This window comes from Mesoplodon densirostris, chromosome X (assembly GCF_025265405.1).
Source record: "Mesoplodon densirostris isolate mMesDen1 chromosome X, mMesDen1 primary haplotype, whole genome shotgun sequence".
Lineage (NCBI taxonomy): Eukaryota > Metazoa > Chordata > Mammalia > Artiodactyla > Ziphiidae > Mesoplodon > Mesoplodon densirostris.
In genome coordinates this window covers 69,254,780-69,398,958 of record NC_082681.1, presented here as the reverse complement: position 1 = coordinate 69,398,958, position 144,179 = coordinate 69,254,780, and positions in this window count along the sequence as shown.

Here is a 144,179-nt window from a genome sequence, read left to right as displayed (position 1 = left end):
AAATAGTGAAGATGTCAATTCACCACAAAGTAATCTACAGGTTTAGTGTAATTCCTATCAAAATATCAGCATTTTTTTCTGGTAGATATACAGAAGGCAATCGTATAAAAATTAAGTGGACAAACACAGAAACAAGAACAGCTAAAACAATATTTTGCAAAAAAGTAAGGTGGGAGGAATTATTATATCATAATATATAATCAAGTATATATTAAACCTTACTATATAATGACAGTGATCAAGAGAAGGCAGAACAGGAATAAACACATTAATCAATGGAATAAGAGAGATCCCAGATATTGACTCACATAAATATGCCCAACTGATTTTTTTTTCCAATTTTATTGGTACATATTTGACATACCCCACTGTAGAAGTTTAAGATATACAGTACAGCATAATGTTTTGACTTACATATATTGGTAAATAATTACTGTTATAAGTTTAGTTATCATCAATCCTTTCACATAGTTACAATAAAAAAGAAAGTAAACAGAAAGAAAGAAACGAATGAAAACCATATTTTTCCTTATAAGAAGAACTCTTAGGATTTACTCTTAACTATTTATATATATATCATACAACACTGTTAGCTATAGTCATCATGCTGTGCATTACATCCCTAGTACTTATGTATCTTGTAACTGGAAAACTGTAACTTTTGCCCACTTTTCTCCTATTCCCCACTCCCCCATCTCTGGTAACCACAAATTTAATCACTTTTTCTATTAGTCTGTTTGTTCATTTGCTTTTACTTTCCTCATGTAAGTGAGATCATACAGTATTTGTCTTTCTCTGTCTGACATTTTTCACTTATCATAATGCCCTGAAGGCCCATCCATGTTGTCACAAATGGTGGGATTTCCTCATTAGAAATGGCTGACACAAGGGGGCGCAGGTAGTTTTTTGAGTTAGTGTTTTTATTTCATTTTGAATATATCCCAGAAGTGTAATTGCTGGATCATATGGCATTTCTATTTTAAATTTTTTGATGAACATCTATACTATTATTCATAGTTGCTGTACCAGTTTACAAACTCAGCAACAGTGTAGAAGTGTTCTTTTTTCTTTACATCAATGCCAACATTTGTTATCTATTGTCTTTTTGATAGGTGTCATTCTGACAGTGTGAGGTGATATCTCATTGTGATTTTGTTATGAATTTTCCTAATGATTAGTTATTTTGAGCATCTTTCAATGTATCTATTAGCTGTTCATATACATTCTTTGAAGAAAGGTCTTTTCAGGGCTTTTGCCTACTTTTAATTGATATTTTTTTTTTTTTTTGCTGTTGAGTTATTTATACATTTTAGATATCAATCCCTATCAAATATATTGTTTTCAAACATTCTCATTCTTTCAATTGTTTTTTTTTCACTTTGCTGATTGTTTCTTTTGCTTCTGCAGAAGTTTTTAGTTTTATGTCATCCTACTTGTTTATTTTTGATTTTGATACTTAGGCTTTAGGTGTCATATCCAAAAAAATCATTGTCAAGATTTATGTAAAGATTTTTGCTTTTGTTTCCTTCAAGAAGTTTCCTATTTTTAGATCTTACATTTAAGTCTTTAATCCATTTTGTGTTAATTTTTGAGTGATGTAAAGTAAAGACCTTGTTTCACTTTTTAACATGTGAATATCCAATTTTCCTAGACAATTTATTGAAGAGACAGTCTTTTTTCCATTAAGTGTTCTTGACTCCCTTGTCAAATATTAATTTACTGTATATGCTTGGGCTTATTTCTGGGTTCTCAGTTCTGTTCCATTGGTCTTTCTGTTTGTTTTTATGTCAGAATTATACTATTTTGATTATGATGGCTTTATAGTATAGCTTGAAATTAGGAAGTGTGATACCTCACACTTTGTTCTTCCTCAGGACTGCATTGGATAGTCAAGGTCTTTTGTAATTCCTTGTAAATTGTAAGATTTTTTTTCTACTTCTGTAAAAATTGCCATTCAAATATTGACTGGAATTGCACTGAATCTATAAATGCCTTTTCATAGTATGGCTATTTTAACAATATTATTTCTAATCCAGAAACACAGGATAACTTTCCACTTACTTGTGTCTTCTTCAGTTTCTTTCATCAATGACTTTCAGTTTTCAGAGTAGAGATCTTTTACCACCTTGGTTAAATTTATTCATAATTATTTTTATTGTTTTTAATGCTACTGTCAATGGGATTTTTAAAAATTTGGATAGTTTATTGTTTGTATGTGAAAACACAACTGATTTTGTATGTTGATTTTGTATTCTGTAACTTTACTGAATTTGTTGATTAAATCTCACAGTTCCTTGATGTAGTATTTAGGATTCTACATATAGAGTCATATTATCTGCAAACAAAGAAAATTTTACTTCTTTTCTTCCCAATTCTGAGGTATTTTATTTCTTTTTATTGCCTGACTTCTCTGGGAAGGACTTCTGCTACTGTGTTGAACAGCAGTAGTGAAAATAGATACCCTTGTCTTGTTAATGATCTAAGAGGAAAAACTTTCAATATTTCACCAAGTATATTAACAGTTGATTTATTATGTATGGCCTTCATTGTGTTGAGATACATTTCTTCTATACCTAATTTGTTTAGATTTTTATTACAAGCAAATGTTTAAATTTCGTCAAATGCTTTTTCTGTATCAACTGAGATGATCTTATGACTTTTTTAATCCTATTAAAGTGACAATGCATCACAATGATCGATGTGCATGTGTTGAACCATGCTTGCATCCCACTTGATCTCACTTGATCATGGTGAATGATTCTCTTAAGGTGCTGCTGATTTTAGTTTGCTAGTATTTTATTGAGAATTTTCGCATCTACATTTATCAGGGATATTGGTGTGTAGATTTGTTTTCTGGTAGTGTCCTTTAAGGTTCCCTCATCTTTGATTTTTTGGAAGAGTTTGAGAAGAATTGGTATCAACTCTAAACATTTGGTAAAATTTACCAGTGAAGACTTCTGGTTCTGTGCTTTCTTTGGGAAAATTTTGATTACTTATTCAATCTTGTTATTAGAATTTGTTCTATTCTGACTTTCTATTTCTTTCTGATTTAGTCTTGGTTGTTTATATGTATCTAAGATTTTTTTTATTTACTCTAGGTGTGCATTTTGTTGGCATATAGTTGTTCATAGTAGCCTCTTATGATTCTTTGTATTTCTGTGGTATCAGTTGTAATGTCTCCTGTTAATTTCTAATTTGGAATTTTTCCTTTTTTCACTTGGTTCACCTAAATAAATATTTGTAAATATTGTTTGTCTTTCAAAGAATCAATTCTTAGCTTCATTATTTTTTAAATTATTTTCTGTTCTCTATTTCATTTATTTCTGCTTTAACCTTTATTTTTTCCTTCCTTCTGATAACTTTGGGATCATGTTGTTCTCCTTATTTGAATTCCTTAACATATAGCATTAGGCTGTTTATTTGGGATTTTTCCTTCTCTCATGTAGGCATTTATTCAATTAACTTCCCTCTTAGAATTGTTTTAGATTAATCCCATAAGTTTTGGTATGTTTTGTTTCCATTTTTGTTAGTCTCAAATACTTTTTAAATTTCCCTATTAATTTATTTTTTAATTTTATTTCATTGAACTATAGTTAATTTACAATGTTGTGTTAATTTCTGCTGTACAGCAAAGTGATTCATATAAATATACATATACATATATATTTTCTTGTCAATATTCTTTTCCATTATGGTTTTCACAGGATATTGAATATAGTTCCCTGTGCTACACAGTAGGACCATGTTGTTTATCCATTTTACATATAATAGTTTGCATCTGTTAATCCCAAACTCCCAATCCATCCCTCTCCCACCCCCTTTCCCCTTGGCAACCACAGTTTGATCTCAATTTCTGTGAGTCTGTTTCTGTTTTGTGTTATAGCACTTATATGTGGAATCTAAAGTAAGACACAAATGAACTTATCCCTTTTAATTTCTTATTTGATCTATTGGTTGTACAGGAGAGTGTAATTTAATTCTTATGTATTCATGAATTTTCCAGTTTTCTTCTTGTTTTTTTTTTTTTGCAGTACACTGGCCTCTCACTGTTGTGGCCTCTCCCATTGCGGAGCACAGGCTCCGGATGCGCAGGCTCAGTGGCCATGGCTCACGGGCCTAGCCTCTCCACGGCATGTGGGATCTTCCCAGACCGGGGCACAAACCCATGTCCCCTGCATCAGCAGGCGGACTCTCAACCACTGCGCCACCAGGGAAGCCCCATTTCTTCTTGTTTTGATTTCTAGTCTCATACCTTTGTGGTCAGAGAAAATCCTTGGTATAATTTCAGTCTTCCTGAATTTGCTAACACTTCTTACATGGTCTAATGTATGGTCTGCGCTAGAAAAAATGTCCATGTTTGCTTGAGAAGAATGGGTATTCTGCTGTTGTAAGATACAATTTTCTGTATATGTCTGTTAGGTATATGTGGTGTATAGATTTGTTCAAATCTAATCTTAGTTTATTGATTCCCTATCTGGATAATCTAACCATTGTTTAGACTGGGGGTATTTAAGTCCCCAATTATTATTGTATTGCTGTTTCTTTCTCCTTTTAGCTGTGTTCAAATTTTCTTTATATCTTTAGTTGTTCCTATGTTGAGCACATACATATTTACAATTCTTATGTCTTCTTGATGGATTGACCCCTTTTTCATTATATAATGACTTTGTCTCTTTTTGACACTTTTAGTTTAAAGTCACTTTTTCTGATAAAACCAACCTACCTCTGCTTCCTTGGGGTTACTATTGATATTTGCTTGAAATATCTTTTTTTTCATCTCTTCACTGTCAGTCTATGTGACATTAAGGCTAAATTGAGAGTCTCTTAGGCAGCATATTGTTGGATCTTATTTTTTTTATCAGTTCAGCCATTCTTTATCTTCTGATTGCAGAATTTAATAATTTTATGGTTAAAATAATTGTTAATATGTATAGACTTACTATTACCATTTTGTTAATTGTTTTCTGGTTGTTTTGTAAATCCATTCTTTCTTATTCCTTAACATGTTTTTTTCTGTGTTTTGATGTTTTGTAATGTTCGTATTCGTTGCTTATTTATCAATTTTGTTTGTGTAGTTACAACAGGTTTTTACCTTGTGATTACCATGAGACTTACATAAAACATCTTAAAATTATAACACTCTATTTTAAACTAATAACAATTTAACTTAATATAATTCCCAAGACTTATACTTTTTCTACTAATTTCCCCCATGTTTTAGGTTACTGATTTATAATTTACATATTGTGTGACTAATGACAGATTATTGTAGTTATTGTTATTGTTACTATTTTTTTACTCTTAAACTAGAGTTTTAAGTGAATTATACATTGCTATTACCATATTACAGAATCTGACTTTGACTATATATTTACCATTACCAGTGAGGTTTACACTGCATTCTAAAGATTTTATGATGTTATTTAGCATTTTTTTTCACACAAAGAACTTGTTTTAGCATTTTTTTTTCTTTTTTATGCAGGCCTACTGGTGATGGATTCCCTCAACTTTTGTTTGTTCAAAAAATCTCTTGCCCTTTTTTATTTCCTAAGTCAGTTTCACCAGGTAGAGTATTCTTGGATGACACATTATATTCTTTCAATAATTTGGGTATGTCAGTCCATTCACTTTTAGCCTGACAATATTCTGTTGAGAAGTCCATCTATAGTTTTGTTGGGGTTTTCTTGTATGTAACCTCTCTTTTTTTTTTTCTTTTCCTTTTCTCTTTTTTTTTGTTTGTTTTGTTCCTTTGAAAATTGTCTTTGGCTTTTGACAATTTAATTAAAATGTGTCTTGATGTATCCCTCTCTGTGTTCAATCTATCTGGAGTTCTTTGGACCTCTTGGATCCAAATGTCAAATTCTCATCCCAGTTTATGGAAGTTTTCAGCCATTATTGCTTTAAATATAGTTTTTTCTCTTTATCTCTCTCTTTTTTTTATTCTTTAGGTTCAGTTATTAGAGTTTTGTTACCGCCCTTTTGTGATATCATCTACACTTGGATTTTCATGATTCTTTATCCCTTACATTAGTATCTGCATTTGAGTATGTGGTCTCTTCTTCCAGACTTTGTAGGTTTGCTTCGACAGAGAGTTTTTCACCAGTCAACTCAGTTTGGGTTTCTGGATGTGTTTGCTGGTTGCCTTTGGCCAGGTGGAGCTTCCTTTAAAGTTCTATTTTGGGGCTAGGCTACTGTTTAAAATTTGAGGTTGGAGGTGGGAAGGTTATGCCTCTGGATGAGAATACCTTGCTAGGACTGCTTGCTTTGTTCCCTGCACAAGTGAGGCTGAGGAATGGTCTTCATGGTTTTCTAGATTCTCTGGTCAGACTTACTATTCATTTGGGACTGGGTACTATATTCAGCAAAGCTGGCACTACAAATTAGCTCCTCTACACTCGTAGGCAAAAAAATGAGATGTAGTGCCTATACAGCTTCTGTTTAGGGGCCCAAATCAGAAAAGAGTGTACAGTGAATTTCTTGGTCAGGTGAGGCCACTGATTTTGCTTTGAAAACAGAGAAATACACAAGCTGTATTCTCTATTCAATTGTCACTATAAACAAAGAAGTTTGATGGGCTATGCAGCTTCCTGTGTGCTCTACTAAGTTTCCCTGCTCTACTATGTTTCTACTTTGTTTTCCATTCTGAGCATAGTTGTAGAAGCAGTTCTAAGTACACTAACTCCTATTGTTTGAGACCTTGACTCAAGCCAACTCATGCCCCAAGTTCCTGGGTCACACAGGTCCATTGGCTTTGCTCTGAGAGCAATCATCTCTGTGCTCCCACCTCGTGGGCTCGAGTTCCTGGATTATGCAGTTTCCAGGTGTTCTCACTAGTGCTTCTTCACAGATGGATCAAGGGCCGATGCTCCACAATGGGTAAGGCTATGACTCAGGCTTCTGCCTGGTCAGGACTGAGAGAGCTCATTTCAAGAAACTCCCACATTATTCCAAACAGGCTTTCTGCTGGTGACAGGCCAGGAGTTGTGATCTGAAGTAAGTAAAACTATGACTCAGATTTTCTGCTTAGTTGTGGGCATACCAGGATCCAAGGCTAGCAAAAGTCTTTACATGGGGACCTGAGTTAGGTGGACTTGCATCCCACTGAGTTCCTTGTTCAGACTGCATCTCTGACTTGGTTCTGCAGTTAAGCAAAGCCACTGGTTGTGACTAATACTTGGACTCTGCAGGTAGGAACTTAGTCTGCCAAGATCCATGTGCTTGTTGTTGGAATACCCTTCCCCCTCCTCCATCATAATCAGATTCACAGTGGTTGAGCCCCACAGATTTCCCTATAACCTCCATGGGGTATAACCACATTAGGGGGTTCCACTAAGTGACCCGAAATGCTGGAGTGCTGGATGTCACCCCTGTGATCTCTTTTCTTACTGGAGAAACAATAAGTTCAGGGGAGACTTCTCAGCATGGTGCTGTGCCAGCCTGGTGGAAGGACAATGCAGTCATCATGGAGCCATTCCTCTTTCTTTTCTAATGCAGTCTCTCTTGGTCTCAGTGCTGTCTTGACCATAAATAGTTGTTAGTTTTTCTTCTTGTGAGGAGCAACCTATCTCCTATGGTCAAGAACAACCAATGTCACCATCTTGGTGACATCACTACTGAGACTTTCCCATTATTAACTTTTCTATGGAGACAGCAGATTCTACACTCGTCCTTCTGTGAGGCTCCTCAAGAAGTGATGAGTGCCAAACTGCTTTCATTTACACCTGCTGCAAGGCCTACCAGCAGTATTCCATATCCTGTTTATTTTCACTTAGAACACATCAAAATGCCTGCCCAACTCATTTTTTATCAGAAGTGCAGAATGAATTCAATAGAGGAAAAATAAGCTTTTCAATAAATGGTACTGGAACAGCCGGATGTTTATAGGTTAAAAAAATGACCCTCAAACTAAATAGCACACTTTATATGAATATTAACTCAAAATACATCACAAGTTAAAATATAAAATGTAAAACTTTGATTTTTTAAAAATAAAACCGCAGAGAAAAATCTTCAGAATCTAGGCCTTGATAAAGTATTCTCGTATGGAGTTATGGCCCATAAAAGAAAAAATAATAATAAGTTAGAATTCATCAATATAAAAATTTTGCTCTTTGAAAGATGCTGTTAAGAAAATGAACATGATCAGCTATAGTCTGGGAGGAAATATTTGAGAACCACATAGTCACCAAATACTAGGATCTAGAACATATAAAGGACTCTCAAAACTCAAACCCAGATGGCTATCAGGCACATGAAAAGATGCTCAACATTGTTAATTATTAGAAGACTGCAAATCAAAATTAGAATGAATTATCACCTCACATGAGTCAGAATGGCCATCACCAAAATGTCTACAAATAATAAATATCAGAGAGGGTGTAGAGAAAAGGGAACCCTCCTACACTGTTCATGGGAATGTAAATTGGTAAGGCCACTATGGAGAACAGTATGGAGCTTCCATAAAAAACTAAAAATAGAGCTACCATATGATCCTGAAATCCCACTCCTGGGCATTTATCTGGAAAAACATAACTCCAAAAGATACATTCACCCCAATGATCATTGCAGCACTATTTACAATAGCTAAGACATGGAAACAACTTAAATGTCTATCGATAGATCAGAAAGAGAAAGACAAATACCGTATGCTAACACATATATACGGAATTTAAAAAAAAAGTCATGAAGAACCTAGGGGTAAAACGGGAATAAAGACACAGACCTACTTGAGAATGGACTTGAGGATATGGGGAGGGGGAAGGGTAAGCTGTGACAAAGCGAAAGAGAGGCATGGACATATATACACTACCAAACGTAAGGTAGATAGATAGTGGGAAGCAGCCGCAGAGCACAGGGAGATCAGCTCAGTGCTTTGTGACCACCTGGAGGGGTGGGATGGAGAGGGTGGGAGGGAGGGAGATGCATGAGGGAAGGGATGTGGGAACAGATGTATATGTATGACTGATTCACTTTGTTATAAAGCAGAAACTAATAAAAAAAATTAAAAAAAAGAAGCTGTGGTGTATATAGACAATGGAATGTTACTCAGCCATAAAAAAGCACAAAATTATGCCATTTGCAGCAACATGGATGGACCTAGAGATTATCATACTAAGTGAAGTAAGTCAGACAGAGAAAGACAAATATCATATGATATCACTAATTTATGGTTACCAAAAGGGAAGTGTTGAGGGGTTACATTAGGAATTTGGGAGTAACATGCACACACTACTATATATATCTAAATCAGTTTTCTGTAAACCTGAAACTAACACAACATTGTAAATAAGGTATAATTCAATAGAAAAAAATATAATAATAATAATTAAAAAACCCTCAGTAGTAAAAGGAAAGACAATCCCATTAGGGAATACACAAAATCCATGAAAAGTCAATTCACTGAAAGGGATACAAAGATGTTAAACACATTTTTAAAAAGCTCTATATCAATAACCAAGAAGAAAACACAAATTAAAACTACAATGACATATCACTACAAACCTCTAAATTTGATTGCATTTAAAAATATAGTGTCAAGATAAAATGCTGTCATGCGGGCTTCCCTGGTGGCACAGTGATTGAGAGTCTGCCTGCCGATACAGGGGACATGGTTTCATGCCCCAGTCCGGGAAGATCCCACATGTCGTGGAGCAGCTGGGCCTGTGAGCCATGGCTGCTGAGCCTGCACTTCCGGAGCCTCTGCTCTGCAACGGGAGAGGCCACAACAGTTAGAGGCCCATATACCACACAAAAAAAATGCTGTCATGAATGTGAAGACATTGGATCACTCACAGATTGCTACTGAGGATATAAAACTGTACATTTTACTTTGGAATGCACCACTTTGGAAAACAAGTGGAAACTTTCCTATAAAACTAAGCATGGAATTCTCATATGACTAGCAACTGTAATCATGAACATTTATCCCAGAGAAATGAAAATGTATGTTCACATAAAACCTCCACATGAATATAAAAATGCAACAGATACAATAACTTGCTCTGTATGAGTTATTACAACAGCATGTTAATCAGCAATGTTATAAAATGAAAACTTTTAAAAAGGGATGACAGCCATATAAAACATATTGGTGAATTCCCTGTAACCAGAAACCTCTTTTGGAGAATACTATTTTTTTAAATTATCATTTTATATTTCAGGTGTACAACATTAAATATTTTGACATCTGTATATGTACAAAGTGATGGCCCCAAGGGCTAGTTACCATTCATAACCACACAATTGGTCCCTTTTATACACTTTGCCAACCTCCCACCCACCTTACCCTTTGGTAACCTCCTATCTCTTCTCTGTACCTATGAGTTTACCTTTTGTTTTGTTTGTTCATTTTTGTTTTTGTTTTGTTTTGTTTAAATTCCACCAATTAGTGAAATCGTATGCTATTTAGGTTTTTTCTTCTGACTTATTTCACTTCACATGTTGTGCTCAGGCTTCATCCATGTTTTCTCAAGTGGCAAAAATTCATTATTTTATACCTGAATAGTCTTCCACTGTATGTATAAAATGCATCTTCTTTAACCATTTATCCACGTATGGATACTTAAGTTGTTTCCATATCTTGGATATTGCAAACAATGTTGTAATGAACACAGGGGTCAATATATCTTTTTAATTTAGTGATTTTGTATTCTTTGAATAAATACACAGAAGTGGAGGGGCTGGATCATAATGACATTCTAGTCTTAATTTTTGAGGACTCTCTGTATTGTTTTCTATTGTAGATGGACCAATTTACAATCCTACCATCAATGTACAAAAGTTCTCTTTTCTCCACAACCTCTCTAACACTTGCTACTTCTTATCATTTTGATAACAGTCATATGAACAGGTTTGAGGTAATATCTCAATGTGGTTTTGATTTGCATTTTCCTGATAATGAGTGATGTTGAACATATTTAATGTGCTTGTTGGCAATCTGCATGTCTTCTTTGGAAAAATATTTTAGTTCTTTATATATTTTGTATATCAACACCTTATTGGGGCTTCCCTGGTGGCAGAGTGGTTAAGAATCTGGCTACCAATTCAGGGGCCATGGGTTTGTGCCCTGGTCTGGGAAGATCCCACATGCCGCAGAGCAACTAATCCCGTGTGCCTCAATTACTGAGCCTGCACTCTAGAGCCTGCAAGCCACAACTACTGAGCCTGTGTGCTGCAACTACTGAAGCCCACGTTCCTAAAGCCCGTGCTCCACAACAAGAGAAGCCACCACAATGAGAAGCCTGCACACTGCAACGAAGAGTAGCCTCCACTCACTGCAACTAGAGAAAGCACACATGCAGCAATGAAGAACCAACACAGACAAAAATTATTTAATTAAATAAATAGAAAAATATCTTAAAAACCCACTTTATTGGATGTGTGATTTGAAATTATCTTCTCCCATTCAGTAGGGTCCTTTTTTTTATTGTATTGATGATGGTTTCCTTCACTGTGCAGTAGCCTTTTATTCTGATGTAGTGCCATTTTTGAATTTTTGCTTTTGTTGAGTTGGCTTTGGAGTCAGATCCTCAAAAACATCACTAAGGATGGTGTTGATGGAGCTATGGTCTATGGGTTTTTGTTTGTTTGTTTGTCTTTATTTATAATTTTATCTTTGTCAGTGTAACAGCAGTATAATCACAGCAAAAATATGGAAACCAGAAACATGAAAGAGAAATCACACACAATCCCACAATCTAACAACGGTTATTATTTGGCAGAAATTAACTCTTATCTTTTTTTCATATAATTGCATAAAATTTTGTAGATTGATTTGTTTTTCAAAACAGGTATATAATGCATGTGTTACAAATTTTGAAAACAAAGAAAATATTATATTAAAAAATAAATAAATCCTCTCTCCAATCATATCTTTAAGCCTCCAGTCTGCACACCACCCCCCAAACAACTACTACCAGTTTATTTTCTTCCACACATAGCCGACCCATTAACAAGGAAATATGTGCATATATAAATTTTCCACTGTCCTTTGCCAACAAACTTTATTATTATTATTTACAATGTGGTAGCCTACTGTGCATACTATTTGTACTGTTTTTAAATTTAACTTTAATATTACTTTGAGATAGTTCCACATATAATATCTTTTTTCTCTTTTGTTTTATTTATGTATTTATTTATATATCGATTTATTTATTTTATATTGGACTATATTTGATTTACAATATTGTGTTAATTTCAGGTGTATGGCAAAGTGATTCAAATATATATATATACATATATCTATTCTTTTTCAGATTCTTCTCCTATACAGGTTATTACAGAATAGAGTTCCCTGTGCTATACAGTAGGTCCTTTTTGATTATCTATTTTATATATAGTATTGTGTATACGTTAATCCCAAAAACTTAGAAAACAAATTTATGGTTACCAAAGGGCAAAGTGGGGGTGGGGGTGTGGATAAATTAGGTGTTAGGGATTAACATATACAACTTATGTTTTATTCTATGAACTTTATGGTTTCAGCACTTACACTTAAGTGTGTAATACATTTTGAGTTAATTTTTGGTATGGTTTAAGATAGAGATAGATATCGGTTAATTCTTCTGCAAGTGGCTGTCCAGTTTTCCCATCACCATTTATTGAAGAGACTGTCTTTTCTCCATTGTATATTCCTTGCTCTTTTGACATAAATTAATTGTCCATACACACGTGAGTTTATTTATTGGTTCTCAGTTCTGTTTCATTCATGTATATGTCTGTTATTGTGCCAGTACTATACTGTTTTGTTTAGAGTAAGTTTGTAGTATAGTTTGAAATCATGTAGTGATATACATTCAGCTTTGTTTTTGTTTTTCAGAACATCATTTTGATTTGAAATGTTTTGTGTTTCCATACAAATTTAGAATTATTTGTTCTAGTTCCTTGAAATAAGCCATGGAATTTTGATAGAGATTACGTTGGATCTGTAGATGATTGTGGGTAATATGGACATTTTAACAATATTAAATTTTCCAAAAGTTGAGCACATAATATTTTTCCATTCATTCATATCATCCTCAATTTTTTTGATTGGTGTCTTATAGTTTTTGAAGGACAGATCTTTCATCTCCTTGGTTAAATTTATTGCTAAATAAGTATATCATTGTCTTTGGTTCAATTGGAGATAGGATTGCTCTCTTAATTTTGCCTTCTGTTAGTTTGGTATTACTGTATAGAAACAATATATTTCTGCATATCAATTTTGTATATTGTGACTTTATGAAATTATTTGTTAGTGCTATCAGGTTTTTGGTGGAGTCTTTATGGTTTTCTCTATATAGTATCTTGTCATCTTCAAACAGTGACAGTTTTACTCCTTACTTTCTGATTTGGATGACTATTATTTATTTTTCTAGCCTATTTTCTGTGGCTCTAGCTTTTCCAATGTTATGTTAAATAAAATTGGTGTGAGTAAATATCCTTATCTTGTTCCTGATCTCATAGGAAATGCCTCAGCTTTTCACTGTATGAGTATGATGTTAGCTCTGGGTTAGTCTATAATGGCCTTATGTTGAGGAATGTTTTTTCTATATTCACTTTGAGGAAAGGTTTTTTTTAATATAAAATGAATGTTGAATTTTATCAAATTCTTTTTCTGTGTCTATTAAAATGATCATAAGATTATTATTCTTCATTCTGTTAATGTTTTGTATCACATCCCTGTAATACATCCCACTTGGTCATGGTGTAGGATTCGTTTAATGTATTGTTGAATTCAACTTGCTAATATTTTGTTTAAAATGTTTGCATGTATGTTTATCAAGAATATATGACTGTAACTTTTTTTTGTTGTGGTACTTTTCTGGTTTTAGTTACAGGATAATGCTGTCCCTGTAAAATATGTTCAGGAGCATTCCCTTTTCTTCAAAAATTTTGAAGAGTTTGATAAGGATAGATATTAAATCTTCTCTGGGTGTTTCATAGAATTCATCAGTTAAACCATTTGGTCCTGTACTGTTGTTGTTGGATGGTTTTTTATTAAGTATTTAATTTCCTTACTAGTCATTTGTCTATTCAGGTTTCCTATGCTTCAGGATTTCAGTCTTGTTTGTTTCTAGAAATGTGCCCATTTCTTTTAGGTTGTCTAATTTTTTGCATATAATTATTTGTAGCATTCTATTGTAATCCATTGTATTTCTGTGGTATCAGTTGTAACGTCTCTTCTTTCATTTCTGATTTTACTTATTTGTGTTCTCTCTCTTTTTCTCTTGATTAGTCTAGCTAAAGATTTGTAATTTTTAATATATATTCTCAAAGAACCAGCTCTTCATTTTATTAATTCCTTTCTGTTTTCTTTTGAGTCTATTTCATTTATTTCCACACATTTTTTTCTACTAATTTTGGGATTTCTTTTGTCTTCTTTTTCTACTTGCTTAAGTATAAAGTTACAGTGGTTATTTGAGATGATTTTGTTTCTTAATGTAGGCGTGTGATGATATGTCCATTCCTCTTAGAAATACTACTGTATCCCACAGATTTTGGTATGTCATAATTTTGTTTTCATTTTCTATAGGTATTTTTTTAAAATTTCTCCTTTGGTTTCTTCAATAACCCATTGATTCTTTGGTAGCATGTTGTTTAGCCTTAACGATTCTGTGTTATTAACAATTTTCTTTTTGTAACTTACCTCTAGTTTCATACTCTTGTGGTTGGAAGAGATGCTTGTTATAATTTTAATCTTCTTGAATTTACTGAGACTTGTGACCTAACATGAGATTTATCCTGGATAATGTTTCGTTTGCTCTTGAGAAGAATGTGTATTCTACTGCTTTCTGATGGAGTGTTCTGTATATATTTATTAAATCCATATGCTTTAATGTGTCATTTAAGGCTGTTGTTAGCTTGCTGATTTTCTGTCTGTACTTTTTGTCAATTATTGTAAGTAAGGTTGTTGTAATCCCCTATTATTATTGTATTGCTGTCAATTTCTCCCTTTATATTTGTTTTATATATTTTGGTGTATCTCTGTGAGGTGTGTATATATTTATAAGCGTTGTATCTTCTTCCTGGATTCATCCTTTTATAATTATGTATTGCCCTTTTTGTCTTTTCTTACAGTATTTTAATCTATTTCTCTGATATCAGTAGAGGTATACTGGCTTTCTTTTCATATTCATTTTTATGAAAATTCTTTTCTCATTCCTTCACATTTAATCTGTGTTTGTCCTTATTTCTGAAGTGAGTTTCTTTTCATCAGCATATAGATGAATCTTCTTGTCTTATTCGTTCAACCACTCTATGTCTTTTGATTGGGAAATTTAGTCCATTTTCATTTAAGTTAATTATTAATAGACATGTACTTGCTGCAATTTTATTAATTGTCTTTTGGTTGCTTTTGTAGTTCCTCTCTGTTCCTTTCATCTTTTATTTCTATCTTCTTTTGTGCTTGGCTGGCTTTCTTAAAGTGTTACGTTTAGATTCCTTTCTAATCTTCTTTTGTGTGTTTAGTAGATTTTTTTTTTCTTTTTGGTTACAGTGAGGTTCAAATATAATAATATCCTTTGTATATAGCAGTCTTTTAAAAATTTGATAGAAACTTAAATTTTCACACATCCCAAAGCTTTATATTTACCCCTCCATGTTTTGAATCTTGATGATGCATTTTACAGTATTTAATTTTATTTTACCTTAACAAATTATTACAATTTTATTTAATTTCATTACTTTTGTCTTTTAACGTTCATACTTGCTTTGTAAACAACTGATCCATTACAGTTACTACACATTAACCTTTTTTCACTGAAATTTTACTTTTGCATATTTTCTTATTATTAGTGCCTTCTTTTTCACCTTAATGAAATCCATTTAACATTTCTTGTACGTCTGGTTTACAGGTGATGAACTTATTTATCCTTTTCTTATCCACAAAACTCTTACTCTCTTCTTCAATTCTAAATTATAACCTGGCTAGGTAAAACATTCTTGGTTGGAATTTTGTTTCTTTTATTACTTTGAATATGTATGTCTTTCCCTTCTTACCTGTAAAGTTTCTCTTGAAAAGTGTGCTGATAATCTTATAGGGTTTCCCTTATATGCAATAAGTTGTTTTATTCTTGCTCCTTTTAAGATACTCTATACTTAACTTTTACTCATTTAGTTATAATGTGTCTTGATTTGGTTACCCTTGAGTTTATCTTATTTGGAACTCTGGGATTCCTGGACTTGGATGATTATATTCTTCACCAGATTAAGAAAGATTTCAGTCATTATTTCTTCAAATAAATTTTTGGGGTCTTTCTTTCCCTTGTCTCCTCATGGGACCCCTATAATGGGAATGTTATTCCACTTGATATTGCCCTATACATTCCTTAAGGTATATTTACTTTTTAAAATTTTTTTTTGCTTTTGATGTTCTGTCTGTGTGATATTTATTACTTTGTCTTCCAGCTCACTGATTTGTTTTTCTACTTCATCCAGGCTGCTGTTCAACCTTTTAAGTATATTTGTCAGTTTGGTTATAACTTCTGTTTGGTGATTTCTTATATTTTCAATCTCTTCTCTGAAGTCTCACTGTGTTTATACATTCTTCTCCTGAATTTGGTTTGCATCTTTATGACTATCACTTTTAACTATTTGTTAGTTAGGCTACTTTATTTGTTTAATTAAGGTCTTTTCAGTGGATTTGTGTTGTTCTTTTGTTTGGAACATACTCCTCTATCCCCTCATTTTGCCTGACTATATTTGTCTACAGGTATTAGGCAAAGCAGCTTCCTCTTTCAGTTGTGAAAGAGTTGTCTTGTGTAGGAGATGAGTCATGGGGCCCAGAATTGCAATTTCCCCTGACTGACCATCAGAGCCAGTTGCTCAAGAGGAATCCCTCACGTGTGCTGTGTGTGCCTATTGGCTGTAGCAGGGCCATGGCTATGGTGCAGGAAGGGTGGGACAGAGTGTGTCTGCCTGACACAATTGTGGCATGGCTGCTGTGGTACTCTATGGGTGAGGCTCAGTGCATTTGCCTGGCTGGGTTGTGACACAGCTGCTGTGTGGGGAAAGCAGGATGCAGTGCACTCATCTGGTGCCTATGTGAGGAGAGAAGGGACTCTGAATGTTCTCCCAGCCTGTTTGAAGCATGACTTTTGTACAGGGAGAGTGGGGCACAATGTGTTTACCCAGCTCAGTTGTGGTGTGGCTGTTGCATAAGAAGGTGGGCAGGGGCTCAGGGTACTCCCCTGACCAGGTTGCATCACAGAATAAACAGAGCACACCATTGGTGCTAGCAGGCTACAGGAAGGGCACCAAAAATGGTCCATACCAGGTCCACCACCAGCAAGTTAGAATAATATTGCAAGCATTTCACCAGCCAGGTCTTTCTTTGTTCTCCAGAAAAAGTCACAGTAGGTTCCTATCTCTCTAGAAGCTGCTTTAAGATCAGTAAGTGGGTCTCTATTACTTATGATCTAGGCAATTTTCATACTGTTGCTTTTCACTGGATACCAGGGCAAATGGGTCTTTGTGCAAGCTCTTTAAGAGCAAGGTCTCCATTTTTTTTTTTTTTTACAACTCTGTTGTTCTCTTGGACTTAATCCCCATTGATTTTCAAAACACACGTTTTAAGGGCTCACTTTTCTGAGTTTGGATCCAAGCATTGTGTTGCCTAATGTGAGGCTCAACTTGTTCACATCTCAAGGGAAGCTCTTTAATTTGGGAATCCCTTCTGGTCATGGGATACTGCTCCTGAGATGGTGTACCAGGTGAGACCACATCTCTGCCTCTTCTACCCATCTTGATGCATGCCATTTACCTTTTGTTCCAGAGGTGTTGATTATCTAGTTCTCAGTTTCTTTTCAGAGGAAAATTATTCCACATGTAGCTGTAATTTGTTGACTCCATAGTAGGAGGTGAGTTCAGGATCTTCATATGTCACCATCTTGACTCAGCATTGGAGGGTTTCTATGTTATTCAAGGTTGTATATTATTAGAAGACAAAACTTTAACCTTAAAATTCTTTTTAAATGTATTGCAACAACTCCAGTAATAGTTATTGGTGAATGTGTTAAAAGTGAAAATTCATTTGCATTAAGTTATTAACTTGCCATTGAATACCAACTCTATGCCGGATAATATGGTTACAGAAATAAATAACAAGATCCTTGTTTTTTTGTTGTTTCTTTTTTTTGTTGTTTTTTAATGTCACAATGTCATGAGGAACACAGTCTTGCAGGTAATTAAAACAGTATTATATTTTAATAGGAATATGAAGAAAATGCCATGGGAACTCTATCAGTGGAGGAATGTGTTTTGAGAGTTAGAGAAATCTTAACAGAAATAATAAAATAACCCTTAACAATTAGTACAAGTTCTCCACATTAAAAAAGGAGAAGGACATCCTTGCTGGGAGGAATTGTATAGACATATGAAAGAATCATGAAACAAATGATGTTTGCTGTAGCATTTTACCAGAAGTAATATAGCATAGCTAGAGTGTACCAGCCAGAAAAACAAAACAAAACAAGACAAAAAAAAAAAAAAACACTAGTAGAAACAGAAAAACTAAACAGCATCCATATCTTGGAAGGTCTTTTATCAAGGATAAATAATTTGGATTTTCATCCCATAAGAACTGTGGAGTCGTCCAACGATTGTGAGAAAATATCAAATAGGGAAAGAAAAACAGTACAGTTTGGCTAGGGACTAGTCTGAATAATTGTACTGACAGTTCCATGCCCTGGGAAAGCTCTCAATCTCAGGCAAAGTGGGACAGCTGGTTGCACATTATGTGGGTATCAGAATTGTATCTTAGATGAATAGATAAAGAAGTTGTGACACATATATACAATGGAATATTACTCAGCCATAAAAGTAAACGAAACTGAGTTATTTGTAGTGAGGTGGATGGACTTTGAGTCTGTCATACAGAGTGAAGTAAGTCAGTAAGAGGAAAACAAATACCATATGCTAACACATATATATGGAATAAAAAAAAAAGGTTCTGAAGAACCAAGGGCAGGGCAGGAATAAAGACGCAGCTGTAGAGAATGGACTTGAGGACACGGAGAGGGGAAAAGGTAAGCTGGGATGAAGTGAGAGAGTGGTATAGACATATATACACTACCAAATGTAAAATAGATAGCTAGTGGGAAGCAGCCATATAGCACAGGGAGATCAGCTCGGTGCTTTGTGTCCACCTAGAGGGGTGGGATAGGGAGGCTGGGAGGGGGACACAAGAGGGAGGAGACATGGGGATATATGTACATGTATAGCTGATTCACTTTGTTATAAAGAAAAAACTAACATACCATCGTAAAGCAATTATACTCCAATAAAGATGTAAAAAAAAAAGAGAGAGAATTTTACTTTAGAAAGATAAGTCACTGTAGCCTAAAAGGTAGCCAGAGAGTGGAGGAGTAAAGAAGAGGCTGGAGGCAGTATCTATTTATGAGAGAATTGCAATTTCATGTAATTTTCTTCCTCAGTAAAATCATTTGGGTAAAATCCATTATTACTAATTTTTAATGGTCCTCTGTCACATAAGTTGGGGTACTGGGGCCTTAAAATCAAGTAATACAACTTCAGAAAAATAAATCATATACTTAAAATCATGTCTAACATTGTTGGTAATTAGTACTTTATTTCTTTTATTTCCAACAGGCCTCTTAAAGAGCATATTAGCAGAAGGCTGACCTTTCCATGTCTAAAATCTGATTAAAATATATTAGTTTGTATATTTGAGTAATCTCAAAATGATGCATGTATCATAAATATGGAAATGTATTTTTTTTATAGATAGAGTGTGCTTACATGCAGAGTTTATGCATAAAAAAATGTTTTGCCCTGTTTGATTATTTTCACTTTCAGTTAAAATAATGGTTGTTTTAAAATCAAAATCAAAGTATGTGTAGAGGATGATAAAAATAAAATTTAGTAAATTTTGAAATCAGATAAAATATTGAGGCAGTTTAAGCTGTAATTGGGTATGTGGTGAAACTCTGAGCTCTAAATGACTTAACAGTTTAGCATAGCTACAAAGAAGAAAAAATTTTCAATAGCTTCATTCAAGGATACAGCTTACATAAGGTCTATGGAGAGCAAGGCATAGCAGCCACACTTTACAGCAAGACTTATGTAGTCTGTATGATGCATATATATTGAAAACCATAATGTGATTAATGTCAATGGTAAAAAAAAAGTCACACACTTTAAAGGAGTATAACATTAAAATAAAATTTACTCCATTATATTCCCACACCCCCGAGGAAACTACTATAAGCTTCTAGAAATTCTACTTGCCTTATAGAAGGAATGGAATCATGGAATCTTATTATATATACTATTCTGCAAAAGAGGGTTTCTTTTCAGCATTCTAGGTAAAGCCTAGGCTGCATTTGGTATTTTTCCCTGTGTATTAAATTTCACAGACTGAATATTTAACAAGCTTAAAATATGAATAGACAGGGTCACCAGATCAGTGGTTTTTCAGAGGAAATTGCTGTTTTCCTTTTTCTCATCTTACTGCTTGATCGCTAAGCAGTTAAATAAACCAGATGTGTGATCAACTCACATTACTTTAAAAGGCAGAAACATTATTTTGGCTCTTTTTTTGTCATTTTTTAGATACAGAGAAATAACCACAGTCACAGCATTCATTCATTAAACAAATATATATTAAATACCTACCATGTGCTGGGCAGTGTTCAAGATGCTGGAGAAAATGTATAAAAATGATATTGATACTATAATATATGAATAATTATTATATTTATTACTGTGGCCACAAAAATTTGTTCAGCCTCCATTTCCATTTTAAGCAATGACATTTTATTTTGTGACATGGGAATTTACTTTAAATATATTTCTTGTGAACCTACAATTCTTCAGAGAACTAATGTCTTTTTCATATTAATATCAACTAACTGCCCGTGGTTTTTAAACATTATTTAATAAAGCACACGTTTTATTCAGATTTCCTTAGTTTTACATAATGACAAATTATAGTTTCACACTCCCATCCAAGATTCCACATTATACTTTATTTATATGTCTCTTAGGCTCCTTTTTCTATGAAGTTTTTTCTTTAAATAATTTATTGAAGGAATATTCACATAAAATACAAATAATAATTTCAGAGTAAACAGTTCATTACCTTTTAATACATTTAAAATCTTTTACAGCTACTGCATTTATCTATATCCAAAAAATTTCCAACACTCCAAACTAAAATTCCTTACTCACAAAATAGTTTCTCCTCATTTTCCTTCCGCCTGTCTACCACAAACTAGGCTAACAATCAATCTGCATTCTGACTCTATGGATTCGCCTATTCCTGACATTTCACATGAATGAAATCATATAATGTGATCTTGTATGTCAGAGTTTTTTTGTTTTTTGTGGGTTTTTTTGTTTTCTTTTTAATTAACACAGGATTCAGTGATTGATCTCAAATGCAGCATGTACCATTACTTCATTTCACTTTTTGGTTGAATGATAATCCATAAAAAATATTCATATATATAACACAAATTGTTTATTTCATTTATTCATTCAGTGGTTGATGAATATTTATACAGTTTCCCCATCTGGAATATTGAAAATAATGTTGTATTTGTTTGAGGTTTGAGTACTTATTTTTATCTTAATTTTTTAAATTTTTTAAAATTATGTTATTTATTTTTTAACATATTTATTGGCATATAATTACTTTACAATGTTGTGTTAGTTTCTGCTGTATAACAAAGTGAATCAACAATAGGTATACATACATCCCCATATCCCCTTCCTCTTGCATCTCTCTCCCACCCTCTGTATCTCACCCCTCTATGGGGTCACAAAACATCAAGCTGATCTCCCTGTGCTATGTAGCTGCTTCCCACTTGCTATCTATTTTATGTTTGGTAGTGTATATATGGAAGTGCTACTCTTTCACTTTGTCCCAGCTTAGTTTTCCCCATCCCTGTGCCCTCAAGTCCATTCTCTATGTCTTGGTCTTTATTCCTGTCCTGCCACTAGGTTCTTCAGAACCTTTTTTTTTTTTCTATATTCCATATATAGATGTTAGCATATGGCATTTGGTTTTTCTCTTTCTGAATTACTTCACTCTGTATGACAGACTCTAGGTCCATGCATCTCACTACAAATAACTCAATTTTGTTTCTTTATATAACTGAGTAATATTCCACTGTATATATGTGCCACAGCTTCTTTATCCATCCCTCTGTCAATGGAGACTTAAATTGCTTCCATGTCCTCACTATTGTAAAGAGCACTGCAATGAACATTGTGGTACATGACAATTTTTGAATTATGGTTTTCATAGGATATATGCCCAGTAGTGAGATTACTGGGTCATATGGTAATTCTACTTTTAGTTTTTAAAGGAACTTACATACTGTCTTCCATTGTGGCTGTATCAATTTATATTCCTATCAACCGTGCAAGAGGGTTCTGTTTTCTCCACAACTTCTCTGGAATTTATTGTTTGTAGATTTTTTGATGGTGGCATTCTGACTGCTGTGAGGTGATGCCTCACTGTAGTTTTGATTTGAATTTCTTTAACAATTAATGGTGTTGAACATCCTTTCAAATGTTTGTTGGCAATCTGTATATCTTTTTTTGGAGAAACATCTAATTAGCTCTTCAGCCCATTTTTAGATTGGGTTGTTTGTTTTTTGGATATTGAGCAGCATAATCTGCTTGTATATTTTGGAGATTTATCTTTTGTAAGTTGCTTCATTTGCAAATACTTTCTCCCATTTGAGGGTTGTCTTTTCGTCTTGTTTACAGTTTCCTTTCCTGTGCAATAGCTTTTAAGTTTCATTAGGTCCCATTTGTTTATTTTTGTTTTTCTTTCCTTTCCTCTAGGAGGTGGGTGAAAAAGGATCTTCCTGTGATTTATGTCATACAGTGGTCTGCCTATGTTTTCCTCTAAGAGTTTTATAGTGTCTGGCCTTATATTTCGGTCTTTAATACATTTAGAGTTTATTTTTGAATACAGTGTTAGGGAGTGTCCTAATTTCATGCTTTTACATATAGCTGTCCAGTTTTCCCAATACCACATATTGAAGAGGCTATCTTTTCTCCATTGTATATTCTTGCATCCTTTGTCAAAGATAAGGTGACTATATGTGTGTGGGTTTACCTCTGGGCTTTCTATCTTGTTCCACTGATCTATATTTTTGTGCCAGTACCATACTCTTTTGATGACTATAGCTTTGTAGTATAGTCTCAAGTCAGCAAGACTGATTCCTGCAGCTCTGCCTTTCTTTCTCACAATTGCTTGGGCTTTTCTGGGTCTTTTGTGTTTCCATACATATTGTGAATTTTTTTGTTCCACTTCTGTGAAAAATTCCATTGGTAGTTTCATAGGGGTTGCATTGAATCTGTAGATTGCTTTGGGTAGTATAGTCATTTCCACAATGTTGATTCTTCAAATCCAAGAACATGGTATATCTCTACGTTTGTTTGCATCATCTTTAATTTCTTTCATCAGTATCTTATAGTTTTCTGCATACAGTTCTTTTGTCTGCTTAGGTAGGTTCATTCCTAAGTATTTTATTCTTTGTCTTGCAACTGTGAGTGGGAGTGTTTCCTTAATTTCTCTTTCAGATTTTCATTATTAGTGTATAGGAATGCAAGAGATTTCTGTGCATTAATTTTGTACCCTGCTACTTTATCAGATCCATTGATTAGCTCTAGTAGTTTTCTGGTAGCATCTTTAGGATTCTCTAGGTATAGTATCATGTCGTCTGCAAACAGTGAGAGCTTTACTTCTTTTCAGGTTTGGATTCATTTATTTATTTTATTCTCTGAATGCTGTAGCTAAAAGTTCCAAAAGTATGTTGAATAATAGTGGTGAGAGTGGACAGTCTTGTCTTTTTCCTGGTCTTAGTGGAAATGGTTTCAGTTTTTCACCATTGAGAATGAAGTTGGCTGTGGATTTTTCATATATGGCCTTTATTATGTTGAGGTAGGTTCCCTCTATGCCTACTTTTTGGAGAGATTTTATCAAAAATGGGTGTTGAATTTTTTTGAAAGCCTTTTCTGCATCTATTGAGATGATCATATGGTTTTTCTTTTTCAGTTTGTTAATATGGTTTATCACATTGATTGATTTGCATATATTGAAGAATCCTTGCATTCCTGGGGTAAACCCCACTTGATCATGGAGTATGATCCTTTTAATGTGCTGATAGATTCTCTTTGCTAGAATTTTGTTGAGGATTTTTGTATCTACGTTCATCAGGGATATTGGCCTGTAGTTTTCTTTCTTTGTGACATCTTTATCTGCTTTGGGTATCAGGGTGATTGTGGCCTCAAAGAATTAGTTTGGGAGTGTTCTTCCATCTTCTATATTTTGGAAGAGTTTGAGAAAGATTGGTGTTAGCTCTGCTCTAAATGTTTGATAGAATTCCCTTGTGAAACCATCTGATCCTGGGTTTTTTGTTTGTTGGCAGATTTTTAATAACAGTCTCAATTTCAGTGCTTGTGATTGGTTTGTTTATATCTTCTATTTATTCCTGGTTCAGTATCAGAAGGTTGTGCTTTTCTAAGAATTTGTCCATTTCAACTAGGTTTTCCATTTTATTTGTATATAGTCACTTGTAGTAATCTCTCATAATTCTTTGTATTTCTGCAGTGTCAGTTCTTCTTTTTCATTTCGAATTCTGTTCATTTTTCTCCATTTTTTCATGGTGAGTCTGCGTAGTGGTTTTTCAATTTTGTTTATCTTCTCAAAGTACCAGCATTTAGTTTTACTGATCTTTGCAATCTTTTCCTTCATTTCTTTTTCATTTATTTCTGATCTGATCTTTACAATTTCTTTCCTTCTACTCAATTAGGGTTTTTTTCACTTTTCTTTCTCTAATTGTTTTAGTTGTAATGTTACGTTGTTTCAGATTTTTCTTATTTCTTGAGATAGGATTGTATTGCTAAGAACTTCCCTCTTAGAACTGATTTTGCTGCATCCCATACGTTTTGGATTGTTGTGTTTTCATTGTCATTGTTTCTAGGTACTTTTTGATTTCCTCTTTGATTTCTTCAGTGATCTCTTTGTTATTTAGTAGTGTATTGTTTAGCCTACATATATTTGTAGTTTCTACAGAATTTTTTCCTGAAATTGATATCTAGTTTCACAGCATTGTGGTCAGAAAGGGTACTTGATATGATTTCAGTTTTCTTAAATTTGCCATGGATTTATTTGGGAGCCAAGATATGATTCATCCTGGAGAATGTTCCATGAGGTCTTGAGAAGAAAGTGTATTCTGCTGTTTTTGGATTGAATGTCCTATAAATATCAATTAAGTCCATCTTGTTTAATGTGTCATTTAAAGCTTGTGTTTCCTTATTTATTTTCATTTTGGATGATCTGTCCATTGGTGAAAGTGGGGTGTTAATGTCCACTAATATAATTGTGTTACTGTTGATTTCCAGTTTTATGGCTGTTAAAATTTGCCTTATGTTTTGAGATGCTCCAATGTTGCATGTGTAAATATTTACAATTGTTATATCTTCTTCTTGGATTGATCCCTTCATCATTATGCAGTGTACATTTTGTCTCTTCTAATAGTTTTTATTTTAAAGTCTATTTATCTGATATGAGAATTGCTACTCCAGCTTTCTTTTCATTTCCAATTGCATGGAATATCTTTTTCCATCCCCTCACTTTCAGTCTGTATGTGTCCTTAGTTCTGAAGTGGGTCTCTTTTAAACAGCATATATACAGGTCTTGTTTCTGTATCCATTCATCCAATTTATGTCTTTTGGTTGTAGAATTTACTCCATCAAGATTTAAAGTAATTATCAATATGTATGTTCCTATTACCATTTACTTAATTGTTTTGGGTTTATTTTTGCAGGTCTTTTCCTTCTCTTGTGTTACCTGCCTAGAGAGGCTCCTTTAGTGTTTGTTTTAAAGCTGGCTTGGCAGTGCTGAATTCTCTTAAGTTTTGCTTGTCTGTAAAGGTTTTAATTTCTGCACCAAATCTGAATGGGATCCTTGCTGGATAGACTAATCTTTGTTGCATATTTTTCCCTTTCATCATTTTAATTATGTCCTGCCATTCCTTTCCGACTTGCAGAGTTTCTCCTGAAAGATCAGCCATTAACCTTATGGGGATTGGCTTGTATGTTATTTGTGGCTGTTCTCTTGCTGCTTTTAATATTTTTTTCTTTGATTTAATTGTTGATAATTTGATTAATATGTGTCTTCTAGTGTTTCTCCTTGGATTTATTCTTTATGGGACTCTCTGCACTTCCTGGAGTTGATTGACTTTTTCCTTTCCCATATCAGGGAAGTTTTCATCTCTAATCTCTTAAAATACTTTCTCAGACTCTTTGTTTTCCTTTTCTTCTTCTGGGACCCCTATAATTCAAATGTTGGTACATTTCATGTAGTCACAGTGGTCTCTGAGAGAGTCCTCAAATCTTTTCATGCTTTTTCTTCATTCTGCTCTGTGATAGTTATTTCCACTGTTTATCTTCCAGGTCAGTTATCTGTTCTTCTGCCTCAGTTATTCTGCTATTGACTTCTTCTAGAGTATTTTTAGTGTCATTTATTGTGTGGTTCATCATTCTTTGTTTGCTCTTTAGTTCTTCTATGTCCTGGCTAAACATTTCTTATATTTTCTCTATTCTATTTTCTAGATTTTTGATCAAATTTACTCTCTATACTCTGAATTCTTTTTCAGGTAGACTGCCTATTTAATCTTCATTTGTTTGGTCTGGTGGGTTTTTACCTTGCTCCTTCATCTGCTGCATATTTATTTGTCTTCTCATATTGTTTAAATTACTGTGTTTGAGGTCTCCTTTGAACAGGCTGCACATTCGTAGTTCCCATTATTTTTGTTGTCTTCCCCCAGTGGGTGAGGTTTGTTCAGTGTCTTTTATAGGCTTCGTGGTGGAGGATACTGGCACCTATGTTCTGGTCTGTGGGGCTGGATCTTGTTTTTCTAGTGTGCAGGGCCATGTCCGGTGGTGTGTTTTGGGGTGTCTGTGAACTTATTATGATTTTAGGCAGCCACTCTTCTAATCAGTGGTGTTGTGTTCCTATCTTGCTAGCTGTTTTGCATGGGTCATTCAGCACTGCAGCTTGCTGGTTGTTTCGTGGTGCTGGGTCTTGATATTACGTGGAGCCAGGAGACCTCTGGTGGTCCAGTGTCCTGAATTTGGCTCTCCCACCTCAGCAGCTCAGCCCTTACACCATACCACATCACCATCGCCTTGTCAGCCCCAAGGCTCAGAAGGAAAGGGAGTAAAAAGAGAGAGAAAAAATTAACAGGTAATAAATTAGAAAAGTTATTAAAATAAAAATTAAAAAATTAAGAAAATAATAATAATAAAAAGAAGAGAGCAACCAAACCAATAAACAAATCCAGCAATGATAACAAGCAATAAAGACTCTACTAAGATAAACATAAAAATCAGAAACAAATCAGTTGCAGACAGCAAACCCCAAATTTACAGTTGCTGCCAAATTCCACTCCCTCAATTTTGGGGATGATTCTGTGTCTATTCAGGTATTCCTCATATTCAGGGTTCATCAATTGATTGTGAGGATTTAATCTTCTGCTCCTGAGGCTGCACGGATGTGTTTCTCTTTCTCTTCTTTGTTCACACAACTCCTGGGGTTCAGCTTTTGTTTTGGCCACACCTCTGTGTGTAGGTCACCCTCAGGCATCAATTCTCCTCCCAGACAGCAGGAGTCTAAAGCAGCGTCTGATTAAGGCTCTCTTGCCCTATCAGGCCAGGGCAAGGGAGGGGTATGGATGTTATAACTGGAATTCAGGCTGACTCTGCGTTGGCAGAGGCCAGGGTGATGTTGCAACAGCCCGAGACACACAATGTGTTCTCCTGATGAACTTATCCCTGGATCATGGGACGCTGGCTGTGGCATGCTGCACAGGCTCCCAGGGGGTTGTGGAGAGTGGAGCTGTGATTACACACAGGATTCTTGGTGGCTGCAGCAGCAGTGTTAGCATTTCATGCCCGTCTCTGTGGTCTGAGCTGATTGCCGCAGCTCACACCTGTCTCTGTAGTTCATTTAGGCAGTGCTCTGCCTTCTTTGGGCAGACATGGAAGCAATCCCCTCTCGTTACACACCCCAAAACAATTGTCTCTTGCCTCTTAGGCAGGTCCATATTTTTCCTGGGCACCTCCCAGCTAGCTGTGACACACTAGCTCCCTTCAGGCTGTAATCATGCAGCTAACCTCAGTCCTCTCCCTTGAATCTGTCCACTGAAGCCCGACTCTCAGCTCTCAACCCTCACCTGCCCTGGTGGGTGGGCAGACAAGCCTCTCAGGCTGGGAAGTGCTTGTTGGCACCAGTCCTCTGTGCAGGGATCTCTCCACTTTGCCTCTGCATCCATCTTGCTGCATTCTCCTCCCTGGCTCCAAAGCTTCCCCCCCAGCCACACCCAGTCTCTGTCAGTGAAGGGGCTTCCTAGTGTGTGAAAACTTTTCCTCCTTCACAGCTCCTTCACAGAGGTGCAGGACCCGTCCCTATTCTTTTTTCTCTGTTTTTCTTTTACCCTACCCAGATACATGGGGATTTTCTTGCCTTTTGGGAAGTCTGAGTTCTTCTGCCAGCATTCAGTAGCTGTTCTTTAGGAGTTGTTCCACATGTAGATGTATTTTTGATGTATTTGTGGAGAGGAAGGTTATCTCCACATCTTACTCCTCTGCCATCTTGAAGATCCCCTTTGAGTACCTATTTTTAATTCTTTGGGTTAAAAACCGAGGGGTGGAGTTTCTGAGTCATATAATGATTCTTAACTTTTGAGTGTCAACCAAACTCTTTCCCAAAGCTACCTAAGTATGTTATATTCCTATAAGCAATGTAATGTATAAGGGTTAAAATTTCTCAGCATGTTTGCCAACACTTGCTTCTTCCTCTTTATTATAACCACCTTAAAGTGTGTGAAGTGGTATCCCATTGTGGTTTTGATTTACACATCACTAAAGACTAATGATGTTGAGCATATTTTCTGTGCTCGTGGTTCATTTGTATATCTTCTGTGGATAAATGTGTATTCAAATCTTTCCTCAGTTTTTTTAAATAAGTTGTCTATTGTTGTCAGAATTCTTTAAATATTATTATACTAGACTCTTTATAGATTTAAAGATATGTGCTTATATTGTTTAGGTTGTCATTTTACTTTCTTTATAATGTCCTTTGATGCACAAAACTTTTAAAATATCAAATCCAGTTTGTCTATTTGGCTCATGATTTTAGTGTCATATGTAAGCATCCACTGCCAAATCGAGGGTAATGAATATTACACATATATTTTCTTCTCATAGTTCTATGTGTTCAGCTATTATGTTTAAGTCATTAATCCATTTTTAGTTAATTTTTGTATATGGTATAATGTGGAGGTTCACTTTTATTCTTTTGTATGTGGATATACTGTGGTACCAGGACACTTTCTTTAAAAGACTATTTTTTTCCTAGTAAATGTTTTGGCAAAATAAAAATAAATGAAAATAAATTCACCAGAAGCCTGACACAACCATAGTGTCCCACCAGCTGGCTACACTCAACCATAGACTCCAAAGTTCTTAGCTGAACATGAATCCCACAGATTCTAGTAGCAAGTCTGTTCACCATGGGCACCAGGAGCAGGCCCCTCTCTCTTACAAATGCCACCAGCTGGCCCTTCCATAATCCCAGAACTGGCTAACTGGTAAAGATCTTGTCTTTCAGAAGTCAACCTGTAGAGACTAGAAGAAGTGACCACATCTTTAAAAGTGTAGACATCAGTACAAAGATATAAGAATAAAAAAAGATTTAGGAAAACATGATACAAAAAAAGGAAACCAATAAACCTCTAGTAACTGATGCTGAAAAGTAGAAATCAATAAACTGTCTGACAAAGATTTCAAAGTAATTATCTTTAATAAACACAGATATAAGAGAACACACATGGCCAACTAAAAAAAATCAGGTAAACAATACATGAACAAACTGAGAGGATCAACAAAAAAATAGAAACAGTAAAATAGAACCAAATCAAAAACCTCGAGTTGAAGAAAGGCTAACCAGCAAATTTCAAAAATAACTTCAATAACAGATTTGATTTAATAGAAGATAGAATTACCAAGCTCAAAGCCAGGTCACCTGAATTATTCAGTCAGAAGAGCAAATAGATATCACACCTCTGGGACTTATGGGGTACCATCAAAAGAAACAATATATGCATTATGGGTGTAGCAGAAGGAAAAGAGAGTGATAAAGGGATAGAAATTTTATTTAAAGAAATAATACATAAAACTTCCCAAATTTGGTCAAGAAAATGAACATCCAGATTCATGAAGCCCCAAAGTCCCCAGATAGGTTGAGGTTTTAAAATTTTCCAACAACACACATTACAAGTAAATTGTCAAATGACAAACCCAAAGAGAGAATTTTGAAAATAGCAACAGAAAAGTGATTTTTCACATATAAAGGGGTCTCCATATCACTATGTGCCAATTTCTCAGGAGGAACCTTGCAGACTAGAAGGGGTGGAGTGATATATTCAAAATACTGAATGAAAAAGAACTGCCAACCAAGAATATTATATCCAGCAAAACTGTACTTCAAAAATGAAGGAGATATCAAAACTTTCAAAGATACACAAAACTTGAGGGAAAACATCACCACTAGGCCTGCCTTACAAGGAAGCGTTAAAGGGCATTCTTCAAGTTGAAATAAACAGACTGTAAGCAGAAACACAAATGGCATATAAAAAAAATCTTACTGGTTAAAGAAAATATATAAATAAACACAGAACATTCAGTACTGGTGATACATAAATCAGTTTTAGCCTGATTTTAAAAGTTAAAGGACAAAATTTTTGAGAATAACTAGAATGACAAATATTTCTTAATGGATACAAATATAAAAAGAAGTAAACACTGACATCAATAACATAAAGTGTGTGTGTCGGGAGGAGCAAAAGTGTAGAGCTTTTATATATGATTAAAGTTTAATTTCCATCAGATAAAAATAGACTATTATAACTATAAGAGGTTCAATGAAAGCCTCATGGTAACCATAAGTAGATACACAAAAGGTAAAGAGAAAACAATCATTGCCTATCACTAAAAAACACATAAAACCACAAAGAAAGAGAGAAAAAGAAGAGAGGAACAATATAAATATAAAGCAAACAGAAAAAAATGAACAAAATCGCAGTATTAACTCCTTATCTATCATGATGACATTAAATGCAAATGGGTTAAATTCACGAATTGAAAGAAAAAGTGGTTGAATGGATTTTAAAATGACCCAAATATATGCTGTCTACAGAGATTTACATTAGAATTAAGAGCAAATATATCCTGAAAATGAAGGGATAGATTAAGAAATTCTATGAACAATGCAAATAAAACTGAGCTGACATAGTTGTACTTCTATCAGACAAAAGAGACTTTAAGTAAAAATACTCACAAGGGACAAAGAAGGTCATTACATGATGATAAAAGGATCAATTCTAGAGGAACATACAATAATTACAAATAGATACGCTCTCAACATCAAAGCCCCTAAATATATAGAGCAAACACTGAAAATTTGAAGGAAGAAATAAATAGCAATGCAATAATAGTGGAAGACTTCTGTATTTTACATTCAGTAATGGATAGATCATCCAAATACAGAATCAATAAGGAAACAACAGACTTGAACAACACTATAGAGCAAATGGAATTAACAAACATAAACAGAACATTCTACCAGCCGGCAGTAGAATTCATATGTTTTCAAGAGATTATGAATCATTCACTAAGATAGATTACACGCTAGCTAACAAAACAAGTCTTAACAAATTAATGAAAACAAATAATTCCAAGTATTTTTTTCCAAACACAATGGGAAAAAAGTAGAAATCAAAAACAAAATTGGGAAATTCATAATTACATTAAAATTAAACAACAAAATCTTAACCACTGTGTCAAAGAAGAAATAAACAAATAATTTAGAAAATATTTGAGAAAGTGAAAAATAAAATTATAACACAAAAAACTTGTAGAATACAGCAAAATGGGAAATTTTATAGTAATAAACACCTGCATTAAAATAAGAAAACTTTAAAATAACATAATTTTATTTATTTTCTTCATTTTATTGGAGTATAATTGCTTTACAATGTTGTATTAGTTTCTACCTGACAACAAAGTGATTCACCTATATTTATACATATATCCCCATATCCACTCCCTCTTGACCCTCCCTCACACCCTCCCTATCCCACCCCTCTAGGTCATCAGAAAGCATTGAGCTAGTCTCCCTGTGCTATGCAGCAGCTTCCCACTAGTCACCTATTTTTCATTTGATAGTGTATATATGTCAATGCTCCTCTCTCACTTCAAATACCATATGCTAATGCATATATATGGAATCTAAAAAAGAGGTACTGATGAACCTAGTGGCAGGGCAGGAATGAAGATGCAGATGTAGAGAACAGACTTGAGGACAGCCTAAATTTACACCTAAAGGAACTAGAAAAAGAAAAACAAAGCCCAAGGTTTGTAGAAGGAAGGAAAATATATAAATCAGAAAATAGAATATGGGTAGAAAAAATTGAATGTAGATGCTTTTCTGAAAACAAAATCAAAATTAACAAATTCTTAGACTAAGAAAGAAAAAAGGTATGACTAATAAAATATATAGAAAATACATTACAACAGATGCCACAGAATTTTTAAAAAATTATGAGAATATTATACACAATTATATGCCAACAAATTGACCAACTTCAAAGACATAGATAAATTCACAGAAATATAAAACCTCTTGAGACTGAATCAAGAAGAAATAGGAATCACTTAACACACGAAAAGAGAGAGAGATACTAAATGAGAAATGAAAAACCTCCCTAAAAGAACCAGGACCAGGACCAGATGACTGCACAGACAAATTCTATCAAACTTTCAGAAAAGAATTAATATCAATTTTGTTTAAACTCATGTAAAAGACAGAAGAAGAAACACTTCTTATCTCATCTGAGGCATTGCTCTGACATCAAAGTCAGACAAAGGAATTACATAAAAGAAGACTACAGGCCAATATCCCTGATGAATCTGAATGAGAAAATCCTTACAAATATTAGGAAACAGAATTCAGAACCACATTAACAGGATGATACACCATAAATAAATGGGACTGATCCTTGGCTAAGCAAGCAGGCTTCAACAAAGGAAAATCAATCAATGTGATACACCACATTAACAGAATAAGTAACAAAAATCACATGATCAATTTAATAGAAGAAGCATTGACCAAATTCAACACAATTTCATGGTAGAAAAATCAATAAATTACATATAGAATAAAATGGTATCAACACTATAAAGGCTGTATATGAAAAGCCCACAGAAAACATCATGATCAACAGTGAAAAAGTAAGCTTTTTATTTACTATTTTGAACAAGGCAAGGATGATGCCCATTCTCACCACTTCTATTCAACATGGACTGGAAGTTCTAGCCACAGAAATTAGGCAAGTCACAGAAATAAAAGGCATTCAAATTGGAAAGGAAGAAGTAAAATAATCTCTGTTTGCAGATGGCATATCCTATTATATACAAAGCCCTATAGAATCAATAAAATAAACTTTTATAACTAAAGAATGAATTCAGTAATTTTTCAGAATTAATAATTAGACCAGCAAATCAATAGATTGCTGAAACTTGATCATCTTGTATAAATATATTTTTATACTCATTGAACAACAATCCCCAATAAAGCCCTCACTCCATACCCTGGTAACCATAATCATATTGTCTAGTTCTAGACATTTGCCTATTTTTATGCCTCATATTTAATGTCATTCATTATTTGTCTTTCTATGAAGGACATTTCATTTAGCATAAAGTTCTTCAGGCTTATCCATGTAGCTGCAAATGATAGGATTTTCTTCCTTTTATGGGCTGCATAATAATCCATTTTACGTATATACTACATTTTCTTTATTCATTCACCCCTTGACAGATCTGCTGATCTGATTTCAAATTCTGCAACATTACATGGTATGTCCATATCTTAGTTAATATGAATAGCGCTACAATGTAACTGGGAGTGCAGATATTTATTTGAGAACCTGATTTCAATTTTTGATTTGCATTTCCCTGATGACTAGCAATATTGAGCATCTTTTTATATACCTGTTGGCCTTTGGTGTGTCTTATTTGGATAAATGTGTGTTAAAGTCCTGTGTCCATTTTTAATCAGGTTATTGTGGGTTGTGCTTATTTTTGTTTTGTTTTTTGTTATTGAGATGTGGGAGTTACTTATATTTTTAAAAATCATTATTTATCACATATATGGTTTATAATTATAATTTCCTATTCTATAGGTTGTCTTTTCTTTTGTTGATTATTTATTTTTCTGTGCAGAAGTTTTTTAATGTGATATAGTCCCACTAGTAAATGTTTGCTTCTGTCACCTGTACTCTTGATGTCATAGACAAGAAATTTGCCAAGACCAATATAAAGAAGTTTTCTCCTTTGTGTTCTTCTAGGATTTTTACAGCTTCAAGTATTACATTTAAATATTTAATCTATGTAAAGTTAAATTTTATATATGCTGTAAGATAAAGATCCAATTTCATTCTTTTGTTGTGTATTTTTCGTTTACACACTACCATTTATTGAAGAGACTATCCTCTCCCTGTTGTGAATTCTTGGCACCCTTGTTGAATTCAGTTGATGATGGCTATCTTTCTTGGCTCTATATTCTGTCCCACTGGCCTATATATCAATTTTTGGTCAATATCATACTATTTTTTATTGAAGCTATATATTTTGAAATCAGGAAGTGTCATACATCCATCTCTTCTTTTTTCTTGCTCAACATTCTTTTGGTTATCCTGAATCTTTTATCTTTCATTAAAAATATTAGGATTTTTATTTTTGTTTCTGTAACAGATTTCTTTAAACTTTGATAGAGATTGCAGTGAATGTGTAGATCACTTTGGGTACTGTGGATACTTTTACATTATTAATTCTACCAATTATGAACACAAAATGTCTTTCCATTTATTTGTGTCTGGTTTCATTACCTTCATCAGCATTTTACTGGCTTTAGTTTATAAGTTTTTTACATTCTCTGTTAAATTTATTCCTAAATAGTTAATTCCTTTTGATGCCCAAATGAGAATACTTTTTAAATTTCCATTTCATATGTTTTATTGTTAGTGTATAGAAATGAAACTAGCTTTTGCATACTCCTTTTAAATGCTGCAAATACTAGGTTGGTTTGTTACTTCTAATAGATCTTCTGTAGATTTTTAAGAGTTTTTAACATATGAGAACATGTTATATATAACTAGATGTAACTTAACTTCTTCTTTTCTGATTTGGATGCATTTTATTTCTGTTTCTTGACTAATTGCTCTGGATAGGACTTCCATTACTAAGTTGAATAAAAATGGGTAGAGTGGACATCGTGTTCCTGTTCCTAATCTTAGAGGAACATTTTTCAGGCTTTCACTATTGGATATGATTTAAGCTGTAGGCTTGTCAAATATGGGCGTAATTTTGTTCAGGTTGATTTCCTCTATTCTGATTTGTTGTTTTTAATCATAAAATGTGTTGAATTTTGTCAAATGCTTCTTCTATATCCATTGATACAACCATGTGATTTTTCTTATTTGTTATGCTAAAGTAGTGTTTCATATTGATTTATTTGCACAACTTGAACAAACCATGCATCCATGGAATAAATTGTATTTGATCATGGAATTTTTAAAATAATGTTCTGTTTAATTCAGTTTTCTAGTATATGTTTTACGAGTTTTACATCCATGTTCATATGGGATATTCTTCAGTAGTTTTCCTTTCCTGTAATGGTCTGGCTTTGGAATCAGAGTAATGTTGGTCTCATTCTATGAGGTAGAAAGAGTTTTCTGTTCTTTTTGTGTAAATACTAAGGAGTGCAACTGCTGGATATTATGTAAGAGTATATTTAGTTTTATAAAATGTCACCAAACTGTCCTTCAAAATTGTTATACAATTCTGCATTTCCAACAGAAATATATGAGAGTTCCTGCTGTTCCCCATTCTTTCCAGCATTTGGTACCATCAGTGTTCTCAATTAAGTCCATTCTAACAGGTGTGCAGTCATAGATCATGTTGCTTTAATTTCCATTTCCCTGATAACAAATGATGTGGATCAAATTTTCATGTGTTTGTCATATGTATTTTTTTGGTAAGGTGTCTGTAAAGGTCTTGGCCCATTTTTAATGGAATTGTTTTCTTATTGTTGAGTTTTAAGAGGGATTTTTTCTGTATTTGGGGTAACAGTCCTTTATCAGATGTGGATTTTGCAAATATTTTCTCCCAATATATGGATTATCTTCTCATTCTCCTGACATTGTTTTTCACAGAGTAGAAGTGTTTTGTTGTTGTTGTTTTTTGTTTGTTTTTTAATGAAGTCTAGCTGATTAATTATTTCTTTTGTGGGTTGTCCCTTTGGTGTTGTATCTAAAACGTCATCACTGTAGCCAGGGCCATGTAGGTTTACTCCTGTTTTTATATTTATATCTGTGATGTATTTTTAGTTAAATTTTGTGCCATGTGTAAAATTTTTGTCTAGATTAAACTTTTGTATATGTGTGTCCAGTTGTTCCAGCACTATTTGTTGAAGAGATTACCTTTGTCTCGTTGTATTCCCTTTCTCTTTTGTTAAATATCAGTGAAGTTGACTATATTTATGATGGTCTATTTCTGTCCCATTGATCTATTTGTTTATTCTTTAGCCATCATTATGCTGTCTTTAATACTGAGGATTTATAGTAAATCTTCAAGTTTGGATGTTTCCATCCTCTAAATTTTTTCTTCTCTTTAAATATTGTGTTAAATATTCTGGGTCTTTTGCCTCTCTGTACAAACTTTAGAGTTAATTTTTCAAAATCCATAAAATAACTTGCTGGTATTTTGATTGGGCTTTCACTAAATCTGTAGATCATTTTGGAAAGAACTGACATTTTAACAGTATTGAGTCTTCCTCTTCACTAACATGGAATATCTCTCCAATTATTTAATCTTTAATTTTACTCATTGGTGTTTTATATTTTTTCTCACATAAAAACTTTGTATATTTTGTTAGATTTATACTGAAGTATTTCATTTTTTGGATGGTAATGTAAATGATACTTTGTTTTTAATTCCAAATTCTACTTTATTGTTGTTTGTATATAGTAAAACACTTGACTTTTTTATATTATCCTTGAATCCTACAACCTTGTTATAATTGCTTTTTAATTTCAGAAGTTTGCTGCTGTTGTTGATGTTTATTTTAGATTTTCTGCATAAACTGTCATGTCATCTGCAAACAAATACAGTTTTATATTTTCTTCCCAATTTGTGTACTATTTATTTCCTTTTCATGTCTTATTGCTTTAGGAAGGACTTGTAGTATGATATTGAAAATGAGTGGTGAGGAAGGATATACTGACCTTGTACTTAAATCTTTGAGGAAAATCTTCAAGTGTCTCATCTTTAACTATAGTGTTAACTGTATGGGTTTTAGATAACTGTTACTGTGATGAGAAAGATCCCCTATATAACTAGTTTATTGACAATTTTTCTCACGAATGAATGCTAGAGTCTGTCAAATGCTTTTCTGTATCTGTTGAGGTGACCACAAGCTGTTTTTACTTTGGTTTTTTTTGGTCTGTTGATGTGATGTATTATATTAATTGATCTTAAAATGTTGAACCAACCTCACATACCTGAAGTAAATCTCAACTGGTCATATCATATAATTAATTTTATATGTTTTTTTAAGGTAGATTGATTTCCTAGTATTTTTGATGATATTTTTCACTTATGTTCATGAAATATATTGGACTGTAATTTTTATTTATTTCAATGTCTTTACCTGATTTTTATATTAGAGAAATACTTTGACACATAGAATGAGTTAGAATGTATTTTTTTCTGCTACTATCCTGTGAAAGATATTGTAGAGAACCAGTATAATTTATTCTTTAATTGTTTGGTCAAATTCATCAGTGAACTCAGATGGGCCTGGTGCTTTCAGTTTTGAAAGGTTATTGACTAAATTTATTTAAAATACATTATTGCATTCAGACAATCTTATTTCTTCTTGTGTGAATTTTGCCGATTTTATTTTTCAAAGAATTAGTTCATATCTTCTAGATTATCAGCTATGTGGGCACAGTTGTTAATAGTATTCCTTTATTATCCTTTTAATTTTTATGGGATCTGTAGTGAGCTCCAAGTCTCATTTCTGAAATTAGTAATTTGTGTCCTATATCATTTTTTCTTAGTTTACATGGCTAGAGGCCAACAATTTTATTTTCTGTCTCAAAGAAACAGCCACTTGTATGCAATTTCAAACAATATCTACAGATACACTTTGCCCATTTAAAATTATTATTTGTTATTTTTGTTTTGTTTTGTTTTGCTATTGAATTGTATGAGTTCCTTATATATTTTTATATTAACCACTTAGTGTATACATGGTTCACAGATATTTTCCCAAGCCCATAGGTTGCCTTTTTATTTTAGTTATTGTTTCTTTTGATATGATGTAGTTTGATTTCAGTTTGATGTAGTTCCATTTGTGTATTTTTACTTTTGTTTCCTTTGCTTTTGATATCAAATCCAAAAATATAATTGCCAAGACCACTGTCAAGGAGCACTTTCCTAAGTTTTCTTCTAGGAGTTATACAGTTTCAGATCATATATTTAAATCTTAAATTCATTTTGAGTTGGGTATTGTGTATTGTGTACGATAGGAGATCAATTTCATTATTTTGCATGTGTATTTACAGTTTTACAAAAACCATTTATTGAAGACACTCTCTTTAGCCCATTGTTTGTTCTTAGTGCCTTTGTTGAAAATGTATTGACTATATCTGTGTGAATTTATTTCTGGAACTCTATTCTGTTCCATTGGACCATGTGTCTGTTTTATGTCAATACCATACTTCTTTGATTTCGAGGATATGTAATACAGTTTGGAATCAGGAAATGTGATACCTCCATCTTTGTTCTTCTTGCTCAACTGCTTTGTCTCTTTGGGGTCTTTTGTGTTGTCATATGGATATTAGATTTTTTTTTTGTCTGTGAAAAGTGCCATTGGAATTTGATAGGAATTGAATTGACTTTGTAGATCACATTGGGTAGTATGGATATTTTAGTAATATTTTGTCTTTGGTCCATGAACATGGATGCATTTATATTTATTTGTGCTGTCTTCAATGTTTTTCATCACTGTTGTATGGTTTTCATTGCATAGGTCTTTTACCTCCTTGGTTAGATTTATTTGTAAGAATTTTATTATTTTGATGCTATTGTAAATGGTATTATTTTATTAATGTTTCATATAGTTGATAGTGTATAGAAACATAACTGAATTTGAATATTATTTTTTTACCTGCAACTTTACTGTGTTCACTTACTAGTTCTAATAGATTTTTTAGTGGAATCTTTAAAATTTTCTATATATAAGATGATGCCATCTGAAAACAAAGACAAATATATTCTACTTTTTTCCAATTTGGATGCCTTTGATTTTTTTCTTGCCTAATTCTCTGGCTAAGACTATCAGTGGTATGTTAATAAAAAATTTTATTATGGATACCTTTGTCATTTTCCTGGTCTTAGATAAAAATCTTTCATATTTTCACCATTAAGTATGACATGAGGACTTCCCTGGTCGTCCAGTGGTTAAGACTCTGTGCTTCCAATGCAGGGGGCATCCCTGGTCAGGGAACTAAGATCCTGCATGCCTCATGATGTGGCCAAATAAATAAATAAATAAATAAAGGCTATCTTTAAAAAAAAGTATGGCATTAGCTGTGTCCTTGTCATAACTGGCTTTCAGTATATTGAGGTACATTTCATTTATACCTAATTTGTTGAGAGCTTTTATTATAAAAGTATATTGAATTTTTGCCAAATGCTTTTTTTCTATATCTATAGAGATAATCATATCTTTGCTATCCTTCATTTTGTTTATATGGTACATTGACTTTTATTGATTTGTGTATGTTGAAATAACTTCAAATCCTAAGGATAAACTCCACTTAACTTTGCTGTGTGATCATTTTAATGTACTGTTGAATTCAGGTTGTTAATATTTTGGTGATAATATTTGCATTGGTGTTCATCAAAGACAGTGGCCTTTAATTTCATTTTATTTTAGTGTTTTCATCTGGTTTGGGTATTAGGGTAGTACTGGCTTCATAAAATATCTTTGTGTTTTTTTCTTTTCAGCTTTTTGGAAGAATTTGAGAAGGACTGGCATGAATTTTTATTTAAAAGATGCATAGAATTCAAAAGTAAAGCTGTCTTTTCCTGAACTTTTCTTTGTTTTTGATTACTAATTCAATCTACTTTTAATTTTACAGATTTTTACTTTCTTTATAATTAACTATTGGTGGGTTTTCTTCATTTATTTTATTTGGCAAATAACTGTGTATAGTCATATCTTAAGATGCTTTGTATTTCTTTGGTATTACTTATAATGTCCCCCATTCATTTATAATTTTCTTTATTTGAGGCTTTGTTCTTGTTTTCTTAGTCTAGCTAAACATTTACCAATTTTGTTTGTTTCCCAAAAAATGGAAACATGAATTTGTTAATCTTTCCATATTTTCTTTCTAATTTCTATTTCATTTTTTCTGTTCTATCTGTTACTTTTATATATATATAATTTTGAGCTTCGTTTCTTGTTTTTATTCTAGTTCTTTGAAGTATAAAGTTAGATTTTTTGAGATTCTTCTTTTTTCATAATGTAATTTCTTATTATAAACTTACCTCTTGTTGTTGAACTCTAGTTTTATACACATTGTGATGAGAACAGAGGCTTGATATGATTTCAATCTTCTTAAATTTGTTAAGACTTGTTTAGTGATTGTACCTATGCTCTATCTTGGAGAATGTTTCATACTTGCCTGAAAACAATGTGCATTTTGCTTCTGTTGGATGGAATGTTCTATATATGTTTGTTAAGTTTATTTTATTTGATGTTTAATTCAAGGTCAATATTTAATTGTTGATTTTCTGTCTGGATGATCTATCTATTTGTGAAAGCAAAATATTAAAGTTTCCTACTATTATTGTATTGCTATTTCCCCCTTCTAATCAGTTAATATTTATTTTATATACTTAGCTCCTCCCATGTTAGGTGCATACATATTTATAATTGTTATGTCCTCCTGATTAAGTCAATACTTCATCACATATAAAAACATTTTTATCTCTTTTTACTTAAAGTATTAAGTATTTTTTAAGTTAAAATATTTTTCATCTGATGTAAATATAGCTACCATTGGCTTCTTTTGGTTTCCATTTTCATGGACTATATTTTTCCATGCTTTCTCTCTTTTTTTTAAGATTTAATTTTATTTACTTTTGGTTGCATTTGGTCTTCATTGCTATGCACGGACTTTCTCTAGTTGTGGCAAACAGGTGTTACTCTTCGTTGTGGTGCATGGGCTTCTCCTTGTGGTGGTTTATCTTGTGGAGCATGGACTCTAGGCACACGGGCTTCAGTAGTTGTGGCATGCAGGCTCTAGGGCACAGGCTCAATAGTGTTGTTTTTTTTTTTTTTTTTTTTTTTTGGTGGTACACGGGCTGCTCACTGTTGTGGCCTCTCCCGTTGCAGAGCACAGGCTCTGGATGCGCAGGCACAGCAGCCATGGCTCACGGGCCCAGATGCTCCGCTGCATGTGGGATCTTCCCAGACCGGGGCATGAACCCGTGTCCCCTGCATCGGCAGGCGGACTCTCAACCTCTGCGCCACCAGGGAAGCCCCAGCTCAATAGTTTTGATGTACAGGTTTAGTTGCTCCACGACACGTGGAATATTCCTAGACCAGGGATCTAACCTGTGTCCCTTGCATTGGCAGAAGATTCTTATCCTCTGCACCATGAGGGAAGTCCCTCCATACTTTCACTCTTATTTTATGTGTCCTGACAGCTGAAGTGAGTCTCTTGTAGGCATAATGTAGGCAAATCTTTTATTATTATTAACTCAGCCCCTTTATGGTTTTGGCTGAAGATTTAATCCATTTGTATGAAGTGATTATTGATGTATAAGAGCTTACAATAGACATTTAGTTAATTATTTCTAGATTCTTTCTAAATGTTTCCATTTTTTCTTATCTTTCTATCTGCCTTTCTCATTCGATGATTTTCTACTTTATTTTCTTCTTCGTCTTTTACCTATCTGCTATAGACTTTTTTTTTTTTTTGCAGCTACCATGAGACAACGTCTTACAGTTATTACAGCCTACTTTGAGCTGGTAACAACTTCCATCACATGCAGTGTATCTACATTTTTCTCTTCCTCTGACGTTTTATATTTTTGATGTCACCATTCACACCTTCTAATGTGTTCATTAACAAATATCATTGTTATAATACTTTTAATACATATATTCTTCTTTACCGGTGAATTTTATATTTTCATCAGCGTTCATGTTAATATACAGCATCTTTTTGCTTAGCCTTGAAAAACTCCCTTTAGCTTTTATTGTAAATCTAACATAGTGGTAATGAACTCCCTCAGCTTTTGTTTGTCTGGGAAAATCTTTACCTTTCTTTCAATTCTGCACAACTCTACCAGGTAAGATATTCTCAGTTTAAGATTTCTTTCTTTCAGCACTTTCAATATATCATTCTGCTTACTTCTGGCATGCAATGTTTTTGATGAGAAATCCACTAATAGCCTTATGGGTGCTCCCTTGTACATGACAATTCATTTGTTGTCTTACTTCTTTTTTTTATTAGTATCTTTATTGGAGTATAATTGCTTTACAATGGTGTGCTAGTTTCTGCTTTATAACAAAGTGAATCAGTTATACATATACATATGTTCCCATATCTATTCCCTCTTGCATCTCCCTCCCACCCTTCCTATCCCACCTCTCAAGATGCTGTTTGATTTTAATGTTTCTCAGTGTAGACTTCTTTGTGTTCCCCTTATTTGAGGTTTTGGAATTCATGAACCAGTATGTCCATTTATCTCCCTCAATTTGGGAAGTTTCAACTATTTTTTAAAATAATTTTCTTGGCACTTTCTTTCTCCCTTCTCCTGTTGGTATCCCCTTAGATGCATATAATGGTTTAATAGATAATGTTTCATAAGACCTCTAGGTTTCTTCATTTTATTTTTCTTCTTTTCTTTCTTTTTACTCATCTGATTGGACAATTTTAAATCACCTGTCTAAGTCAGCTTATTCTTTCTGCTTGTTCAAGTATGCTGTTGATACTCTATTGAATTTTTTAGTTCAGTTATTTTATTCTTCAACTCCAATATTATTAATTTCTTTTCTATGGTTTCATTTTCTTGGTTAATATTCCCATCATTTTCATGTATTATTTTCCTGATTTAATTTTGTCATCTACTTCTGTTTTCTTGTATCTCACTTAGTGTCTTTAAGTCAATGATTTCAAAATCTTGGTCAAGCAATTTATTGATCTTCATTTTTTGTAGGGTCAGTCACTGCAGATTTACTTTGTTCCTTTGTTAGTCTCATATTTCTCTGGTTCTCTTTTTTTCTAGTAGCTTTGTTGGTTTTCTGCACATCTGAAGAAGCAGCCACCTCTTCTATCCTTTATACACTGGTTATGGCAATAAAAATCCTTCACCAGTCAGCCTGGCTAGAGATTCCGGGAGTCTCTCAAATGTTTTATGGGACTGTGCATTCTCCACTCCCACTTTCCCTCCTGTCAAAGAAGTTAAGTTTTTGTGCTTTCTCCCAGTTTCTCCAAGCCATGCCAGCTCATTCATAAGCTCCCTCTTCTTTTCCTTATGGGAATACACTGGAATGCCAGGAGGCTTGTTGCAAGCTCCACTTCTTTTCATAACTTCTGAAAGAGATGTCACAGTATTGTTAATCTTCTCTCAGCCTTGAAGAGATATGCAGGATACTGAGAGCTGCCTACATTTTCACGCAAGAGAGTGCACTAAAATTATAGGAGACTGGTTGAAAATGGATCTCTAACTTACACCTGAATGAAAAGTTTTAATACTGTGTACCTTTTCTCAGTCCCACATAAATGAGCTGGCTGCCTAAGGCTTCTTGTCACTTTTCTCTAGTGGAGTAGACTGGAATGCCAGGATAATGGGTGCAGCTCCAGTTCTCTCCCTTCCTCTTGAAAAAAAAGTCTCAAGATTTTGCACAGGGCCTCCCTGGTGGTGCAAGTGGTTGGGAGTCCGCCTGCCGATGCAGGGGATACGGGTTCGTGCCCCGGTCTGGGAGGATCCCATGTGCCGCGGGGCGGCTGGGCCCGTGGGCCATGGCCGCTGAGCCTGCGCGTCCGGAGCCTGCGCGTCCGGAGCCTGTGCTCCGCAGCGGGGGAGGCCACAACAGTGAGAGGCCCGCATACCGCAAAAAAAAAAAAAAAAAAAAAAAAAAAAAGATTTTGCACATACTCTCAGTGACACAGAACCGTGAAAGCTGCTGAGACATGCTTGCTTCTTTTCCCTAGAGAAGTACTCTGGAGTTCCAAGAGACAGGGTGCAGCTCCAAATATCTCTCTTCATTTATTTTTATTGGACTATAACTGCTTTACAATGTCGTGTTAGTTTCTGCTATGTAATGTAGTGAATCAGCTATATGTATACCTATATCCCCTCCCTCTTGGACCTCCTTCCCAACCACCCTCATCCCACTCATCTAGGTCATCACAGAGCACTGAGCTGAGCTTCCTGTGCTTTATAGCATGTTCCCCCTAGCTATCTATTTTATTCATGGTAGCTTAAATATGTCAAGCCTAATCTCCCAATTCATCCCACCCCCCCTTCACCTCTGTGACTAAATGTCCGTCATCTATTCCTGCCCTGCAAATATGCTCATTTGTATCATTTTTCTAGATTCCACATATATGTGATAATATGCTGTATTGGTTTTTCTCTTTCTTGCTTACTTCACTCTGTATGACAGGTGCTAGGTCCATCCACATCTCTACAAATGAAACAATTTTGTTCCTTTTTATGACTGAATAATATTCCATTGTATATATATATATATATATATATATATATATATATATATATATATATATATATATCTCACATCTTCTATATTCATTCCTGAGTTGATGGACATTTAGGTTGCTTCCATGTCCTGGCTATTTTAAATAATGTTGCTATGAACATTGGGCTAGATGTGACTTTTTGAATTATGGTTTTCTCAGGGTATATGCCCCATAGTGTGATTGCTGGGTCACATGGTAGTTCTATTTTTACTTTTTTTAAGTAACCTCCGTACTGCTACCCATAGTGGCTGTATCAATTTGCATTTTCACCAACAGTGTAAGAGTGTTCCCTAATCTCCACACCCTCTCCAGCATTTATTGTTTGTAGATTTTTTGATGATGGCCATTCTGACCAGTGTGAAGTGATACTTCATAGTTTTGATTTGCATTTCTCTACTAATTAGTGATGTTGAACATCTTTTCATGTGCCTCTTTGCCATCTGTATGCTTTCTTTGGAGAAATGTCTATTTAGGTCTCCTGCCCAATTTTTAATTTGGTTGTTTGTTTTTGTGATATTGAGCTGCATGAGCTGCTTGCATATTTTGGAGTTTAATCCTTTGTAAGTTGCTTCATTTGCAAATATTTTCTCCAATTCTGAGGGTTGCCTTTTTGTCTTGTTTATTGTTTCCTTTTCTCTGCAAAAGATTTTAAGTTTAATTGGGTCCAATTTCTTTATTTTTGTTTTTATTGTCATTATTCTAGGAGGTGGGTCAGAAAAGATCTTGCTGCAATTTATGTCAAAGAGTGTTCTTCCTATGTTGTCCTCTAAATGATTTATAGTTTCTGGCCTTACATTTAGGTCTTTAATCCATTTTGCGTTTATTTTTGTGTATGGTGTTAAGGAGTGTTCTAATTTCATTATTTTACATGTATCTGTCCATTTTTCCCAGCACCACTTATTGAAGAGGCTGTCTTTGCTACAGTGTATATTCTGGCTTCCTTTGTCATAGATTAAATGACCATAGGTGTATGGGTTTATCTCTGGTTTTCTATCCTGTTCCATTGATCTATATTTTTGTTTTTGTGCCTGTACTATACTGTCTTTATTACTGGAGCCGTGTAGTATAGTCTGAAGTCAGGAAGCCTGATTCCTCCAGCTCCAATTTTATTTTTTTCTACAAGATTCCTTTTCCTATGTGAGTTTTTTTGTGTGTTTCCATATAAATTGTATTTTTTTGTTCTAGTTCTGTGAAAAATGTCATTGGTAATTTGATAAGAATTGCATTGAATCTGTAGGTTGTCTTTTGTAGTATAGTCATTTTGACAATATTGATCCTTTTATCCAAGAACATTGTATATCTCCCCATCTGTTTGTGTCTTCTTTGGTTTCTTTCATCAGTATCTTATAGTTTTCTGCATACAGGTCTTATGCTTTCTTAGGTAGGTTTATTCCTAGGTTTTTTTATTCCTTTTGTTTAAATGGTAAATGGGATTGTTTCCTTAATTTCTTTTTCTGTTCTTTCATTGTTAGTGTATAGGAAGGCCAGGGTTTTCTCTTAATTTTGTATCCTGTGACTTTCCTAAATTCATTGGTTAGTCTAGAAGTTTTCTGGTGGCATTGTTAGGATTTTCTATGTAGAGAATCATGTCATCTGAAAACAATGACTGTTTTACTTCTTCTTTGCCAATTTAGATTCCTTTTATTTCTTTTTCTTCTCTGGTTGCTGTGGCTAGGGCTTCCAAAATAATGTTGAATAATAGCGGTGAGAGTGGGTACACTTGACTTGTTCCTGATTTTAGAGGAAATGCTTTCAGTTTTTCACCATTAAGAATAATGTTTGCTGTGGGTTTGTCGCATATGGCCTTTATTATGTCGAGGTAGTTTTCCTCTATTCTCACTTTCTAGAGAGTTTTTTTTTATAAATTGGTGTTGAATTTTGTTGAAAGATTTTTTGCATTTATTGAGATGATGATATGTTTTTTTCTGCAATTTGTTAATATGGTGTATTTGACCTTTTAGGTTAGAAATATATATATACACACACACACAAACAAACACACACACACACACATGCACAATCCGTGCCTCTGTTCATGTGTTTAAACTGCTTTATAATAGTGCTTTCCCAACACATTGACTAAGCAAGTAAGCCAAATTGATTACTGCTCATTTGCACTTTAACTTCATTATTTTATTATCTTTAATACTCATTCTCTTTCTTTCTAATTCCATACCCTTTGTTTCATGGCAAAATGCAGTTCAAAAGAAGCAAGACAAAGTTTTCAAAATCTAGTCCCAGTTAAACCATCTCTACTTGAAATTACTTTGTTAGATACTCAATAATTTGAGAACAGAAAATGGATTTCATTTTTCAGAGCATCAGATAATGTGGTGCCTTATTAAATAAATGATAATAATATATCATGGTTTCTGTTGCAAATTTTGACTTCTCAAAAAATTTAAAGGATACAGTTGCTTTCTTAATTATTACAGCTTTGAACATCAATGTATTAAAGCTTGCAAGTCCATAATTTCCTACAAAGAAAACTGAATCTGTGATCAAGGGAAATTTCAGCTTTGTAATTACTGTCCCAGTTTCCCTACAATGAACGTTTGAGTATTTAAAAAAAAGTATACAAAATAATTATTCTGAACCCTAGTTTACTTATAATAAAAATGACACATTGTGTTTCTGAAAATTTAGTCAAAAATTTGTTTAATCCAATCAGATAATTTTTATTTCCTAGTGACATATTGGGTCTCACCTCAACTCCAGTGAATTAGCTATTAGTTTTGGTATTGTGTGAATGAAGCTTCTAAGGATATAGAATCTCATTTCAATACATTTGGATAGTCAGGAAAAAGAGAATAAAAAATAGAGTTGGTAACTTATTTTTATTCAAATTAATAATCAAGACCAGCACTGAATATTACAACTGTTAGAGAACTGTTTTAATTACACATTTTCATCAAACTTATCAAAAAATATTTAACTATATTGCAATGTTTTTGTCCAAAACTCAGAAATGACCTTTGCTTTAATTGATATGCCAGACAGAAGAGTGTCTGAAATATAAATCTAAATATCTGGAAATCTTCCATAAATGTTAATGTGGTCTATGGGACAGAGCAATTTTTGGGACTTGGTAAATTCTGGATTGTACACATAATTCCACAATTTAAGAGCTTTGTGGTATTTAGCAATTATTTGGCCCTAGATTTCTTCATCTGTAATGCAAGAATGGCAAAACTCCTCTCACTAAACTCACAAAGTCATTGAGTTTGCCAAGGTAGATTGTATGTAAGTGATTTGTAAGTTGCAATGGCATATCAAGGTAAGGCAATATGATAATCTCGGCTGTCAAAATAAACTTGCTACTAATTACCTGTGTGAACATAGGCATTTTGCTCCATTATCAATGCCTCAGTTTACTCTTCTCTGTATTGGAACTTACTTCTGCCACCAACTTTCCTGTATTATTGTATAAGTTTTGTGAATTAAATAATAAAATATATGTGAGAGTAACCTGAAAAGTAAATAGGGATTTTTAAAGTAATGTTGTTATTGGAGTAGTAAGCTAGTAAAATGCAGAAGAACATGACTACTATTTGAGAGTCATCATGATAAACAGTCTAGAGATGTTCTTTAAGTATGTATACATTCACAGACATCCAGGGGAAACAGAATAGTGGATCACAGTTCACATTGTATTATTTTTCCTCAAAGTCTGTATGCCTAAGTTTAATGCTAGCAGGATGACTCTGAGCAGATTGTTTAATATCAGCACTTCAATATTCTTATCTGCAAAACTGTAATATAAAAAATTCTGCCCTGTGAGACTTATTGGGTTTAAACAAGAGACAATGAAATAATGGCTTATTGAAAACCATCAATGATAGCATGTCATATATACATGCACTGATATACATGGGTACAGATAAATATATGAAAAATTATCTTAGTGCATTTATGTACCTAGAACCAAAATTATCTCATCCAATTATTTTCTTCTTGTAAAATGATCAGAGGGGGAAAGATAGAGAGCAAAGCATGACAAAAGAAAATTGTTTATTTCACATGAGATGAACATAAACAATAACATATTCAGTTTCACATATTAGATAAATTATTGGCTTTTGGAAGGCAATAGAATCTCTATTAGTATAGAATATGCAATTCTTCCAAGTAGTTCCTTTTTTGTATAAGCTAAGTCCTCATTTAGTCTCTGTACAACTTGTGTTTCTCAAATTCATAATCTGTTTTTATTGAGAAGGTACTGTTTCTTTAATTTGTAAATTGCCTATTAACTTGACAATCATTTTTAAAATATAAAGTAATTTTGTTCCCAAGTTATTGTACAGAACAACATGAGTAACACCACTCCAAAATATGGAGAGACAGGTGTATTTGAAGAAATAGAGCAAGTAATATCTGTACAACTGGATTAGAATATTGGAGCCATTATCTAGTATGAATACTTAAATGGTATTACTTGATGAATTGCTGGATTCTGACTGTTGACTAACAGGAGAGCAAAAATTCCACAGAAAGTCACAGCCTTGGAAGGTGACCTAGAAATTTATGACTTTTACTTCCAGAATCTGTATTAGAGTCTCAAAATAAAGATCCTAGAAAGATCATCTCAGGCTCTGGCATGGGGTGGGAAAGAATAACCATTGTGAAATATACCTACTATCTCCTAAAAATAAAATCTGAAACCAAGTAACAGGTAGGGAAAGGGAATTCCTTCCAAGAGCACCTGCCTCAAGTATTCCTGTCTCACCTAATGGTAAAAATACGGTGTGGTATATAGGTCAGGGCTTCAGGTAAATTGACTGGCAATGTCACAACCTGGGAAAGGAGTAGGGGAACAAGTGGGGAAAAGAAGCAATACTACTGGAGAAACATTCATGAAGTTCATACCCCTGTGGCCCCAGCTTAAGAAAAAATAGAGACTTCTTAAACAAAGACAGAACATTTCCATCTGTTACATTGTTACCAGCACATCAATAGGACTCTAGTATGGTAACAGTATATTATAGCAGAAAGAGCTGTAAAACAGAGACTCTCTCTGAGAAGGAGTAACTAGAAAATCTCAATCAATAGGGGAAACAAAAAGAAAAATATAATTAAGGAAATCAAAGTCTCTGGCAAAAACAGCTATGGTAAATATTAAGCATAGTCTGACTCATAGAGCGATTAACATAAATATTCATCCTAATGCCCATTTACTTCAAGTCCTGTAACCTGTTACAACATGTCCAGGTTTCAACAAAAAATTACAAGGCATGAAAAAATGTAAGAAAAGAAGTTTGAAGAGAAAAAGAATACTCATATATGACACAGATTTTGAAGTTATCAGATAGCTAAAAATTACTATAAATATAATAGCTGTAATGAAATAAGTTGACAACATACAAGAACAAAAGAGTAATATAAGCAATGAGATAAAAATTCTAAGAAATAATCAAAAGGAAATGCTAAAATAAAAAACACTGTAACAGATATAATGTAGTTAATGGAATTATTAGTGTACTGTACAGCTGAAGAAAAAAGAATCAGTGAAATTGAAGATAGGTGAATAGGAACTTCTCAGACAGAAAACACAAATAGAAGCAAAAAAAAAAACCCCACAGATTTTAAAGAACTGTGGGAAAATACCAGAAGTATTACACAAATGTAATTACAATACTAAAAGAAGAAAGGGATAATGGAAGAAATATTTCAGTAATTAACCAAAAATTTTCTAAAATTATTGACAGAAACACATATACAAGAAGCTCAGAGAACAACAAATAGGATTTTTTATTTTTATTTATTGTTTTCATTATTTATTTATTTATTTTATTTTTATTTTTTTTATTTATTTTTTTTTTTTTTGCTGTATGCGGGCCTCTCCCTGCTGTGGCCTCTCCCGTTGCGGAGCACAGGCTCCGGACACACAGGCTCCGCGGCCACGGCTCGCGGGCCCAGCCGCTCCGCGGCATGTGGGATCTTCCGGGATCGGGGCACGAACCCGTGTCCCCTGCATCGGCAGGCGGACTCTCAACCACTGCGCCACCAGGGAAGCCCTATTTATTTATTTTTAAAATTGAAGTACAGTTGAATCACAATCTGGTTAGTTTCAGATGTACAGCATAATACTTTGGCCTTTTGCAAATTATATTGCACTATCGATAATTACAAAATATTGGGTAAAATTCCCTACTCTATACATTAAAGTTTTGTTGCTTATCTACTTAATGTATAGCAGTAGTATGTATTTGTTCATCTCACACTCCTAATTTGTCCCTCCTCCACTTCTCTCCCTTTTGATAAATATAAATTTGTTTTCTATGTCTGTTTGTTTCTGCTTTGTATGTGGATTCATTTGTATTAATTTTCAGATTCTACATACAAGTGATATTATATAGTATTTGTCTTCCTCTGTCTGACATATTTCACTAAGCACAGTATTCTCTAAGTCCATCCACATTGCTGCAAACAGCAGAATTTCATTTCATTTTGGTTATGGTTGAGTAATATCCCATTATATATATATATATATATATATATATATATATATATATATATATATATATATATATATATACTCATATATACACCACATCATCTTAATCCAATCATCTGATGATTGGCACTTGGATTGCTTCTATGTCTTAGCTCTTGTAAATAGTGCTGCTATGAACAATGAGGTGCAATTATCATTTCAAATTAGGATTTTTAATTTTTCCAGATATATACCCAGGAGTGGAACTGCTGGATCATATGATAGTTCTATTTTTAGAGTTTTTGGTCACCTCCATACTGTTTTCGATAGTGACTGCACCAATTTACACTCCTACCAACATTGTACGAGGCTTCCCTTTCTCCACTTTCTCTCCAGAATTTATTGTTTGTAGCCTTTTTGATATTAACCATTCTGACTGATGTAAGGTGATAACTCATTGTGGTTCTGATTTGCATTTCTCTAATAATTAGCAATGTTGAGAATATTTTCATGTGCCTGCTGGACATCTGCATGTCTTCTTTGGAAAACTATCTGTTCAGGTCTTCTGCCTATTTTTTATTGGGTTGTTTGTTTTCTTGATACTGAGTTTTATGAGCTGTTTGTGTATTTTGAAAATTAATCCCTGTCAATTGGATTATTTGCAAATATTTTCTCCCATTCTGTAGGTTGCCTTTTTGTATCATGTTTTTCATGTAGGTCACTAAACATTTTGAATTTATTATTGTATATGGTGTCAGGGAATTTTCTTATATCATTGGTTTACAATGTAGCCATCCAGCTTTCCCCGCATCACTATTTAAAGAGACTGTCTTTTCTCCATTGTATATTCATGCCTCCGATGCTCTAGATTAAATGAATGTAGGTGCATGGGTTTCTTTCTGGGCTCTCTATTCTGTTCCATTGATCTATGTGTCTGTTTTTGCTCCAAAACCATGATGTTTTGATTGCTGAAGCTTTGTAGTATAGTCTTAAGTCTGGAAGAGTTATATCTCCAGATTCATTCTTATTTTCCCAGGATTGCTTTGGCAATTCTGGGTCTTTTGTTGTCCTGTATAAATTTTAGGATTATTTGTTTTAGTTCTGTGAAAAATGTCATGGGTATTTTGACAAGGATTGCATTAAATCTGTATATTGCATTTGGTAGTATGGTCATTTTAACCTTATTAATTCTTCTAATCCAAGAGTATGAGATATCTTTCCATTTCTTTGACTCATTCTCCCTTTCCTTTATCAATGTTTCATAGTTTTCACTGTACAGGTCTTCCACCTCTTTGGTTAAAATTATGATTGGGTATTTTATTTTATTTTTAATGGTATTTTAAAAGAGATAGTTTTTTACTTTCTCTGTCTCATATTCCATTATGCAATAGAAACACAACAGATTTCTGTATATTAATCTTGTATCCTACTACCTTGCTGAAATCATTTATTAATTCTAATAGTTTTAGGTGGAGACTTTAGGGTTCTCCATATACAGTATCACGTCATCTGTAAGTAGTGACAGTTTGACCTCGTTTTTTCCAATATGGATATATATATATATATATATATATTTTAATTTTCTTCTCTGATTGTTGTGGATAGTACTTCCAATAAATATATCAAATATATGAAATATATTAAATAGAAAGAGTGAGAGTGGGCATCCTTGTCTTGTTCCTGAGTTTAGCTGGTAGGCTTTCAGTTTTTCATTGTTGGATATTATGTTGGCTGTAGGTTTCTTGTAAAATGACTTTATTAAATTGAGATATTAACCATATATAACCACTTTGATGAGAGTTTTTATCATGAATGGATCTTGAATATGCTCAGATGCTTTTTCTGCACTTATTTAGATGATCATGTTTTCTTTTTGTCTTTCTTTTATTAATGTGGTGTATCAGATTGATTGATTTACATATATTGAACCATCCCTGTGACCTTGGAATAAATCCACTTGATCACTGTGTATGATCCTCTATATTTATTGTTGGGTTTGGTTTTCTAATATTTTGTTGAGGAACTTTACCTATATCCACTAAAATTATTGGTTTGTAATTTTTTTTCTGGAGTGTCATTTTCTGGCTTTGGTATCATGGTAATGGTGTCCTCATAGAAGGAATTTGAGAATGTTCCTTCCTCTTCAATATTTTATTATAGCTTGAACATTATAGGTATAAGTTCTTTTTATGTTTGGTAGAATTCCCACGTGAAATCATGTGGTCCTGGACATTTGTTTGCAAGTAGGTTCTTTTTTATTTTAATTACTGATTCTATTTCACCTCTAGTGATCTGTCTGATCAAATTTTCTCTTTCTTCTTGTCTTAGTTTTGGCAGGATGTGTGTTTCTAGAAATTTGTTCATTTCATTTATGTTGTCCTATTTGTTGGCACATTTGTGTTAATAGTATTCTGTTATATATATATATATATATATATATATATATTTCTGTTGTGTTGATTGTTATTTGTCCTCTTTCATTTCTTATTTTGTTTATTTTGGTCCTCTCACTTTTCATCTTCATGAGTCTGGCTAGAGGGTTGTGATTTTATTTACCTTTTTTTTTTAAAGTTCTTGGTTTGATTTTTTTTCTGTTTTTTATTTCTACTTTATTTTCTCTCTTATTTTTATTATTTCCTTCCTTCTGCTGAATTTGGACTTTTTAAAAATAATTCTTTTAGGAGGTATGTTAGGATGTGTATTTTTGATTTTTTCTTGTTTCTTAAGAAAGGGTTCTATTGCTATAAACCTCCCCCTTAGAACTGCTTTTGCAGCATCTCATAGATTTCATATAGTTTTGCATTCGTTTTCATTTGTCCCAAGGTATTTTGTGATTTCTTCTTTTATTTTGCCATTGATTCTTTGTTTTCTTAGTAGGACATTGTTTAGTCTCCAGGTGTTTAGTGTTTTTTTGTTTGTTTGTTTGTTTTCCATTTTTCTTTCTATAGTTGATTTCTACTTTCACAATGTTGTCATTGAAAAAGATGATATAATTTCTATCTTCTTAAATTTGTAGGGCTTGCTTTGTGATCTTGTGTGTGGTCCATCCTAGAGAACGTTTGATTCATGCTTGAAAAGAATGTTTATTCTCCTTTGTTGTAATGTAGTGTCCTGTAGGTATCAACTGAGTCCAACTTATCTATTATGTCACTTAAAACTTCTGTTGCCTTATTGATTTCCTGTCTGAATTATCTGTCCATTGATGTAAGTAGGGTGTTAATGTGTCCTACTATTATTGTATTATTGTCAATTTCTCCCTTTAAATCTGTTAGATTTGCATTATATATTTATGTGCTCCGGTGATGGGTGTGTATATGTTAAGGGGTATTGGTTTCCTCTTCTTGTGTTTATCTATTTAACATTATATTATTCCCTTCCTTGCCTTTTATTATAGATATTTTTAAAAAGTTTATTTTGTCTGGTATCAGTATGCTACTTCTGCTTTCTTGTTATTTCTCTTTGAATGAAACATCTTTTCCATTTCATCACTTTTAGTCTGTGTGTGTTTTTAACCCTGAAGTGACTCTCTTATAGGCAGCATGTTATTACAGGTTCTTGTTTTTATTTTTTGTTTGTTTGTTTTAATCCTATAAGACACTTTATATATATATTTTTGGAGTATTTAGTTCATTGGCATTTAAAGTGCTTGTTGATAATTATGTACTTATTGCCATTTTATTCCTTATTTTCCATTTGATTTTGTGGTTCTGTGTTCACTTTTTTTTTTCTTTTCTGGTTTGCTAATTATCTTTGTAGTATGCTTAAGCTCCTTTCTTTGCAGCTTTTGTGAATCTATTGTATGTATTTGATTTGTGTTTACCATGGGGTTAATATATGTTGACCCATAACTATATCTATTTGATTTAAACTGATAGTAATTCAAAATCAAACACATTCTAAAAGATCTATATTTTTACTCCCCTCCCCCATATTTTGTGATTTTGATGTCCTATTATACAACTTCATTCTTACTTTTTTATTGCTTATTGTATTTATAATTGTTTTTGCATTTTTTAAAAGTCTGTATGCTGGCTTATTTGAATGAACTTCAATCCTTATATATATATTCCATTCTTATTGGGCTTCTTCCTTTCCTATAGATTCTTCTTTTAGTATAGAGAAGACCCTTTAATATTTCTTTTAAGGTAGGTTTAGTAATGTTGAATTATTTTTTGCTTGCCTGAGAAACTATTCTATTCTAAATGATAATCTTTCTGTGTAGAATATCTTAGTTTTCAGATTTTTCCCATTCAAGGCTTTGTATATATCATGCCATTCCCTTCTGCCCTACAGATTTCTTTCAGAGAAATCAGCTCATAGCCTTATGGGGGTTCCCTTGTAAGTGACTCTTATTTTTTTTTTCTTGTACAGCCTTTAGAATTCTCTCTTCCTCATTAACTTTTGTGATTTTAATTATGATATATCTTGGTGTGGGTTTATTTTGGTTCATCATGTTTGGGACATTCTGTGCATTCTTTACTTGATATCTGTTTCCTTCTTAAGATTGGGAAATTTTCAGCCATAATGTCCTCAAATACAGTTTTGATCCCCTTCTTTCCTCTTCTCATTCTAGAAATCTTATTACACATAGGTTGGCATGTTTTATATTATCTTATAGATCTCATATGTTGCCTTCATTTTTTAAAATTTGTATTTCTGTCTGATGTTCTGATTGCATGATTTTCATTATTCTATCTTCCAGATCACTTCTTCATTCTTCTAGAACATTTAGTCAGCTATTAATTGCAGCTAGACAGTTTTTTTTATCACAAATTGGATTATTTATTTATGATTGGTTCATCTTTATAGATTTTAGTTCCTTGTTACAGTGATTGGTGTTTCTATCAATAATCCTAAATCAGTTAGAATTTTTATGACTGCCTTTTTGAAATTGTGACATGGTAGAATGGTGAGCTCTGTTTCATTATTTATTATTTCATGGGGTCACTTTTGCTTTTAAGTTAGAGTAGTTCTTCTGCCTTTTCATTTTGCTTAACTTTCTCTGTCTCTATGAATTTAAAACACAGTGATGTGTTCTGGTCTTGAAGGTTTGTTTGTTTTATGTGACAGTGTCCCTGTATAGATTTTGTGTGTCCAATGTCTTTGTTGCAAGCTACTTTTGATATGGAAAACAGGTAAGACTTTCCTCATTGTGTGCTGATCGCTATCACCTTGATTGGGTTTGTAGCTGGTACTGGAGGATCTAAAGTCTGTGCAGGGTGTGAGGCAGGACTTTCTTTCTTCCCTGTGACTGTCATCACCCTGTCAGAGGCAAGGTCTGCTCCTTAGTTATCGCAGTAAACAGATCCCAAGATTGTGTTCCTTCCCCTGTTGTAGTCTTCTCAGATATAGTGCAAGGCTTGCAGTGGTAGTGCTGTAGTGTTCACTAGGCAGGGTCTGAGGTTCAGGGCTTTGTGGCTGCAAAAATTGAATAGACCATGCTGGTGCCAGAGAACTTGGCTGCCTCTATGGCAATCTTCTCCTAGGATTTGTCTGCCATAGATTCAGTGTCAAGGTGTGCTGTGGAGTGGGTGGAGTCAGAGAACTTGTTTGTCTGGAAATGGGGCTTGGGAGCAGGAACAGAGGCATGTTGGTTCCTGGTGTTGCTTGAGTAAGCACTGACAATGGTCATTGCTGCCCCATCTGAACCACACCTAAGTCCCCTGAGTTGCCTCTGTGTAGCTAAGCTGAATCTTATTCCAAGGCCAGGTTGGTCCAGATCTTATGACAATCTGTGATGTGGAGTGAGCAGGGCTGGGATGTTTTCCCTCCTCAGACTGGAGAGAGTGGTGAGGTAGCAGCCACTAGTGAAAAACTCTCTCCACTGTGATTGCTGGCAAGTCAGCTCCCATACACTCTTTGTAAGTAGAGTCTAAGCTTCTGCAGCCATTCTGTCTGTGTCAACAGTTCCCCCAGCACACAGGGGGCTTGTCTCCCCCATGTAGGACACCAAACCTGTGACATGCAGGCTGTGGCCCAAGCTTCTCACTACCAAGACCAAAGGTACACCGATACAGACCTTCTCTTCCTTTCACCTGCCCTCCAGGAGGAGAGGTCCTGACCCAATGACATTTTTTTCACCCTACCTGGTTATGTGGAAATCTTTCTGCAGCTTTGGTTGTATAGGAGATCTGACAGTCCAGCAATGTGGAATTGTTCCAAATGTAGATGTATTTTTCATATATTTATTGGGGAAAATATTTCCATGTCTTCCTACTGTGACATCTTGATCTGATGCAAAGAAGATGTTTTAAAAGACAACCTATTCAAACTGAAAACCAAAGGAAAAAGAAATTCCCAAAAGAGGCAAGAAAAAATTTACTTTACATCTTATTTGTAGAAAACTGAGATAATAATTATAGAATTCTTCACATCAGAAAGTATGAAACCAAAATAAAAACGATAGTAGAGAAATAATTTAAGTGTTGAAAGAAAAACTGCTTATGTTTAGAAAAAATATCCTTTAAAGGTGAAGGAGAAATAAAAACTATCTGACAAACAAAAACTGAAGGAATTAATCGCCAAAAGTCTGCACTCCAATTAATGTTTCTTCTGTCAGAAAGAAAATATTACCAATCATAAACTTGGGCCTACATTAAGAAAAGAAGGGCATCAGATAAACAATAATTTAAAGTAAAATATTATTTAATTTTCTTAGTCTTAATTGAAATAAAGATAGAATATTTTTGAAAGAAATAAGTATAAACAAGACAAAAAGACAACCCTCATAATGGGAGAAAATATTGGCAAATGAAGCAACTGACAAAGGATTAATCTCCAAAATATAAAAGTAGTACATGCAGTGAAATATCAGAAAAACAAACAGCCCAATACAAAAATGGGCAGACCTAAATAGACATTTCCCAAATAAGGTACACAGATTGCCAAAAAACACATGAAAGGAGGCTCAACGTCACCAACCATTAGAGAAATGTAAATCAAAACAACAATCAGGTATCACCTCACACCAGTCAGTATGACCATCATCAAAAAATCTACAAACAATAAATGTTGGAGGGCATGTGGAGAAAACGGTACCCTCTTGCACTGTTGGTGGGAATGTAAATTGATAGAGCCACTATGGAGAACAGTATGGAGGTTCCTTAAAAATCTAAAAATAGAAATACCATATGACCCAGCAATCCCACTACTGGGCATATACCTTGAGAAAACCATACTTCCAAAAGAGACATGTACCACAATGTTCATTGTGGCACTGTTAAAAATAGCAAGGACATGGAAGAAAACTAAATGTCTAACAAGAGATGAATGGATAAAGATGTGACACATATGTACAGTGGAATATTACTCAGTCGTATAAAGAAATGAAAAAAAAAGAAGACTCAAATCAGTAGAACTAGAAATGGAAAAGGATAATTAACAAATGACACTGCAGAAATACAAAGGCTCATGAGAGATTACTACAAGCAACTCTATGCCAATGAAATGGAAAACCTGGAAGAAATTGATAAATTCTTAGAAATACACAACATTCTGAGACTGAACCAGGAAAAAATAGAAAATATGAATAAACCAATCACAAGCAATGTAATTGAAACTGTGATTAATAATCTTCCAACAAACAAAAACCAAGGACCAGATGGCTTCACAGGCGAATTCTATGAAAAATTTAGAGAAGAGCTAACACCTATCATTCTCAAACTCTTCCAAAATACAGCAGAGGGAGGAACACTCCCAAACTCATTCCACAAGGCCACGATCACCCTGATACCCAAACCAGACAAAGATGTTACAAAGAAAGAAGCATACCGGCCAATATCACTGATGATCATAGATGCAAAAGTCCTCAACAAAATAATAATGAACAGAATGCAACAGCATATTAAAATCCATACACCATGGTCAAGTGAGGTTTATCCTAGGAATCCAAGGATTCTTCAATATATGCAAATAAATCAATGTGATAAACCATATTAACCAATTGAAAGTGAAAAAACATATGATCATTTCAATAGATGCAGAAAAAACTTTCAACAAAATTCAACAACCATTCATGGTAAAAACCCTCCAGAAAGTACACATAGAGAGAATGTACCTCAACATAATAAAGGTCAAATATCACAAACTCAGAGCCAACATCATTCTCAATGGTGAGAAAATGAAAAAAATTTCAACTGAGATCAGGAACAAGACAAGGTTGTCCACTCTCACCACTATTATTCAACACAGTTTTGGAAGTTTAAGCCACAGCAATCAGAGAAGAAAAAGAAATAAAAGGAATCTGAAACAGAAAGGAAGAAATAATGCTGTCATTATTTGCAGATGACATGATACTATACATAGAGAATTGTAAAAATGCTACCATAAAAATACTAGAACTAATCAATGAATTTGGTAAAGTAGCAGGATACAAAATTAATGCACAGAAATCTGTTGCATTCCTATACAATAATGATGAAAAATCTGAAAAAGAAATGAAGGAAACACTCACATTTATGATTACATAAAAATAATAAAACACCTAGGAATAAACCTACCTAAGGAGAAAAAAGACCTGCATGCAGAAAACTATAAGACACTGATGAAAGAAATTAAAGATGATGCAAACTGATGGAGAGATATACCATGTTGTTGGATTGGAATAATCAACATTGTGAAAATGCCTAAACTACCCAAAGCCATCTACAGATTCAATGCAATCCTGTCAATTACCAATGGCATTTTTCAAAGAAATAAAACAAAGAATTTCACAATTTGTATGGAAACACAAAAGACCCTGAATAACCAAAGCAATCTTGAGAAAAAAAAACATAGCTGGATTAATCAGGTTCACTGACTTCAGACTATACTACAAAGCTACAGTAATCAAGACAGTATGGTAAAGGTACTGAAACAGAAATATAGATCAATGGAACAGGATAGAAAGCCCAGAGATAAACCCACGCACATATGGTCACTTGATTTTTGTTAAAGGAGGCAAGAAGGGACAATGGAGTAATGACAGCCTCTTCAAAAACTGGTGCTGGGTAAACTGGACAGCTACATGTAAAAGAATGAAATTAGAACAGTCCCTAACACCATACACAAAGATAAACTGAAAATGGATTAAAGACCTAAATATAAGGTCAGAGATGATAAAACCCTTAGAGGAAAATATAGGCAGAACACTCTAAGACATAATCACAACAAGATCCTTTTTGACCCACCTCCTAGAGAAATGTAAATAAAAACAACAATTATAAAATGGGACCTAATGAAACTTAAAAGATTTTGCACAGCAAAGGAATACATAAACAAGACCAAGAGACAACCTTCAGAATGGTAGAAATATTTGCAAATGAAGCAACTACCAAAGATTAATCTCCAAAATTTACAAGCAGCTCATGCAGCTCAATATCGATAAAACAAACAACCCAATCAAAAATGGGCCAAAGACCTAAATATACATTTCTTCAAAGAAGATATACAGATTACCAACAAACACATGCAAGGATGCTCAACATCACTGATCATGAGAGAAATGCAATTCAAAACTACAATGTGGTATCACCTCACACTACTCAGAATGGCCATCATCAAAACATCTACAAACAATAAATGCTGGAGAGGGTGTGGAGAAAAGGGAACCCTCTTACACTGCTGTTCGGAATGTAAATTGAAACAGTCACTATGGAGAACCGTATGGATGTTCCTTAAGAAACTAAAAATACAGCTATCATATGACCCAGCAATCCCACTACTGCTCATATACCCTGAGAAAACGATAATTCAAAAAGAGCCATGTACTACTATGTTCATTACAGTGTTATTTACAATAGTCAGGACATGGAAGCAAACTAAGTGTCCATCGTCAGATGAATGGATAGAGAAGATATGGCACATATACACAATGGAATATTGCTCAGCCATATAAAGACATGAAATTGAGTTATCTGTAGTGAGTTGGATGGATTGAGTTTCTGTCTTACAGAGTGAAGTAAGTCAGAAAGAGAAAAACAAATACTGTATGCTAACACATATATATGGAATAAAAAAAATGGTTCTTAAGGACCTAGGGATAGAACAGGAAGAAAGATGCTCATGTAGAAAATGGACCTGAGGAAACTAGGAGTGGGAAGTGTAAGCTGGGAAGAAGTGAGGAGAGTTGCATGGAATTATATGCACTGCCAAATGCAAAATAGATAGCTTGTGGGAAGCAACCACATAGCACAGGGAGATCAGCTCTGTTCTTTGTGATCACCAGGAGGGGTGGGATGGGGACGGTAAGAGGGAGACACCAGAAGGAGGAGACATGGAGATATGTGTATATGTATAGCTGATTAACTTTGTTATAAGGCAGAAACTAACACACTATTGTAAAGCAATTATTCTCCAATAAATATGTTAAAAAATGCTCAGTGGAAATCAGAGAAGTCAGAAAAAGAGGAAAAGTAAAGGAGCAAATTAAATGAATAGAAAATATAAAGAAAAGATGGTACATATTAATGCAACAATATAAATCATCATTTTAAATATTATGGCTTTAGTATAATAATTAAAAGACTGATATTTTCAGTGTGAATAAAACAGAATATCATCTTTTTGTGTCTACAAGAAAACCAATTTCCTTTTTTAAAAACAATATTGTATTTTTTTTTTATTTTTTGCTGTGTTGGGTCTTCGTTGCTGGGCTCTCTTTCTCTAGTTGCAGTGAGTGGGGACCACTCTTTGTTACAGTGTATGGGCTTCTCATTACAGTGGCTTCTCTTGTTGTGGAGCATAGGCTCTAGGTGTGTGGGCTTCAGTAGTTGAGGCACGTGGTCTCAGCAGTTGTGGCTCATAGGCTCTAGAACACAGGATTAGTAGTTGTGGTGCACATGCTTAGTTGCTCCACAGCATGTGGGATCCTCCAGGAACAGGGCTCGAAACTGTGTCCCCTGAATTGGCAGACAGATTCTTAACCACTGAACCACGAGGGAAGCCAAAGAAAGCCACTTTAAGTATGAAGACACATATATATTAAAAGTAAAGAAATGGGAAAGTTTATGCCATGCTAAAATTAATGTTAAAAAAAGGGAGTAGCTAATTTCTTTTCAGCAAAAGAATGCTTCACATAAAAGATTATCAGGTGTACAGAAGAATATTTTATAATGATAAAGGGGTCAATTCTCCAAGAAAACATAACAATCCTATATATGTATGTACTTAAAATATAATATATGAAGCAAAAACTAATAGAACTATAAGGATAAATAGACAAATCCACAATTGCAGTTGGAAGTTTTTAACACCCCAATGTCGGTAATTGATAGATTAAGCTAGCAGAAATCAGTAAGGATATAAATGACCTGAGCAGGGTTATTGATTGAACTGATCAATTAGTAATTACAGAATTTTCAATCCAAGAACAGCAGAACATATTTTCTTCAAAAACTCACATGAAAAATTCACAGAATAGGTTATATTCTGTGCTACAAACATGCCTTAACAAAGTTAAAGTAATTTAAATCAAGGTATGTTCTGAGACCACAATGTAATTAAACTATAAATCAGTTAAAGATAACTCTAGATTTTTCAAATTTTTGACCTTGAACTATATACTTCCACATTCTCTAGAGAATAAATATCTAGAGAATGAACCAAAAATATGTGCTAATTTAAAAACATGTAACACATTAACATTTGTGGGATTCAGTCTAAGGAATGTTTAGAAAATATTGTATAGAAATCAAAGCATGATTTTAAAAGAAGGAAGATCTAAAGTCAATAACCTAAGCTCCCTCCTTAGGAAATTACAGAACAAAACAGTAATTTACACCTAAAGCAAAAATAAAGGAAATAATAAAATTTAGAGCAGGAATTAATGGATTTGAAACTAGAAAACAAAAAGAATATCAATGAAATCAAAATACCAGAGTTCTTTGAAAATATCAGTAAAATTGATAAAGCTACAGTCAATGTAACCAACAAAAAACAGAGATGACCCTACTTTCAAACTCAGAATCAATAAATAAGACATAACTTCCAATTTCATGAATATTAAAAAGATAGTAAGTGGATAATATAAGCTAATCTTTGTCCAAATTTTCATTACTTTAATGATACAGACCAAGTCCTTGGAAGACACAAACTAGCAAAACTCATGCAAAGAAAAACGCATAGCCTAAATAGTCTATATTTATTATTGTAAAACAATTGAATCAATAAATTTAAACTTTCAAAATGCTTTATTGCTGACAAATTCTACCGACTTTTAAGCAATAAACATGAACAATTTTCCATAAGCTCTCTCAGAAAAGTAAAAGAATAGAGAACACATCAAAATTAGATAATGACATTAGTGAAAAGGTATCTATAGATTAATATATCAAATTGACATATGCCTCAAGAAAATATTAGCAAATCAAAACCAACATTCAAAAATAATTATACAACATAGGCAGAACACACTATGACATAAATCACAGCAAGATACTTTTTGACCTCACCTCCTAGAGAAATGGAAATAAAAACAAAAATAAACAAATGGGACCTAATGAAACTTAAAAGCTTTTGCACTGCAAAGGAAACCATAAACAAGGCCAAAAGACAACCCTTGGAATGGGAGAAAATATTTGCAAATGAAGCAACTGACAAAAGATTAATCTCCAAGATTTACAAGCAGCTCATGCAGCTCAATAACAACAACAACAAGAAAAACAACAAACAACCCAATCCAAAAATGGGCAGAAGACCTAAATAGACATTTCTCCAAAGAGGATATACAGATTGCCAACAAACACATGAAAGAATGCTCAACATCATTAATCATTGGAGAAATGCAAATCAAATCTACAATGAGATATCATCTCACACCGGTCAGAATGGCCATCATCATAAAATCTAGAAACAATAAATGCTAGAGAGGGTGTGGAGAAAAGGGAACACTCTTGTACTATTGGTGGTAATGTAAATTTGTACAGCCACTATGGAGAACAGTATGGAGGTTCCTTAGAAAACTAAAAATAGAATTACCATACGACCCAGCAATCCCTCTACTGGGCATATACTCTGAGAAAACCATAATTCAAAAAGAGTCATGTACCAAAATGTTCATTGCAGCTCCATTTACAATAGCAGGACATAGAAGCAACCTAAGTGTCCATCATCGGATGAATGGATAAAGAAGAGGTGGCATATATATACAATGGAATATTACTCAGCCATAAAAAGAAACGAAATTGAGTTATTTGTAGTGAGGTGGATGGACCTAGAGTCTGTCATACAGAGTGAAGTAAGTCAGAAAGAGAAAAACAAATACCATATGCTAACATATATATATGGAAACTAAGGAAAAAAGGGAAAAAAAAGGTCATGGAGAACCTAGGAGTAAGCCAGGAATAAAGACACAGACCTGCTAGAGAATGAACTTGAGGATATGGGGAGGGAGAAGGGTAAGCTGTGACAAAATGAGAGAGTGGCATGGACATATATACACTACCAAACGTAAAATAGATAGCTAGTGGGAAGCAGTGGCATAGCACAGGAAGATAAGCTCGGTGGTTTGTGACCACTTAGAGGGGTGGGATAGGGAGGGTGGGAGGGAGGGAGACGCAAGAGGGAAGAGATATGGGAACATATGTTTATGTATAACTGATTCACTTTGTTATAAAGCAGAAACTAACACACCATTGTAAAGCAATTATACTCCAATAAAGATGTTGAAAAAATAAAATGAATCTGAACCTCTAAATAAATAAATAAAATAAACTGGCCTTTTAGGTTGGTGAAAAAATAATAATAATTATACAATAATAACAGGTGGAATTTTTTTCAGATACGCAAGCCTGGTTTAACATTCAAAATTCAATTAATATAATTTACCTTATCTAAATGCTGAAGAAGTAAAATACTATTATTGTTTCAACTGGCAAAAAAAGAAATTGAAAAAATCTACCACCCATGAATTATAAAAACACTTAGAAAAGTAGGAAGATAAGATATTTTCAACTTGATATCTACAACTAATACTATTCATAATTGTCAGTGACTAGATACTATTTTCCTTAAATACATTTTAAACATTAGTATTCAAATTTCATTCTTCCCTTTCCTGCCTCAGGATTGAGCAACAACTTACCACTTATCTACTTTTTGTTTCTATAAATTTGACTATTCTGAAAATTTCACATAGAGTTATACAATAAGTGGTGTTTTGTGACCAACTTACTTCACTTAGCATAAAGTTTTCAGAAGTCAACCATGTTGTTCCATTTATCAGTACTTCATCTATATTAATGGCTTGGTAACATTCCAATATATCGGTAGACCATATATTTTCATTAATTAATTGATGAGCACTTGGGTTGTTTCCACTTTGGGCTTATTATGAATAACAATGTTGTAAACATCAACATCCAAATTCTTTTCGGTGCATGTTCTCATTTCTCAAGGGTATATATTTAAACATGGAATTGTTAGCTCAAAATATAAAAATATATTTAACATTGTGAAGAATTTCACCATTTTACGTTCCCAGTAGCAATGTATGTGGGTCCCTATTTCACCCCATTCCTGCCCAGACCCAACCTTCTTCTTGTCTGTGTTTTGTTTGTTTGTTTGTTTGTTTGTATTTTTTTAATTAGAAACATCCTAGTGGGAGTGAAGGTGTATCTCATTATGGCTCTGATTTACATTTCCCAAATTACTACTTATGCCAAGAAACTTTTTAAGTACATATAAGCCATTTGTGTATCTTCTTTGGAGAAAAGTATATTCAAAACCCTTGGTCTACTTTTAATGGTAGCATTTGTACTTTTATTGTTTTGAGTTGTTTAATATGGATATATGTCTCTAATCAAAAATATGATTTGCAAATATCTTCTAACATTCTTTGGGCTCTGCTTTTTTTGTTTTTTACTTTTGTGATGGAATAGTTTGCAGACTAAGAGCTTTTAATTTTCATAGACTTCAATTTATCTATTTTGTCTTTTGTCACTGCAGCTTTTTGGTGTCATATATAAGAAACCATTGCCTAACCCAATGTTAAAGATGATATACTCCCATATTTTCTTCTAACAATTTTGTATTTTTAGCTCTTGCATTTACGTCTTTGATCCATTTTAGGTTAATCTTTGTTTGTAGTGAAGAATGGAGTCCATCTTAATTTTTCTTGTATGTGCATATCCAGTTTTATCAACACGAGTTTTTGAAAAGACCATTCTTTCCCCTTTGAAGGTCCTGGAGTCCTTGTCAAAAATCAGTTGACCATGACCATGTGAGTTTCTTTCTGGAACCTCAATTCTATTCCATTGATTTAATAAATTCATCCCCATGCAAATATGACACTCTTTCTGTTACTGTAAACTTGTAGTCTGTTTTGAAATCAAGAATTGAAATCCTCCAAATTTGTACTTCTTTTTCAAAGACATTTAGCTTAATTTGGGTCCCTTGCATTTTCATATAAATTTTGGGATTATTTTATCAACAAATCCAGCTTCAAGTTGGATAGTGATTGCTTTGAATTTGTAAACAAATTTGGAAAGTATTGCTATCGAAATGATACTAGGTCTTCTGATCAATGAAAATGAGATGTATTTCTATTTATTTACATATAATTTATTTTAACAATATTTTGTAATTTAGTGTACAATTCTGTCTCTTCCTTTGATAATTTTTTTCTTAAGAATTATATTATTTATGATATATTTTAAAATTAATTATTTTCTTAATTTCGTTTTTAAATTGTTCATTGCTAGTGTATAAAATTACAACTGATTTACATATATTGACCTTGAACAAATTTGATGAATGAATTTATTGATTTTAATGTTTATTGTGGATTTCTTTAAAATGTTTATGTACAAGATCATGATATCAGAATAGAGAAAATTTTACTTCTTTCTTTCCTCTCTGGGTATCTTTTATTTTCTTGCCTAATTGCCTTGGCTATTATGCCAGTGAAATGTTATGTAGAAGTTTTATGAGTGAACATCTTGTCTTGTTCCTGATCTTTGGTAAAACAAAATCACTTTCAGCATTATTTATAATGGCTTTTGGTGTTGTGTTGTAATTTATACGATGAGGAAATTTACTTCCATTACTAGTTTGTCTAATGTTTTTATTACTGAAGATTTCTGGGCTTTGCCCAATGTTTTCTGTGTCTATTGAGATAATTATGTGATTTTTGTCTTTTGTCCTTAATGCCACTATGTTATCAATATGACATATTAGTGTTCTCAAGGGAAATAGAATCAATGGAATATCATATCTATCTATATAGTCCTATCTCTGTGTCTCCATCCATACTTATATATTTAGACTAATCCATTATCTATCTATCTATCATCTATCTATCTGTCATCTCCCTCTATCATCATCTATCTATCAACAAATATTTATTTTAAGGAATTGGCTCACATGATTTTGGAGGCTAACAAATTCAAAACATGCAGAGCAGGTCAGCAGGGTAGAGACCAAGAGAAGCATTTCAGTTCAAGTCTAAGAGTAGTGTGCTGGCAAGAATTCCTCTTCCTCTGGTAAGGTCAATCTTTTGTCTCTTAAAGCTTTCAAATGATAGTATGTGTCCCACACACATTATGAAAGATAATCTGATTTCTCAAAACCTACTGATTTAAATGTTAATCTCAAATTTGAATCAGTTATACATATACATATATCCACTATTTTTAGATACTTTTCCCATATAGGTCATTACAGAGTATTTAGTAGTGTTTCCTGTGGTATACAGTAGGTTTTTATCAGTTATCTACTTTATATATAGTAGTGTATATATGTCAATCCCAATCTCCCAATTTATCCCTCACCCCCTTTTCCCCCTTGGTAACCATAAGTTTGTTTTCTACATCTATGACTCTATTTCTGTTTTGTCTTTTCACGTATGATGTTTGTATCCATGTAGTATTGCCTTAGAGAATTAATTGCAAAGTAATTTTCCCTTTGCTGCTTTTGAAATTTTTTAAAGGATTGGTATAAATTATTTTAATATTTTGTAGAATTCACCAATAGGGCCATCTACAATTGAACTTTTTTGTGAGAATTTTTTAATTATTATTAATTTGAAAATTTTATTTATCTTAGGTCTATTACAGGTTTATGTTTCTCTTTGAATAAATTTTTGTAATTCTTCTTTGCCTTTTTACTTTGTCTTTCTATGAATTACTCTGTTCCATCTAAATTATATAATTTATTAACATACACTGATTAAATAACATACACTGTTGAAAACACATTCATAATATTCTCTCATAAACACTTTTATTTCTCTAAAATTATTACTGATGACCTCTCTTTTATCCCTCAGGTTAGTAGGTTGTGTCTTTTTATCTTGGTGGTTCTACCCCATGGGTTATCATCTTTATAGATCTTTTCAAATAACTAACTCTAGATTTCATTGCTTTTTTTTTTTTTTTTTTTTTTTGCAGTACGTGGGCCTCTCAGTGTTGTGGCCCCTCCCATTGTTGAGCACAGGCTCAGCACCCATGGCTCACAGGCCCAGCCGCTCCGCAGCATGTGGGATCTTCCCAGACCAGGGCACGGACTCGTGTCCCCTGCATCGGCAGGTGGACTTTCAACCACTGCACCACCAGGGAAGCCCATCATTGCTTTTTTATCATATTTTTATTGTCTATTTTATTTCCATTCAAGTCTTTATTATTTTCTTTCTTCTGCTTGTTCTGTTTAATCTGCTCTTTTTTCTAGATTTTAAGGTGTGTATTTACATTATTTGAGATCTTTCTTCTTTTTATTTTATTTTTTTAATTTATTTATTTTTTGCTGCATTGTGTCTTTGTTGCTGTGTGTGGGCTTTCTCTAGTTGTGGCAAGGGGGGCTACTCTTCATTATGGTACATGGGCTTCTCATTGCAGTGGCTTCTCTTGTTGCAGAGCATGAGCTCTAGGCACATGAGCTTCAGTAGCTGTGATTCGTGGGCTCTAGAGCACAAGCTCAGTTGTTGTGATGCACGGGCTTAGTTGCTCCATGGCATGTGGGATCTTCCTGGACCAGGGATCGAACCCATGTCCCGTGCATTGGGAGATGCATTCTTAACCACTGCACAACCAGGGAAGTCTGAAAAGTCACCTTCTGTTTAAATTAGGGCATTTATAATTTATAATACTCTGTAAGCACTACTTTTGTTGCATCCCATGTTTGTTGTTTTGTATTCATTTCATTTATTCATCTCAATATATTTTCAGTTTTTTTTTGATTTACTCTTTAACCAATCAGTTATTTAGTAGGATATTGGTTAACTTCTACATATCAGTGACTATGCCAAATTTCCTTCAGTTATTGAATTTTAATTATATCCTTTGTAGTCGTAAACATACTTTGTATGATTTAAACCCTTTTAAATTTATTTATCTTGTCAATGCTCCAGGTGCACTTGAGAAGAATGTATATTTTATTGTTATTATGTGGAGTGTTCCATAGATGTCTGACAGATCTAGTTTGTTTATGTAGTTTTTCTTGTATTTTCTTTCCTTAGTGATCTTCTTTTTAGTGGTTATTTCCATTATTGAAAGTGGGGTATTGATATCTCCAACTATGTGTAATAAATTGCCTATTTCTTCCATGATTCTTTCAGTTGTTGCTTCATTTATTTGAGGACTCTCCTTTTAGCCTCATATATGTTCAGAATAGTTATATCTTACTGGTGGATTGACATTTCTAAAACAATTAAATACTCCTCTTTGTTTTTAGTGACATTATTTGTTTTAAAGGCCGTCTTGTAAGTTATTAGTATAGTCACTCCAGTTTTTCTATGACTGCTGTTTTCATGATCTATTTCCACTCTTGTTCTATAAATTTCTTTGTATACTTAACTATAATTTATATTCTATAGATAGAATATAGGTAAATCTTTTTTTAAATATTTATTTATTTATTATTTATTTGGTCACACTGGGTCTTAGTTGTGGCATGCAAACTCTCAGTTGCAGCATACATGTGTGGTCTAGTTCCCTGGCTAGGGATCAAACCCGGGACCCTTTCATTGGGAGCATGGAATCTTAACCATTATGCCACCATGGAAGGCCAGATCTTCTTTTTAATCTAATTTAACAATATCTTCATTTAATAGGATTGTTTTTTAATGGAATTAACATTGATTTACATCATATGTTTTATGTGTACATTATCATTCATCTTCTGTATACAGTCAGCATGCTCACCATCAAACATTTGGTTTCTATCTGTCATCAGATAACTGACCCTCTTTGCACATTTTGCTCTCCCCCAGTCTTCTTAGCTTCTGATAACCACCAATTTGTTTTATATATCTATATGTTTGTTTTGTTTTACTTGGTTAGTTTTTTAGTTTTCTTTATATTCCACATATGCATGAAATCATATGGTATTTGCCTTTCTTCATTGGCTTATTTCACTTAGAATGATACACTCAATGTCCATCAACATTGTCACAAATTGCCAGATGTCTACTTTTTTTAATGGATGAGTAATATACAATTGTGTGTGTGTATGTGTGTGTGTATTACATCTTCTTTACTCATTTATCCACTGATAGGCACTTTGTTTCTGTATCTTGGGTATAAAAATAATACTGCAATGAACATAGGGGTGCATATACCTTTTCAAATTAGCATTTTGGTATCCTTCGAATAAATACTGAGAGGTAGAACAGCTGGGTCATATGGTAATTTTATTCTCAAATTTTTGGGAAATATCCATGGTGTTTTCCATAGTGAATACATCAATTTACCTTCCCATCAACAAGGTACATCGGTTCTCTTTTCTCCACAACCTCTGCAACATTTGTTATTTCTTGTCTTTTTGATAATGGCCATTCTAATGGGCATGAGGTGATATCTTGTTAAGTGTTTTAATTTGCATTTCCCTAATAATTAGTGATATTGGACATCTTTTCATTTGCCTGCTGGCCATCTGTATGTCTTTTTTTTTTGGAAAATGTCTATTCTTATCCTCTGTCATTTTTTAAGTGAGTTGTTTGTTTTATTGCTTTTGAGTTATATGTGTTCTTCACATATTTTGTATAATGACCTGTTTTAGATATGTGATTTGCAAATATTTTCTCCCATTCTTTAGGTTTTGTTTTGCTTTGCTGATAAATTCCTTTGTGGTGCTAAAGCTTTTTAGTTTGAGGTAGTGTCATTTGTTTATTTTTACTTTTGTTTCCCTTGCCTGAGGAGACATATTTGAAAAGCTATTGCTAAGACCACTTCCCTTGTCTGATGAGATATATCTTAAAAGATGTTGTTAAGACTGATGTTAACTCGTGTACTACCTAAGTTTTCTTCTAGTAGTTTTATGGTTTCAGGTATTATATTCAAGTGTTTAATCTACTTTGAGTTAATTTCTGTGTATGCTATAAAATAGTGGTCTAATGTCATTTTTTTGCATGTGGCTGTCGAGTTTTACCAACATCTTTTATTGAAGAGAATTTCTCTCCTCACTCTATGTTCTTGACTCTATTGTCACAAATTAGTAGTTCATATATGTCTGTGATTTCAAAAGTAATAGACCAGAAGGCTCTAAATTCTGTTCCATTTATTTGTGTGTCTATTTTTCTGCCAGCACCATGCTATTTTGATTACTATAGTTTTGTATTATAATTTGAAATCAAAGAGTGTGATACCTCCTGCTTTGTTCTTTTTTCACAGGATCACTTTGGCTATTTGGGGTCTTTTATGTTTCCATAGAAATTGTAGGGTCTCTGTTCTATTTCTGTGAAAAATGTCATTGAGACTTTGATAAGGATTGTACTGAATCTGTAGTTTTCTTTATGTAATATGGACATTTTAACAGCATTAATTATTCTAGTCCATAAGCACAGAATAACTTTCCATTTACTTGAGCCTTCTTCAATTTTGTTCAAAGCCTTATAGTTTCCAGTATACTGTTTTTTTCACCACCATGGTTAAATTTATTTTTATTATTTTTATTGTGATTGTAAATAAATAAAACTACTTTCTTAAATTTTCTTTCTGATAGTTTGTTATTAGTGTAAGAAGTGCAACTGATTTTTGTATATTGATTTTGTTTCCCACAAATTTACTATATTTGTTCATTATTTCTAATTGTTATTTGCAGGAGTCTTTAGGGGCTCTATAAATCCTGTCATCCATTAATAGTGACAGTTTTACTTCTTCCTTTCCAATTTGGAGGCCTTTTGTTTCTTTTTCTTGTTTAATATCTCTGGCTAGGATGTCCAATACTATGTTGAATAAAATGGTAAGAGTGGGCATCTTTTTCTTATTCCCTTATTACTGATGTCATAGAAATATCTTTCAGTTTTATATCATTGGATATGATGTTTGCTGTGGATTTTCTCATATACAGTCTTTATTATGTTGAAGTACATTCCTTATATAACATTTTATTGAGAGCTTTTATTATAAATAAATGTTGAATTTTGTCAGTTTTCTGCACCTGCTGAGGTAATCTTGTTTGTTTTTTTTTGTTATAAATTTATTTATTTATTTATTTATTTATTTATGGCTGCATTGGGTCTTCTTTGTTGTGCGTGGGCTTTCTCTAGTCGTGGTGAGCAAGGGCTACTCTTCTATGAGGTGCTTGGGGTTCTTATTGCGGTGGCTTCTCTTTGTTGCAAAGCACAGGCTCTAGGTGCATGGGCTTCAGTAGTTGTGTCATGTGGGCTCAGTAGTTGTGACCTGTGGGCTCTAGAGTGCGGGCTCAATACCTGTGGAGAATAGGCTTAATTGCTCTGCGGCATGTGGGGTCTTCCTGGACAATGGCTCAAACCCATTTCTCCTGCATTGGTAGGCAGATTCTTTTTTTTTAAAATTAATTAATTAATTTATTTATTTTTGGCTGTGTTGGGTCTTCGTTCCTGTGCGAGGGCTTTCTCTAGTTGTGGCAAGTGGGGGCCACTCTTCATCGTGATGTGCTGGCCTCTCACTATTGTGGCCTCTCTTGTTGTGGAACACAGGCTCCAGACGTGCAGGTTCAGTAGTTGTGGCTCACGGGCCTATTTGCTCCACGGCATGTGGGATCTTCCCAGACCAGGGCTCGAACCCATGTCCCCTGCATTGGCAGGCAGATTCTCAACCACTGTGCCATGAGGGAAGCCCGTCAGGCAGATACTTAATCACTGCTCCACTAGGGAAGTCTGATCATGTTTTTTTTTAATCCTTCATTTTATTAATATGGCCTATGATGTTGATTGATTTGTAGTTATTGAACCATCCCTTGCATCCCTGGAATATCTCCCACTTGATCATGGTGTATGATCCTTTTAATGTATTGTCACATTCAGTTTGCTCATATTATGTAGAGATTTCTTGCATCTATATTTTTCAGAGATGTTGGCCTGAAACGATTCTAGTTTGTTTTGTACTTGTTTGGGTTTGGTATAATCGTATTTTTGACCTTTTAAAGTGAGTTGTGAAATGTTCCCTCCTCTTTCATTTTTTGGAAGAGATTGAAAGGAATAGATATTAATTCTTTTTTTTAAACATCTTTATTGGAGTGTAATTGCTTTACAATGGTGTGTTAGTTTCTGCTTTATAACAAAGTGAATCAGCTATACATATACCTATATTGCCATATCTCTTCCCTCTTGCATCTTCCTCCCATCCTCCCTATCCCAGCCCTCTAGGTGGTCACAAAGCACCGAGCTGATCTCCCTGTGCTATGTGGCTGCTTCCCAGTAGCTATCTATTTTACATTTGGTAGTATATATTAGTCCATGCCACTCTCTCACTTCATCCCAGCTTACCCTTCCCCCTCCCTGTGTCCTCAAGTCCATTCTCTACATTTGCATTGCATCTTTATTCCTATCCTGTCCCTAGGCTCTTTATAACCTTTTTTTTTTTTTTTAGATTCCATATATATGTGTTAACATACTGTATTTGTTTTTCTCTTTCTGACTTAGGTATTAATTCTTATTTGAATGTTTGCTATAACTTACCAGTGAAGCCAACTGGTCCTGGAATTTTGTATCTTGGGAGGTTTTGGTTACCATTTCAATCTCTCAATATTGACCATTCTATTCAGATTTTCTATTTCTCCATGATTATTTCTTGGAAGGTGGTATGATTCTAAAACTTACTTTTCTATTGGCTATCCACTTTGTTGGCATACAACTGTTTATAATATTCTGCTATAATCCTCTGTATTTCTGTGCAATTCATTGAACTACTCCTGTTTTGTTTCTAATTCTATTTATTTTATTATTTTCTCTTTTTTTTCCTCAGTCTAACCAAAGGTTTGTCAATTGTGTTTATTTTTTTTCTAATCTTTTAGTTTCATTCATCTTATTCATTGTCATTTAAATATCTATTTTATTTATTTCCACTCTGAATTTATCATTTACTTCCTTCTACTGACTTTGGGCCTTGCTTCTTCTCTAGTTATTTTCAGTGTAAGATTAGATTGTTTGAATTTTTCTTCTATCTTCAGTTAGGCCTGTATTGCTTTATACTTTATTTAGTACAGATTTTGCTGCTCCCATAGATTTTGGATTTTCTATTTCCATTTTTATTTGTCTCCAGTTATTTTTAATTTATTTTTTCACCCATTGTTTGTACATTAGCATGTTGTTTAGTCGTATATGTGTGTTTTTTCTAGCTTTCTTTTTGTACTTGATTTCTAGCTTCATACAATTTTAGTCAGAAAAGATACTTAGTATGATTTCAAACTTCTTAAATTTATTGAGATTGTTTTGTGTCCCAACATATGATCTACGCTTGAGAATATTCCATGTGCACTTGAGAGGAATGTGTATTCTGATGCTTTGGGATGGAGTGTTCTGTATAAGTCTGGTAATTTTTTTCTGCTCTAATGTTTCATTTAAGGGCATTGTTTTCTTGTTGACTTTCTATCGGGATGATCTATTTTTTGGATGTTAAATTTCCATACTGTTACTGTATTGTTGTCAATTTCTCCCTTTAGTTCTAGTAATAATTACTTTATGTATTTTGGTCCTCCTATGTTAAGTGTATATATATATATATATATATATATATATATATATATATATATATATATTAATAAATCTTATGTCTTCTTGATGAATTGTTTCTTTTGTCATTATATAACATCCATATTTTCTCTTGTTATATACTTTGGCTTGAAGTCTACTTTATTTGATATGAATATGGCTACTTCCATTTACTTTTGGTGGCCATTTGCTTACAGTATGATCTTCTATCCCTTTACTTTGAGACTATGTTTACCTTTAGAGCTGAGTCTTCTGGAGGCAGCACTTAGTTGTGTCTTATTCTTTTTAATTCATGCAGCCACTTTGTTTTTTTCTTCACTAAAATACAGTTGATTTACGATTTTGTTTTAGTTTCTGGTATACTTTTTATCATTAGAGTTTATTACAAGTTACTGAATAAACAATACAGTGCTATACAGTAGGACTTTGTTGTTTATGTATTTTATATATAGTAGTTTTATCTGCTAATTGCAAACTCCTAATTTATCCCTCCCTCTCCCCCACTTTGGAGACATAAATTTGTTTTCTACGTCTGTGAGTCTGTTTTTATTTTGTAAATAAGTTCATTTGGATCATATTTTATATTTCACATATAAGTGATATCATACGATATTTGTCTTTATCTGTCTGACTTACTTCACTTAGTATGATGATCTCCAAGTCAATCCATGTTGCTTTAAATGACATTGTTTCATTATTTTTTATGGCTGAGTAGTATTCCATTATATATATATTTCTTTTTTTAAGGGGGTGGGGTCATTGTTGATATATGAGAACTTTGAAGTCTTAGTACTTCCATTTTATTATTTGTTTTCCTGTTGCCCTATATCTTCATTGTTTCTATATTTGTGTGTGTTTCTCTCTTCCCATTTAATTTGGTAAGTTTCTATGATATTTTTCTTAGCATCCTCTTCTTTATTGTTTTGTGTCCCTGCTGTAGATTTTTGTTTTGTTGTTACCATGAGGTTGATTTAAAAAGTGTCGTAGATAAAATAGCCTTTTCTGCTGATAGCATCTTATTTTTTTCAAGAAAATAAATTTATTATTTTTATTTGCCTATACCTGTTCCTTCCTTTTTCTCTTCCAATTTTTATGTTTTTTATCACAAATTATTCATTTTTATGTTGTGAATTTGTTACCAAAGAGAAGTATCATTATTGGGTTTTTTTTAGTGAATTTTGTGGTTCTATCTGTTTGTCATCTTAGTCAAAGTTTTGTGTACTTTTCCTATTTGTTTCTTGTAGAAGAGCTCCTTTAATCACATTTCATAAGGCAGGTTTAGAGCTGGTAAACTCCTTCAGTGTTTGTTTGTCTCAGAAAAATGAAATTTTCTCCTTCATAGGTGAAGAATAAATTTTCTGGATAGATTATTTTTGGCTGAGAGTTATTATATTTTAATATTTTGAGTATGCCATTCCACTCTCTCCAGATCTGTACAGTCTCTACTAAGAAATTTGCCAATAGTCTAATGTGGGTATCTTTATAGGTTACTGTCATCTTTCCCTGCTTGCCATTATCATTTGTTTTCTTAATTTTTATTTTCTATTGGAGTATAGTTGATTAGCAATGTTTTGTTGGTATCAGGTGTAGATCAGAGTGATTCAGTTATACATAAACATGTATGAATTCTTTTAAAAATTCTTTTGCCATTTAGGTTATTACAGAGTATTGAGTAGCATTTCCTATGTGATACAGTATGTCCTTGTTGGTTATCAATTTTAAATACAGCAGTGTGTAACTCTCAATCTCTCCCTCCCACCCTGCCCCCCGTAGCCATAAGTTTGTTCTTTAAGCCTGTGAGTCTGATTCTCTTTTTGTAAATAACTTCGTTTATCTTTTTTTTTTAAGTTTCTGCATATATGCAATGTCATATGATATTTGTCTTTCTCTGCCTGGCTTACTTCACTTAGTATGATAATCTCAAGGTGCATCCATGTTGCTGCAAATGGCATTATTTCATTCCATTTTGTGGCTGAGTAGTAGTCCACTGTATATATGTACCAGCTCTTCTTTATTCATTCATCTGTCGTTGGACATTAAGGTTGTGTCCAAGTCTTGGCTATTGCAAACAGTGCTGCAAAGAACATTGTGGGTGCATGTATCCTTTTGAATTATAGTTTTCTCTGGATATATGTGCAGTAGTGGGATTGCTGTATCATGTGGTACTTCTATATTTAGTTTTTTAAGGAACATCCATACTGTTCTCAATATGGCTGTACCAATTTCCATTCCAATGAACACTGTCAGAGGGGTCTCTTTTCACCGCACAATCTCCAGCATTTATTGTTTTTAGACGTTTTCCTAATAGCCATATTGACTGGTGTGAGGAGATATCTCACTATAGTTTTGTTTGAATTTCTCTAATAATTGGTGATGTTGAGAATCTTTTCATGTGCCTCGTAGCCATCTGTATGTCTTCTTTGGAGAAATGTCTATTTAACTCTTCTCCCCATTTTTCATTGTTTTTTTAAATTTTTTTTAATTTTTTGATATTGAGCCGCATGACCTGTTTGTAAATTTTGGAGATTAATCTCTCCTAAATTATATTGTTTATGAATATTTTCTCCCATTCTGTGGGTTGTCTTTTTGTTTTGTTTTGTGGTTTCATTTGCTGTGCAAAAGGTTTGAGTTTAATTAGGTCCCATTTGTTTATTTTTGTTTATATTTCTATTAGTCTATGTGATGGATTGAAAAAGATATTGCTACGATTTATGTCAGAGTGTTCTGCCTATGTTTTCCTCTAAGTGTTTTATAGTGTCTAGTCTTACATTTAGACATCTAATCCATTTTGAATTTATATTTTGTGTATGGTGTTAAAGAATGTTCTAATTTCATTGTTTTTTACATGTAGCAGTCCAGTTTTCCCAACACCATATATTGAAGAGACTGTCATTTTTCCACTGTATAGTCTTTTCTCCTTTGTCATAGATTAATTCACCATAGGTACATGGGTTCATTTCTGGGCTTCCTATCTTGTTCCATTTATCTATATTTCTGTTTTTCTTCCAATACCATACTGTTTTGATGACTGTAGCTTTCTAATATAGTCTGAAGCCAGGGACCTGATTGCTTCTCCAGCTCTGTTTTTCTTTCTCAAGCTTGCTTTAGCTATTTGGGGTCTTTTGTGTTTCCATACAAAATTTCAGATTTTTTGTTCTACTTCTGTGAAAAACACCACTGGTAATTTGATAGGGATGACATTAAATCTGTAGGTTGCCATGGGTAGCATAGTCATTTTCACAATATTGAATCTTCCAATCTAAATATATGATATGTCTTTTCATCTGTTTCTGTCATCTTCAATTTCTTTCATTCGTGTCATTGTTTTCTGAGGACATGTCTTTTGCCTCCTTACATAGGTTTATTCCTAGATTTTTTTTTATGCAGTAGTAAGTGGGATTGTTTCTTGAATTTCTATTTCTGATCTTTCATTCTTAGAGTATACAAATGTAACAGATTTTGGTGTATTTGTTTTTAACCTGCAAACTTACCAAATTCATTGATGAATTTTCTGGTAGCGGCTTTAGGATTTTCTATATACAGTATCATGCCATCTGAAAACTGAGTGTTTTACTTTTTCTTTCCAATTTGGATTCCTTTTATATCTTTTTTTTTCTCTGATCACCAATGGCTAGGACTTCCAAATCTATGTTGAATTAAAGTGGTTGACTGGACATCCTTGTCTTGTTCCTGATCTTACAGGAAATGCTTTCAGGTTTTTACCATTGAGAATGATGTCAGCTGTGGGTTTGTCATATATGGTCTTAATTATGTTGAGATATGTTCCCTATATGTCCACTTTCTGGAGAATTTTTTTTTCATAAATGTGTTTTGAATTCTGTCCAAATTTTTTCTGCATCAATTGAGATGATCATATGGTTTTTATTTTTCAATTTGTTGATGTGGTGTATCTCATTGATTGATTTGCAGATATCGAACAATCCTTGCATCACTGGTGTAAATCCCACTTGATCCTGGTGCATGATATTCTTGTTGTTTTGATGTATTTGATTTGCTAGAATTTTAAGGATTTTTGCATCTATGTTCGTCAGTGATATTGGCCTGTAATTTTCTTTTTGTTGTGGTATCTTTCCCTGTTTTATTTATTTATTTATTTTTGCCAGGGTGATATTGGCCTTATAGAACAAGTTTGGGAGTATTCCTTCCTCTGAAAATTTTTGGAAGAGTTTGAGAAGGATAGGTCTTACCTCTTCCCTAAATGTTTAATGGAGTTCACCTGTGAAGCCATCTAGTCCTGCACTTTAGTTTGTTGAAAGATTGTTTATTGCAGTTTCATTTTCATTACTTGTTATTGATCTAATTATATTTTCTATTTCTTCCTGGTTCAGTCTTAAGTTATTTTACCTAAGAAGTTGTCCATTTCTTCTAGGTTGTCCATTTTTTTGCATATACATTTTTGCATTAGTCTCTTATGATCCTTTGTATTTCTGCAGTGTTTGTTGTAACTTCTCCTTTCATTTCAAATTTTATTGATTTGAGCCCTCTCCCTCTTTTTCTTTATGAAGCTGGCTAAAGGCTTATCATTTTTCATTTTATTTTTTCAAAGAAGCAGATTTAGTTTCATTGATCTTTTCTATTGTTTGTCTCTATTTCATTTATTTCTTCTCTGATCTTTATGATTTCTTTCCTTCTACTAACTTTGGGTTTGTTTGTTCTTCTTTCTCTTGTTGCTTTAGGTGTAAGATTAAGTATTTTATTTGATATTATTCTTGTACCCTTAGGTAAGACTGTATTGTTCTAAATTTTGCTCTTAGAGCTGCTTTTGCCATGTCCCATAGGTATTGGATACTTTTGCTTTTGTTTTCATTTGTCTTTAGGTATTTTTAAATTTCCACTTTGATTGCTTAGGTGATTCTTTGAATGTTTAGAAGCATATTTTTTTACCCCCATGTGTTTTTGTATCTTACAGATATTTTTCCTGTAGTTAATTTCTAATCTAATAACATTGTGGTTGGAAAAGATGCTTGATATGATTTCAATTTTCTTAAATTTACTGAGGCTTGATTTGTGATGCAATATGCGATCTATCCTGGAGAATGTTTCATGTGCACTTGTGAAGAAAGTGTATTCTGCTGCTTTTGCATAGAATGTCCTATAAATATCAATTAATTCTGTATGGACTAATGTGTCATTTAAGGCTTGTGTTTCCTTATTAATTTTCTGTCTGTATTATCTGCTCAGTGATGAAAATGGGGTGTTAAAGTCCCCCACTATTATTGTGTTACTGTCAATTTTTCTTTTGTGGCTGTTAATATTTGCCTTATATATTGAGGTGTTTGTATGTTGAGTGCATATATATTTAAAATCATTATATCTTATTCCTGGATTGATCCCTTGATCATTATGTAGTGTCCTTCTTTGTGCCTTGTAACATACTTTACTTTAAAATCTGATTTTTCTGGTATGAATATAGCTACTCCAGCTTTCTTTTGCTTTCCATTTGCTTGGAATAACATTTTCCATCCCCTCACTTTCAGTCTGTGTGTGTCCCTAGATCTGAAGTAGGTTTCTTCTAGACAGCATGTATATGGCTCTTATTTTTGTATCCATTCAGCCAGTCTATGCATTTAATCTGTTTATGTTTAAGGTAATTATTGATACTGCCATTTTGTTGATTGTTTTGCATTTGTTTTTGTAGGTGTGTTTTCTTCCCTTCCTTTTTTGTTCTCCTCTACTCTGATTTGATGACTAACGTTAGTGTTGTGTTTGGATTCCTTTTTCATTTTTGTGTGTCTATCTATTGTAGATTTTTGGTTTCCAGTTACTGTAAGGTTTTGATATAGCAGTATATATACAAAGAAGAATGTTTTAAGTTGTTGGTCTTTTAATTTCAAATGCATTTCCAATATCCTGCATTTGTGCTCTCCTCATAATTTCTGGTTTTGATATCATATCAGTGTGCAGATGATTTCCTACCTTTATTGTATGTTTGCCTTTACTGGTAAGCCTTATCATTCATAATTTTCTTCTTCCCTGTTGTAGCCTTTTCTTTTCTGCCCAGAGAAATTCCCTTAGTATTTGTTGCAAATCTGGTGTGGTGGTTCAGAATTTTATTAGCTGTTGCTTGTCTGTAAAGCTTATGATTTCTCCCTCAAATTTGAATGAGAGCTTTGTTGGGTAGAGTATTTTTGGTTGTAGGTTCTTCCCTTTCATCACTTTAAACGTATCATGCCACCTCCTTCTTGCCTGGATAGCTTCTGCTGAGAAATCAGCTAATAACCTTATGGGAATTCGTTTGTACATTATTTGTTGCATTTCCCTCATTACTTTTTTTTTTTTTTTTTTTTTTTTTTTTTGCTGTACACGGGCCTCTCACTGTTGCGGCCTCTCCCATTGTGGAGCACAGGCTCTGGACGCACAAGCTCAGCGGCCATGGCTCACGGGCCCAGCTGCTCCGCGGCATGTGGGATCCTCCCGGACCGGGGCACGAACCCGTGTTCCCTGCATCGGCAGGCGGACTCTCAACCACTGTGCCACCAGGGAAGTCCTCCCTCATTACTTTTAACATTTTTTCTTTACCTTTAATTTTTATCAGTTTGATTACTCTGTGCCTCAGTGTGTTCCTCTTTGGTTATATTCTGCCTAGAGCTCTTTAGGCTTCCTGGACTTGGATGACTGTTTCCTTTCCCATGTTAGGGAAGTTTTCAGCTATTATCTCCTCAAATATTTTCTCAGGTCCTTTCTCTTTCTCTTCTCCTTCGGGGACCCCTATAATGTGAATGCTGTTGTGTTGTGTTCTCTTAGAGTGTCCTCATTTCTTTTCATTCTTTTTTTTCATTTATCTGTTCTGCAGCAGTGAATTTCACCATTCTGTCTTCCAGTTCACTTATCCATTCTTCCACCTCAGTTATTCTGCTATTGATTCCTTCCAGTGTATTTTTCATTTCAGTTATTGCATTGTTTATATCTGTTTGTTCATTCTTCAGTTCTAAGTCTTCTTTAGCATTTCTTGTATCCTCTCAATCTGTGCCTCCATTCTTTTTCCGAGATTTTGGATCATCTCTACTATTGTCACTTTGAATTATTTTTCATGTAGATTGCCTATGTCCACCCACTTAGTTGTTCTGGGTTTTATTCTTCTTCCTTCATCTGGAACACATTCCTCTGCTGTCTCGATTTGGCTAACTTTCTGTGGTTGTGATTTCCATTCCCCAAGCTGTAAGATTGTAGAACTTCTTGTTTCTGCTTTCTGCCCACTAGTAGGTGAAGCTGTCTAAGAGGCTTGTGCAGGCTTCCTGATGGGAGGGACTAGCTCCCTGCTCACTGGTGGGTGGAGCTGGGTCTTGTCCCTCTGGGGGACAGAGTCCTGTAAAGGGGTGTGTTTATCAGCAGTTGTTTATTCAGTGAGAGCTTAAGCAGCCTGTCTGCTGTTGGATGGGGCTGTGCTCCTGCCCTGTTGGTTGTTTGGCATGAGGCATCCAAACAAGAGCCTACAGGCTATTGTGTGGAGCCGGGTCTTGGGGAGAAAATGGCAGCCTCCATGAGGTCTCACACCAATGAGTACTCACCAGAACTGCTGCCAGCACCATTCTTGTCCCTGCAGTGAGCCACAGCCATCCCCCACCTCCACTGGAGACCTTCCAATACTAGCAGGTAGTTCTGGCCCAGTCCCTTATGAGGTCACCGCCTCTTTCCCTGCGTCCTGGTGGGCATGAGACCCGTGTGTGTCCTCTAAGAGTGTAGCTTTTGTTTCCCTCGAGCCTGTGGAATTCCTACCATCAAACCCCACTGGCCTTCAAAGCCAGATTCTCTGTGGGCTCCTTCTCTTATTGTCAGACTCCCAGGTTTGGGAACCTTATGTAGGGCTCATAACTTTCACTGCTGTGGTCAAACTCCCATTTTATAATAGTTTTCCAATTATGGCTTGCCCACCTGGTATGTATGGGATTTGATTTATTGTGATTGCACTCCTCCCATCATCTCACTGTGGCTTCCTCTTTGTCGTTTGATGTAAATTGTCTTTCTTGGTATGTTCCAGAGTTTGTTTGACAGTGGTTCTTCAGTAGTTAATTGTGATTTGGGGGTTTCCATAAGAAGGGGTGAACTCATGTCCTTCTACTCTACTATCTTTTTTCCTCTCTGTTTAGCCCTTTACCTGTCTTGCTCATTCTGTCAGCTGCAGGGTGGCTCCTTTTATAGTCACAAGATTCCTTGGTGTTTAAAGTGCCCAAAGGTCTCTGATACTCTAAAGGAAGAGCAAATAAAGGAGAGCACCTTTTCTCCTTTCACACCAAAATGTTGCCTGGAGTGGAACCTAGAGGATTTTGTAGTACCTGTATACTTTGATCTCAAAGATCAGCCCAGAGGGTCCTCTCTTCTTCTAAATATTTTTCTGTAAAGGCAGCATTCATGTTACAAGAGACAAGCCTGAGAATCCCTGTTGAGAGGAATCCTCATTTCCAGCTTTTCTAGTTTCCTGGTGGAAGGCATTTCTCTTAATCTATCATTCTTTCTTTATCAATGCCTTTTGAGAGGTTTATTATAATGTTTCTTGGAAAAGGTCTCTTTGTGTTGAGGTGATTGGGTGTTCTCTTTGCTTCATGGACTTATATATCCAGGTTCTTCCTCAGGTTTCAGAAGTTTTCAGCTATTATTTCTTTAAATAAGCTCTCTGCTCCCCTTTTCCTTACTTGTTATTCTGGCATACCCATTTTCTTGTTTTCTTTTCTAATGGAGTTGAATAGTTCTTGTAGAATTTCTTTATTTTAAAAAAAATCCTAGTTTTTTCTCCTCTTCTACCTGAAATATTTCTATATTTCTATCTTTGAGCTCACTAATTCTCTTTTCTTTATGGTCTCTTTATTTCCCATACTTTCTAATGCATTCTTCATTTATTGAGTTCTTCACCTCCAGAATTTCTGATTTTTTCAGAATTTCAATCTCTTTGATAAAGTATTACTTCTGTTCATTAATTTTATTCCTGATCCGTTTATAGTGTTATTCTGAGTTTTGTTTATAGCTCATTGAGTTTCTACATTGCAGCTATTTTGGAATCACTATCAGTTATATCACAATCTTCCATACTTTTAAGTTTGGTTTATGGAACATTGTCATTTTCTTTTAGTGATATTGTTTTTCCATGGCTTTTCATGGTGCTTGATGAGTTTTTCTTCTGCCAGCACATTTAAGGTAGCAAACACCTTTCTTATTTAGGTAAATCTTCACTTACTTTAATTCTAGCAATTCCAGAATTTGGTAATTAGAGGTCTTTCTTTTGTTTTGTAGTCAGTGTTGCTATAACACAAGTGTTTTCTTCCTCTTATGTGAACTGCCTCTGTCTATATTTGAGAATTGTCACGTTTTACCCTACATCACCTCTGCTAGAGGTGTGGCTAGCACGCTTGTAATCACCATTTTTGCCTTCAGGGTCACCGATGCCTTGCTGCTGACAGTGTGACTGCTGTTGCTGGTTTTACCACCAGGGTCACTATGATTGCAGGTATTTCTACTGTATCTGGGATTTTCTGGGTCAGACACACTTCCACTATAGCAGGGGGAAGGATAAGATGGAGTGGGAGCTGGGGTCATAGGTACCTCTATTGTGTTTGGGGTGCTAGGTTTGTGCACACTGCTGCCACAGGCAGGGAGGCCACAGTTGCAGTTGCAGGTGCTGCTGAAGATAGAGGGACTATGGCTTCCACCATAGCTCTCCAGTTCCCTATGGTCTTGAGTACTACTGTGGCCAGAAACCTGGTGTCATCTATACTGCCTCCACTGCTGCTGCCAGGTCCTCTGGTGCTGCAGACTCAACCACTGTGGTCTGTGGTACGGTACTGCAAGCACTGCCTCCCCTGTTTCTTAGTTCCACTTCATCTACATGTTCCCATCCATCTACTTTCAGATGTACAGATGTGTGAATCTCTCTGGCATCTTGGTTTTCTGGGTAGATAAACATTTATTGAGTTATGGATGTTTCAGTAGTTGTACATTGAAGGGTAGAGAAAAAGATCCTTTCAAGCCAAGATGATGTTGATTTCACTATTAATTAGATGGTTAATTTTTTTGTCATTTAGTGTTATTATATTGTTACATTAACATCTGTCATATATGGTTTTCTATGTGTCTCAAATATTTTTTGTTCTTTGTTGTCTTCTTTTGTAATTAGTGAGCATTTTCTTAGGTAATATTTTAATTCCTTTATTAAATTTAATTATGTTTTTAGATTATAATCTTAGTGTCTTAATGGTTGCTTTAAGGCTTACAGTATAATATCTTAACATTTCAGATTTATACTGACAGTTCCAGTGAAATATGAAAACATCACAATTACAAGCTCTGTTTTCTCCCTATTTTTTGTACTGTTAAAAAAATGAAATGCCTGTAATGTTTATATATGTTAAAAACCCAACAATACATTGATATAACAATTTATATATGTTTTATGTATTTAAACAAAAAAGCAAGCAATGTGTTTGTAGATTGTGCTATATTAAATTTCGTATTTAGTCTTTTGGGTTTTTAAAAGTTTCTCCTCAGAATTTCAGTTACCAGCTGGTCTCATTTATTTTCTCCAATATATCTTTGTTCCTAACATAAGACTTTGTGATGTTATTGCCAAATTTATTACATTTCTATATGTAATAGACCCAACATAATGATTTTGTTCATATTGTTTGAAGAAATTGCTGTCTTAAATCAGTCAAGAGAAGAAATGCACAATTTATTTATTTGGTAATTGTCAACATAATTAAATTTTACTATTGTGTTTATTTATTAATGTTTATCTGTGAATTTTACTGTCTGCTGTCACTTGTTCTCAGGCTGAGGAACTTCCTTAATTATTTCTTATATGGTGGGTCTTTTAGCAAAGAATAATCTTTTTTTTGCACAGGAAGATCTGCTCAGTGGTTTGTGACCACCTAGAGGGGTGGGATAGGGAGGGTGGGAGGGAGGGAGATGCAAGAGGGAAGAGATATGGGAACATATGTATATGTATACCTGATTCACTTTGTTATAAAGCAGAAACTAACACACCATTGTAAAGCAGTTATACTCCAATAAAGATGTTAAAAAAATAAGTATGTGTTTATTTTACCTTCAATTTTGAAAGTTAGTCTTGCTGGATGTAAGATTCTTGATGTACATTTTTGTTGCTGTTTTGTTTTTATAATGAACATTTTAAATATGACATTCTACTGCATTCCAGCCTCTGGTTTCTGATATCAAGTTACCTGTTACTCTTATTGTGGTTCACTTGTATGTGACAAGTCATTTTTCTTTTAGTGCTTTCAGGATGTTCTCTTCATCTTTGATTTTTAATATTTTTACCACTGTGTCCCTGGGTATAGATCTCTTTTTGTTCATCCTGCTTGAGATTCTTGGATGTGTAAATTATTTTTTTAGATCAAATTTACTGTCAGTTTTTAGTAATTTTATTTTCCAATATCTTTTCTAACACTTTCTCTCTGCTCCTTCAGGGACCCCCTTTTACATGTGTTGGTGCAGTTTATGGTGTGCATCATTTCTCTGAGACTCTTTAGCTTTCTTTATTTTGTTCTGTTTTTCAGATTGCATAAACTCTATCAGTTTACCTTTATTATTCTTGATTATTTTTCTTCTGCAAGATAAAACGTAATGTTGACCTCCTTGTAGTAAAATTTTCGTCTTGGTTATTTTACTTTTAAACACAAGATTTTCCATTTGACTGTTTTTAATAATTTGTCTCTTTATTTGATATTTCTATGTGATGATACAATGTATTCATAGCTTCAAATATTTGGCTAGGCATTTTTAAAGTAATTTAGACATATTGATAATAACTAATGCTTTGTTTACTAAAAGTTAACCACCTAGGGTCTTTCAAATGTAGTTTCTGTTACCTATTTCTTTTTCTTGTGACTGTGTCAGACTTTTCTGTTTCTGTGCATGCCCTGGTATTTTGCTGAAATTTTGACATTTAAAATATATTTAAGCTATTCTAGATATCCATTTATCTTTCCCACTTTTGTTGTTGTTATTTGCTTGGTTCTTTATTTATTTGTCTTGTAACTTTAGTGAAGTAATTATTTTCCTCCAAAAATATGCAGGCTCATGTTCTCAATCATACATGTTTCTCCATATTTTTATCTTTTAGCCTCCTTAGCTAGAGGTTGCCCCTGGGTTGGCATAATTGACTTATTGGTAAAAGTTGTGCTTAAGCCTTATTCTCTAGTGAAATTTTTATCCTTTACCATTGGATGTATGTATGGCTTGAAGGTTGTATTACAGTGCAAGTAGTTAATATATTTTTGTTCCATCTAGGCTCTAGTAGTTTGCAGATTCTTTCTCTGAACACTTCGGAGAAAGTGAAGATTTCAAGACAAGTCCAGCTTTCCAGATTTCCAGTAATTATTGTAAAATCATATCTGAGACTGGCTTACTAGGAGTTGGACTTGGCTCAGAGTAGTTTAGTGTTCAGTCAGAGGTTGTGTCTAAATCCCCTTTTCCAATGAAGCTTCAGACCTCTCCTAATGGGTGTGCAAGGCTTGCAAAATGCTTTCAACTCTGCCCTGTGTCTTGCTCTGATTGCTTCTGAGTGTGTGTGCCCAGAATTGACTGTGCTACCAGGAAGACTCTTCTTGGTTGTTTTTTTATCTGATTATTTTCATTAAAATTTTGGATGCTCTATCTTTCTATTTGTATCATGGCTACCAGCTTCTTTTAAATTCTTCTCCACCAAGATCTCCATTGACATTTATAACACCCTTCGGCATCTAGGTCTCCACTCAATTCTGAAAGACATCAATTCTCTCAGGCAAATATGCAGTGCTCTCCATCCTTATGGCCAGACTTTCTTCGTGACAGAACCTCTGGACCATCACAAAATGTCTGGGGTAGCAAACTACTTTTCTGAGTGATACACCTACTCTTTTAGTGGATACTGAGGGAAAATTAAAGCACATGCTCTTCTTGGCTTGCTCTTACATATGAAAGCTTCACCCTGTGATTGATCTGGGGCATGAGCAGTAAAAGCCAGAATAATCTCAGCTTGCAGCACTAATTGTAGAACATCCACCCTATGAAATGTTGGAGTAAGGGACATCCAGACATCTCAGTGTGATTACCAGGGATAGAGCTTTTGTAATACAAGGCTGAGAGAAGATGACAAATGCAAACCGTCTCCCTCTCCTAGGAGGAACCTGTAGTCCAGGTATGAATCTAGGAAAAGAAAAGGCCAGTCTCTTTGGCTGAATACCCCTGGGGTAGAATTTCTATAACGTAGAGTTGGTAGGAGAAGGGCTCAAATGCTACAGCCTCTTGCTATTGTTACAGAGATTTAATAGATATTCTTAAATGAATATTTCTCTTTTTGCTATATTCCCTTAAGATAATTTCCAGAGATTTAAAATCATTGCTTTTTATACTTTTCACCATTTAATTGTTGTTTTGCTGGGGAGCTAGTTTGTTGAACTTCTTACTCCGTCATGATAGAAGTCTCACTTTCAGTTTGTTAGTTTCTTATGAAGCTAAATATAGTCTTACCATACCATCAAGCAATCATGATGTTAGGTATTTATCCAACTTATTTGAAAACTTATGTCCATTAAAAATCCTGTACAAGAAGATTTAGAGCAATTTTATTTAAAATTGTCAAAAACTGACAGCAAGCAAAATGTTCTTCAGTAGGTGAATAAATAATAGAATGCAATAAAAAAGGAACTATCAGTCTGATCAACAAAATGGATTAATCTTAAACACATATGGCTAAGTGAGGGAAGCCAGACTTTAAGGCTACATATTGTGTGATTCCATGCATATAGCACTCTGGAAAAGACAAAACTACAGGGACAAAAGCTAGATTAGTGATTTTCAGGAGCCTTGAAAAGGGGAATAGTTGAATAGGTGAAGCATAGGATATTTTTTTTTTAGGAAAGTGAAACTATTTTGTTTGATGTTGTGGTGAATATATGACACTATGCACCTGTGAGAACCTGTAGAATTTTAGAGCACAAAGAGTAAATTAATATATGCAAGTTTAAAAAATGTAAAAGTTTTGGAGATCATAGAATTGAATGGAGATTGCAGAAAAAATCTAACTGTATTGCAAATGTATAAAGTATCCTGATTGAAGGGGAGGGGAAATGGTGTTGATGTAATTAACTAATATTAAAGGTAAAATAAACACTGTACCTTAGTTAAGAACGTAAATTTTCCTAAAAGTGTGGGTTAAAACTCTATATATGTGTACTATAATTGAACAATTAATAAACTGATGGTGGATAATGGATGGTAGAAACCAGATCTTTAATTGTTGGAATGGGAACCTCAGACAAGCAGAGATAGAAGGCTAGAATGGAACATGTGGAGATGGATTACAGTAGTAGATATATGAACTCATGTTTAGTTTAATATACATACAGATGGATATGCATTTAAATCTTTATAAATATGTCACATACATAGGTTAGTATTGTTAAAAAAAAAAAGATAAAAGAAACCTCAGCTAAATAGTTGAAATACCAGAAGGGGGAGCTCTCACACCCTGCGATGGTAGCAGAGCCCCAAAAGAAGAAAGATTCCTCTTCTTTCCGGGCAAGGACTGAACCAATAAAAAGCCATGAACTTTTTGTTTACTATAGCACTCTTAACTTCCTTTCCCCTCTATAAGATCATTATTTTTCCCTTGCTATGTGCGTACTTGCACATGGCTTACCACTGAATTGCAATTATCTGCTGATCCCAAATAAACCCATCTTTGCTGGAGAAATATCTGTGATCTATTTGTTTTCAGGTCAGCATTTTGGTGGCCCATATGCAAACCATAGAAGATTCCCAACAGCTCTGGAGCTGGTAAGAAAACAGGAGTGGTACCCACCATTCAGCCCATTGTCACTCACTGTTTTTCTTGCTGAAACTGGAGTTTGAAGGTACATCTTCCTCCTTGATCTAAGCTCACACCCTCTTCATTTTAAGCACTCCAAGCTTTATTTTATTTAAAGGTTTTGTCATTCTTGGTTAAGTACTTGTTCTGTTGCATGTACTCATTTGGCACTTCAGTCTGATCTTGAGATCAGACTATTTCAACTAAAACTGGTGGAAAATGCCTTCAGCCCAATTCCTTTGGGAAGGTGCTGTTTCTGATAAAACTACATTTTTTTTTTTTTTTTTTAGTTATCAGCCTGTTCCTTTGGAAGGGCAGTCCTCTGGAAACTGGCTTAAAAAAGCCTTTGGCCTGGTTCCTCTGAGACCAAGCTGTCTTCATAGTACTGGCTAGGATTGATTTTAAGACGTTTGAGTTGAACCATTTGTGCTATAATCTATTTAAACTGTTTTAAAATTGTTCTTTACTCTAGAAGAAAAGCCTCTGAGAAAAAGGATCCCAGTCATCTAAGTATTTTGAGTGTGTCCCCCACCACAGGGCCTTTGCTCAATTTTATGTTTAAAAACTGCAGTCTTACTAATGTACATTTCTTTTTTTTTCTCCAGTTTAATTGAGATATAATTTACATACAGCACTGTAAATGTTTAAGATGTACAGCATAATGATTTGACTTACATACGTCATGTAATGATTATCAGGGAATGATATAATTTTTAGACATTTAAAAAATCTTAATGAAGGTAAAATAATTTTTTCAGTTGTTTTTTTAAAGCTTTTCGTTTTGAATTTTTTCAGTTTCATTTGTTTTGCCTCCTTTGGAATTATCTTTTACTTTATGTTTTGATGTGGTTCAAAATTCAAAAGCTATTTCTAACTAAATTGACTGACCCAACTAAAGGTAAGTTAGAATATCAATGGCCATTATAAGGAACTTTTGATATCCTCAAACTTAATTTCCTTAAAACTGAATTTGACTAAAAATGCTCTAAAATTTCAAGAACTGAGTGGAATGCTTGTTATGATTGGTATTTTTAGGCTTCCCAAAATAATCAGGAGTTTAAAATTGCCTCTCTGCAAAATAAGATTTTAATATTAACTGAGGCAAATGATTAAGGAAAGATAAAAGTACTCCTGAAGCCTCAGGCTCTTCTTTCTTGGCTTCTTTATCTCAGTCTCCACCTCCAGCAGCACCTTCTCTCTCACAGAGGTTCCATCAGACTCCACCTCCAGTGCTATTTTTCTCCTTTCCTTCTATTCCACCTATACCTCCTCCATACCCTCAATTACCCCATACTAATTCTCTCACCGAACTTTCCTTTTTCCCTGAAACTCTGCCCACTCCTTTTACTTCGGAGTTTGTCAAACCTTGCTTCTTTAAAATTAAGCCTTCTGAGTGTCTAGAGACTAAACTCTTAACATCTTATACTCCCTGGACTAAAGTTGATCTGTGAACCACAGTCAAAGGTTTTCCCAATATTAATAAGAATGCTCACTGATTTGATGAGGAATTTAATATAGTCATTCAACTCACCAACCTGGTTTCTCTGACTTATATCAACTAGTTCATATGTTTGTCAGTGAAGGTCACACCCAGCATAGGATGAAAGCTGCTAATTGGGGAAGTCCTGAAAGCTCTCTAGAATTACAACTAGGTTTCCAGCCCACTAACTTGGCATGTAATCAGGCTTGAGCAATTGCTAGGCAACTTCATTGAGTGAGTCTTAGGGCTTTCCAAAGACTGCTGATAGGAACAAATTTCAATCTTACATACAACAATCTGACAAGCCTGTTTATTATTATTACAATTGACTTAAGAATAATTTTAAAGAAAATTCTTATCTCCCTTTAGATGTGTATTCCTCCTGAGTAGTTTTAACTCTATGTTTATTAATGGACTGAAGTGGGATCTTTCCTTTCTAGTAAAAAAAGGACCAGGATGGAATGGGAAACTATGTCCACGACAGATTTAATGTCTAACAAACCAGCTCTCTTAAACTTCTGAAGAGTCACCTCCAAGGAAAACTGCCAGACTTATTAATCTTCAAATTCAGCAAATGATGGGTCTCAAATGAAACCAAAGTCTTCATAGTTTCTGCTATTATTGTAAAGAGCCAGGACATTGGGAAAGAGATTGTTACAAATTTAGTGCTTTAAGAGTCTTCAGGTCTCTAACCAGTCTTTCTAACTTTCTCCCAGTTCTCAATGATGGTGCTCCAAGAAAGTTACAGTGACTCTTCCCAATGCTCCCTCTTAATTGTCTTGGATAAATATTTCTCCAGATTGGGGATAAATCTGTCTTTGTCCTAAGTGACACCAAAGCCACAGTCTAGATGCTCAATTCCACTACTATCAAACAGCCCCTGTCTTGAAGTACTGAAACCGTTCAAATTGTGGGTCTTTCTAATGGACTTCAAGAGATTCCTCTCTCTGGACCTATTCACTTTTATTTAGGATGTTTAAGAGATCAGCTTGGTGCTTTGTGACCACCTAGAGGAATGGGATAGGGAAGGTGGGAGGGAGGGAGACATAAGAGGGAAGAGATATGGGAACATGTGTATATGTATAACTGATTCACTTTGTTATAAAGCAGAAAGTAACACACCGTTGTAAAGCAATTATACTCCAATAAAGATGTTAAAATAAAAAGGAGATACACATTTTTTCACCTTAGTTCTTCTTCCCCTATTTATTACACCAAGACTTCTTAGAGAAATATGCCAGAATTCCTTTCTCCCAAAAGGAGGAAATAATTCTAGAACTTGAAAGTAGTCATCAAAGTAACTGATCAGTGATTTAAATGATCATTTGACATCTTTTATATGTTTAGTCTCTGATGGTACTTGAGCAAATTCTGGTAACACTGATCATTTGTTCTGATTGTATCAGTTACCACTTTCTTTATGGGCAAAATTTCCAACTTAATGTTGGCAAAATTCACATGACACCTCCTATCAAAATTCAAATAGACCCTTCTAAATATCTTCACACAATTAATCAATAACCTATAAGTAAAGAAGCCCTTCAAGGTCTAAAGACAATAATACAAGATTGAAAGGCTTAAGACCTGATTATCCCTTGTACTAGCCCCTGTAATATTCTTATTTTATTGTTGAGAAAACCTAAGAGCTAAGATTAGAAGTTTTTCCTAATATAATTATCCCTCAACATCCTGTTGTTCTTAACCCTCATTGTTACTAGCATCCATTCACACTGAAGGTAAATTCTTTACTGTGACTGATTTATGTAGTCCGTTCCTTAGTTTTCTAGTTAATGAAGCTAGCCAATACCTTAACCAGGGAAAAAACAAGTCACCTAGACAATAATGCCTCAGGGATTTACTGAGAGTTATTCTTATTTCTCACAAATCTCTGAAGACTGATCTGGATGACATTAAATATTCTAGCAGTTCTACTTTGTTGTAATATGAAAATGAGTTGCTTTTTTGCTCTTCTTCTCAAGACATCTTTCAGGCATGCAGAATCCACTGTTAATGCTTTTAGCCTTAAAAGGACATACCATTGCCAAAGAAAAATTGCAGTTACCCAAACACAGTTTTTATATTTAGTGCATCTGATACCAGAACAAAGGCTACACCTAAATCCAGATAGATTTCATGGCGCCCTAAGTTCCCCAAAACCTAAATGTTTTCTCTGGCTAGTTGGTTACTGCCAAAATTGGGTTTCAAATTTCTCTCTTACAGCCAAACCTCTACACGTTTTACTCAACAATAACAACATTGCCCCAATTATATAAGAAGAACCAGACAACACAGCCTTCAAGATCTTAAAGGAGAGTTTGATGGACCCACCTGCCCTTGAGCATCCCAATTAACAGATTCTCTTCTATCTCTCTCTCTTTTTTTTAATTTTTGTACACAGAAAGGAAAGAAATGTTATTTGGATGCTCACCCATAACAATAGGGACCACCCTTTATCCATAGGGATTTATAGCCAGCTACTGGACCCTGTGATATTGGGATAACTCCCTTGCCTTACAGTCATTATGGCCACTTCCATTTTAGTTAATGCCACCAAGAAAATCACTGCAGAATCTCTTTAACCATTTATGTACCTTGTACAGTGGAAGCTGTCTTGAATTCTCACCACATTCAAAAATTCTCAGCCAGTCACCTTATCTCCTATGACATCTTTTTGTTAACCGTCTCTGACATAACCCCATTAACATTGTAATAAGCTTAACCTGGCTACTCTTTTCCCTTCTGTCACCAGCAAAATCCCTCACAACTCTTTAAAGCTAACAGATCACCTCCTGACTCCTCATGACGATCTGCAGAAAATTCCACTGAATAGCATTGAGTTTTCATGGTTCACTGATGGTTCTTATGTACAAGGTGACAATGGCAAATATTGTGCTGGGTATGCTATTATAACTTCTTTTGATAATGTTGAGGCAGAGTCTTTACCTGTGGTTACTTCAGCCCAACAGGCTAAATTATATGTTCTTACATGGTCTTGTACTTTAGATGATGGCAAAACTGCCTATATTTATACTGATAATACATATGCTTTCAGAGTAGTTCATAATTTTGGAATGTTGTAGAAGCAATATGGCTTTCTTACTTCCAGATGAAATAAAATTTGAAATGTTTTCTATGTTCTGAAATTATTGAATGCAATACTTTTACTTGCTACTTTAGCTATTATTAAGATGTTGGGATAGGGCTTCCCTGGTGGCACAGTTGTTGGGTGTCCGCCTGCCGATGCGGGGGGTGCAGGTTCATGCCCCGGTCCAGGGTGGTCCTGCGTGCTGTGGGGCGGCTGGGCCTGTGGGTCGTGGCCGCTGGGCCTGTGCATCCGGAGCCTGTGCTCCACGGTGGGAGGAGCCGCGGCAGTGGGAGGCCCGTGTGCCGCAAGGAAAAAAAAAAAGATGTTGGGATATTCTAAACTTGATCCTCTGGAAACTAGGGGAAATCATCTTGCTGTTAATTCTTCAAGGAACACTACCCTTAAAGTGACCAACTGCTGATACGGTCCAAAGGGATATTTCCCAAATGATAATTTAGAAAAAATAAACTGTCTAGGGAAGTCCAAAATTGTCTTCATAAAAGGAGAAACATAATTGAAATTTCAACAATTGCTGGTTTGATAGTGAAGAAAGCTCTGATTTGAAGCAAATAACAACCCAGTTCTACCTGCGACTCTAAAATTCTCAATTTCCGTCACTGTATGTGCATTAAATTATTCATCTAGTAATAAAATGATAGTCTTCATGAATTAATACTGGTAGGGAAACATTAAAAAAAAACATAAAGAATGCCTAACTCACTTGTCTCACTGGTCCAAAGTAAAACCCAGGGAAGTCTGTGCAAACTACTCCTCAACATTGTAGAATGCCTAGTGGACTATACAAGTTCTGGCAAATGGATTTCATACAACTTCCTCTGTCTCATAGGTATAAATATGTTCTAAAAAATAATAAACAATAACCTCAGTTAAGTAGAGTCATTTGGGAGGCCAGAAAGGGGAACTCTCACACCCTGTGATGCTAGCAGAGCCCAACAAGAACTAGAAAGATTCCTCTTCTTTCTTGGCAAGGACTGAGGCAATGAAAACCCAGAGACTCTTTGTTTACTAAAGTCTTCCCCACTTTCTTTTCTTCTCTATAAAAGTGTTTTCTTTCCCTTGCTGTGAAGGGGCTTGCACATGTATTGCCATGGTTGTAGACCCAAAAATGCAATCCTCTATTGATTCTGAATAAACCTATCTTTGTTGGAGAAATATCTGGCAGTCTATTTGTTTTCAAGTTAACTTTATACAAGCTTATATTTTCTTGTTCTGTCAGCTGAGAAGACCTAGAAATAATAATACTCCAGTAGAAATATTTACACTAATCAACTAAATCTTATATCACAATACCATTCTCCAATTAAAGAAACAAGCGTTCCTTGGATAAATGACTAACTCAGAATTGAGCTTGTTCTACCACAAGGAAACTGGTGTTGGTGACAGACATTTTGGAATCCTCCCTATAATTTATCAGTGAAGGGACCTGACCCAACTGAGCAGCCTTTTGGCACAAGTACTGTGATATCTTAGGCCAAGTAGCTAGCTGGGCAGGAACAGAGCCCTACCTGCCAGCAGGGAGTTGCCTTAAGATCCCCTGAGCTCACAAGTACCCCAGGACTCAGCCCTGTCCAACAAACAGGAAGAACAAGCCGTGGGACACCCCCAATGGCCTCACAGCCAGCGATGGGGTCTTGTCCTCAAACATCAGCAGATTGACACTAAAAATGGGAAACCCAGGGCCTTGCAACCAGAGAATCCAGGACATGGGTCTGCCTAAGTGAGCGAGTACTAAACTTGAGACTCACAGGCCTTGACCGCACCCACCAGTGGGCCAAACACTATTCAGGAACACTAGGTCCTACAGCCAGAAAACCCAAGACATGACCCCACTTACCAGTGGACAAGCACTAGCCCCAGGACATGGCCTCACTCACATTGGGTGGGCACAAATCCTAGGATCTAATGAGACTTTGCTTTACCCACCAGTGGGCAGATGCAAACCCCAGGACTACTTCAGCACTACAGCCTGTCACATCAAGACCCAGCCCACTCACCAAAAGGCCAGCATCCACCCTTAACATCTTAAGCCTTGGCACTGACAACTAGCAGGCCAATAATAGCTCTGGAACACTTGAGCTCCTCAGTAAGCTGCTGCAGAATACAGCAACACCCACCAAGAGGCAAACGCCAGATCCTAAAAATATAGGACCACCCAGCCAGCCACGCTGGGATCTAGCCCCACTCACCAGAGTGTGGATACCAACTTTGGGACAACCCAGACCCTGCAGCTGGCCATATAAGAAACCAGCCCCATCCACTAGCTGGACAACACTATAACTGAGATGGCCAACCTCACAATCATCCACACTAAAACATGGCTCCATCCACCAGTGGGACAGGACTAGCCCCAGGACACTGCAACTAGCCACCTCATGACACAACACTGCCCACAAGCAAGGCATGATATATTTAAAATGATGAAAGGGAAAAACCTATAACAAAGAATACACTAAGCAGCAAGCCTCTCATTTAGATTTGATAGAGAAATACAAAGCTTTACAGAGAAGCAAAAACTAGGAGAATTCAGCACCAAAGAACCAGCTTTACAACAATTGCTAAAGGAGATTCTGTAGGTGGGAAACACAAAATAAGAAAACAAAAGAGGAAGGGAAGAAAAAATACTACAGAAACAAACCAAAAAATATTAAGAAAATGAAATAGACACATACATATCAATAATTAACTTAAATGTAAATGGATTAAATTATCGAACCAAAAGACATAGAATGGGTGAATGGATACAAGAACAAAACCCATGTATATGCTGTCTACAAGAGACCCAATTCAGACCTAGGGACACATACAAACTGAGAGTGAGGGGATGGAAAAAGATATTCCAGGCAAATGGAAATCAAAAGAAAGATGGAGTAGCAATACTCATTCATATCAGACAAAAATCCTTAAAATAAGGAATGCTAAAAGAGACAATGAAGGACACTACATAATGATCAAGGGATCAATACAAAAACAAGACATAATAATTGTAAAAATATATGCACTCAACATATGAGCACCTCCATAGATAAGGCAAATACTAAAAACAATAAAAGGAAACATTGACAGTAACACAATAATAGAGGGAGATTTTAACACCTCATTTTCATCAAAGAGCAGATAATCTGAACAAAAATTAATAATGGAATAAAAGCCTTATTTGACACATTAGACCACATAGACTTAACTGATATTTATAGGACATTCCAAGTGAAAGCAGCAGAATACACTTTCTTCTCGAGTGCACATGGAATATTTTGCAGGATAGATCACACATTACATAAAAAATCAAGCCTCAGTAAATTTAAGGAAATTGAAATCATTTCAAGCAGCTTTTTTGACCTCAACTCTATGAGATCAGAAATCAATTAGAGGAAAAAAATTGTAGAAAACACAAACACATGGAACTAAACAATACGTTACTCAGCAGCCAATGAATCACTAAAGAAATCAGAAAGGAAATCAAAAAATACCTAGAGACAAATGACAATGAAAACACGCTGATCCAAAACCTATGGGACACAGCAAAAGCAGTTCTAAGACAGAAGTTTATAGCAATGCAATCTTACCTTGGGATAAAAGAAAAATCTCAAATAAACAACCTAACCTTACACTTAAAGCAACAAGAGGAAGAAGAGCGAACAAACACAAAGTTAGTGGAAGGAAATTAATCATGAATATCAGATCTGAAATCAATAAAATAGAGGCAAAGAAACCAAAAGATCAATGAAACTAAAAGCATGTTTTCTGAGAAGATAAACAAAATTAATAAACCTTTAGCCAGACTCATCAAGAACAGAAAGGAGAGGACTCATATCAATAAAATTAGAGATGAAAAAGGAGAAGTTACAAACAACACCACAAAAATACTAAGGATCAGAAGAGACTACTATGAACAACTATAGGCCAATAAAATGGGCAACCTGGAAGAAATGGACAAATTCCTACAAAGGTACAAACTTCCAAGACTGAACTAGGAAGAAATAGAAAATATAAGCAGACAAATCACAAGTAAGGAAATTGAAACTGTGATTAAAAAACTTCCAACAAAAAAACTCCAAGATGAGATGGTTTCACCGGTGAATTCTATCAAATATTTAGAAAAAGGCTAATTAATACCTATCCTGCTGAAACTGTTCCACAAAAATTGCACAAGAAGGAACATACCCATGTTCATTCTGTGAGGCCAACGTCACTCTGATAACAAAACCAGACAAAAATATCACAAAAAAGAAAATTACAGGCCAGTATTACTGAAGAACATAGAAGCAAAACTTCTCAAAAAAACACTAGCAAACTGAATCCAACAACACATTAAAAGGATCATACATCTTGATCAACTGGGATTTATCTCAGTGATGCAAGGATGCTTCAGTAAATGCAAATCAATCAATATGATACACCATATTAGAAAATTGAAGAATCAAAACCATACAATCATCTCAATAGATGTAGAAAAAGCTCTTGACAGAATTGAACAAAAAAATGTGATAAACACTCTCCAGAAAGTGGGTAAAGAGGGACTTTTCCTCCACATTAAAAAGGTGATATATGACAAAACCAGAGGAAACATGATACTCAATGGTAAAAAGCTGAAAATATTTCATCTAAAATCAGATATAAGACAAGGATATCCACTCTCACCACTTTTATTCAACATAGTTTTGGAAGTCCTAGCCACAGCAATCAGAGAAGAAAAAGAAATAAAAGGAATCCAAATTGTAAAAGAAGTAAAATTGTCACTGTTTGCAGAAGACATGATGCTATCCTTTGAAAATTCTAAAGATGCTACCAGAAAACTACTAGAGCACATCACTGAATTTGGTAGTTACAGGTTACAAAATTAATACACAGAAATTTTGCATGTCCATACACTTACAAGGAAAGATCAGAAAGTGAAATTAAGGAAAGAATCACATTTACCATTCCAACAAAAAGAATAAAATAACTAGGAATAAACCTACTTAAGGAGGCAAAAAACTTAAAAACTCAAAAAACTGTAAGATACTAATGAAAGAAATAAAAGATGACACAACAGGTGCAGAGACATACCATATTCTTAGATTGGAAAAAATCGATACTGTGAAAATGACTATACTAACTGAAGCTATCTACAGATTCAGTGCAATCCTTACCAAATAACCAATGACATTTTACACAGAACGGGAACAAAAAATTTCACAATTTGTATGGTAAAACAAAAGACCCTGAATAGCCAAAGCAAACTTGAGGAAGAAAAATGCACTGGAGGAATGAGGTTCCCTGACTTCAGACTAAACTACAAAGCTACAGTCATCAAAACAGAATGGCTCTGGTACAAAAATGGAAATATAGATCAAAGGAACCGGATACAAATTCCAGACATAAACCCACACATATATGGTCACCTAATCTGTGACAAAGGAGGCAAGAATGTACAATGGAGAAAAGACAGTCTTTTCAATAAGTGGTGCTTGAAAGCAAGACAGCTACATGTAAAGGAATGAAATTAGAACACTCCCTAACACCATACACAAAAATAAACTCAAAATGGATTAAAGACCTAAATGTAAGGCCGGATACTATAAAACTCTTAGAGAAAACATAAGCAAAAAACACTTTCACATAAATCACAGCAAAATATTTTTTGATCCACCTCCTAGAGTAATGAAAATAAAAACAAAAATAAAGAAATGGGACCTAATTAAACTTGAAAACTTTTGCACGGCAACTGAAACCATAAAGAAAACAAAATGACAACCCTCAGAATGGGAGAAAACATTTTCAAATGAAGAAATTGACAGGAGATTAATCTCCAAAATATACAAACAGCTCATGCAGCTCAATATAAAAGAAAAAAAAAAACCCAATACAAAAATAAGCAGAAGACCTAAATATACATTTCTCCAAAGAAGATATACATATTGTCAACAAACACATGAAAGGATGCTCAACATCACTAATCATTAGAGAAATGCAAATCAAAACTACAATGATGTATCACCTCACACCTGTCAGAATGCCATCATCAAAAAATCTACAAGCAATAAAGGCTGGAGAGGGTGTGGAGTAAAGGGAACCTTCTAACACTGTTAGTGGGAATGTAAATTGGTACAGTCACTATGGAGAAGAGTATGGAAGTTCCTTAAAAAGCTAAAAATAGAGCTACCATATGGCCCAGTAATCCCACTCCTAAGCATATACCTGGAGAAAAACATAGTTCCAAAAAAAATGCATGCAACCCAATGTTCATTGCAGAACAATTTACAAGAGACAGGACATGGAAGCAACTTAAATTGTGTATCAACATAGCAATGGATAAAGAAGATGTGGTACATATATACAATGGAATATTACTCAGCCATAAAAAGTACAAAAAATGCAATTTATAGCAACATGGATGGACCTAGAGATTGTCGTGCTGAGTGTAGTAAGTCAGACACAGAAAGACAAACATCACATGATATCACTTATATGTGGAATCTAAAAAAAAAAACAGTGTACAGATGAACTTATTTACAAAACATAAATAGAGTCACAGATGCAGAAAACAAACTTATGGTTACCAGGGGATAAGGCAGGGAGGGATAAATTGGGAGATTGTGATTGACATACATATACACACTACTATATATAAAATAGATAACAAATAAGAACCTATCACATATCACAGGAAACTCTACTCAATACTCTTTAATGGCCTATATGGAAAAATAATCTAAAAGAAAAGAGTGGATATTTGTAAATGTATAACTGATTCACTTTTCTGTACACCTGAAACTAAAACAACACTGTAAATCAACTATACTCCAACAATTTTTTTTAAAAAAGCTTATGAATATTCACACAATAGGAGTCTCAGAAAGAAGAGAGACATAAAGGGGCATAGAACATATTTAAAGGTATAATAGCTATATATTTTCCAAAACTGAGAAAGGAAACATACATGCAGTAACAGTAAGGATGGAGTCCCAAACAAGAAGAACTCAAAGAGACACATGCCAGGACAAATTATAATGAAAATGGAAAAGTTCAAGATAAATAGAGAGTATTAAAAGAAACAAGGGAAAAGCAACAAGTTACATACAGATAAACTCCTATTAGTCTATCAACTGACTTTTCAACAGAAACTCTGCAGACCAAAAGGCAGTGGCAAAATATGTTTAAAGTGAGGAAAGAAAACAAATACTATTACCTACCCAACAATACTTTCATTCAGAGTTGTTGAAGATATAACAATTTTTACAGATAAGCAAAAGCCAAAAGATTTCAGCACCAACAAACCACCTTTATAAAAACGTTGAAATAACTTATCTTAGTGTAAAAGGCCAGAACTAGAAAAATGAAGCTTTAAAAAAGCAAAAATCCCACTGGTTATGGCAAATATACAGTAAAGGTAGGAAATCAATGACATATAAAGCTAGTAGGAAATTTAAAGATGAAAATAGAAAAATTGTCTATAGGTGTAATAAGTAGTTAAGGAATACACAAAACAAAAACATGTAACATATGATATCAAATACAGTAAACATGGGAGAAATGTAAAATGCAATATTGTTAAAACATGTTTGGGGGAACCTTCAAGACGGTGGAGAAGGAAGACTTGGAGATCAGCTTCCTCCCTACAAATGCATCAAAAATAGATCTACATGTGGCACAACTCCTATAGAACACCTACTGAACGTTGGCAGAAGACCTCAGACTTCCCAAAAGGCAAGAAATTCCCCACAAACCTGGGTAGGGTCAAAGAAAAAACAGAGACAAAAGAATAGGGATGGGACCTGTACCTCTGGGAGGGAGCTGTGAAGGAGGAAAAGTTTCCACACACTAAGAATCCCCTTCACTGGTGGAGACAGGGGTCCACAGAGGAGAGTGCAGAAACAGGGGTGCAGACAGCAAGGCAGAGAGATTCCCACAGAGAGGATCAATGCTGACCAGCACTCACCAGCCTGAGAGGCTTGTCTGCTCACCCACCAGGACGGGTGAGGGCTGAGAGCTGAGGTTCGGGCTTCGGAGGTCAGATCCCATGGAGAGGTCTTGGTTTGGCTGCATGAACACAGCCTGAAGGAGGATAGTGCAACACAGCTAGCCAGGAGGGAGTCCAGGAAAATGTCTGGACCTGTGGAAGAGGGAAGAGACCAGTGTTTTGGGGTGTACGAGGAAAGGGGATTCAGAGCACTGCCTAAACAAGTCCCAGAGATGGGCACGGGCTGCAGCTATCAGCCCAGACACCAGAGACGGGCATGAAATGCTAAGGTTGCTGCTGAAACCACTAAGAAACCTGTGGGCAAGCACAAGTCACTATCCACACCTCCCTTCCCAGGAGCCTGTGCAGCCCACCACCGTCAGGGTACTGTGATCCAGGAACAACTTCCCCAGGAGAACAGAAAACCCTCAGGTTGGTGCAACGTCATGCCAGCCTCTGCTGCAACAGGCTTGCCCAGCATTATATACCCCTCCATCCCCCGGCCTGAGTGAGGGAGAACCACCTAATCAGCTGCTCCTTTAACCCCTTCCTGTCTGGGTGAAGAACAGATGCCAAAGGGCAACCTACATACAGAGGCAGGGTCCAAACCAAAGCTGAACCCCAGGGGCTGTGCAAACAAAGAAGAGAAAGGAAAATTTCTCCATGCAGCCTCAGGAGCAGTGGATTAAATCTCCACTATCAACTTGATGTACTCTGCATCTGTGGTATACCTGAATAGACAACGTATCATCCCAAAATTGAGGTGGTGGACTTTGGGAGCAACTATAGACTTGGGCTTTGCTTTCTGCATCTAAGTCATTTCTGGTTTTATGTTGATCTTAGCTTAGTATTTAGAGCTTATTATCATTGGTAGATTTCATTGTTGATTTGGTTGCTCTCTTCCTTATATATATATATATATATATATTCCTTTATCTCTTTTTGTGAGTGTGTATGTGTATGCTTCGTTGTGTGATTTTGTCTGTATAGGTTTTCTTTTACAATTTGCCCTAGGGTTCTGTCTGTACTTTTTTTTTTTCTTTAGTATAGTTTTAAGTGTTTGTTATCATTGGTGGATTTGTTAATTGGTTGGTTGATCTCTTCTTTCTTTTTTATTACCTTTTATTTTAATATTTTTTATTTTTTTATTTCAATAAATTTTTTATTTTTTATTTTATTTTTTTTCTATTTATTTTTTTCCTCCCCTTCCTTCTGAGCCATGTGGCTGACAGGGTCTTGGTGTTCTTGGCTGGTATCGTGTCTCCAGCTCAGAGGTGGGAGAACCAAGTTCAGGATATTGGTCCACCAGAGACCTCCCGGCCCCATGTAATGTCATTCAGTGAGAGTTCACCCAGAGATCTCTGTCTCAACACTAAGACCCAGTTCCACTCAACGACCAGTGCTGGACACCCCATGCCAAATAACTAGCAAGACAGGAACACAACCCCACCCATTATAGCAAAGAGGCTGCCTAAAATCATAGTAAGTTCACATACAACCCCAAACAGACCACTGGACATTGTCTTGCCCATCAGAAAAACAAGATCCAGCCTCATCCATCAGAACACAGGGACCAATCCCCTCCTCCAGGAAACCTACATAACCCATTGAAACAAACTTAGCTACTGGGCACAGACACCAAGAAACAACAGGAACTACGAACCTGCAGCCTGTGAAAAGGAGATCCCAAACACAGTAAGTTAAGCAAAATGAGAAGACAGAGAAATACACAGCAGATAAAAGAGCAAGCTAAACCCAACAGAACAAATTAATGAAGAGGAACTAGGCAGTCTACCTGAAAAAGAATTCAGAGTATTGATAGAAAAATGATCCAAAATCTTGGAAATAGAATGAATAAAACACACGTAACATTTACCAAGGACCCAGAGGAAGTAAAGAGCAAACAAACAATGATGAACAACAAAATAGATAAAATTAAAAGTTTTCTAGAAGTAATCAAAAACAGAATAACTGAGGCAGAAAAATGGAAAAGTGACATGGAAAATAAAATAATGGAAATAACTACTGCAGAACAAAAAAAGAAAATAAGTTTGAAAAGAATTGAGCCATCTTAGAGACCTCTGGAACAACACTAAACACACCAACTTTCGAATCATAGGGGTCAGAGAAGAAGAAGAGAAAAAGAAAGAGACTGAGAAAATATTTGAAGAGATTATAGTTGAAAACTTCATTAATATGGGAAATGAAATAGTCGATCAAGTCCAGGAAGTGCAGAGAGTCCCATACAGGATAAATCCAAGGAGAAAAAGCCCAAGATACATATTAATTAAACTATCAAAATTAAATGCAAAGAAAAATTATGAAAAGCAGCAAGGAAAAAGCAATAAGTACCATACAAGGATATAACCATAATGTTAACAGCTAATCTTTCACCAGCAACTCTGTAAGCCAGAAGGGTGTGGCAGGACATATTTCAAGTGAGGAAAGGGAAAAACCTCCAACCAAGATTACTCTACCTAGCAAGGATCTCATTCAGATTCATGAAGAAATTAATATCATAACAGAAAAACATAAGCTAAGAGATTTCAGCAACACGAAACCAGTTTTATAACAAACACTAAGGAAATTCTTAGGGCAGGAAACACAAGAGAAGGAAAAGACCTACAATAACAATCCCAATACAGTTAAGAAAATGGTAATATTAACATACATATTGATAATTATCTTAAATGTAAATGGATTAATTGTTCAAACAAAAAGACATAAACAGGCTGAAGGATACAAAAACAAGACCAATATATATGCTGTTGACAAGAGACCCATTTCAGACCTAGGGATACATATAGACTGAAAGTGAGAGGATGGCAAAAGATATTCCATGCAAATGGAAATCAAAAGAAAGCTGGAGTAGCAATTTCCATAACAGACAAAATAGACTTTGAAATAAAGGCTATAACAAGAGACAGAGAAGGACACTACATAATGTTCAAGGGATCAATCCAAGAAGAAGATATAACAATTGTAAATATTTATACACAAAATATAGGAGCAACTCAATACATAAGGCAAATGCTAAAGGCATAAAAAGGGAAACCAACAGTAACAAAATCATAGTAGGGGATTTTAACAACCCACTTTCACCAATGGACATATCATCCAAAATGAAAATAAATAATGAAACACAAGCTTTAAATTATACATTAAACAAGATGGGCTTTAGTCATATTTATAGGACATTTCATCCAGAAAAAAACAGAACACATTTTCTTCCCAGGTGCACATGGAACATTCTCCAGAATATATCATACCTTGGGTCACAGATCAAGCCTTGGTAAATTTAAGAAAATTGAAATCACATCAAGTACCTTTTCTGACAACTACACTATGAGGTTAGATAACAATGACAGGAAAAAATATATAAAAAGTGCAAACATATGGAGTCCAAACAGTACACCTCTAAATAACCAAGAGGTCACTAAAGAAATCAAAGAGGAAATAAAGAAAAAAACCTAAAAACAAATGACAGTGAAACACGATGACCAGAAACCTATGGAATGCAAAAAAAGCAGGACTAAGATGAAGTTGACAGCCATAAAATCCTACATCAAGCAACAAGAAACATCTCAAATAAACAATCTAACTTTATAAGTAAAGCAATTAGAGAAAGATGAACAAAAAGAACCTAAGGTTGGCAGAGGAAAGAAATCATAAAGATCAGACCAGAAATAAAGGAAAAGAAAATAAGAACAAAATAGTGAAGATCAATAAATCTAAAAGCTGGTTCTTTCAGAGATAACAAACTGTATAAACCATTAGCCACACTCATCAAGAAAAAAAGGGAGAAGACGTAAATCAACAGAAATAGAAATGAAAATGGAGAAATAACAACTGACACTGCAGAAATACAAAAGCAACTATATGCCAATAAAATGGACAACCTGGAAGAAATGGACAAATTATTCGGAAAGCACAACCTTCCGAGACTGAAACAGGAAGAAATAGAAAATATAAACAGACCAATCTCAAGCACTGAAATTGAAACTGTGATTAAAAATCTTCCAACAAACAAAAGCCCAGGACCAGATGGCTTCACAGGAACATTCTATCAAACATTTAGAGAAGAGCTAACACTTAACTTTCTCAAACTCTTCCAAAATACATCAGAAGGAGGAACACTCTCAAACTCACTCTACAAGGCCACTATCACCCTGATATCAAAACCAGACAAAGATGTCACAAAGAAAGAAAACTACAGGCCAATACTGCTGCTGAAGATAGATGCAAAGATCCTCAACAAAATACTAGCAAACAGAATACAGCAGCACATTAAAGGATCATACACCATGATCAAGTGGGATTTACCCCAGGCATGCAAGGATTCTTCAATATAGGTAAATCAATCAATGTGATAAACCATAATAAACAATTGAAGGAGAAAAATCATATGATCATCTAAATAGAAGCAGGAAAAGCTTTCTGCAAAATTCGACACCTATTTTGATAAATATCCTCCAGATAGTAGGCATAGAGGGAACTTACCTCAACAAAATAAAGGCCACACATCACAAACTCAGAGACAACATCATTCTGAATGGTGAATAATTGAAACAATTTCCACTAAGATCAGGAACAAGACAAGGTTGTCCACTCTCACCACTATTATTCAACATAGATATGGATGTTTTAGCCTCAGCAATCAGAGAAGAAAACAAATCCAAATTGGAAAAGAAGTAAACGTGTCACTGTTGGCAGATATCATGATATTATACATAGAGAATCCTAGAGATACTACCAGAAAACTACTAAGACTAATCAATGAATTTGGTAAAGTAGCAGGATAAAAAATTAATGCACAGAAATCTCTTGCATTCCTATACAATAGTCATGATAAATCTGAAAGAGAAATTAAGGAAACATTCTTATTTAGCATTGCAACAAAAATAATAAAATGCCTAGGAATAAGCTTACCTAAGGAGACAAAAGACCTGTATGCAGAAAAGTATAAGGCAATGGTGAAAGAAATTAAAGATCATTCAAACAGATGGAGAGATATACCATGTTCTTGTATTGGAATAATCAAAATTGTGAAAATGACCACACTACCGAAAGCAATCTACAGATTCAATGCCATCCCTATCAAGCTACCAATGACATTTTTCACAGAACTAGAACAAAAAATTTCACAATTTATATGGAAACACAAAAGACCCCAAATAGCCACAACAGTCTTGAGAAAGAAAAGTGAAGAGGAATAATCAGGCTCCCTGACTTCAGACTATACTACAAAGCTACAGTAATCAAGACAGTATGGTACTGGCACAAAAACCAAAATATAGATCAATGGAACAGGATAGAAAGCCCAGAGATAAACCCATGCACATATGGTCAACTTATGTTTGATTATGGTGGCAAGAATATATAATGGAGAAAAGACAGCTTCTTCAATAAGTAGTTCTGGGAAAACCAAACAGCTACATGTTAAATAAGGAAATTAGAATACTCCCTAACACCATACAGAAAAATAAAATCAAAATGAATTAAAGACCTAAATGTAAAGCTAGACACTATAAAACTCTTAGAGGAAATCTTAGGCAGAACACTCTATGATGTAAATCACAGCAAGATCCTTTTTGACCCATATTCTAGAGAAATGGAAATAAAAAGAAAAATAAACAAGTGGAACCAAATGAATATTCAAAGCCTTTGCACAGCAAAGGAAACCATAAGCAAGATGAAAAGCCAACCCTTAGAATGGCAAAAAAAGATATTTGCAGGCAAAGCAACTGAAAAAGGATTAATCTCCAAAGTATACCAGGCAGCTCATGTAGCTCAATACCAAACAAACAAACAAACAAACAAACAACCCAATCCAAAACTGGGCAAAAGTTCTTAGTAGACGTTTATCCAAAGAAGATATACAGATTGCCAACAAACACATGAAACTATGCTCAACATCACTAATCGTTAGGGAAATGCAAATCAAAACTACAATGTGATATCACCTCCCACCACTCAGAATGGCTACAAACAGGGCTTCCCTGGTGGCGCAGTGGTTGAGAGTCCGCCTGCCGATGCAGGGGACACGGGTTCGTGCCCCGGTTTGGGAAGATCCCACGTGCCGCGGAGCGGCTGGGTCCGTGCGCCATGGCCGCTGAGCCTGCGCATCCGGAGTCTGTGCTCCACAACGGGAGAGGCCACAGCAGTGAGAAGCCCGCCTACCACAAAAAAAAAAAAAAAAAAAAAAAAATCTACAAACAATAAATGCTGTAGTGGCTGTGGAGAAAAAGATGCTCTCTTGCAGTGTTCGTGGGAATGTAAATTGATACAGCCACTATGGAGAACAGTATGCAGTTTCCTTAAAAATCTAAAAATAGAGCTACCATCCAACCTAGCAATCTCACTATTGGGCATATACCATGAGAAAACCATAATTCATAAAGAGTCATGTAGCACAATGTTCTCTGCAGCTCTATTTACAATAGCCAGGAAATGGAAGCAACCTAAATATCCATCAACAAATGTGGATAAAGAAGATGTGGTATATATATACAATGGAATATTACTCAGCCATAAAAAGTAATGAAATTGAGTTATTTGTAGTGAGGTGGATTGACCTAGAGACTGTCATATGGAGTGAAGTAATTCAGAAAGATGAAAACAAATATCATATGCTGACACATAAATATGGAATCTAAAAAAAAAGGTTCTGAAGAACCTAAGGGCAGGACAGGAATAAAGACACAGATATAGAGAATGGACTTGAGGACATGGGGAGGGGGTAGCGTATGCTGGTTCTAAGTGAGAGACTGGCATGGAGTTATATACATTACCAAATGAAAAATAGATAGCAAGTGTGAAGCAGCTGCATAGCACAGGGAGATCAGCTCGGTGCTTTTTGTCCACTTGAGGGGTGGGATAGGGAGGGTGAGAGGGAGATGCAAGAGGGAGGGGATATCGGTATATACATATATATGAATAGCTGATTCACTTTGTTATACAACAGAAACTGACAAACCAATGTAAAGCAACTATGCTCTGATAAAGATGTTAAAAAGTAAATAGGAAAATAAATGTTTTGAATTTAAGTAATCAGCAACTTAAGCTATTCATACACACACACACACACACACACACACACATATACATTCACATATCTATATTTGCTATACACCCAAAAAATCTATATTAGATACACACAGAAAAGAATGAAATGAATCAAAATATAATTATAATTACCAAATCACAATGGAAGATAGCAAAAAGCAAAAGGAACAAAAAAGTAGTACAAAAACAACCAAAAACAATTAACTAAAATGTAATAAAGAAATTCCTATCAGTAATTACATTAAAAGTAAATGGACTAAATGTTCCAATCAAAAGACAGAGTGGGCGAAAGGACACGAAAAAAGACCCATATAAAGCTGCCTACAATAGACTCACTTCAGATTTACAGACACACAGACTGAAAGTGAGGGGATGGAAGAAAGTATTCTAGAGGAATGGAAAGAAAAAGAAATCCAGGGTAGCAATGTTTATGACAAACAAAATAGACTTTAAAAAAAAGACTGTAACAAGGGAAAAATGAGGACAATATATGATGATCAAGGGATCAATCCAAGAAGAGTACATATAAATTGTATATATATATATATATATATACAAATTCAGAGAAAATAAATACAAAAAACAAATATTAGCAGGAATAAAGGGACAAATTGACTGTAACACAATAATAGTAGGGGACTTTGCACCTCACTTTAATCAATGGAGAGATCATCCAGACAGAAAAGCAATAAAGAAGCACTGCTGTTAAAGGACACATTAGATCAGATGTATCTCTCTCTCTCTCTCTCTCTCTCTCTCTCTCTCTCTCTCTCTCTCTCTCTATATATATATATATATATATATATATATATATATATATATATAGTAGCAGAATATACATTCTTTGCAAGTGCACATGGCACATTCTCCAGGGTAGATGACATAATGCTAGGCCACAAAACAAGTCAGTAAATTTAATAAAACTGAAATAATATCAAGAATCTTTTTTGACCAAATCCTATTTGATGAGAAATGAATAACAAGGAAAAACATACTGCAAATACACAAAGATGTGGAGGCTAAACAGCATGCTACTAAACAAACAATGGTTCACAGAATAAGTTTTAAAAGTAATCAAAGAATACCTGGAGACAAAAACAAAAACACAATTATCTAAAATTTATGGCAGTGGGGAGGAGTCAAAATGGTGGAATAGGAGGATGCTGAATTCATCTCTCATCAAAAGTATATCAATAATACATCTACAAATGGAACAGTTCTCTTAGAGCACCTGCTGAACATTAGTGGAAGATTTCTGATAGCTAAAAGGACAAGAAAATTCCTCTCACATCTGGGTAGGATGAAAGAAAGAAGAAAAGAGGAAGCAAAACACTGGCCAGCAACCCTGATCGGAAGCTGAAGTTGAGGGTAGGTACCCACACTCAGAAAAACTCCCTCACAGTGGGGAAATCAGCTGGGAAAGAAAGGTCATTCAGTGACTCAAAGGACAATGCAGCAGATGGTCTGTGGAATGCAGGACAAAGTAAGAACTGCACACATGTTCTACACAGCAGCTCTGTACATTCAAGCCTGAGTCATGAGTCACCTATTTCAAAGGGGGGCTGGGTGTTGGAAAGTGGGTTTTAGAGCACGGACCCAGGGAGGGGACAGCTGTTGGCTGTGCAAAGACAGCCTGAATAGATAGGAGTAAGGAGCTCCACAAAGGGGAAATTCTGTGGAAAAAACCCAGGGTACCGTAAAGGCAATGCATCATTTTTGAGTGGTGCACAAGGGTCAGAGCCATCATTACAACACCTTTACCCACCAACCAGCTTCTTGGGCCTCCTCAGGCACTGGGAAGAGCTCCCATTTGGGCAGGCTCACCCACCCCTCAGGCCAAGGTCTCCTCCATCCCTGGTCTCAGGGGGCCTGAGCACTGCCCATCCCACAGCCTCCTTGGATATCAGCCCTGGGTGACCCTGCCTAGAACAAGAGTCTGACAATGTTGGCAGGGTCTCAATGCTAAAGCATGGGTTGGGAAAATGGATCCAGGGAGAGGAGTGTTGTTGGCTGTGTGGATGCAGCAGAGGGGATGGGAGTTAGGGGATGTGCAGCCAGGAATGTCCCTAAGGGAATCGTGTTTTGCCTGGAAAGTGAGACACCATTGTTGAGAGGCACATGGTGGGGGTGAGGCTACTACCATGCCCACATGTCAGCTCCTGACTCCATAGGCACTGGGAGAGACTCCCACCATAGTGAACATGCCACAGTCTGTTGTAACTGCCTGTTGCTTCTGCAACTGCAGGAAACTCGAACACACCCCAATTGTGGCTGCTGTACCCTTCCCTGGCTTTAGTGAGTATGTTTGCCCTAAGCAGCCATTTCTTTTGCTCCCACTCACCTGGGCAAGGAACAGATGCCTGAGAGTGGTGCACATGCAGAGGTGAGATCAAAACCAAAGATGAGCCACAGGGGAGGTGCAACTAAGGAAGAGGAACAGAATTTTTTTTTTGCAGCTTCACAATCCACGGATTAAATCCCTGAGATTGGCTTGGCAAATCCTGCATGTGTGAAATACCTGAATAGACAATGAGTGTTCCCACAGCTGAGGCCAGTCAAGCTTTCACAGCAGTGTACTGTGGGGGCAAGTACACGTAGGAGTCAGGCCAGGTCAGAGTCTAAGCTGACCCCACAGTGCCCACAACTGGTTCAGAGACCTACCTAAATGTATTAAGGCCTCCTGGGGAGGCAGGGTTTGGCTCTGGCTCAGTGTGGGAGCAAAGATACTGAAACAGGAATTCCCACAAAAATATTTTTAACACTATTATTCTTTTATTGTTTGTTTCATCTTGTACAGCTGTTGATATTATTGCTTTTATTTTTAATCTTAATTTTATTATTTCATTTCTTTCAATATATATATATATATTATTTTTCTATTTTTACTTTAATTTTGTTGTTTTGTGGTTTTTTTTCTTGTTTCTTCTTTTATTTAGTTTTTAGTTTTTATGTGTGTATTTTATGTTTTCTTCATTATTTTTGTGGTTGTTGTTTCCTTTCTGTTTTGTTCTATTTTTTTATTTTTTGTTTTTGATAGTTTAGTCCTTATTGATTGTTCTCATTTTTTAATTATTTTGTTTGTTCTCTTGTGGGTTTTTTTTTGTTTTGTTTTTGGATTTGTTGTTTTTGTTTTCTTTTTTCTGTGTTTGTGTTGAGTTGTAGCTGTTGTTTGTTTACTGTTGCTTTTGCTATTTGTCTTGGGTTTCCTTTGTCTGTTTATTTTCTTTTAATTGTTTTTTCTCTGGTCACACTGTGTGGCTTGAGGGCTCTTGGTTCCCTGGTCAAGAATTGGGTCTGGGCCTCTGGGGTGGTAGTGCCAAGTTCAGGTCCCTGGACTGCCAGATAATTACCAGGCCCAGGGAATATTAATCAGCTAGCATGCTCCCAGAGATATCCATATCAACACCAAGAACTGGCCCCACACAACTGCCTGCAGGCTCCAGTGCTGGACAGCTCATGCCAAACAACCAGCAAGACAAGATCAGAGCCCACCCATCAGCAGACAGGGCCCCTAAAGTCATACATGCTGACGGACAAAGAGGGAAAAACAAAACTGAAAATTAGTACAAGGAAAGAAATCATAAATCAAAAGATAAATAAATAATATGAAGGAGAAATGTAAAAGATGAATGCAACTAAGAGTTGGTTCTTTGAAAAGATATCATAATTAAACAACCTTAGCATGACTCATCAAGAAGAAAATAGAGTTTTCAAATCAATATAATCAGATAAGACAAATAAGATACAACAAACTCTGTAGAAATAAAAAGGATAATAAGAGATTACTGTGAGCAAATATACACCAATAAAATGGACAATCTAGACGAAATGGACAAATTCCTAGAAATGTACAAACACCCAAGAGTGAACAGTGAAGAACTAGAAAACATGAACAGACCAATTATCAGTAATGAAATTGAACCAGGAATGAAAATAAAAACTTGACCAACAAAAAACAGGACCAGATGGATTCACAGTTGAATTTTAGCAAACATTTAGAGAAGAGTTAAAACATATCCTTCTCAAACTATTCCGAAAACTTCAGAGGAAGGAACACTTCTGAACTCATTTTATGAAGCCAGCACCACCGTGACACTAAAACCAAAGATATGACAAAAGATAAAATTACAGGCCAATATACTAATGAACATAGATGCAAAAATCCTCACCAAAATGTTAGTAACCCAAATTCCCTAATACATTAAAAGAGTCATGTACCATAACCAAGTGGGTTTTGTGCCTGGGATGGAAGGATGGCTTAATATCTGCAAATCAATGTGATATACCACATTTATATATTGAAAAATAAAAATTTCAACAACATCTTAGTAGATGCAGGAAAAGCTTTTGACAAAATTCAACATGGATTTATAATAAAACCTCAAAACAAAGTGGGTATAGAGAGAACATAATATAGGCCATATACAACAGGCCCACAACTAATATCATCCTCAATGTTGAAAAGTTAAAAGTATTTCCTCTAACATCATGAGCAAGATAAGGATACCTGCTCTTACTACTTTTATTCAGTGTAGAATTGGAAGTCCTAGACACATCAGTCAGATATAGAAAATAAATATAAGACATACAAATCGGAAAGGAATAAATAAAACTGTCACTGTTTGAACAATATTTAATATTTTACACAGAAAATCCTAAATGACTTGAATTAAGATGGCAGAGTAGAACAATGGGGAACACACCTCCACTCACAAATACATCAAAAATAAATCTACATGTGCAACAATTCACACTGGAAACTATCTGGAGAGTAGCAAAAAGTCTCCTGTAAAACCAAGGCTGTAAGAATGATACATGTGGAATAGGGTCAAAGTGGAGGATAAGTTATGAGGTTGGGAATTCTGCTCATGGAAGGGGACTCAGAGAAAAAGGGAAATTTCATGAGTGGAGTGACTGGTTTGAGCCACTTACTGGGTACCCCAAACCTGGGATCTGACAAAGATGGTAAGGACCATTGGCTGGTTGTAGGGTTCTTGGAAATAACAGGATGGCTGTGGGAAGATGAACTCTGGTCATGAAGAGTGTGTGAATTCTTTCTTGCTTCTTAAGCTGGTTGGAAAGTGTGGATTAAATCTGTGGAGCTGGCTGACTGGTTTGCTGCTACCACCTCTATGTTCACCCCAGCCTAAACCAAGTGATCCCACCAGCATTATTTTTCTCATATTGCAGCTCCCCAATGGAGCATGAGTGGCCATGACCAAGGAAAATAACTTAACTGTGAGATACTATGGCAGCTCAAACTCTAAGTGGCATTTGAGCAGGAAGGGGCTAGTTACTACTGGTGATTGCAAATACAGCCTGTCAGAGGCAGATTAGATATCTGATAGCAGCCACATGGCCACACCCAATGCTCTGACTCTTTCTTAATTCCCACACCTGTCCATCTTGCTCCAGAATTGCTCCCCTAAGAGGGAACTGCCAGACACTGAGCAGAGGGTAAGCCTAGCCTCACCCTTGGCTCTGGCCCTAGGCCCTTCTCTTCTAGGCCCACCTCCTATAAAGGTGATAGCTGTCAACAAACTCTGAGCATACCAACATTCACATTACAGAGATCCCAGAAAAAAGAAGTAGAGAGAGAAGTGGGTCAAAAATGTATTTAAAGAAAACTTCCAAGCTTCAATAAGGAAATAAATTCAAAGGTACAGAAAGCATAGAGGGTCCCAAACAAGAGGAACCCAGTAGACCCACACCTAGATATATCATAATTAAAATGACAAAAGTTGCAAATAAAGAGATAATTCAAAGGGCAGCAAGAGAAAAACAAAGAGTCATATAAAAGGGAAGCAAGTAAGGCTAACAGCTGATTTTTCTACAGAAATATTGTAGTCCAAAAGGGAATGGTATGATATATTTAAACTGTTGAAAGAGAAAGATCTACAACCTAGGATACTCTACCCATCATTTAGAATTGAAGGAGAGATGAAGAAATTTTCAGACAAGCAAAAACTAAAATAGTTAATCACCACTAAACCAACACTAAAAAATATGTTAAAGGGTCTTCTCTAAGTAGAAAAGAAAATCCTTTAACAAGAAGTAAGTATCTATTGGAAAGGAAAATTCCCACTAGAATAGGCAAATATATAGCAAAGGCTGAGGATCAATCATTTAAATAAGCTATTATGAAGATAAAAACTTTTAAAATCATATATAACTTTATCAGTAAAGGGATAGACATAAAGATGTAAAATATGACATCAAAAACACAAAGTGTGGGGGAAGGAAGTAAAAAATGTATATCATTTACAATGTGTTTAAACTTAAAGTACTACCTGATTAAATAAAATAGTTAGAGTTATAGGTCAACATATACAAACCCCATGATGACAACAAATCAAAACCTTACAATAGATAGATAAAAACAAGAGAGAAATGTACAGAGACATTCCAGAAAGGAAAATCATAGACTACAAGGGAGGAAACTGAAAAAAAGAAAACAAGAACAGGGAAGATCTAAAAAAACAACTGGAAAACAAGTAACAAAATGGGAATAAGTACATACCTATTAATATTTACTTTAAATATCAATAGACAAAATGTTCATATCAAAAGATGTAGGGTGGTTTATTGGATAAAAAGGACACATGTGGTGCATAAAAGAGTTTCACTTTAGAACTAAAGTGACACACAGACTTTAGGGTAGGGAATACACAAAAAAAATATTTCATGCAAATAGAAATGACAAGAAAGTGGAGGTAGCTATACAAATATCAGACAAAATATACTTTAAAACAAAATAATTTACAGAAGACAAAGAAGGTAATTATATATTGATAAAGGGGTCAGTATAAGAATAGGGTATTTCATTCATTAACATATATGCACCCTATACAGGAGCACATATATAAGTAAAGCAAATATTTAAAGACATAAAGGAAGAAATTGACAATGCAATAACAGTAGGGGATTTTAACATGCGATTTACAACAATCAACAGATCGTCCATAAAGAAAATCAATAAAGCAACAGTGGTCTTAAATGATGCAATAGACCATTTGACTTAACAGATATCTATAGGACATTCCATCTAAAAACAGCAGAATATACATTATTTTTAAGTGCACGTGGGACATTCTCCCGGATATGTCAGAAAACAAGTCTCAACAAATTTGAGGGTAGAAGTTATTATTTTTCTGACCACAATGGTATGAAACTAGAAATCAATTGTAGGAAGAAAAATGGGAAAATCACAAACACATGGAGACTAAACAACATGCTTCTAAAAAAATGAGTCAATGAAGAAATCAAATTGGAAATCAGAAAATACCTTTGATATATGAAAATAAAAGCACAATTTTCCAAAATCTATGGGATGCAGCAAAGCAGTTCTAAGAGGGAAGTTTATAACAATATAGGCCTACCTGAAAAAAACAAGAGAAATCTCAAATAAAAAAAAAAACTCTACAACTAAATGGATTAGCAAAAGAAGAAAAAAACAAAAAAAAGTCAGCAGATAGAAGGACATAATAAAGACGAGAGGAAATAAATAAAATACAAACAAAAATAGAAAAAAAATCAATGAAACTAAGAGAAAGTGCTTTCAAAAAATAAGCTAAGTTATTTAACCTTTACCCAGGCTCCTCATTAAAAAGAAGAGAGAGAACCCAAGTGAACAAAATATGTAATGAAGGAGGAGTAATACCAACCGATACCACAGAGATACAAAAAATCATAAGAGAACACTACAAACAGATATATGCCAACAGATTGGAAAATCTGGAAGAAGTGGACAAATTTCTTGAAACATGCAACAGGCCAAAACTGAATCAGAAGAAATAGACAATTTGAATTGATCAATACCTGAAAAACTACTAGAACTCATCAATGAATTTGGCAAAGTTGCAGTATAGAAATATAATAAACAGAAATCTGTTGCATTTTCTATACACTAGTGATTAACTATCAGAAAGAGAAATTAAGAATACTATCTTACTTACAATTGCATCAAAAATAATAAAATACCTCAGAATAAGTCTAACCAAGGAGGTAAATAACCTGTATTTGAAAAACTATGACTGATATATTGAAGATGACACAACATATGGAAATATATACCATGCTCATAGATTTGGAGGATGAATATTTTTAAAATGTCCATATAACACAAAGTAATCCCTATTAAAACAACAATTATATTTTTCACAGAACTAAAAAATAATTATAAAATATGTATGGAAATACAAAATACCCTGAATAGCCAAACCAATCTTAAGAAAGAAGAACATGCTGTACACTGGAAACTAACATAACATTGTAAATTAACTATACTCCAATAAAAATTTAAAAAAAAGAAAGAAAGAAAAACAAAGCTGGAGGTATTATGCTGTCTGGTTTTAAATTATACTACAAAACTACAGTAATCATAACAGCTTGTTACTGTCACAAAAACAAAGACATAGGTAAGTGGAACAGAATAGAAAGCCTAGAAGTTAACCCACACATATTTTGGCAGTTAATCTATGACAAAGCAGCAAAAATATACAATGGGGAAAAGGTGCCCATTTCAACACATTGTTTTGGGAAACTAGACAAAAAAATAATCAAACTGGACTACTTTCTCACACTATGCACAAAAATAAATTTAAAACCAATTAAATACTTAAATGTAAGACCTGAAAATATAAAACTTCTAGAAGCAAACTTAGGAAGTATGCTCTTTGACATCAGTCTTTTAGTAGTAGTTATATATATATATATATATATATATATATATATATATATATATATATATATATGTCTCCTCAGGCAAGGGAAACAAAAACAAACATAAACAAATCAAACTACAAAGCTTTTACACAGCAAAGGAAACTGTCAACCAAAAAATAAGGAGACATATTGAGTGGGAGAATATATATGCAAATGATATATTCAATAAGGGCTTAGTATCCAAAATATACAAAGAATGCATAAACTTAACATCAGAAAAACAAGCAACCCATTTAAAAAATGGCTGAGGACATGAAAGACATTTTCCAAAGAAGGCATACAGATAGCCAACAGGCACCTGAAAAGATGTTCCACATCAGTAATCATCAGGGAAATGCAAATCAAAACCATAATGACATATCACCTCGCACCTGTTCAGAATGGCTATCATCAAAAAGAAAACAAATTACAAGTGTTGGCAAGGATGTGGCGAAAAGGGAACCATTATGCACTGTTTTTGTGAATGTAAATTGGCAGAGCTGCTATGGAAAACAATATGAACCTCCCTCAAAAAATTAAAAATAGAACTACCATATAAGCCATCAATTCCACTACTGAGTATTTATTTGAAGAGAGCAAACACACTAATTCAAAATCATATATGTACCTGTATATTCATTGCAGCATTATTTACAATAGCCAAGGTATGGAAGCAACCTAAATGCCCATTTTAGATAAATGAATAAAAAATGTGATATATATATATATATATATATATATATATATGTAACATAGAATATATATATAATGTATATAATTATATACATATAATTGAATATTACTCATAAAAATGAAATCTTGACATTTTCAGCAACATGGATGGGCATAGAGGATATTATGCTAAGTGAAATAAGTCAGAGAAAGAAAAATACTGTATAATTTCACTTATATATGGAATCCAATAAATCAAAACAAAACAAAAACACGATTAAGCAGAAACTGATTTATAGACACAGAAAACAAACAAGTGGTTGCCAGAGGTGACTGGGGTGGAGAGAGGAAAGAAATAGTTGAGGAAGATTAAGATGTACAAACTTCCAGTTGAAAAATAAATAAGTCATGGCTATGAAATATACATTGTGGGAAATGTTATCAATAAATATAATAAATATATATCAATAAATAAATTATATATAAACATATGATATATCTTTTTGTGATAGCATATCATAACTAGACTTGTCCTGGAGATCATTTTGAAATGTATAGAAATATCAAAACACTATGTTATGTAACATGAACATAGTGTTGTAGGTCAATTATACTTAAAACAAACACACTAATAATCAAAATCATAGAAAAATTAGATCAGATTTTTGGTTAACAGAGTTGGGAGGTGGGGAAAAGGGGAATTGATTGGAAGCAGTCAAAATGTACAAACTTCCAGTTATGAGATAGATAAGTACCAGGGATATAATGTACAACATGATAAATATAATTAACTCTGGTGCATGTATTTAGGAAAGTTAAGAGAGTAAATCCTAAGAGTTCTCATGACAAGGAATTTGTATTTCCTTAATTTTGTATCTTAATGAGATAATAGATGTTCACTAAACTTACTGTGATAATTATTTCATTATGTATGTAAGTCAAATCATTTTGCTGTACACCTTAAACTTATATATGCCATATGACAATTATATCTCAATAAAATGGGGAAAATATACAACCAGGACTTCAAACTAATTTAAAAATTAATCATTGACTAAATGAGAAATTGCACAGAAAACAAAACTCTAGTGAATAAAAATAGCAAGCAGACACTCCACTCTCAAGGAGGTGTAATATTTCTACCCAACACCCCAGTCCTTAAACGTGCATTGTGCCCAGTGTCTTTTTTTTTCCATGAGTACAACACGGAAAGAGGAAAAATAAGGTAATTTTACACTGTAGAATCCTCACAATTATTATTTCACCCAGGTAATAAATGTGCACATCAATAGAAATAGGTCATATTGATAGCATGTACCCCTAACATGATGAGATTTTGATGTCATTTTACTTCTATGATCTTTTTCCCCAAAATTTTTCTAACAATTTCCCAAACTAATTTAACAGCTCCATTAATGTCACAGCTAAGTTTTAAAAATTGATTTTTGTAATCAATCCTATCATTTAATAAAGAGAAATTAGGTCTTGCTAAAGGTTTGATCTTGCCAAAGGCTTGATTGCTCAGAAAAGAGACAAAGTCTTGGCTAATAAGTATTGTTTGTTTGTACGTTTCTGTTGAGATCAAGTCAGGGGATGTGGATGGCATTTTACCTCTACGGTCTTTCTCCTCAAAAGCCAGTATTCCAGCAAAAACTTCAGATAAACTTCAATTGAGGGACATGCCTCAAAATACTTGACCAGTGTAATTCAAAACTGCTAAGGTCATGTAAACTAGGATAGTTTGAGATACTATCACAGCCAGGAGGAGCCTAAGTAGACATAATGATTAAATGTAATGTATACTGGATGGGATCCTGGTAAACAATAAAAGGATATTAAGTATAAATGAAGAAAATAGGAATAAAATATGGACTTTAGATAATGATAGTATATCATTATTGGTTCATTAATTATAACAAATATACCTCAATTATATATTAACAAAAGGGAAAATTGTACTGCCTTTGCAACTTTTCTGTAAACCTAAAACAATTCAAAAATAAGAAGTTTATTTTAAATATGATCATGGAAGGGAATGTTGATTATATTGAAGTGATATAGAAGATAACTATAAATAACTTATATAAGAATAGCCTTTGTGTAGAATGGGCTTAGAATTGGCAGTTTGATGTAGTCCCTGGCCCAATGTCTTTATATGATGTTCTCAACAACAATTATAATTATGCAGTACAGAGGACAAAATACATTCAAATTCTCAGTATTATTCTTAGTCAGATTGCAATGGAAGATACCCGGCCCCAACTGGAAGGATATTTTGAGCAATGATCATAAGAAACATATATTACTCTCTTTCTCAATGTGCTCTAAAAAAGGAAATTTGGCAGCTAGTGAAACTCTGTGCCCACACTAATCAGTAAATTCTTGCTTTTCAAGAACCAAAAAAAAAAAAAAAATCATGTATGGAAAGAAAATACCATAGTCAGTTTACTCCCCAATATTTTGATTTCAGAGTATAGTTTTAGCAGTGTAGCAAGTAAACAATATTTTTACTTAGCTTTATTTGGGAAAAAATGAAAATCAACTTCTTTCAAATAAATCTTTTTGAGAGATATTCAATTATTTCACACAAAGTTGGTTTTGATGGGCTATAAAATTCTCTGATTTTCTGAGCTTCTAGCTATTCAACCAGAAAATTTTCCCAGACTCTTGTCATGAACAAGTGTGTGAGAGTCTAAGATTGATTCGTTCCAGTTGGTACACTGGTGTGAAAGTTCTCCTCCTCATACTCTATTCATTTTCACCTTCCTCCTTTATGATCTTCTCTTTTCTTTTCTCCTTACTTTTTTTCTGTTCTTCTTCTCTCTTTTCCTTTTTCATACCAAAGCAGACAGATATGACTTAGTTCTTTCAAGATGTGAAAGTTTTCCATTTCACTGGATGAAAACTATGAAAAAAGGGATTAACAAATACAGGAAGAGTCATTTAGGCTAACAGCTTACCAGGAGCAAGGGTATTAATATTTTGTCTGCTCCTAACAATATACCAGGCACTGTGCTAGATGCTTTACACACATTATTTCAAGAACTTTGGTGTAGGTGGGGTTAGGTGTTATTTCCAATATACAAGTGAGGAAACTAAGGTTCAGAAGCCTTAAATAGCATGTCCAAGTTCCCAAAGATTTCATAAGTATTGGAATTATGATTCACATGCAAGGCCATCTTCATGAAATAGATTTTTCTATTTGAATTTCAATTTTATTCATTTATGCTGGGATGCGCTAAAATTTAACAAGGCAGACCAGCTCCAGGTCAATAAAAATAAAGTGGTGACATTCTGAGAATAAAAGATGGTGTAATATGGTGGCTAAGAGCATGGGCTTTGGCAGCAGAGAAATGTGAATTCAAAACTGAGGTCTGCCACTTAATAGTGCATGCACTCAAGGAGTCCATTTAGGCTCCCTAGGCTTTGCTTTTTTATTCTAAAACATGTAGGCAACGGTATTCACTTCAAAGGGTGATAAAGATTAAATGAGGCAATGCATTTAAAGTACCTAACACAAGGCCTGGCATATAGTAATTATTCAGGTTGTTGTTGTTACACATTAAAGTCAAGGAAAGAGGTCATCCTGAAGGATTTAATTCATCATCAGTATAACATGGGTGGATTATTAAGTCATTCCCATGATTGCAGGGAAAATAAATTATATAACATATACCATATATTTCATTAAATAATTAAAACACATTAAAACAATAAATAACATTTTAAAATTTCATTGAAGAAAGTAAATAGATCTATGAATACATAACCATCTAGTTTATTTTATAATTAACCACAATTTATATATTCATATTTCAAATTCAAAGCAATCTTTTGAGAAGTAGCAATACTTGTAAACATTGGATATTTAGACATTGGGAATTTGGGGTAAGCAGATGTGACAAACTTCAAAAATATAACATTTTTTAATTTATTACTAAAAATACTTTTTGCTGTATATTTAAGCCAAAATATTTTATTTTACTTAGTTAAATGGATGAGAGAAAGTAAGTACGATTTTTTTTGATGTGTAATTATTTTAGTCACTTTTCAATATGTTAATGCAGTCCATTTTATAGGAAGCTATGTATAAAATAACTAATAGGTCATTAATATGGGTATTATTGAAGTAAAAAAGAAAAATAAAATAATCCTTTCCATATCAATTGCAAGTTTAATAAACAGAAACAATATAGAGAGCCAGAAAAACAAATAAAAATGTTTACCACATAATATAAATTCCTCTATTAATTTTAGGTTTTTAATATCAACATGTATTATTTATATAACCTATTAGTCTTGAATACTAGATGAAATAATATTTTTACTATTCTTCTCCATTTAAAAAAAACATTTTATACACTCCTATAGATAGGTTTTATACATTTAAAAGGTATTCTCTTCAAATAATATTTTAGAAACTATCTCTATTTTGCTTTACATTAAAGTCAATATATGATAGGTCAAATGAAAACCATTTATTAAATCAAACCTCCTGCTCATTAAAGAGTATACAAATATTAAGGTCATTACATTCTTACATCTTATTTATTTTATACTTAGCAGTTTGTACCTCTTAATCCTCTTCCACTATCTTCTGCCTCTCCCCACCCTGCTCCTCACTAGTAACCACTTATTTGTTCTCTGTAGCTGTAAGTCTGTTTCCATATTGTTATATTTGCTCATTTGTTTTAATTTTCAAATTCCACATATAAGTGAAAACATACAGTATTTGTCTTTGTCTGACTTATTTCAATAAACATAATACCCTCCAGATTAATACATTTTGTTGCAAATGACAAAATTTCATTCTATTTTATGGCTGAGTAATACTTCATCATGTGTGTGTGTGTGTGTGTGTGTGTGTGTGTAACTTTTTTATCCATTCATCAGTTGATAGACATAAGTTGCTTCTGTATATTGTCTATTTTAATTAATGCTGCTATGAATATTGGAGTGCATATATTCAGGAGACGAATTGTTGGACCATATGGTAGCTCTATTTTTAATGTTTTGAGGTAATTCCATACTGTTTTCCATAGCAGCTGAACCAATTTACATTCCTACAAAGAGTGCACAAAGGTTCCCTTTTCTCTACATCCTCACCAGCACTTGTTATTTGTTGTCTTTTTGATTAAAGCCATTCTGACAGGTGTGAGGTGATACCTCATTGTGGTTTAGATTTGCGTTTGTATGTCTTCCTTGGAAAAAAATGTCTATTCAGGTCCTCTGCTCATTATGTAATTAAGTTGGTTGATTTCTGACATTGTGTTGTATGAGTTTTTCAAAATTTTAACATATAAATCCCTTATCAGACATATCATTTGCAAATATCTTCTACTCAGTAAGTTGCCTTTTTATTTTGTTGATGGTTACCTTCACTGTGCAAAGGCTCTAACTTTTATTAAGTCTCATTTGTTTATTTTTGCTTTTGCTTCCCTTGTCTGAGAAGATATATCCAAGAAAATATTGAAAAGACCTATGTCAAAGAGCATACTGATTAGGTTTTTTTCTAGGAAACTTATGGTTTCCATTCTTATATTTAGGTCATTAATCCATTCTGAATTTATTTTTGTATATGGTGTGTGAAAATGTCCTAATTTCATTATTTTAAATGTAGCTGTCCAGTTTTCAACACCATTTATTGAATAAATTATCTTTCCCCATTTTATAATCTTGCCTCTTTTAGATTAGTTGATAAGATGAGTGTGGGTTTATTTCTATGCTCTCTAGTCTGTTCTGTTTATCTCTGTCTGTTTTTGTGACACTACCATATTAATTACTGTCGCTTTGTAGTATAGTCTGAAGTTAGGGAGAATGATCCCTCCAGCTTTCTTTTTATTTTCAAGTTTGCTTTGAATAATCAGGGTCTCTCCTGGTTCTACATATATTTTAAAATTATTTATTCTAGTTCTATAAAAAGTGTCATGGAGGGCTTCCCTGGTGGCACAGTGGTTGAGAGTCCGCCTTCCGATGCAGGGGACACGGGTTCGTGCCCCGGTCCGGGAAGATCTCACATGCCGCGGAGCGGCTGGGCCCGTGGGCCATGGCCGCTGAGCCTGCGCATCCGGAGCCTGTGCTCTGCAACGGGAGAGGCCACAACAGTGAGAGGCCCGTGTACCACAAAAAAAAAAAAAAAAGTGTCATGGATATTTTGATAGGGATTGCATTAAATCTGTAGATTGCTTCAGGAAGTACAGATATTTTAACAACATTAATTCTTCCAATCCATGAACACAGTGTATCTTTAAATTTATTTTTATTTGTTTTTTTTTCAACTTGTTTCATCAATAGCTTATTGTTTTCAGAGTATAGGTCTTTAACTTCCCTGGATAAATTTATTTCTAACTATTTTATTCTTTTTGATGCTATTGTAAATTGGATTGCTTTCTTGCTTTCTCAGTTTGATAGTTCATTATTAGTGTATATAAAAGCAAACTATTTCAGTATATTTATCTTATATCCTACAATTTTACTAAGTTTATTTAACAGTTCTACTTAATAGATTTTTTTTTCTTCTTGATGGAGACTTTAGGGACTTTCTATGTATAGTATGTCATCTATATCAGATGCCATTTTCTTTTTTCCTTGTCTGATTCTGCTGTCCAGGACTTCCAATATTATGTTAAATAGAAATGTGAGAGTGGACATCCATTTTTTGTTTCTGATTTTAGAGAAAATGTTTTCAACTTTTCACCCTTGTGTATGATGTTAGCTGTGTGTTTGTCATATACAGCCTTTATTATTTTGATATATGTTCCCTGTATACCAACTTTGTTGAGTTTTTATCATGAATGGATATTCAATTTTGTCAAATGCTTTTTCTCCATTCATTAAGATGATCATGTGATTTTTATTTTTAATTTCCTTAATGTGGTGTATCACATTGTTTGATTTGCATATATTGAACCATCCTTGCATCCCACTTGATCATGGTGTGTGACCGTTTTACTGTATTGTCCAAATAAGTTTTGCTAATATTTTGTTGAGAATTTTTACATTTATATTCATCATGGATATTGGCCTGTATTTTTATTTTTTTTTGTAGTGTCTTGTCTGGCTTTAGTATCAAGATAATGCCAGAATCATAGAACGTTTTTGGGAGTTTTCTCTCATATTCACTTTTTTTTTTGAATCATTTGAGAAGAATAGGTACTAACTCTTTTTAAATATTTGGAAGAATTGTCCTGTGACACTGTCTGGTTCTGGAATTTTACTTGATGGGAATTTTTGATTAGTGATTCAATTTGAATAGTAATAATTGATCTGATCAGATTATATATTTCTTCCTATTCAGTCTTGGAAGATTGTGTGTTTCCAGGAATTGATTCATTTCTTCTAGTATATACAATTTGTTGGCTTTTAACTCTTCATAGCACTCTCTTATGAATGTTTCTATTTCTGTTTTATCTTTTCTTCTTAATGAGTTTGACTAAAGGCTTATCACTTTTATGTTAAAAAAGAAAACACTTGGTTTTATCTATATTTTTAAAATTTATTTATTTATTTATTTATTTATGGCTGTGTTGGGTCTCCATTTCTGTGCGAGGGCTTTCTCCAGTTGTGGCGAGTGGGGGCCACTCTTCATCATGGTGTGCGGACCTCTCACTGTTGCGGCCTCTTGTTGTGGAGCACAGCTACAGATGTGCAGGCTCAGTAGTTGTGGCTCCTGGGCCCAGTTGCTCTGCGGCATGTGGGATCCTCCCAGACCACGACTCAAACCCGTGTCCCCTGCATCGGCCAGCAGACTCCCAACCACTGTGCCACCAGGGAAGCCCTATATTTTCATATTTTTGAGTTTGTTTTATTTATTTCTTTTTGATCATTATAACTTCTTCTGATTTTGAGCTTTGTCAGTTCATCTTCTTCTCATTCCTTTAATAGTAACTTAGATTGTTTATTTGATATTTTTCTCATTTCTTGAAGTAGGTCTGTATCACTATTAATTTCCCCTTTAGAACTGCTTTTGCTGTGTCTAATAGAATTTGGAATGTTGTTCTTTAAATTTCGTATGTCAAAGATATTTTCTGATTCTGTGTTTGATTTCTTTTTTGTACCATTGTTTTTTTTAATACCATGATTTGTCTTCACAGATTTTTGTTTTTCTCACTTTTATTCCTATAACTGTTTTCTAATTTCATACCCATGTGGTTAAAAAAGTTGCTCAATGTAATTTTTATCTTCTTAATTTTTTGAGGCTTGATTTGTGGCCTAGCATGTGATCTATCCTGGAGAATGTTCCTTGGGCACTTGAAAAGAATGTGTATTATGCTGTTTCTGGATGGATGTCCATCTGGTATAATGTATCAATTAAGGCCAATGTTTCATTATTGATTTTTAGTCTTGATGATATATCCTTTTATTTACTGGGGTGTTAAAGTTTTATATTATTATTATATTGCTGTCAATTTCTCCCTTACCAGTTAATATTTTCTTTGTATATTTAAGTGCACTTATGTAACATGTATATATGTTTACAAATGATATATCCTCCTCTTCTATTTATCCCTTCATCATTATAAATTTCCCTTCTTTATCTTTTATTATAAACCTTCTTTTAAAGTATTCTTGTATGATATGAGTATTATTACTCCAGCTCTCTTTTCATTTCACCCTGCATGGGATATCTTTTGCATCCCATCACATTCAGTTTGTGTGTCCGCAGCACTGAAATGAATATTTTCTAGGCGGCATATAGATGGGTCTTGTTTTTAATCCATTCAGCCACCCTATAGTTTATTATATAAACCTTAGTCCACTGATATTTAAAGTGATTATTGATATGTATATACTTATTGCCAATTTGTTATTTGTTTCCTGGTTGTTCTTGTAGTATTCTCTTTTCATTTTTTAAATTAAGTTTTATTGGAGTATAGTTGCTTTACAATGTTGTCTTAGTTTCTGCTGTACAGCAAAGTGAATCAGCTATACATATAGACATATCCACTCTTTTTTAGATTTCATTCCCATATAGGTCATTACAGAGTATTGAGTAGACTTCCCTATGCTATACAGTAGGTTTTAACTAGTCATCTATTATATATATAGTAGTGTGTATATGTCAAACATAATCACCAAATTTATCCCTCCCTACCTCACCTGTCATCTTTGGTAATGATAAGTTTGTTTTCTACATCTGTGACTTTATTTCTGTTTTGTAAATAAATTCATATGTACCAATTTTTAGATTCCACCTATAAGTGATATAATATGATATTTGTTTTTCTCTGAATTACTTCACTTAGTATGACAATCTTTAGGTTCAGCCATGTCATTGCAAATGGCATTATTTCTTTCTTTTTTATGGCTGAATAATATTTCATTCTGTATACATATATACCACATCTTATTTATCCATTCTTCCATTGATGGACATTTAGGTTTTTTCCATGTCCTGGAAACATTGTAAATACTGCTGCAATGAATATTGGGGTACATGTATCTTTTCTTTTTTTTTTTTTTTTTTTTTTTTTTTGCTGTACGCGGGCCTCTCACTGCTGTGGCCTCTCCCGTTGCGGAGCACAGGCTCCGGACACACAGGCTCCGCGGCCATGGCTCGCGGGCCCAGCCGCTCCGCGGCATGTGGGATCTTCCGGGACAGGGGCACGAACCCGTGTCCCCTGCATCGGCAGGCGGACTCTCAACCACTGCGCCACCAGGGAAGCCCCACATGTATCTTTTCGAATGAAGGTTTTCTCCAGATATAGGCCCAGCAGTGGGATTGCTGGATCATATGGTAGCTCTATTTTTAGTTTTATAATTAATATCCATACTGTTCTCCATAGTGGCTGTGCCAATTTACATTCCCACCAAGAGTGTAGGAGTGTTCCCTTTTCTCCACACCCTATACAGCATTTATTGTTTGTTGATTTTTTTTGTGTGTGTGGTACACAGGCCTCTCACTGTTCTGGCCTCTCCTATTGTGGAGCACAGGCTCTGGAAACGCAGGCTCAGTGTCCATGGCTCATGGGCCCAGCTGCTCTGCAGCATGTGGGATCTTCCTGGACCAGGACATGAACCCGTGTCCCCTGCATCAGCAGGCGGACTCTCAACCACTGCACCACCAGGGAAGACCTGTTTGTAGATTTTTTGATGATGGCTATTGTGACTGGTGTGAGGTGGTACTATATTGAAGTTATGATTCACATTTTTCTAATAATTAGTGACTTTGAGCATCTTTTCATGTGGTTTTTGGCCATGATGGCCAATTTGTATATCTTCTTTGGAGAAATGTGTTTAGATCTGCCCATTTTTTGATTGGGTTGCATTTTTTTTATCTTGAGCTGCATGAGCTGTTCATATATTTTCGAGATTAATTCCTTGTCAGTTGCTTTATTTGCAAATATTTTCTCCCATTCTGTGGGTTGCCTTTTTGTTTTGTTTATACTTTCCTTTGCTGTGCATTACCTTTTAAGTTTAATCAAGCCCCTTTTCTTTATTTTTATTTTCATTACTCTAGGAGGTGATTCATAAAAGAGGTTACTGCGATTTATGACAAAGTGTTCTGTCTATGTTTTACTCTTAGAGTTTTATAGTATCCAGTCTTAAATTTAGGTCTTTAATCCTTTTTGAGTTCAATTTTGTGTATGGTGTTAGAGAATGTTCTAATTTCATTATTTTACAAGTAGCTGTTCAGTTTTCCAGCACCATTTGCTGAACAGAGTATTTTTTCTCCATTGTATAATCTTGTCCCCTTTGTTATAGATTAGGTGACCATAGGTGCTTAGGTTTATGTCTGGAAGTTCTATCCTGTTCTATTGATCTATATTTCTGCTTTTGTGCCAGTACCATAACCTTTTGATGATTGTAGTTTTGTAGTATTGTCTGAAGTCAGGGAGACTGATTCCTGCAGCTCTGCTTTTCTTTCTCATGATTGCTTTGGCTATTGGTGGTCTTTTGTGTTTCCATACAAATTGCAAAAAGTTTTCTTCTAATTCTGTGAAAAATGCCATTGGTAATTTGATAGGGATTGCATTGAATCTGTAGATTGATTTGGGTAGTATAATCATTTTGACAATATTGATTCTTCCAATCCAAGAAAATGGTATATCTCTCCATCTTTTTGTGTTATATTTTATTTATTTCATCAGTATCTCAAGTTTTCTGAGTACAGGTCTTTTGCCTCCTTTGGTAGATTTATTCGTAAGTGTTTTATACTTTTTGATGCAATGGTAAATGGGATTGTTTATTTAATTACTCTTTCTGATCTTTCATCATTAATCTATAGGAATGCAAGTTATTTCTGTGTATTCATTTTGAATCCTACAACTTTCTAGTGGTTTTCTGCTAGCATCTTTAGGATTCTCTATGTATGGTATCATGTCATCTTCAAACAGTGACCGTTTTACTTCTTATCTTCCAATTTGGATTCCTTTTATTTCTTTTTCTTCTCTGATTGCCATGGCTAGGACTTCCAAAACTATGTTGAATAAGAGCGGTGAGAGTGGACATCCTTGTCTTTTTCCTGATCTTAGAAGAAATGCTTTCAGATTTTCACCATTGAGGATGATATTTGCTGTGGTTTTTTCACATGTGGACTTAATTATGTTGAGGTATGTGCTCTCCATGCTCACTTTCTGGACTTGAGTGAGTGTTTCCCTTCTCATGTTAGGAAAGTTTTGGGCTATATTTTCAAATATTTTCTGAGGCCCTTTCTCTTTCTCTTTGCCTCCAGGGACGACTATAATGTAAATATAGGTGCATTTATTATTGTTCCAGAAGTCTCTGAGACTTTACTCATTTCTTTTCATTCTTTTCTGTTTATTCTGTTCTGTGGCAGTGATTTCCACCACTCTGTCTTCCAGCTAACTTATTCTTCTTCCTCAGTTATTCTGCTATTTATCCCTTCTAGTATATTTTTCATTTCAGGTATTATATGGTTCATCTGTGTTTGTTCTTTAGATCTTCTAGTTCTTTGTTAAACATTTCTTGTATCCTCTCAATCTGTACCTCCATTCTTTTTCCGAGATTGTGGATCATCTTTACTATCATTTCTCTGAATTCTTTTTTCAGGTAGATTGCCTGTCTCCTGTTCAGTTAGTTGTTCTTATGGGTTTTTATTTTCTTCCTTCATTTGCAACATATTTTTCTGTCATCTCCTTTGGTTTAACTTTCTGAGTCTGTGGTCTCCTTTCCACAAGCTGCAGTATTGTAGTTACTCTTGCTTCTGGTGTCTGCCTCTTGGTGGCTGGGGCTCGGTCTTGTCTCTCTGATGGGCAGGGCTATGTCAAGTGGTGTGTTTTGAGGTGGCTGTGAGTTCAGTTTGACTTTAAGAAGCCTGTTATCTGATGCATGGGTCTGTGCTCCTATCTTGGTGGTTGTTTGTCCTGAGGCTTTCCAGCACTGAAGTCTGCAGATTGTTTCCTGTGGCTGGGTCTTGGTGTTGAAATGTGGACCTCTCTGTGAGCTCACTCTGATCAATATTCCCTGGGGCCTCCACTACCAGTGTCCTTGCCCTCACAGTGATATATAATCGACTTTTTCCTCTTCATCAGACTCTGCAAAATGCCTAGGTAAGTGTAGCCCAGGTTCCTATTGATGTACTGCTTTGTGCTGTGTCCCAGTGCATGTGAGACCTTGTGTGCACTCTTCAAGAGTGAAATATCTGTTTTTCCCCAGCCCTGTGGAGTTCCTGCACTCAATCCTTGATGGCTTTCAATGCTAAATCTGCTGGGGATTCTTCCATAAAATTCCAGACCCTCAGATTCTCTTGGAGGGCTCTTTTATTTGGGAACATCCCTGTGTAGCCTGCATGGGTTTAGTATTCTTTGGCGCAAGTGTTGTTTTTATTATAGATGTCTGCCATCTTGTTCCTCATTGCATGCTGGCTGTTATGTCCTTTATATTAGGTGTGACTGGTGTTGTGGTGACAAGAGCCTGCACTGGATATCAAGCAAGGCCTCAGCTTTGCTCTGTGGCTTTCACTTCCCGGTCAGGGGTGGAGTCTGATCCCTAGTTGTTGGATTAGAGTACACAAGAGCTGTCTTTTAGCTGTATTCCTGATCTGTGGTGTGAGGTATGCAGGATTGGAGAACTCCACTGGGAGGGAAGCCACTGAATATTCCTCCTTTGGAGCTGTTCACCTGTAGGTGTTCTCTGTCGTGTCACCTTTCACCCATTGTGTGAGCTCTCAAATTACACTGTTGTTGGCACTGATCTCAGCCCCACCTTAACTGTGGGTATGCTGGCAATTGTCCCTGTTGTCCCTCAGACGTTGTTTTTACCAAGCCACCAGCGTAAATCCACTGAAGTCAGGTCACAGGATTGCAGTAATTATGAATCTTGATCCGCTGTGGGTGCTCAGACTCTGAACCTCCTGTCAGGGCAGCTCAGACTCTGACCTGGCCCAACACCCAAATGTATGTGCCCACAAAGTCTACAGCTGATAAAGCTATACTCATATTGGCTGTGGGAGCACTCATTATACTTTAAGATGTTCTGTAGATGGCGTGTTTACAAAGCTGGTTGTGGGGGTGTTAATTTGTGGTTCGTGCAGCTGTGAGGAGAGATTTCAGCATTTCTTCCTTAATTACACTGTCCCTGGGGCTCAGCTTTGGTTTCAGCCCCAGCTTTGAATGTGGACCACCCACAAAGTTCTGTTCTGGAACCTACCCTGGAGCACAAGAGTTCATCCAGGCAAGGAGGGTGTGTGGAGGCAGTGGGGTCCAGAGTCACTGGAGCTCTGGTGGGAACGAGATGCATGGGGTAGCCAGCAGCTGTGAGTGCAAGAGAGCCTGCCCCAGCAGGGGCTCTTTCCCAGTGTGCAGCTGCAGGCACAAGAGAGCTGGCCCTGGTGGTGACAGTGCATGTAGGTGAGGCAGTCAGTGTGAGAGATGGACTCAGTGGGGACCCGTCCTATTGCCTGGCCATGGGTGCAAGAGAGCTGGCCCTGACTGGGGACCTTCCTATTGCCCAGAGACCAGGGACCAATGCATTGAGAAGGAGGCTGCAATCGTGGCCCCACCCCTTGCACCTCACTCAACAATGGTACTTCGCTTCTATGGCAGTCTGGGTTTCCTCCACAAGCATTCCAAGTTGTGGATTTCCTCACTCCCATCCTCTCAGGCTGTATCCTTGCAGCCAACAGCAGTCCTGTTCACAGGTTTACTCTCCAAACCCTATGTTCCAGCACCCGATCCCCATCTGCACTAGAGGACACATGTCTCAGGCTGGGGCATGTAGGGCTGTGACACAGACCATCTGTGTAGGTCTCAGTCTGTTCTGCCTGCCAGAGACTGATTGCTGTGCTCTCCTCCAATAGCCCCCAAAGATTCCCTTCTGTCTCAACTGATCTCTCTTCTGGTGAGAGGGCTTCCCCAGATGCAGGACCTTCTCCTCTCCTTCAGCTCCCTACCCAAGGGTGCAGGTCCCCTCCCACTTCTCCTCTTCCTTTTCCCTTCTTCTTTCTTTTGTCCTACCCAGTTATGTGGGGGTCTTTCTTGTTCTTTATGGTGTCCGAGGTCCTCTGCTAATGTTCAGCTGGTGCTCTGTGAGAATTGTTCCATTCATAGATGTACTCTTGATGCATTTGTGGGGAGAGATGAAATCCACGTCCTCCTACTCCTCTGCCATCTTGACTTCAGCCTGTAGTTATTTTCTTTTCTTTTTTTTTTTTCATCTTTTAGTCTCTTCCCTTGTGGTTTGATGATTTTCTTTGGTGTTATGCTGTGTTCCCTTCTCTCTAGATTTTGTGTATCTATTGTAGGTTTTTGATTTGTGGTTATCATTGAGTTCATGTATATTGATGTATAACTATGTCTACTGGTTTTGAACTGATAGTCATTTATGTTCACATTCTCAAGATGTACATTTTTTTATTCCATCATCTGCATTTTTTTGAGGTATGCAGGCCTCTCACTGTTGTGGCCTCTCCCGTTGTGGAGCACAGGCTCCAGATGCACAGGCTCAGCGGCCATGGCTCATGGGCCTAGCCACTCTGCAGCATGTGGGATCTTCCAGGACTGGGACATGAACCCTTGTCCCCTGTATCGACAGGCAGACTCTCAACCACTGTGACACCAGGGAAGCCCCATTTTGTGTTTTTGATGTCATATTTTACACCAGCATCCATATCCCTTAATAGTTTTTGTATTTATAGTTGATTTTACAACTTTTGTACTTTAACCTTTGTACTAGCTTATGTAAAGTGTTGATCCACTGCCTTTACTACATATGTGTTTTTTGCTGTGGGATTTTTCCTTTCTTATGCTTTCTAAATTCTTCCTGTGGCCTTTTCTTTTTCACTTAAATAAGACCCTATCACATTCCTTGTAATGTTAGTTTAGTGGTGATGAATTCTTTCAGTTTTGGCTAAAATACTCTTTCTCTCTCTTTCAATTCTGAATGATAACATTGCTGGGTTGAATATCCTAGATTGTAGGGTTTTTCTTTTCATTACTTTAAATACATCATGCCACTCATTTTTGGCTTACATGGTTTATGTTGAAATGTTAGCTGATAGCCTTAAATAGGTTTCCTTGTATGTGACTCTCTGTTTCTCTCTTGCTGCCTTTACAATGTGCTTTTTATTTAACATTTGCCATTTTAATTATCATATGTCTTGGTGAGGGTCTGTTTTGTTTCGCTTATTTGGGACTCTCTGTGATTCCTGTACCTTGGTATTTGTTTGCTTCTTCAGGTTAGGGAAATTTTCATCAATAATCTAATCAAATATATTTTGTACCTCTTTCTGGAATCCTTATAATGCCAATGTTAATATATTTGATGTTGGCCCTGAAGTTCCTTAAAATATCCTCATTTATTTATTATTATTATTATTTTATTTTTGCTGTTCTGATTGTGTAACTTCCACTATACTAGATTCTAGGTGTCTTATGTGCTCTTCTGCATCACCTAATCTGCTGTTAATTCCCTTTGGTGTATTTTTCATTTCAGTCATCGTGTTCTTTAGTTCTGACTGATTCTTTTTTTAGATTTTCTAGTTCTTTGTTAAGTTTCTCACTCAATCCATCTATATGAGTTCAGTTAGCATTTTATTACTATTGCTTTGAACTCTTTATCAGATAAATTACTTATCTTTATTTTTTTCTTGGAGTTTAGTTTTATCCTTTGGTTTGAAACACATTCTCTGTTTTCTCATTTTGTTTAATTTTCTCTGTTTGTTTCTGTCAAATTAGGTGAAACCTTTACCTATCCCTGTCTTGAAAGTGTGTCCTTGTGTGGGAACATTTGTATACAAGCTGATGTGCCCAATGTCTTTGGTGGGAGAGTTGGATTCAAATTGGGCATGGGCTACATCTTTCACTGGGGTGCACTGGAAACTGATGCCTTGTTGGGATGTAGGTCTGGATTTGGAGGGGTAAGAGCTAGAGCCACATGTGAGCCGGGGTTTCTCCTAGGCACAATGGTGGTTGGTGCCTCATTGAGAGTGGGTCCAGGGCCTTAGGGGCTAGAGCAAGAGCCCTGGTGGAGTTGGGATTTCTCCTGATGTAATGGCAGTCTCTGCCATGGTTGACGTTGTGGCTTGGGTCAAAAGACTTGGGGATAAACTTCTGAGCTGGTCTTCCATTTTCTTTGGTGTGCATGTCTTGATTAGATGCAGTATTGATGACAGAAGTTTGGAGATGCACTAACGAGCTGGTTCTGCTCCTTCCCTGGAGCACACGTGCACTGACAATGGTGGTCTTCACCTTGGCTATAGGCAGGGTCCATGCTGGCTCTGCTCCTTTCAAGAGTTCACATGCTGATTAGTAATTGTGGGTTTCTCCTTAGTTGGGAGCAGTGTCAGAACAGGAAGTGCTGGAGCAGGAACCTGGTGTGAGCTAGAAGGGTGTACAAAGTCAGTCCTAGCAGGCCAGCCAAAACACCCAGCAATTTTCAATCAGTTGCCTCCATTCTGAGACTGAGAGCAAGTATGTGCATACTTTCTTCAAGAGTGGAGTCTTGGTTTCGTAGGGCCTTCCAACAAGCCCCACTGAGTTTCAAACCAGATAAGGGGGCTCATCCTCCCAATGTTGGAACCCAGGTCTAGTATGCCTAATATATGGCTTGAACCCCTCACTTACCAAAGAGGCTCTCTGTACCTGTGATATCCCTCTCATCTTCTGAATTACTCTCTAGTAGTGTGAGTCATGATTAGCTTGCTTCCTTTCCCTTCCTACCAGATTATGTGTGTTTCTTTCTTTACAGCCTTGATTGTAGAAGAGCCATCCTGCTGGTGTTCAAATAATTTTCAGTGAGAGTTTCTCTATATGTAGTTGTAGTTTCAATGTATTTGTAAGGGGATGTGCACTCAGAGTCTTCCTACTTCACCATCTTGATCCTGCCTCTAGCAATGTGTTTTAAAGTGACTCAGGAATTCCACCTTTAAGACTTATCTTAAAGAAATAATCGGTGTTTTGAACAAATATTTATATATATTGATAATAATTGCCACATTATTTATAAGTATATAATATATGGAAATACCCTAAATAATTTAAATTAGGAGTTTTTTTTAATGAATAATGCACAATTGTGATAGAATACCATTTGGTCATTTTATATCATATTTTACAATATTATGATATTGGAAATTCTCATGACAAACCATCAAGATCAAGCCCTACATATACAAAATGATCCCAGTTCCTACACTCTAGTGATTTGGACGCCAACATATCTTTTTTTTTTTGGGTGGGGGGGGAGATGTAATTCAACCCATAAGAATGTCACAGTCAAAAAACAAACATTTTAGAAATATATCAGGGATTAAACTTTGGCTCAACCTCGGACACTACATAACTCACTTATCTTATCTAAGCCTCATTTCCATACGTGCAAAATGGAGACAGGAATATTTACCTAATCCTGTTCTGGAAAGATCAATGCTAGTTAATGTATAAAGCATGGCACATAGTTGGGGGTTAAAAGTGATATTAATATTAGTGAAAGATTCCTTTGTCAGATAAGTAGTAGGCAAGGTTATGTTTAGTAGAATTAGTGCCATCCAGTTTTAAATGACACACATAATTTCTAAATCATTTTATATGTTGAATCTAATGGTTACTGACATGATTTTTGTTCTGATACTCCTACAAGATTATATTGCAAAATGGAAGTTATCCCATTACAGATGAAAATAGTGCCACTTATGTTTTGATATCACAGACTTACTAATTTGGAAAAAATCAGGACCTCCAAAGAGTACTCAAAATAATATAACGTCTGCTTGGATACAAATTTGTAACTTAATCTGTGATTTAGCAGGAATTAATGTAAGATTTGTTTTCAGATATCTTCTGTGGCTAAACCTTTGACAAGTGTCAAGAACATAAATGCTTTTTTTTGTCTATTTCAAACATCATGTATATCTTATGCATAAAATTGACTCAAAATTTGTTTCATCCAGAAAAGAACATATGATTATGTTTATTGCTAACAATGGCCATTAGCATGGTGTGTGTGGGTGAGGGTAGGGGCTGCCATGGCAAATGTGGAAGAAATGAAGATCTGAAGAAATGTACTTGATGGCAAACCACATGCAGCCTGTGCCTGGAGCACAAAAGCTGCTGTCAGCTCTTCAAATGATCAACTTGCTACATTTTTCAGAGACTTGCAGTGCAGATGTGTCAGGCAGAATTTGGCCTACAGTGTTTGCAGTAGCAGTAAATCTGCTAATCCAACCTAATATCCAAAAGGCTATTGCTAGATCTAGAGGGTCATACATTTGCACAACTCTTTCATCATTTGGGCCCCAGATGGCCTTAAATGGACATAAGGCCTAATGAGATCTAGGAAGACATTATTATACTCTTATGTCAAAATTCACAGCCCAAACTTCTTTTTTTTTTTTTTTTTCAGGCTGGAAGGGGTGATTTCCTTGAAGTGCTAATATTCACTGTTGATTGACTCTGCAGACTGATTTCAAAGTTCATGGTATTTATTTTAGATATGAATAGTATTTTTGATAGCCAAAAGTCTGCAACAAAGATACCCATTCATATGGCAATTCACCTCAATTATTACAGTAAGATAATGTCTACTTTTCCCTCAGTTTATATTTAAAAATATATTTAACAATGGAAAGACAATATAAACTATATCATTATGGCCACTGAGTGTTGTCAATGCATCTTTAAACTACCAGTTTTATAAACAGCTTTTTTGAAACCAGAAAGTTGTAAGAAATCAAAAAAATAGAATAAAGTTTGAAATGTGTGCTTGGTTAATACCCCTTCCACCATCTGTAGCTGGAGAATACAGGTGGCTGAACACAGAGTTCCTGCCAATTTCTAAAGTTACACTTTTATCCACTAAACAAGCATCCAGATCCGGGTTACCAAACAGGGCACTCAACAGGAGCCCCTATGGGTGCATATTAAATGTCACTTTTGCCTCTGCTTGGGTCATCCACTTTAAGAAAGGCTTGATCTCAGTCTGTTGCACCTTTTCCTGTACTCCCTGGTTTTGAGTAATGAACTTTCCCCAGAGACGTTTCTCAGAAAGTATCTTCATGTAAAACAGTTGATGCACATGCTACTATTTTAAAAAAAACCACATGTTAAGCACATTTTGCTTTTGTGAAATGGAATATGGTTTAAGTCTGTTTCAATCAAAAAAAAGCGGTTGGCTGGAAGGATTCATGTCAAAGTGCAAAAGGTTTTATACACAATGAAGTTTTCTTTTTTTTTCTTCTTATTTTTCGTCTTATTACTAAGGGGAGAAAATAATAAAACTTAGTATTTGCCACAACAGCAATTGCTTTATTTTTTTAACTTATTGATGAATTTACAAGGCACCTTGTTATAAAAACACCATACTTTTCATTTATTTGGATTCAGCTGATTTATTGTAAGAGTCACATCAAGAAAATCAACTCTTGCCTCTACTACGAAATAATATGTATTCACAGTAAAAAGTCTCACTGTCTGAATTTAATGGATTATATTAAAGGGCCGTTCTTGGAGTAACTGGGCTATTGTATCAGCAAGGTACCCAGGGAGTACTTTAAAAAATACTTCTCCTAAATCGATATTCATAATCATTGAAATGTGCATATGAATATGGAAAAACAATAACCTAGACAATAAATGATAAAATTAAGATTTAATAGTTTATTTCCAAATACTATTGTTAAATCATAGGCAATAACAACATAAAAAACCTTGTCTCTTACACTGTTTTGTAGTGTTTATATTAGTCAATAGCAGTTTAAGGGTAAAAATGTTGAAAATTGTCTTCTTAAGGAAAAGAGACAATTCTGACTCTTTAGATACAAGAATCCCAATAGTCTCCATTCATAAAATATTTTTGAACTTTTTGTTTTATTTTTTTAAAGATTTAACTTATCATAATTAAAAATACATGAAAGTAGTTTGTCTCCATAGCCTGTCCTTAATGAAATCAACAAATGTTTATTGAGTTTTCACCCTATTTAAGGCATAACAGTGAAATTTGTGAGGGATACAAAAGTACAAGATGTATCTTCATTCTCATGGAGTTTACTTTACAATTTAGTTAGGAAGACAAGACAAACATAATAAACAGTTACAAATAAATAGAAAACATAATATATCCTTGTTCAATGACTCAAGTGTTTATGAGCTCTAGTAGAAGTATTGTTGCTTACTAATTATTAATCTATCATATATTTATTGAGTACTTTTTTAAAATAAATTTATTTATTTTATTTATTTATTTTTGGCTGTGTTGTGTCTTTGTTGCTGCATGCAGGCTTTCTCTAGTTGTGGCTAGCAGGGGCTACTCTTCGTTGTGGTGCATGGGCTTCTCATTGTGGCTTCTTTTGTTGTGGAGCACAGGCTCTAGGCTCACCAGCTCAGTAGTTGTGGTGTGTGGGCTTCTTTGCTTTGTGTGCGGCATGTGGGATCTTCCCAGACCAGGGCTCCAACCCGTGTCCCCTGTATTGGCAGGCAGATTCTTAACCACTGTGCCACCAGGGAAGCCCTGTTGAATGCTTTTTTATCTCCCAGACACTGTGCCAAGAACTTGGGGAAACTTAATCCTTGTTATGCGTCTTTCATGGGCTACATGTGAAGAACCAATGAGAAAATACGCTTATTTAGTTACACAAATACATATAGATGTAATGAACAATTGCCAAAGCAGTGAAGGGGCAGATTTAAGCCAGGTTTATATTTTACTGTCCAAAACTGACTTACAAGTGAAAATAATTTTTCATAAATCTTTTAGAAATTGTTACTGTAATCCACCAATTGTGATATATTGTTGCTATTTTTTTTTTTTTTTTTTTCTATTTCTAACTTAGTTCAATCTGCTATAAAAAATACCATAGGGGCCTCCCTGGTGGCGCAAGTGGTTGAGAGTCCGCCTGCCGATGCAGGGGATACGGGTTCGTGCCCCGGTCTGGGAGGATCCCATATGCCGCGGGGCGGCTGGGCCCGTGAGCCATGGCCGCTGAGCCTGCGCGTCCGGAGCCTGCGCGTCCGGAGCCTGTGCTCCGCAGCGGGGGAGGCCACAACAGTGAGAGGCCCGCATACCGCAAAAAAAAAAAAAAAAAAAAATACCATAGACTGGGAAGCTTAAACAATAAACATTTACTTCTCACAGTTCTGGAGGCTGGGAAGTTCAAAATCAAGGTGACAGCAGGTTCAGTTTTTGGTGAGAATCCTCTCCCTTCCTTGTAGATGTCTCTCTGCACATTATGTCCTCAAATGACAGAGAGAGAAAATAATAGCTCTCTTCCTCTTCTTATGGACATTAATCTCGTCATATGGGCTTTATCCTCATGATCTAATTACCTCCCAAATGTTCTAGCTCCATATATAATACCATTACATTAGAGCTTCAATATATAAATTTGGCTAGGAGGGGACACAAATATTCAGTCCATAGAAATGAGTTATATCTTGTGATATTTGTTAGGCCTCTGATTGCCAGAATTGATTGAACCAGTCTAGTTGTTGAGGTTGGTGCCCCCTTCCTTTTGTTTATACCAAAAATGTACCTTGGTGACTTGACATTACTTCTCTGTAAAGTAAAATATTATATGATACTTTCCAGAACTTCTGCTCTCTTACCTGTTGCCTCGTGGATCCTTTTTCAACTCCTTGTGTGAAAGAGCTTGCAGGAACCTTTGTTATTACTATAGCAGTAGTTAAAATTGTCTTATTTTCATCTGAGGTAGTTCCTAAATAGATAAGTACAAAAGAAAAATTATGCCCACCTAGACTGAAAGTAGGACAGGTTGACAAGGGGGAAAAGTTCAGATTCAATCTTTATAACTTAAGATTACACTGGGATCCCAAAGCACTGTATGACAATTTTTCTCATGTACTTAGGAGTACATTTCCTGTTTATCACAATAAAACCATATAATAAGGGGGGAAATTGCAAATAATATTACACAGATCATCAAAAAACTTTCATAAAAACACACATCTACAACTTTGAAATAGACTCTGAACCCTTAATAAAAGTACTCAGGGTACACTAGTTATGTGCATCAAATATCTTGTTTTCCTAAACCATCAACCCCTTCTGCCATATGATGAGGTTTGGGGTCTGGAGGGTTTGATTAATAAATATCAACAGGCCACTAATTGGTAAGTTACAATATATTCAGAGCAACTGTTTATTTTGAAAATTTTTGAGGGGAGGGGGATGGAGATGTCACCTACCTCTTTAAGATTCTCATAAAGTGCATGGAATTTTCTCCAGAAAAATATAAATATAGACATATGCACAAAATTTAGGATAACATTGAGGAAATTCATGGCTCCATTAAAGTCTCTTGCTAAACCTAGAAATTAATAATTGGTTCTTTGAGTCAGTTCCTCTACACACCACTGTGGTTTCCAGATAGTTGAATCAAGAGGCATAAGTAAGCAGAATTTTCAGAGAAGTTTTAGCACATGGGACAAAACAAATTCTTCTTAATAGAAGAAACAAAACAAAACAAAACAAAACAAAACAAAATAAACCCTGACTTTGTATAGACTAAGATTTGACCTAAAGTTGTGGTGTGGTTTCTCAAGCTTTTATTGCCATTCTTAGGTTAATCATTTCAATTTACATTAAAAAATTGACATTTTAACACAGAGCTTATTTGCCCTTGTGTAACAGTTATATTATTCAAACATCATAAAATGTTAGTTTTTAAAAGTACTTTGTCTGCTTTGGTTCTCAGTACCATTTATTTCCCTCTCTTCATAATTAGTCTGAAGGGGAAAATATATTCTCTTATCAAGACCCATAATTTTGAAAGCATTTACAAAAGATCACTTATATGTGGAATCCTAAAAAAAAACACAGCAAACTAGGGGGAAAAAAAAAAAGAAAGACACAGACTTGCAATATAGAGAACTAACTAGTGATTACCAGTGGGAAGAGGGAAAGGAGGGATTGGCAATATAGGAGTAGGGGATAAAAAGGGTTATTATGCAATTACATGAAATCATATATGAATGTTTTGAAAATTGTAAATCACTATAGAATTTTTAAAAATAAAGCTGTATAAATATTGAAAAAAAATTCTAATCCCCACAAGGATAACCATCTAGAAATCACTGATAGATACAAAGAAGGGTTTCACTAAAATACCAACTAGCCACAGCTGAGTAGCTAAGGAAGTGGTTAGGATTAAGTAGATATTTGTCTCTACCCCCATAGAAACTTTACAGAATAAATATTAAAGGTTCCATGAAGAAAAAATAACTTCTAGCAGTGTCTTATTTAGTTTGTTCCAAGATAGAAAAGCTATTTTCTCTTTGGGTTATATATCAAAATGCAACTTGTTATGCATCAGTATTCAAGCAGAGATGGGATGAAATAGACATAACAGTTCCTGTTGAATGAGTTGGCAAGTGTGCATTCTGTGTTCCTGGGAAGGAATAAACAATGGAGGCAAAGTGTAGAAATGAAGAGTAATATAATTAACAACTTTCTCCAAAATTTTGCAAGTAAGGCAATGGGCTTTTATTGAACCCATTCATAATATCTATATAGAATCTTCTGGTATGTTTATTTTTGTTTTTGTTTTAATCAGTCAACCTATCTTAGCACATATACCTACCTGTATTTCATCAAAATAATAGCTTAAGTATTTTCTCCTTAGATGTAACCATGTAATGTAATTGAGAGTGATATATCGATATGTTGTTTTTCATCAGGTTGAGTTTACTATCAGACATGACCTTAGAAGGATACTTAGGACCCTTTAGCTTCATGTAACTCAGATTTACTTGTCTTTATGTCTTTAAAAAAATGTTAAATACTACAGAATTAAGGACAGAACCTGATGACTCAAATTTGAAATTCCCTTTAAGTCACAATTTAAATGTTGTCATCTCCCAAAAGTTATATGTATAACTGTTTATATGTATAACCACATTCATATACCTATTTACTAACAGAGTCTGATAACTTTATCCATGTGCTATCTCATCTGTCCTTTTGAAGTATCGAATTGGGTTCCCTTCTAAGATAATTGCTATCATTCTAACACCCTGTAATGTAAGTTTTTTTTTCTTTCTGTTTTCACAAATTTATTGCTTTATTTCTTTTTTCATTAAATTTAATTAATTTATTTATTTATTTTACAGCAGGTTCTTATTATCAATTTTATACATATTAGTGTATATATGTCAATCCCAATCTCCCAATCCTTTATTTCTAATACAATCACACATTACCCTGTTCATATATATTCTTTGCTCAATTCAAAAATTATTTCCATATCACCACACTTATGCCCTCTGTACAATTCTTTAATCCTACAAGATGGTCTAATCCCATTTATTCTACCTTCTTTTAACTGAAACTACCCTCTTGGTTATTATTATTATTTATTGTTATTATTATTCTATTATTAAAATGTAACATTAGATTTACCTTCTTAATTATTTGAGTACAGGAAAGTGTTGTTAAGAATTTTCACATTGCTTTACAGCAGATCTCTAGAACACTTTCATCTTGCATGAATGAAATGCTATACTTATTGAACAGCAATCTCTATTTTCCCATCCTCTGGACCACTAACAACCACAACTCTGCTTTCTGTTTCAATGAGTTTCACTACTTTAGGTACTTCATATATCTGGAATCATTTCGTATTTGTTCTTCTGTGACTGGGTTATATAACATAGCATAAGGTTCTCAAGGTTCATCCTGCCTGTGGACTATGGCAGAATTTCAATACTTTTAAAGGTTGAATAATATTCTATTTTC